Below are 144,179 nucleotides of genomic sequence, written 5' to 3'. Positions count from 1 at the left end.
CATGATGTCCACTGCAAATCTCTTTATCCAGAGAAGATCTGTTCTCCATGATGTCCACTGCAAATCTCTTCATTCACAGAAGATCTGTTCTCCATGATGTCCACTACAAATCTCTTCATCCACAGAAGATCTGTTCTCCATGATGTCCACTGCAAATCTCTTTATCCAGAGAAGATCTGTTCTCCATGATGTCCACTGCAAATCTCTTCATCCACAGAAGATCTGTTCTCCATGATGTCCACCGCAAATCTCTTTATCCACAGAAGATCTGTTCTCCATGATGTCCACTGCAAATCTTTTCATCCACAGAAGATCTGTTCTCCATGATGTCCACCACAAATCTCTTCATCCACAGAAGATCTGTTCTCCATGATATCCACTACAAATCTCTTCATCCACAGAAGATCTGTTCTCCATGATGTCCACCGCAAATCTCTTTATCCAGAGAAGATCTGTTCTCCATGATGTCCACTGCAAATCTCTTCATCCACAGAAGATCTGTTCTCCATGATGCCCACTGCAAATCTCTTCATCCACAGAAGATCTGTTCTCCATGATGTCCACTGCAAATCTCTTCATCCACAGAAGATCTGTTCTCCATAATGTCCTCTGCAAATCTCTTCATCCACAGAAGACCTGTTCTCCATGATGTCTACTGCAAATCTCTTCATCCACAGAAGATCTGTTCTCCATGATGTCCACTGCAAATCTCTTCATCAACAGAAGATCTGTTCTCCATGATGTCCACTGCAAATCTCTTCATCCAAAGAAGATCTGTTCTCCATGATGTCCACTGCAAATATCTTCATCCACAGAAGATCTGTTCTCCATGATGTCCACTGCAAATCTCTTCATCCACAGAAGATCTGTTCTCCATGATGTCCACTGCAAATCTCTTCATCCACAGAAGATCTGTTCTCCATGATGTCCACTGCAAATCTCTTCATCCACAGAAGATCTGTTCTCCATGATGTCCACCACAAATCTCTTCATCCACAGAAGATCTGTTCTCCATGATGTCCACTGCAAATATCTTCATCCACAGAAGATCTGTTCTCCATGATGTCCACCGAAAATCTCTTCATCCACAGAAGATGTGTTCTCCATGATGTCCACTGCAAATCTCTTTATCCAGAGAAGATCTGTTCTCCATGATGTCCACTGCAAATCTCTTCATCCACAGAAGATCTGTTCTCCATGATGTCCACTGCAAATCTCTTCATCCACAGAAGATCTGTTCTCCATGATGTCCAGCACAAATCTCTTCATCCACAGAAGATCTGTTCTCCATGATGTCCACTACAAATCTCTGCATCCACAGAAGATCTATTCTCCATGATGTCCAGCACAAATCTCTTCATCCACAGAAGATCTTTTCTCCATGATGTCCACTGCAAATCTCTTCATCCACAGAAGATGTGTTCTCCATGATGTCCACTGCAAATCTCTTCATCCAGAGAAGATCTGTTCTCCATGATGTCCACTGCAAATCTCTTCATCCACAGAAGATCTGTTCTCCATGATGTCCACCACAAATCTCTTCATCCACAGAAGATCTGTTCTCAATGATGTCCACCACAAATCTCTTCATCCACAGAAGATCTGTTCTCCATGATGTCTACTGCAAATCTCTTCATCCACAGAAGATCTGTTCTCCATGATGTCCACTGCAAATCTCTTCATCAACAGAAGATCTGTTCTCCATGATGTCCACTGCAAATCTCTTCATCCAAAGAAGATCTGTTCTCCATGATGTCCACTGCAAATATCTTCATCCACAGAAGATCTGTTCTCCATGATGTCCACTGCAAATCTCTTCATCCACAGAAGATGTGTTCTCCATGATGTCCACTGCAAATCTCTTCATCCACAGAAGATCTGTTCTCCATGATGTCCACTGCAAATCTCTTCATCCACAGAAGATCTGTTCTCCATGATGTCCACTGCAAATCTCTTCATCCACAGAAGATCTGTTCTCCATGATGTCCACTACAAATCTCTTCATCCACAGAAGATCTGTTCTCCATGATGTCCACCGCAAATCTCTTTATCTAGAGAAGATCTGTTCTCCATGATGTCCACTGCAAATCTCTTCATCCACAGAAGATCTGTTCTCCATGATGCCCACTGCAAATCTCTTCATCCACAGAAGATCTGTTCTCCATGATGTCCACTGCAAATCTCTTCATCCACAGAAGATCTGTTCTCCATGATGTCCACTGCAAATCTCTTCATCAACAGAAGATCTGTTCTCCATGATGTCCACTTCAAATCTCTTCATCCAAAGAAGATCTGTTCTCCATGATGTCCACTGCAAATATCTTCATCCACAGAAGATCTGTTCTCCATGATGTCCACTGCAAATCTCTTCATCCACAGAAGATGTGTTCTCCATGATGTCCACTGCAAATCTCTTCATGCACAGAAGATCTGTTCTCCATGATGTCCACTGCAAATCTCTTCATCCACAGAAGATCTGTTCTCCATGATGTCCACCACAAATCTCTTCATCCACAGAAGATGTGTTCTCCATGATGTCCACTGCAAATCTCTTCATCCACAGAAGATCTGTTCTCCATGATGTCCACTGCAAATCTCTTCATCCACAGAAGATCTGTTCTCCATGATGTCCACCACAAATCTCTTCATCCACAGAAGATCTGTTCTCCATGATGTCCACTGCAAATATCTTCATCCACAGAAGATCTGTTCTCCATGATGTCCACCGCAAATCTCTTCATCCACAGAAGATGTGTTCTCCATGATGTCCACTGCAAATCTCTTTATCCAGAGAAGATCTGTTCTCCATGATGTCCACTGCAAATCTCTTCATCCACAGAAGATCTGTTCTCCATGATGTCCACTGCAAATCTCTTCATCCACAGAAGATCTGTTCTCCATGATGTCCAGCACAAATCTCTTCATCCACAGAAGATCTGTTCTCCATGATGTCCACTACAAATCTCTGCATCCACAGAAGATCTATTCTCCATGATGTCCAGCACAAATCTCTTCATCCACAGAAGATCTTTTCTCCATGATGTCCACTGCAAATCTCTTCATCCAAAGAAGATCTGTTCTCAATGATGTCCACCACAAATCTCTTCATCCACAGAAGATCTGTTCTCCATGATGTCCACTACAGATCTCTTCATCCATAGAAGATGTGTTCTCCATGATGTCCACCACAAATCTCTTCATCCACAGAAGATCTGTTCTCCATGATGTCCACCTCAAATCTCTTCATCCACAGAAGATCTTTTCTCCATGATGTCCACTGCAAATCTCTTCATCCACAGAAGATCTGTTCTCCATGATGTCCACTGCAAATCTCTTCATCCACAGAAGATCTGTTCTCCATGATGTCCACCACAAATCTCTTCATCCACAGAAGATCTGTTCTCCATGATGTCCACCGCAAATCTCTTCATCCACAGAAGATCTGTTCTCCATGATGTCCACCACAAATCTCTTCATCCACAGAAGATCTTTTCTCCATGATGTCCACTGCAAATCTCTTCATCCACAGAAGATCTGTTCTCCATGATGTCCACTGCAAATCTCTTCATCCACAGAAGATCTGTTCGCCATGATGTCCACCGCAAATCTCTTCATCCAGAGAAGATCTGTTCTCCATGATGTCCACCGCAAATCTCTTCATCCACAGAAGATCTGTTCTCCATGATGTCCACCACAAATCTCTTCATCCACAGAAGATCTGTTCTCCATGATGTCCACCACAAATCTCTTCATCCACAGAAGATCTGTTCCCCATGAAATCCACCGCAAATCTCTTCATCCACAGAAGATCTGTTCTCCATGATGTCCACCACAAATCTCTTCATCCACAGAAGATCTGTTCTCCATGATATCCACTGCAAATCTCTTCATCCACAGAAGATCTGTTCTCCATGATGTCCACCGCAAATCTCTTCATCCACAGAAGATCTGTTCTCCATGATGTCCACCACAAATCTCTTCATCCACAGAAGATCTGTTCTCCATGATGTCCACCGCAAATCTCTTCATCCACAGAAGATTTGTTCTCCATGATGTCCACTGCAAATCTTTTCATCCACAGAAGATCTGTTCTCCATGATGTCCACCACAAATCTCTTCATCCACAGAAGATCTGTTCTCCATGATGTCCACTGCAAATCTCTTCATCCACAGAAGATCTGTTCTCCATGATGTCCACCGCAAATCTCTTTATCCAGAGAAGATCTGTTCTCCATGATGTCCACTGCAAATCTCTTCATCCACAGAAGATCTGTTCTCCATGATGTCCACTGCAAATCTCTTCATCAACAGAAGATCTGTTCTCCATGATGTCCACTGCAAATCTCTTCATCCAAAGAAGATCTGTTCTCCATGGTGTCCACTGCAAATATCTTCATCCACAGAAGATCTGTTCTCCATGATGTCCACTGCAAATCTCTTCATCCACAGAAGATGTGTTCTCCATGATGTCCACTGCAAATCTCTTCATCCACAGAAGATCTGTTCTCCATGATGTCCACTGCAAATCTCTTCATCCACAGAAGATCTGTTCTCCATGATGTCCACCACAAATCTCTTCATCCACAGAAGATCTGTTCTCCATGATGTCCACTGCAAATCTCTTCATCCACAGAAGATCTGTTCTCCATGATGTCCACCGCAAATCTCTTCATCCACAGAAGATGTGTTCTTCATGATGTCCACTGCAAATCTCTTTATCCAGAGAAGATCTGTTCTCCATGATGTCCACTGCAAATCTCTTCATCCACAGAAGATCTGTTCTCCATGATGTCCACTGCAAATCTCTTCATCCACAGAAGATCTGTTCTCCATGATGTCCAGCACAAATCTCTTCATCCACAGAAGATCTGTTCTCCATGATGTCCACTACAAATCTCTGCATCCACAGAAGATCTATTCTCCATGATGTCCAGCACAAATCTCTTCATCCACAGAAGATCTTTTCTCCATGATGTCCACTGCAAATCTCTTCATCCACAGATGATGTGTTCTCCATGATGTCCACTGCAAATCTCTTCATTCAGAGAAGATCTGTTCTCCATGATGTCCACTGCAAATCTCTTCATCCAGAGAAGATCTGTTCTCCATGATGTCCACTGCAAATCTCTTCATCCAGAGAAGATCTGTTCTCCATGATGTCCACCACAAATCTCTTCATCCACAGAAGATCTGTTCTCAATGATGTCCACCACAAATCTCTTCATCCACAGAAGATCTGTTCTCCATGATGTCCACTACAAATCTCTTCATCCATAGAAGATGTGTTCTCCATGATGTCCACCACAAATCTCTTCATCCACAGAAGATCTGTTCTCCATGATGTCCACCTCAAATCTCTTCATCCACAGCAGATCTTTTCTCCATGATGTCCACTGCAAATCTCTTCATCCACAGAAGATCTGTTCTCCATGATGTCCACTGCAAATCTCTTCATCCACAGAAGATCTGTTCTCCATGATGTCCACCACAAATCTCTTCATCCACAGAAGATCTTTTCTCCATGATGTCCACTGCAAATCTCTACATCCACAGAAGATCTGTTCTCCATGATGTCCACCACAAATCTCTTCATCCACAGAAGATCTGTTCTCCATGATGTCCACTGCAAATCTCTTCATTCACAGAAGATCTGTTCTCCATGATGTCCACTGCAAATCTCTTTATCCAGAGAAGATCTGTTCTCCATGATGTCCACTGCAAATCTCTTCATCCACAGAAGATCTGTTCTCCATGATGTCCACTGCAAATCTCTTTATCCACAGAAGATCTGTTCTCCATGATGTCCCCTGCAAATCTCTTCATTCACAGAAGATCTGTTCTCCATGATGTCCACTACAAAACTCTGCATCCACAGAAGATCTGTTCTCCATGATGTCCACTGCAAATCTCTTCATCTACAGAAGATCTGTTCTCCATGATGTCCACTGCAAATCTCTTCATCCACAGAAGATCTATTCTCCATGATGTCCACCGCAAATCTCTTCATCCACAGAAGATCTGTTCTCCATGATGTCCACCGCAAATCTCTTCATCCACAGAAGATCTGTTCTCCATGATGTCCACTGCAAATCTTTTCATCCACAGAAGATCTGTTCTCCATGATGTCCACCACAAATCTCTTCATCCACAGAAGATCTGTTCTCCATGATGTCCACTACAAATCTCTTCATCCACAGAAGATCTGTTCTCCATGATGTCCACTGCAAATCTCTTCATCCACAGAAGATCTGTTCTCCATGATGCCCACTGCAAATCTCTTCATCCACAGAAGATCTGTTCTCCATGATGTCCACTGCAAATCTCTTCATCCACAGAAGATCTGTTCTCCATAATGTCCACTGCAAATCTCTTCATCCACAGAAGACCTGTTCTCCATGATGTCTACTGCAAATCTCTTCATCCACAGAAGATCTGTTCTCCATGATGTCCACTGCAAATCTCTTTATCCAGAGAAGATCTGTTCTCCATGATGTCCACTGCAAATCTCTTCATCCACAGAAGATCTGTTCTCCATGATGTCCACTGCAAATCACTTCATCCACAGAAGATCTGTTCTCCATGATGTCCACCGCAAATCTCTTCATCCACAGAAGATCTGTTCTCCATGATGTCCACTGCAAATCTCTTTATCAACAGAAGATCTGTTCTCCATGATGTCCACTGCAAATCTCTTCATTCACAGAAGATCTGTTCTCCATGATGTCCACTACAAATCTCTGCATCCACAGAAGATCTGTTCTCCATGATGTCCACTGCAAATCTCTTCATCCACAGAAGATCTGTTCTCCATGATGTCCACCACAAATCTCTTCATCCACAGAAGATCTGTTCTCCATGATGTCCACCACAAATCTCTTCATCCACAGAAGATCTGTTCTCCATGATTTCCACTGCAAATCTCTTCATCCACAGAAGATCTGTTCTCCATGATGTCCACTGCAAATCTCTTCATCCACAGAAGATCTGTTCTCCATGATGTCCACTGCAAATCTCTTCATCCATAGAAGATCTGTTCTCCATGATGTCCACTGCAAATCTCTTTATCCAGAGAAGATCTTTTCTCCATGATGTCCACCGCAAATCTCTTCAACCACAGAACATCTGTTCTCCATGATGTTCACCGCAAATCTCTTCATCCACAGAAGATCTGTTCTCCATGATGTCCACTGCAAATCTCTTCATCCACAGAAGATCTATTCTCCATGATGTCCACCGCAAATCTCTTCATCCACAGAAGATGTGTTCTCCATGATGTCCACCGCAAATCTCTTCATCCACAGAAAAACTGTTCTCCATGATGTCCACCGCAAATCTCTTCATCCACAGAAGATCTGTTCTCCATGATGTCCACTGCAAATCTCTTTATCCAGAGAAGATCTGTTCTCCATGATGTCCACTGCAAATCTCTTCATTCACAGAAGATCTGTTCTCCATGATGTCCACTACAAATCTCTGCATCCACAGAAGATCTGTTCTCCATGATGTCCACTGCAAATCTCTTCATCCACAGAAGATCTGTTCTCCATGATGTCCACCACAAATCTCTTCATCCACAGAAGATCTGTTCTCCATGATGTCCACCACAAATCTCTTCATCCACAGAAGATCTGTTCTCCATGATTTCCACTGCAAATCTCTTCATCCACAGAAGATCTGTTCTCCATGATGTCCACTGCAAATCTCTTCATCCACAGAAGATCTGTTCTCCATGATGTCCACTGCAAATCTCTTCATCCATAGAAGATCTGTTCTCCATGATGTCCACCGCACATCTCTTTATCCAGAGAAGATCTTTTCTCCATGATGTCCACCGCAAATCTCTTCAACCACAGAAGATCTGTTCTCCATGATGTTCACCGCAAATCTCTTCATCCACAGAAGATCTGTTCTCCATGATGTCCACTGCAAATCTCTTCATCCACAGAAGATCTATTCTCCATGATGTCCACCGCAAATCTCTTCATCCACAGAAGATGTGTTCTCCATGATGTCCACCGCAAATCTCTTCATCCACAGAAAAACTGTTCTCCATGATGTCCACTGCAAATCTATTCATCCACAGAAGATCTGTTCTCCATGATGTCCACCGCAAATCTCTTCATCCAGAGAAGATCTGTTCTCCATGATGTCCACCGCAAATCTCTTCATCCACAGAAGATCTGTTCTCCATGATGTCCACCACAAATCTCTTCATCCACAGAAGATCTGTTCCCCATGAAATCCACCGCAAATCTCTTCATCCACAGAAGATCTGTTCTCCATGATGTCCACTACAAATCTCTTCATCCATAGAAGATCTGTTCTCCATGATGTCCACTGCAAACCTCTTCATCCACAGAAGATCTGTTCTCCATGATGTCCACTGCAAATCTCTTCATCCACAGAAGATCTGTTCTCCATGATGTCCACCGCAAATCTCTTCATCCACAGAAGATCTGTTCTCCATGATGTCCACTGCAAATCTCTTTATCCAGAGAAGATCTGTTCTCCATGATGTCCACTGCAAATCTCTTCATTCACAGAAGATCTGTTCTCCATGATGTCCACTACAAATCTCTGCATCCACAGAAGATCTGTTCTCCATGATGTCCACTGCAAATCTCTTCATCCACAGAAGATCTGTTCTCCATGATGTCCACCACAAATCTCTTCATCCACAGAAGATCTGTTCTCCATGATGTCCACCACAAATCTCTTCATCCACAGAAGATCTGTTCTCCATGATTTCCACTGCAAATCTCTTCATCCACAGAAGATCTGTTCTCCATGATGTCCACTGCAAATCTCTTCATCCACAGAAGATCTGTTCTCCATGATGTCCACTGCAAATCTCTTCATCCATAGAAGATCTGTTCTCCATGATGTCCACTGCAAATCTCTTTATCCAGAGAAGATCTTTTCTCCATGATGTCCACCGCAAATCTCTTCAACCACAGAAGATCTGTTCTCCATGATGTTCACCGCAAATCTCTTCATCCACAGAAGATCTGTTCTCCATGATGTCCACTGCAAATCTCTTCATCCACAGAAGATCTATTCTCCATGATGTCCACCGCAAATCTCTTCATCCACAGAAGATGTGTTCTCCATGATGTCCACCGCAAATCTCTTCATCCACAGAAAAACTGTTCTCCATGATGTCCACTGCAAATCTCTTCATCCACAGAAGATCTGTTCTCCATGATGTCCACCGCAAATCTCTTCATCCACAGAAGATCTGTTCTCCATGATGTCCACCGCAAATCTCTTCATCCACAGAAGATCTGTTCTCCATGATGTCCACCACAAATCTCTTCATCCACAGAAGATCTGTTCCCCATGAAATCCACCGCAAATCTCTTCATCCACAGAAGATCTGTTCTCCATGATGTCCACTACAAATCTCTTCATCCATAGAAGATGTGTTCTCCATGATGTCCACCACAAATCTCTTCATCCACAGAAGATCTGTTCTCCATGATATCCACTGCAAATCTCTTCATCCACAGAAGATCTGTTCTCCATGTTGTCCACTGCAAACCTCTTCATCCACAGAAGATCTGTTCTCCATGATGTCCACTGCAAATCTCTTCATCCACAGAAGATCTATTCTCCATGATGTCCACTGCAAATCTCTTCATCCACAGAAGATCTGTTCTCCATGATGTCCACCGCAAATCTTTTCATCCACAGAAGATCTGTTCTCCATGATGTCCACCACAAATCTCTTCATCCACAGAAGATCTGTTCTCCATGATGTCCACTGCAAATCTCTTCATCCACAGAAGATCTGTTCTCCATGATGTCCACTGCAAATCTCTTCATCCACAGAAGATCTATTCTCCATGATGTCCACCGCAAATCTCTTCATCCACAGAAGATCTGTTCTCCATGATGTCCACCGCAAATCTCTTCATCCACAGAAGATCTGTTCTCCATGATGTCCACTGCAAATCTTTTCATCCACAGAAGATCTGTTCTCCATGATGTCCACCACAAATCTCTTCATCCACAGAAGATCTGTTCTCCATGATGTCCACTACAAATCTCTTCATCCACAGAAGATCTGTTCTCCATGATGTCCACCGCATATCTCTTTATCCAGAGAAGATCTGTTCTCCATGATGTCCACTGCAAATCTCTTCATCCACAGAAGATCTGTTCTCCATGATGCCCACTGCAAATCTCTTCATCCACAGAAGATCTGTTCTCCATGATGTCCACTGCAAATCTCTTCATCCACAGAAGATCTGTTCTCCATGATGTCCACCACAAATCTCTTCATCCACAGAAGATCTGTTCTCCATGATGTCCACCACAAATCTCTTCATCCACAGAAGATCTGTTCTCCATGATGTCCACTGCAAATCTCTTCATCCACAGAAGATCTGTTCTCCATGATGTCCACTGCAAATCTCTTCATCCACAGAAGATCTGTTCTCCATGATGTCCACTGCAAATCTCTTCATCCACAGAAGATCTGTTCTCCATGATGCCCACTGCAAATCTCTTCATCCACAGAAGATCTGTTCTCCATGATGTCCACTGCAAATCTCTTCATCCACAGAAGATCTGTTCTCCATGATGTCCACCACAAATCTCTTCATCCACAGAAGATCTGTTCTCCATGATGTCCACCACAAATCTCTTCATCCACAGAAGATCTGTTCTCCATGATGTCCACTGCAAATCTCTTCATCCACAGAAGATCTGTTCTCCATGATGTCCACTGCAAATCTCTTCATCCACAGAAGATCTGTTCTCCATGATGTCCACTGCTAATCTCTTTATCCAGAGAAGATCTTTTCTCCATGATGTCCACCTCAAATCTCTTCATCCACAGAAGATCTGTTCTCCATGATGTTCACCGCAAATCTCTTCATCCACAGAAGATCTGTTCTCCATGATGTCCACTGCAAATCTCTTCATCCACAGAAGATCTATTCTCCATGATGTCCACCGCAAATCTCTTCATCCACAGAAGATGTGTTCTCCATGATGTCCACCGTAAATCTCTTCATCCACAGAAGATCTGTTCTCCATGATGTCCACTGCAAATCTCTTCATCCACAGAAGATCTGTTCTCCATGATGTCCACCGCAAATCTCTTCATCCAGAGAAGATCTGTTCTCCATGATGTCCACCGCAAATCTCTTCATCCACAGAAGATCTGTTCTCCATGATGTCCACCACAAATCTCTTCATTCACAGAAGATCTGTTCTCCATGATGTCCACCACAAATCTCTTCATCCACAGAAGATCTGTTCTCCATGATGTCCACCACAAATCTCTTCATCCACAGAAGATCTGTTCTCCATGATGTCCACCACAAATCTCTTCATCCACAGAAGATCTGTTCCCCATGAAATCCACCGCAAATCTCTTCATCCACAGAAGATCTGTTCTCCATGATGTCCACCACAAATCTCTTCATCCACAGAAGATCTGTTCTCCATGATATCCACTGCAAATCTCTTCATCCACAGAAGATCTGTTCTCCATGATGTCCACCACAAATCTCTTCATCCACAGAAGATCTGTTCTCCATGATGTCCAACGCAAATCTCTTCATCCACAGAAGATTTGTTCTCCATGATGTCCACTGCAAATCTTTTCATCCACAGAAGATCTGTTCTCCATGATGTCCACCACAAATCTCTTCATCCACAGAAGATCTGTTCTCCATGATGTCCACTGCAAATCTCTTCATCCACAGAAGATCTGTTCTCCATGATGTCCACCGCAAATCTCTTTATCCAGAGAAGATCTGTTCTCCATGATGTCCACTGCAAATCTCTTCATCCACAGAAGATCTGTTCTCCATAATGTCCACTGCAAATCTCTTCATCCACAGAAGATCTGTTCTCCATGATGTCCACCACAAATCTCTTCATCCACAGAAGATCTGTTCTCCATGATGTCCACCACAAATCTCTTCATCCACAGAAGATCTGTTCCCCATGAAATCCACCGCAAATCTCTTCATCCACAGAAGATCTGTTCTCCATGATGTCCACCACAAATCTCTTCATCCACAGAAGATCTGTTCTCCATGATATCCACTGCAAATCTCTTCATCCACAGAAGATCTGTTCTCCATGATGTCCACCGCAAATCTCTTCATCCACAGAAGATCTGTTCTCCATGATGTCCACCACAAATCTCTTCATCCACAGAAGATCTGTTCTCCATGATGTCCACCGCAAATCTCTTCATCCACAGAAGATTTGTTCTCCATGATGTCCACTGCAAATCTTTTCATCCACAGAAGATCTGTTCTCCATGATGTCCACCACAAATCTCTTCATCCACAGAAGATCTGTTCTCCATGATGTCCACTGCAAATCTCTTCATCCACAGAAGATCTGTTCTCCATGATGTCCACCGCAAATCTCTTTATCCAGAGAAGATCTGTTCTCCATGATGTCCACTGCAAATCTCTTCATCCACAGAAGATCTGTTCTCCATGATGTCCACCACAAATCTCTACATCCACAGAGGATCTGTTCTCCATGATCTCCATCACAAATCTCTTCATCCACAGAAGATCTGTTCTCCATGATGTCCACTACAAATTGCTTAGTTGGTGCTTAGTTCTCCAACAACTTCCTACTGAGCTCCTACATGTGAAGAAGATCCATACTAAGGTCTCCAAGATAACTGGATCAACCAAGTGCCACCTCTATACAATATATATCCAAAATGTAGCAATGTAAACTAACTTGTATTATGATGAAAAACATAGACTTGTCATAAAGCAAACCATTCTCAGAATACCTCATTATTTTCTCGTCCAGCGGATCTCATGTAGACGGCAGAAGATTCAGTGACCTCCTAAATATTTGATCCCACATATAAATCCTGTGTTTCAGGTGTTTGTACATTATGTTGCTAGGGTAGAGGTGTCAGCCAATCACATGTCAGAATTTTGAGGACTCAAATTACTCCACGACCTGAATAATTACTCTTCTATGAAGCAAGATGAGAAGAGGAAGGCGGTGGAGCCCCGAGGTGTGAGGAGTCTCAGGTTCTTCACTATTGTCACACTATGGACATGAGGATGTCACAGGTGATACTTCTGCTGAATATAGGTAAGTCTTGGGATTTCATATTTAGCCATCAGCAGGGCAGCTACACTATGATATACATTAGTACTGAGAACATTGGGACTAGCCTACAATGGTCCAGTGGGTCTCCTGGAGCCCTGGTTATCAGTATTCACCTCTTCCTCCATATATCACTGATTGTCTTCTATGTTGTGCATCTATTACTGACACTTTAGTTTTGGTGTTTTATGGTGTTTTATTGACTTATTGGAGGGTGATGGCATCATCCTAGGAGGCATCTTCAGCTCTTCTAACTAGGTCCAGCCATGGGCATGCCCCATACACATGAAACAGAAGTTGAAACATAAGCAACTGCCCATAATTGCTCTAATGTGTGAGCTAAACTGAATTTACCCTTATAATATACGGTGATCCGGATGAACTGTGGTTCTTGAGCAGATGTTCTTTATTAAGTTCTAAAGATTGTGTCTCACTGATTGGGTTGGTCTGGACTGAGCAGCTAAAGGATGCTGCTCCTTCCCATCATTTAACCTTCTTCGTTCCACCTCATCCATCTAAGCCTGGGATCCACCCACTATCCCAGCCAACTAAACATAGGCTCTGCCTGCTAACCAAGTTATCTATGCCTAGGCTCTACCTACTAGCCAAACCATCTAAACCTAGGTTCCACCAACTAGGAAAGCCATCTAAGCCGAGGCTCCACCAACTAGGCAAGCTATCTAAGGCTAGGCCCCAACTACTAGCCATGCCATCCAACCCTAGGCAACACCTACTAGGCAAGCCATCTAGGCCTATGCTCCACCTACTAGGAAAGCCATCTAAACCGAGGCTCCATCTACTAGCCAAGCCATCTAAGGCTAGGCTCAATCTACTAGCCATGTCATCTAAGCCTAGGCTTCACCTACTAGCCAGGCCATCTAAGTCTAGGTTCCACCAACTAGCCAAATCATCTAATTTAAGGCTCCACCAACTAGCCAAGCCATATAAGCCGAGGTTCCCCATTCTAGCCAAGTCATATAAGCCTTAGATCCACCAATTAACAAAATCATCTTAGCCTAGGCTCCACACACTAGCCCAGCCAACTAAACATAGATGCTGCCTAGTAGCCAAGTTATCTATGCCTAGGTTCCATATATTAGCCAAAATTTGTCTTACAAACAAATCATGTAGAGACCTTCAACTTTTCAAGGGTGGAATGATGAGGAGTTGAATCTTCGCTGGAGATCTCTTTCCATTTGTAGAAGATGATGTCCCTGATTCTAATGTTTTTTCTCTCCAGTTTCCTTGTCCGGAATTTCCGCAGCCTCCCCAGGATGTGGGGTCCAAAAAGTTTCCAACCGGATTGTTGGGGGCTCAGATTCTGTGGATGGAGAGTGGCCCTGGCAGGCGAGTCTTTGGTATAAAGGTTCCCATATCTGTGGGGGGTCCCTGATCTCCCACCAGTGGGTCCTGACTGCTGCACACTGCTTTATGGGGTAAGTTGTGGGGAGTTGGTCCTGCTTTGATTATCCGACAGTGTTGGAATCATCTACTGATAACCTTCTCCTTCATAGGACGATCCGGGACTACACGGTCCACCTGGGAATGTATCAGCTTGCTGTGCCAAACCCTCATGAACTTCTCTCTACAGTGAGACAATTTATCCCACATCCACAATACACAAATGTGGGGGACATGGGGGACATCGCTCTGGTTCAGCTCTCCAGTCCTATCAATTACACCCAATATATTCAGCCGGTGTGTCTGCCGGATGCATCTGTCACCTTCCCCTGTGGCATGGACTGCTGGGTGACCGGCTGGGGGGACACGTCCTCCGGGGGTGAGTAATGTTATCTATATATAGAGCAGATTCTCCATCCATTGTGACCAACTATCGACCTACAAGGGGAGATGAGACATATAGATAATATTGAGGACCATCTTCATAATAAAGAGCCGTGGACTATAAATGTGGAGAGGTCATTGCTTCCAAACTGACTTCACTTACCCGGACCTGTCGCAATCCAGCGGCGCGTTCTCAGTGGAGTCTTCTGGCGATTCACTAAGGCAGTGCACCCGATGTCCACCAGGTGTCGCTGCTGCGCTGAATTCCGTCGGAGTGCACTGAAGTTCACCAAGCTATCGTGGGTGCAGGTAAGCGCGTGTCAAGCGACACTTTTTAAAAATACGGCGTTTTTTCCGAATCCGCCGGGTTTTCTTACGGACAGACACCCCCCCCCCGATTTCCGTTGCGTGCAACCCGGCACTGATGCGACACAATCCGATCGCGTGCGACAAAATTCCGGGGCAATTCAGGGAAAATCAGCGCAAATGGGAAATATTCGGGTAGAGCGACGGGAAAACGTGATTCGAGCCCTTAGTAAATGACCTCCTGTGCGTCCAGCATCCTGGTCACCTAGCTCTATGGGGGTGGGGTGGGGGGTCACTTACTTTCCAAGGTTTTTTTGTTAGTGTTGCAAGCAATGATTGTTATAAATGTTGTGGTCTGGATTCATTCTAGATGGAGCCTCTCAAAACCCTTAATTAATTCTGGGTCTCAGCCTGAACCAGCTGGAGGTTCTGGAGGTTGTATGGAGCTCATACATGTGCAGCCTGGAGGAAACACATATTGAGTTTCCCATAAACCAAACCTGATGTGTGTGAACGTACCCTAATTATATCCCCATTATCAAGTCCTGACATGGAAGCTACAGCTGATATTTCTCCTCAGTGAACCTACCGTATCCTGAGACCCTCCAGAAGGTGATGACCCCTCTGATTGACCATGACACATGTGACCAGATGTACCATATATGGTCCCCAGAAGCTCCAACCACTGTACTGATCCATGATTATGAGATATGTGCCGGATACAAGGAGGGGAACAAGGACTCGTGCCAGGTCAGTGATTCCTCATCAGTACTGAGATATTTATGTCTGATCCCGGGAGCCACCAACACGACGTCTCTGCGCTGGGTTTTCCTCTCACCTTTGGCTGATCTGTTACAGTCACCATTTTATTCACTGAGTCACCTTTACCTTTCTGCTTCACAAGAGGCTGTAAGGAGCAGAGATGAGTCTGGTGTAGTCTCACTGCTGTCATAGAGAGATCAGGGGGCGGTCCAGACTACACACGCAGTCTGCAGGGAAATAGGATTCTCGATGTATCTCTGTCTCTAGATGTAGAGCCAAATGATAGGATTAAAAGGAACCTACAATTAATGTAGATCCTGTTTAGAGATTCATCTTTTCTATATGAAAAGATGGTGATGATTATTTATTTTACAAACACTGCCCCGCCCCCCCTCCCCGCGCATTGGTTGTGTCAGGTCCTGGAGCTCCGGTGGAAGAAGAATTTATGGGCAGGAGAGGTGCCGGTACTGGAGATTTTTAGGCAAAAATTGCTCAGTGCTAGTAATTGCTCAGTGCTAGTAATAGAAGTTGGTCACCTCTGCTCATGTCACCTGCTCCATCCAGACAACCCTGATACTGATCTCGCTTTGCCGGTCGCTTCCCACTGATCAGAAATGTATTATTTTCTAGGGAGACTCTGGAGGACCTCTGGTATGTAAGGTGCAGGGTTCCTGGTACCAGGCTGGAGTTGTCAGCTGGGGTGAGAGCTGTGCCCTTCAGTACCGCCCTGGGGTGTACTCCCTGGTGACCGTCTACCAGTCATGGCTCCTGGATTACGTGCCTGAGATGGTCTTCATAAACGTGACAGATGTTCCTCAGTCTTCTAGAGAGTGTGGAGGAGATGTTACCTCTACGGTCGGGACAACAGGTGAGGCATAGACTGTATCTACTGATGTCTAAGCCATTCGACAAATACTGTATCCTCCTCCCTGCGATGAGACCGATGGAACAAGAGCTGCTGAGGCTGATGGAGGGATAATCTTGAGGTTGGGTTTCTGTCTCCCTTAGTGGGGTTATACCAGGGCAGTTTCTAGGCAGCTGACAAGGTGGGTTTGAGTAACCGGCCCCCTACACAATATTTTGTAAAACCTGCTGAAGACCCTCCTGAAGAGAATGCTGTAGCTGGATCATATCTTGGTTAATCACTTATTTGAGTGGTTTTGCTGAAAAAACAATTATAACATTCAGGACCTTGGGAAAGCTGGGTCAGGCTGGCTGCCAACATAAACACATCACACACCAAGCTTGTAATTACAAATGGAGGTTAGTCAAGACATGACTAATCAACCTGAGCTGGATCAATCAAGCTGGACCTGAACTAGCAATCGTGCACTGATCCGGTCCCCGGTGCACTGATGTTTTCATTGCTACCATTTTGGGGTTGTTTTCTGTTATGGAGTTCACTGCAGAGTTACTGATTGTGTATTTTGGGTCTGGGCGATACCTGACATGTTTATGGTTTTTATTAGAGATGAGCGAACATACTCGTCCAAGCTTGATGCTCGTTCGAGCATTAGCGTACTCGAAACTGCTCGTTGCTCGGACGAATACTTCGCCCGCTCGAGAAAATGGCAGCTCCCGCCGTTTTGCTTTTTGGCGGCCAGAAACAGAGCCAATCACAAGCCAGGAGACTCTGCACTCCACCCAGCATGACGTGGTACCCTTACACGTGGATAGCAGTGGTTGGCTGGCCAGATCAGGTGACCCTGGGATAGACTAGCCGCTGCCCGCGCTGCTCGGATCATTCTGTGTCTGGATGCCGCTAGGGAGAGAGCTGCTGCTGGTCAGGGAAAGCGTTAGGGTGTTCTATTAGCTTACTGTTAGGCAGGAGTGATTCTACAACAACCCAACAGCCCTTCTTAGGGCTACAATAGCGTTATACTTTTTTTTTGTTTGTTTGCTTGTGGCTGGGCTTGCTGGTACTAGTAGTGCAGCTAGTACCATATTGTGAGGAATTTGCAGGGGGACTTGCGACCGTTGTGTTTAGCTCTTAGTGACGCACATATCCATCGCAAAGACCGAAGTGGGACAATTTATTAGGGGTTTGAGTAGAATTAGGCAGAGTCTGCTGATTTTTTTTTTTTTTAACCTTTATTTCATTTTATAGCTCAAACTCATCTTGCAAAGCACAAAATCCAGTTGTGTGCTGTCAGTGTAGGTTAGAAACTAGCCATAGCAATAGGATAGCATCGTTTTGTTAAAAAAAAATAAAAAAATAAAAAAAATAAACACAATTTTTTTTTTTTTTCAAGTTTACACTTTAATTTGGAAAATGTTTAACCCGAGGGCTAGGGGTAGAGGACGAGGGCGGGGACGTGGGCGTCCAACTACTGCAGGGGTCAGAGGCCGTGGTCCTGGGCGGGGTGAGACACCACCTGCTGATGGGGGAGCAGGGGAACGCCGCAGAGCTACACTCCCTAGGTTCATGTCTGAAGTTACTGGGACTCGTGGTAGAGCACTGTTGAGGCCAGAACAGTGCGAAGAGGTGATGTCGTGGATTGCGGACAATGCTTCTAGCCATTTGTCCACCAGTCAGTCTTCCACGCAGTCCACCCATGTCACCGAAATCGGCACTCCTCCAGCTCCTCCACCTCAGCCTCCTTCCCCCCAGTCTGCCCCCTCCCACCAAAATTTGGCATTTGAACCGGCATACTCTGAGGAACTGTTTTCTGGACCCTACCCACAGTCACAAACCACTTGTCCTGCTGCTGATGAGCTATTTTCTGATGCCCAGGTTTTCCACCAGTCGCAGTCTGTGGGCGATGATGACATTATTCACGTAGTGGAAGAAGTGTGTAAAGAGGTGTCGGACGATGAGGAGACACGGTTGTCAGACAGTGGGGAAGTTGTTGTCAGGGCAGGAAGTCCAAGGGGGGAGCAGACTGAGGGATCGGAGGATGATGAGGTGACAGACCCAAGCTGGGTTGAGAGGCCGGGTGAACACAGTGCTTCTGAGACGGAGGAGAGTCCTCGACCAGAACAGGTTGGAAGAGGCAGTGGTGGGGCCAGACGGAGAGGCAGGGCCAGAGCTGGTGCATCAGCGCCAAATGTTGCCCGTAGTCAAGCTCCCGTGGCGAGGGCTAGATTTTCGGAAGTTTGGAGGTTCTTTAAAGAAACACCGGATGACCGACGGACTGTGGTGTGCAACCTTTGCCAAACCAGGATCAGCAGGGGTTCCACCACTACTAGCTTAACTACCACCAGTATGCGCAGGCATATGAATGCTAAACACCCCACTCAATGGCACCAAGCCCATTCACCTCCGGCCGTGCACACCACTGCTCCTTCCCCTGTGTCAGCTGATAGTCAGCCCCCTGCCCAGGACCACGGCCCAAACACCTCCCGTGCGAAAACCCCATCTTCGCCTCCACGATCCTCCACAGCATCCACCAGCGTTCAGCTCTCCATACCCCAGACACTGGAGCGGAAAAGGAAGTATAGTGCAACCCACCCGCACGCCCAAGGCCTCAACGTCAACATCTCCAAGTTGCTTAGCCTGGAGATGCTGCCCTATAGGCTGGTAGAGACCGAGGCCTTTCGAAACCTCATGGCGGCCGCCGCCCCTCGGTATTCGGTCCCCAGCCGCCACTACTTTTCCCGATGTGCCGTCCCAGCCCTGCACAAGCACGTGTCAGAGAACATCCTCCGTGCCCTGACCAACGCCGTTTCTGACAAGGTCCACCTGACCACGGACACGTGGACGAGTGCTGCCGGGCAGGGCCACTATATATCGCTGACGGCACATTGGGTTAACTTGGTGGAGGCTGGGACCGAGTCTGACCCTGGGGCTGGTCATATACTGCCGACGCCGAGGATTGCGGGGCCTACCTCGGTCCAGGTCTCAAAGGCCTACTATGCCTCCTCCTCCTCCCACCCCTCCTCCACCTCCTCCTCTGAATTACCATCCGTGGGCATGGCGCCATCAGTCGGTAGCTCTAGGCACAGCAGCAGTGCCATCGCTAAGCGACAGCAGGCGGTGCTGAAACTGCTGAGCCTAGGCGATAAAAGGCACACCGCCCAAGAGCTATTACAGGGCATCACGGCGCAGACTGATCTGTGGCTGGCACCGCTGAACCTCAAGCCGGGAATGGTTGTGTGTGACAACGGCCGTAACCTGGTGGCGGCTCTGCAACTCGGCAGACTGACACATGTGCCATGCCTGGCCCATGTGTTAAATCTGATAGTTCAGCGTTTCCTCAAGACATACCCCAATCTGTCTGATTTGCTCACGAAGGTGCGCCGCATCTGTGCGCATTTCAGGAAGTCCAGCACAGATGCTGCCACTCTCAGGGCAGCGCAGCGCCGCCTCCAACTGCCCGCTCACCGACTGTTGTGCGACGTGCCCACGAGGTGGAATTCAACACTGACCATGTTATCCAGAGTTTACCAGCAGCGCAGAGCGATTGTAGACTGCCAGATGTCAACTTCCACCAGAACTGGTAGTCAGGTCAGTCAGCTTCCTCAAGTCTACAATGAGGAGTGGACGTGGATGTCTGATATCTGTCAGGTGCTGAGTAACTTTGAGGAGTCAACACAGATGGTCAGTGGCGATGCCGCCATCATCAGCCTCACCATCCCGCTGCTTGGCCTGTTGAAAAACTCTCTGGTCAGCATGAAGTCGGAAGCTTTGCGCTCATCACAAGAGACGGGGGAAGAAGATTCCCTTGTTGATAGCCAAAGCACCCTCAGGTCTGTTTCTCAGCGCATATCGGAGGAGGTGGAGGAGGATGAGGAGGAAGAGGAGGAGAATGTTGGCGAGACAGAAGAGGGGACCATTGTTCAGTCCTTCACTGTTCAGCGTGTATGGGCAGAAGAAGAGGAGTTGGAGGAGGAGGAAATGGACAGTCAGGCCAGTGAGGGGAGTGAATTCTTACGCGTTGGTACTCTGGCGCATATGGCAGATTTCATGCTAGGCTGCCTATCCCGTGACCCTCGCGTTCAAAGAATTTATTCCAGCACCGATTACTGGGTATTCACTCTCCTGGGTACAAGCAAAATCTTTCCACTCTCATCCCTGGAGAGGAAAGGAGTGTGAGAATCCATGAATACCAGCAGGCCCTGGTGCACAAGCTGAAACAGTATTTCCCTTCTGACAGCGCTAGCGGCAGAGTGCGTAGTTCTGCGGGACAAGTAGCGAGGGAGAGTAGGCGAGCAGGCAGCTTGTCCAGCACTGGCAGGGGTACGCTTTACAAGGCCTTTGCCAGTTTTATGTCACCCCAGCAAGACACTGTCACCTGTCCCCAGTCTCGGCAGAGTAGGGCTGATCTTTACAGAAAGATGGTGAGGGAGTACGTAGCTGACCATTCCATCGTCCTAAATGATCACACAGCTCCCTACAACTACTGGGTTTCAAAGCTGGACATGTGGCACGAACTGGCGCTGTACGCCTTGGAGGTTCTTGCCTGCCCTGCCGCTAGCGTCTTGTCCGAGCGGGTTTTCAGTGCAGCTGGTGGCATCATCACCGATAAGCGTACACGCCTGGCGACTGACAGCGCTGACAGGCTGACGCTTATCAAGATGAATAAAGCCTGGATTTCTCCGCATTTCCATTCTCCACCAGGTGAAAGAAGCTGAACCTGAATAATGTATGCACTCCTCCTCCTCATTGTCCTCCTTCTCCTCCTCTTTGTACACTAAAGCAGAGGAAACTGGCTATTTTTTTGCCAGGGCCAACTGGCTCTTGCTATAGTACTCTATGTATTTAATTTTTCTGGAGGGCCAACTACCCTGTCCTCTGTTTTAAACAATTTTTTGGACTGCCACATACAGGCACTCAATCTATGTAATTTTTCTGGAGGACCAGCTACCTGCTCCTCTGGTTTGAAAACTTTTTTGGACTGCCACATACAGGCACTCAATTTATTTAATCTTTATGGAGGACCACCTACCTGCTCCTCTGCTTTGAAAACTTTTTTGGACTGCCACATACAGGCACTCAATCTATGTAATTTTTCTGGAGGACCAGCTACCTGCTCCTCTGGTTTGAAAACTTTTTTGGACTGCCACATACAGGCACTATCCAAATTAAATTGTCTCCATAGCAGCCTCCACACGTCGTCTTTTTAGCTGCCTTCACACGTTGTCTCCATTGCTACCAACACACGTCATCGCCATAGCTGCCTCCAAAAGTAGTCCATATAGCTGCCTCCATACATGGTCCCCTTATCAAACGAGCTGTGTCAGGCAGAATTTTGGATTGTTTTCATGGCTTCCATGTTAACTTTGTCGCCACCCTGCTGTGTAATCCACAAAATATACTGGCAAACTTTTATCATTTACCGATATTATTTCAGCGCTTCTTGCGCATCTGTTTACATTCCCCTCACCCGCCAGAACCCAAACTTATAAGAACGCTACTACACTTGATCTTATACAAAAGGTTCTTAGAAGTGCTGTTTGGGGAGTAGCCTAGAGACAGGGGCTTGGATTGGCGAAAGCTCGCCTGGCAGCGGAGCGCCAGCTCCATGCCAAGATCCAACTAACATAGTTTTAACTGCAGCACCTTTAATCTACTACTAGTTCACTGCCTCCATAAATGGTCCCCTTATCAAACGAGCTGTGTCAGGCAGAATTGTGGGTTGTTTTCATGGCTTCCTCATCAAACTTGTTAACTTTGTCGCCACTAGAGATGAGCGAACATGCTCGTCCGAGCTTGATGCTCGTTCGAGCATTAAGGTACTCGAGACGGCTCGTTGCTCGGACGAGTATTTCCCCTGCTCGAGATCGAGCATTTAATTAAAAAAACACAGTGAAGAACAATGAAGAATAGAATAAAAACAGTGAACACAGTGAACACAGGATCATTTAAGTGAAAAACACAGTGAAGAACACAGTGAAGAATAGATTACAGATGTTCGGCACATCTGCTTACTTGTCGGAAGATACGCGCGGAACGGTGCGAACAAAATAGTATGTGAAGAACAATATATATGTGTGAAGAAGACATTGCAGAACACGGTGAGCAGGACGGAGACACAAGGGAGCAGCACAGAGACACCGGGGAGCAGCACGGAGACATGGGGCAGCGGCAGCACGGAGACATGGGGCAGCGGCAGCACGGAGACATGGGGCACGGAGACATGGGGCACGGAGACATGGGCACGGAGAGCAGCGGGGCACGGAGACATGGGGCACGGAGACATGGGCACGGAGAGCAGCGGGGCACGGAGAGCAGCGGGGCACGGAGACATGGGGCACGGAGACATGGGGCACGGAGACATGGGCACGGAGAGCAGCGGGGCACGGAGACATGGGGCACGGAGACATGGGCACGGAGAGCAGCGGGGCACGGAGAGCAGCGGGGCACGGAGACATGGGGCAGCGGCAGCACAGAGACATCGGGCAGCGGCACGGAGACATCAGGGAGCGGCACGGAGACATCGGGGCACGGAGACATCGGGGCACGGAGACATCGAGGGGCACGGAGACATCGGGGCACGGAGACATCGGGGCACGGAGACATCGAGGGGCACGGAGACATCGAGGGGCACGGAGACATCGAGGGGCACGGAGACATCGAGGGGCACGGAGACATCGAGGGGCACGGAGACATCGAGGGGCACGGAGACATCGAGGGGCACGGAGACATTGAGGGGCACGGAGACATCGGGGAGACTTCAGTGGAAGAAGAGCAGCGGATCCCGGGACAGCGTATCTCCCGACAAGTAAGCAGATGTGCAGAACATCTGTAATCTATTCTTCACTGTGTTTTTCACTTAAATGATCCTGTGTTCACTGTTTTTATTCTATTCTTCACTGTTCTTCACATCTGTTAACTTGTCGGGAGATAATATACGCGCGGAACAGTGAAGAATAGATTGCAGATGTTTGCATACATCTGCTAACTTATCAGAAGACATTCTTTTTCAATTAATTAACACATTTTATTCCCGAACCATGGTCCCTTTGAAAAATGCTCGAGTCTCCCATTGACTTCAATGGGGCTCGTTATTCGAGACGAGCACTCGAGCATCTGGAAAAGTTCGTCTCGAATAACGAGCACTCGAGCATTTTAGTGCTCGCTCATCTCTAGTCGCCACCCTGCTGTGTAATCCACAAAATATGCTGGCAAACTTTTATCATGTACCGATATTATTTGAGCGCTTCTTGCTCACCTCCTTTGGTTCCTCTCTGCCACCCATTGGTTTGAAGCCTGAGTCCATTTAGGGTATGTCGCCATGCCACTCTCTAGCCTGCTGCCGCTGCCTCTGCATGCCGTCCCCTATAGTGTCAGGGGCAATTATTGGATGTTTTAGATGCTATCTAGCTTCATTCTGTCACTCTGTCATGGCCATGCTGTTGCCCATAATTTTGGCATAATGGTGCGATTAGGCAGCCTCAGAGGCATCCATGCATGCTGCCCCTGCTGTTTCCTGTCCATTTCCATGGTGTTTCCATCCTTTTCTGAGGTTTCCAGGTGTTTGGCCAAGCTTCCCTGTGCAGAGCCTTGGTCCCCTTGAAAAATGCTCGAGTCTCCCATTGACTTCAATGGGGCTCGTTTTTCGAGACGAGCACTCGAGCATCGGGAAAAGTTTGTCTCGAATAACGAGTACCCGAGCATTTTAGTGCTCGCTCATCTCTAGTTTTTATGTTTTTATATATGTGGAAGGTGCGGTTGTTGTATCCGATATATGAGCACAAAGAAGCCTCATGGCTATAATTACTGTCATATGGATACATTCCTATAGGGGCAATGGAACGATATCAGCACAACTTGAATATTACGTTTTCAGATTCCTGTCCGATAAATCTGCTGTGATACAGACATATCCCATACACTGGCAATCCTTCCACTACAGACGTGTGCAGATCACTAGTCTTTATGCCTATACATTGGGTCTCATTTACTAAGGGTCCGCGGAACTCATTTTCATCGGGTTTCCCGACGATTTCCGTTTTGCGCCGCATTTAACAGTGGTTTTTGGCGCACGCGAGGCCGCTGCATGCAATGAAACACACCTGGGCAGGTCCGAAGCAGTGGGGAGGAGGAGCAAGAAACAACAGCACAGGGCCCGGTGTTTGTGGGCTACAAGAAGCCCACAGTAGATGAACAGGATGGGGACCATTGTCCTGGATGGGTGACACCTTTCCTCATATACAGCAGGTGAGTCACATCTAGAGAAGGTAACACCACAGGTTTTCTCACGTCTCTGCTTAACGTCTTCCTTCTCGGATGACCGAGGACTTTCTGTTTATATGAAAAATTACAATAGATTCTGTAACTTCATATGGCCCAGGCTGAAAAATAAAGAAGGAAGGATTGGGTCATAGAGAAGGATGGAAGAGGACAGCTCCTGAGGAGAAGGATTGGGTCATAGACGATGGAAGAGGACAGCTCCTGAGGAGAAGGATTGTATCATAGAGGAGGATGGAAGAGGACACCACCTGAGGAGAAGGATTGGGTCATAGAGGATGGAAGAGGACAGCTCCTGAAGAGAGGGATTGGGTCATAGAGGAGGATGTAAGAGGACAGCACCTGAGGAGACGGATTGGGTCATAGAGAATGGAAGAGGACAGCTCCTGAGGAGAGGGATTGGATCATAGAGAAGGTTGGAAGAGGACAACTCCTGAGGAGAAGGATAATAGAGGAGGATAGAAGAGGATGGAAGAGGACAGCTCCTGAGGAGAAGGATTGGGTCATAGAAGAGGATGGAAGAGGGCAGCTCCTAAAGGAGAGGGATTGGATCATAGAGGAGGATGGAAGAGGACAGCTCCTGAGGAGAAGGATTGGGTGACAGAGGAGGATGGAAGAGGACAGCTCCTGAGGAGAAGGATTGGGTCATAGAGGAGGACGAAAGAGGACATCTCCTGAGGAGAAGCATTGGGTCATAGAGGAGGAAGGAAGAGGACAGCTCCTGAGGAGAGGGATTGGGTCATAGAGGAGGACAGAAGTGGACAGCTCCTGAGGAGAGGGATTGGGTCATAGAGGAGGATGGAAAAGGACAACTCCTGAGGAGAGGGATTGGATCATAGAGGAGGACGGAAGAGGACAGCTCCTGAGGAGAAGGATTGGGTCATAGAGAATGGAAGAGGACATCTCCTGAGGAGAGGGATTGGGTCATAGAGGAGGATGGAAGAGGACAGCTCCTGAGGAGAAGGATTGGGTGACAGAGGAGGATGGAAGAGGACAGCTCCTGAGGAGAAGGATTGGGTCATAGAGGAGGACGAAAGAGGACATCTCCTGAGGAGAAGCATTGGGTCATAGAGGAGGAAGGAAGAGGACAGCTCCTGAGGAGAGGGATTGGGTCATAGAGGAGGACAGAAGTGGACAGCTCCTGAGGAGAAGGATTGGGTCATAGAGAATGCAAGAGGACATCTCCTGAGGAGAGGGATTGGGTCATAGAGGAGGATGGAAGAGGACAGCTCCTGAGGAGAAGGATTGGATGATAGAGGAAGATGGAAGAGGACAACTCCTGAGGAGAAGGATTGGATCATAGAGGAGGATGGAGGAGGACATCTCCTGAGGAGAAGGATTGGGTGACAGAGGAGGATGGAAGAGGACATCTCCTGAGGAGAGGGGTTGTATCATAGAGGAGGATGGAAAAGGACAGCTCCTGAGGAGAAGGATTGGATGATAGAGGAGGAAGAAAGAGGACAGCTCCTGAGGAGAGGGATTGGATCATAGTGGAGGATGGAAGAGGACATCTCCTGAGGAGAAGGATTGGATGATAGAGGAAGATGGAAGAGGACAACTCCTGAGGAGAAGGATTGGATCATAGAGGAGGATGGGGGAGGCCATCTCCTGAGGAGAAGGATTGGGTGACAGAGGAGGATGGAAGAGGACATCTCCTGAGGAGAAAGATTGGCTCATAGAGGAGGATGGAAGAGGACATCTCCTGAGGAGAGGGATTGGATAATAGAGGAGGATGGAGGAGGACAGCTCCTGAGGAGAAAGATTGGATCCTAGAGGAGGATGGAGGAGGATATCTCCTGAGGAGAAGGATTGGGTGACAGAGGAGGACGGAAGAGGACAGCTCCTGAGGAGAGGCATTGGGTCATAGAGGAGGAAGGAAGAGGACAGCTCCTGAGGAGAGGGATTGGGTCATAGAGGAGGACAGAAGTGGACAGCTCCTGAGGAGAAGGATTGGGTCATAGAGGAGGATGGAAAAGGACAACTCCTGAGGAGAGGGATTGGATCATAGAGGAGGACGGAAGAGGACAGCTCCTGAGGAGAAGGATTGGGTCATAGAGAATGGAAGAGGACATCTCCTGAGGAGAGGGATTGTGTCATAGAGGAGGATGGAAGAGGACAGCTCCTGAGGAGAAGGATTGGGTGACAGAGGAGGATGGAAGAGGACAGCTCCTGAGGAGAAGGATTGGGTCATAGAGGAGGACGAAAGAGGACATCTCCTGAGGAGAAGCATTGGGTCATAGAGGAGGAAGGAAGAGGACAGCTCCTGAGGAGAGGGATTGGGTCATAGAGGAGGACAGAAGTGGACAGCTCCTGAGGAGAAGGATTGGGTCATAGAGGAGGATGGAAAAGGACAACTCCTGAGGAGAGGGATTGGATCATAGAGGAGGACGGAAGAGGACAGCTCCTGAGGAGAAGGATTGGGTCATAGAGAATGGAGGAGGACATCTCCTGAGGAGAGGGATTGGGTCATAGAGGAGGATGGAAGAGGACAGCTCCTGAGGAGAAGGATTGGATGATAGAGGAAGATGGAAGAGGACAACTCCTTAGGAGAAGGATTGGATCATAGAAGAGGATGGGGGAGGACATCTCCTGAGGAGAAGGATTGGGTGACAGAGGAGGATGGAAGAGGACATCTCCTGAGGAGAGGGATTGTATCATAGAGGGGGATGGAAGAGGACAGCTCTTGAGGAGAGGGATTGGGTCATAGAGGAGGATGGAAAAGGACAGCTCCTGAGGAGAAGGATTGGATGATAGAGGAGGAAGGAAGAGGACAACTCCTGAGGAGAGGGATTGGATCATATTGGAGGATGGAAGAGGACATCTCCTGAGGAGAAGGATTGGATGATAGAGGAAGATGGAAGAGGACAACTCCTGAGGAGAAGGATTGGATCATAGAGGAGGATGGGGGAGGACATCTCCTGAGGAGAAGGATTGGGTGACAGAGGAGGATGGAAGAGGACATCTCCTGAGGAGAAAGATTGGCTCATAGAGGAGGATGGAAGAGGACATCTCCTGAGGAGAGGGATTGGATAATAGAGGAGGATGGAGGAGGACAGCTCCTGAGGAGAAAGATTGGATCATAGAGGAGGATGGAGGAGGACATCTCCTGAGGAGAAGGATTGGGTGACAGAGGAGGACGGAAGAGGACATCTCCTGAGGAGAAGGATTGGGTCATAGAGGAGGATGGAAGAGGACATCTCCTGAGGAGAAAGATTGGATCATAGAGGAGGATGGAGGAGGACATCTCCTGAGGAGAAGGATTGGGTGACAGAGGAGGACGGAAGAGGACAGCTCCTGAGGAGAAGGATTGGGTCATAGAGGAGGATGGAAGAGGACAGCTCCTGAGGAGAGAGATTGGATCATAAATCCTTGAGCTGAGAACACACCGGGACAAGCTGCTGCTCCTGCAGGGTCAATGTCAGGACTCGGCTAAGGGTAGCTATCGATGTCATCACATTGCACCTCTGCCGACTGCCCCGAGCCTCAGGGTTAGGGTGGAGCTGCCAAGGAATGCGGCCAACAATACATAACACAATGAGGCTAAAAATAGGAAAGCTGTGAGATAGCTCGGCCTACATATTATATCCCGGATTGTCTCCCGCACATTGACCATCTCAATCCATCCCATCCATAATGATAAAGTCCCGAGGTCAAGGCCGAACAAGTGTCCATCATCAGAGTACTAGGTCCGGTGTATGACTGCGGTAAAGAAGGAAAATGTAGGGTGCTGTTCATCCGGCGCCAGTGACAGCACGCAGCCCTCTCCCTGCTGCACTGAACATCGCGGGTAGGACATCCAGGCAGCACAGCACCTGCCACACAAACAGCACGATCCCCTGCAGTTTTTGACCTGATGAAGACACCATTACGCCAACGCGTTGTCACAGTTCTAATAAAACCCTTAATACTTTACTTTGCATGTAGCGCGTCTCACTACTCGACCCCGCATTTTCCTTCTTTACCGCATATTTCATCTGGATCCATATCCAGCTCCACCACAACATCCCCCATAAGAAAACTCCCTCTCCTCTCTTCCCTGTTTTGTGCACATTGTTCTTTGGCGCCTGGCTCTCAAAAAATCCCCCATTTTTTTCCTTCTCTTCGGTGTATGACTGATTTTGCTAATAAAAGGAATATTTAAAATATTGAGATTTTAAAGGGCCTACAAAAAACGAAGGAGGAACAAATATGTAGGTTTTGCCTCGAGCGGTGATGTGAGAGCAGATCTGTGACTGGAGAGGGCGGGGAAGGCTCCCGGCTATTATTAGAGCCATTGGTCATTGGTAATAGATAACACCTTTACTATCTGTATTTACTCAGTGATGGCGTCAGCACCAGGACAATGGCCACCACCTCCTGTGTCTGCTCACGTGGGTCTCTAATAGTGGTTGTCAGAACTGAGGAATGCTCTGCAGGAACAGGTCAAGGCACGTCTTCAGTTTGGGGTGGGGGATTCTGTGATGATGCAGAATATGTGAGGAGGACTCCACCAGCAGCACACGGGATGGGGTACAGACCGGAGGACAGGACAGAGGGGCAAACTCTAGGGACTGACCAGGGACAGCCAAAGAGACAGACCAGAGGGGCAAACTAGAGAGACCAACCAGAGGGACTGACCAGGGACAGCCAAAGAGACAGACCAGAGGGGCAAACTAGAGATACTGACCAGAGGGACAGACCAGAAGGACTGACCAGAGACAGAGCAGAGGGACAAACTAGTGGGACCAACCAGAGGGACAGACCAGAAGGACTGACCAGAGACAGACTGGGGACAGAACAGGGTAAAGACTAGAGGACATCAGCCCCACAAAGCACTGGGCAGAGACCAGTGGGACAGACTTGAGGGACGGGCCGGTGGACAGACTTGAGGGACAGACTTGAGGGACAGGCCGGTGGACAGACTTGAGGGACAGGCCGGTGGACAGACTTGAGGGACAGGCCGGTGGACAGAACAGCAGAGAGTCGTAACCAAAGGATATTTATCTGGGTACAACCATGATCAGCGCCCGGTGTCTCGCCAGCCTCCTTCTGATCGCCGGTAAGTGGCTACTAGCAGATCTGGGAAGCCGTGGCGGGCAATCCATTCATAAGCACAAAGGACATAGTTGATAGGGCACCTGTCTATCTATTCTAAAAGAGGAAGGAAAGGGATGAGGGAGGGATATAACAGACATAATTCTAAATTATAATGTAACCATCAATGTTATTTTGCTGTAAGAAGCCTCTAGGCCCTATGTGACCCTCTCTCTTGCCCCTGCTGTCCCTGCTGTGCTCTGCTCCTGAGCTCTCTACTGTTCCTGCTGTGCTCTGCTCCTGAGCTCTCTGCTGTCCCTGCTGTGCTCTCTGCTGTGCTCTGTGTGATGCACTCTACTGTTCCTGCTGTGCTCTGTGTGATGCACTCTCCTGTTTCTGCTGTGCTCTGCTTCTGAGCTCTTTGCTGTCCCTGCTGTGCTCCGTGCTGTGCTCTGTGTGATGCACTCTCCTGTTCCTGCTGTGCTCTGCTCCTGAGCTCTCTCCTGTTCCTGCTGTGCTCTGCTCCTGAGCTCCCTGCTGTCCCTGTTGTGCTCTCTGCTGTGCTCTGTGTGATGCTCTCTCCTGTCCCTGCTGTGCTCTGCTCCTGAGCTCTCTACTGTTCCTGCTGTGCTCTGCTCCTGAGCTCTCTACTGTTCCTGCTGTGCTCTGCTCCTGAGCTCTCTGCTGTCCCTGCTGTGCTCTCTGCTGTGCTCTGTGTGATGCACTCTCCTGTTCCTGCTGTGCTCTGTGTGATGCACTCTCCTGTTCCTGCTGTGCTCTGCTTCTGAGCTCTCTGCTGTCCCTGCTGTGCTCTCTGCTGTGCTCTGTGTGATGCACTCTCCTGTTCCTGCTGTGCTCTGCTCCTGAGCTCTCTGCTGTCCCTGCTGTGCTCTCTCCTGTTCCTGCTGTGCTCTGCTTCTGAGCTCTCTGCTGTCCCTGCTGTGCTCTCTGCTGTGCTCTGTGTGATGCTCTCTCCTGTTCCTGCTGTGCTCTGCTCCTGAGCTCTCTACTGTTCCTGCTGTGCTCTGCTCCTGAGCTCTCTACTGTTCCTGCTGTGCTCTGCTCCTGAGCTCTCTGCTGTCCCTGCTGTGCTCTCTGCTGTGCTCTGTGTGATGCACTCTACTGTTCCTGCTGTGCTCTGTGTGATGCACTCTCCTGTTCCTGCTGTGCTCTGCTTCTGAGCTCTCTGCTGTCCCTGCTGTGCTCTCTGCTGTGCTCTGTGTGATGCACTCTCCTGTTCCTGCTGTGCTCTGCTCCTGAGCTCTCTGCTGTCCCTGCTGTGCTCTCTCCTGTTCCTGCTGTGCTCTGCTCCTAAGCTCTCTGCTGTCCCTGCTGTGCTCTGTGTGATGCGCTCTACTGTTCCCGCTGTGCTCTGCTCCTGAGCTCTCTGCTGTCCCTGCTGTGCACTCTGCTGTGCTCTGTGTGATGCACTCTCCTGTTCCCACTGTGCTCTGCTCCTGAGCTCTCTGCTGTCCCTGCTGTGCTCTCTGCTGTGCTCTGTGTGATGCACTCTCCTGTTCCTGCTGTGCTCTGCTTCTGAGCTCTTTGCTGTCCCTGCTGTGCTCTCTGCTGTGCTCTGTGTGATGCTCTCTCCTGTTCCTGCTGTGCTCTGCTCCTGAGCTCTCTGCTGTCCCTGCTGTGCTCTGTGTGATGCTCTCTCCTGTTCCTGCTGTGCTCTGCTCCTGAGCTCTCTGCTTTCCCTGCTGTGCTCTGTTCCTAAGCTTGACTCTTTTACAGATTCTCAGTTCTTACAGTAAAGGAGTCTTGTGTCTCCTGTGGAGATTAACCCTTTCCAGCTCCAGATGGAGACTCCGCCCCCTTGCTTTTTATTTGCTTTAACCTGGAACAACTTTCCACCATATTTTTTGTACGGACCATTTATATATTTGTATACATTTATCATGTCCCCTCTAAATAAATCTTTTTTTTAATCTTTTCCTCATAATTGAGCCCCTCCATGCCCCGTATCATGCGGTGGCTCTTTGTTGTCCTCTCTTTCCTCCTTTTCATGGACTGGACGGCAGATCCCAGGTGCAGCAGAACCAGTCCCTTGTACAGAGTAAATTATACATGTAGTAACAGCTGATTGTGACTGTTGTGAGTTACATTGTATCCTGTAAATATTTATGTGTAACGGGCGTGATGATACAGTGTAACAATGCGGTGACTTGGCCACACCCCTCATTGTTCAGCATAGAGATAATAGAGATGTCCGTATCTAGTGGAACAATGTGGAGATTATCCAGAACCTGTTATTATGTGGTTGTGTCATATGGATCCAAGGACTCGCGGCTCCAGGTACATGCGTCACTGTGTAACCCCGGAAGCCAAGGAATCCGTCTGCATCCATTCTTCCTATATTGATTATTTAGAATTTTTTCCATTGAGTTTATCAGGTCTTGATCACTTACATGATGCAAACTTTACACTTTACAGTTTCCCTTTGATTTTCCAATAATAATTCTCTTATGGTTCCTGTTGAGATCGTCTGCAGATAAACTTTTCCCAACACGTCCGAAACATGTTGTGATGAGGATGAGAGCAAACAACCAAAGACGACACAATTATGGGGAGCCCAGAGCTCAGCTTGCATGTGTATAGAGGATCAGGGGGAGTAGCTGTCAGCAGAGGTCAGATTGCATGTGTATGGAGAGTCAAGGGGAGTAGCTGTCAGCAGAGGTCAGATTTCATGTGTATGGAGGGTCAGGGGGAGTAGCTGTCAGCAGAGGTCAGATTGCATGTGTATGGAGGGTCAGGGGGAGTAGCTGTCAGCAGAGGTCAGATTGCATGTGTATGGAGGGTCAGGGGGAGTAGCTTTCTACAGAGCTCAGAATGCATGTGTATGGAGAGTCAGGGGGAGTAGCTCCCAGCAGAGCTCAGAATGCATTTGTATGGAGAGTCAAGGGGAGTAGCTGTCAGCAGAGGTCAGATTGCATGTGTATGGAGAGTCAGGGGGAGTAGCTGTCAGCAGAGGTCAGATTGCATGTGTATGGAGAGTCAAGGGGAGTAGCTGTCAGCAGAGGTCAGATTGCATGTGTATGGAGAGTCAAGGGGAGTAGCTGTCAACAGAGCTCAGATTACATGTGTATAGAGAGTCAGGAGGATTAGCTGTCAGCAGAGCTCAGATTGCATGTGTATAGAGAGTCAGGGGGAGTAGCTGTCAGCAGAGGTCAGATTACATGTGTATGGAGAGTCAGGGGGAGTAGCTCCCAGCAGAGCTCAGAATGCATGTGTATGGAGAGTCAAGGGGAGTAGCTGTCAGCAGAGGTCAGATTGCATGTGTATGGAGAGTCAGGGGGAGTAGCTGTCAGCAGAGCTCAGATTACATGTGTATAGAGGGTCAGGGGGGGTTACTGTCAGCGGAGTTAAGATTGCATGTGTATGTAGAGTCAAGAGGAGTAGCTCTCAGCAGAACTGAGATTGCATGTGTATGGAGGGTCAGGAGGAGTAGCTCTCAGCAGAACTGGGATTGCAAGTGTATTGAGGGTCAGGAGGAGTAGCTGTTAGCAGAGCTCAGATTGCATGTGTATGCAGAGTCAAGGGGAGTAGCTGTCAGCACAGCTCAGGTTGCATGTGTATGTAGTGTCAGGGGAAGTAGCTGTTAGCAGAGCTCAGATTGCATGTGTACAGGACAGTATGGAGGAATAGCTACCCTCTGAATGTAGCCAGATGTTGAAGCCTGATTTGTTACACACCTGCATAAGATGATTAATGTTCCTGCCTTATCTCTAAATAAGGGAACGTGAGCCGGAGATGAGGGCGTGAAGGTGGGAAATTCCGCTGCGTCACCTCTTTCACAGCATGGAGAGACTAGTGGGTGCTTTATACTTGTGTAGGTGACTCAGCAGGATGAGACCCTCCTCTATAGGGTCGTATGGACGAGTTTCTGGCTCATGGTTAGAATTGGCCTCCTTTATTTTCTCAGCTTGTAAGGAGGACTTGATGCTTGTGGCTGGAGACCCGAGGACAACTTCTCTGGGAGGGTGAGAATCAGAGATCGGGGATGGGTCTTCGTCTGACATGAAAGCTTAATCTTGGTCACTCAAAACTTCCAGTGCCTTAACCCCACTGGTGCCACAACCGCCAAGGATATTTATTTCCTCCAGGTGATTATAACCATCAAGCATGTTCTACTCCAGTAAAGCAATGGTCCATATTGAGCTTGCAGCATTGCACCAGGTGCTTCCCCCTTACATGAGGCACTTGACTTTGAGGAACGCACCAGAGCCTTCCGTAAAGTCCTCAGCCCAAGGTAATGAAAGAACCTTTAGGGCTAATGGCAGAAGTCTGATATTGTGCTCCATTGTGTTTCCAGTCTACACCACTCCAGTCATCTCCAACTTCACCACTGCCGCCCAACAAGTCTGTGGAAACCCAGTGATTGGCAGTCGGATCGTTGGTGGCACAGATGCAACTGAAGGAGCGTGGCCGTGGCAGATCAGTCTACGCTTCCAAGGATCACACATCTGTGGGGGGTCCCTGATCTCCAACCAGTGGGTGCTGACTGCAGCACACTGCTTCTCATGGTAGGTTGTACTGGAAGTAATTCTTTCCATCCCGTGTCCATCTTAGTTCTTGCAGCTCTACGAAGAACATTGACAGAACTGAAGATGCTCATCATCATCATTGCGTAACGTTGTGGTGTTTGCTTTTGTTCCTTAGGTCTACAAATCCCTCGTATTTCACCGTTGTTCTTGGCGAGTGGCAGCTGCAGATCCCCAGTCCTCACCAGGTGGTGTCCAACGTACAAAGTATTATTGTCAACTCCTTGTACAGTGGAGCCGGCACCCCGGGGGACATCGCCCTGATTAAGCTGTCTGGTCCCATCACCTACACAGAGTACATCCTGCCAGTCTGTGTCCCTACGACGTCTATGAACTTCCCCGCTGGCATGAAATGCTGGGTCACTGGATGGGGCAACACTGGATCTGATGGTAAGAATTCCCAGGACACCACATGACCCATCATGTTACCAGTGTACAACAATATACACTCACCGGCCACTTTATTAGGTACACCTGTCCAACTGCTCGTTAACACTTCATTTCTAATCAGCCACTCCTTTCAGCTAAGAACAGGAAACTGAGGCTACAATTTGCACAAGCTCATCGAAATTGGACAGTAGAACATTGGAAAAACGTTACCTGGTCTGATGAGTCTCGATTTCTGCTGCGACATTCGGATGGTAGGGTCAGAATTTGGCGTCAACAACATGAAAGCATGGATCCATCCTGCCTTGTATCAGCGGGTCAGGCTGGTGGTGGTGGTGTCATGGTGTGGGGAATATTTTCCTAACTGAGTATTGTTGGTGACCATGTCCATCCCTTTATGAGCACAATGTACCCTGTAACATCTGATGGCTACTTTCAGCAGGATAATGCGCCATGTCATAAAGCTGGAAGCATCTCAGACTGGTTTCTTGAACATGACAATGAGGTCACTGGACACAAATGGCCTCCACAGTCACCAGATCTCAATCCAATAGAGCATCTTTGGGATGTGGTGGAACGGGAGATTCGCATCATGGATGTGCAGCCGACAAATCTGCGGCAACTGTGTGATGCCATCATGTCACTATGGAGCAAAATCTCTGAGGAGCTTCCAGCACCTTGTTGTATCTATGCCACGAAGAATTGGGGCAGTTCTGAAGGCAAAAGGGGGTCCAACCCGTTACTAGCATGGTGTACCTAATAAAGTGGCTGGTGAGTGTATATATAGGTACTGCCTCAGAGAAGAACACAGCCCAATGACCCCCAACATCATCTGTAACTCCAACTATGGAAGCCATCAAGACACTTCTGGGTTTCAGGTTCTGACGATCCTAAGTCCTTACTTCAGGACTCTGATCATTGCTCTTCTCTCCTGCAGTGACTCTTCCATACCCGCAGACCCTCCAGCAGGTCATGGTGCCCCTTATCAGCACTAGTGCCTGTGACCAGATGTACCACATCAACTCCGCCATTGGTGCCAACCAACAGATCATCCCAGATGACCAGATCTGTGCTGGCTACCAGGCTGGAAAGAAGGACTCCTGCCAGGTAGGTGACTTACCTCCATATAACACGGAATATGACCTGCTCTACTCAAGGTCTGATAATGTTGTGCACCATAACTGTTTATATAGGGTCTTATGTGGACAACAGGTACATGAACAAGTCTTGATATCCAGGGTAAAACTTCTAGATTACAGTCGGTATTAATCAGTATTATCATCCTTCATTTCAGGGTGACTCCGGGGGACCCCTGGTCTGTAACGTTGATGGAGTTTGGTATCAGGCCGGCGTCGTGAGCTGGGGAGATGACTGTGCCCTGCCTAACCGGCCGGGAGTCTACACCTATGTCCCCGATTACTACTCCTGGATCTACTCGTATGGAGCCACACGTTCTGTGTCCTCGTCCTCTGTGTTTACGGCATCGATGTTCCTACTGACCACCTGCCTATTGCTGCACACCTGACGACAGGTGACTGCACTGGAGACATCTTCTATTTATAATTTTTATGGGTCGAATGTTGATGGTCAGACTTGGTGCTGACCCAAGAGGACATTGGTGAGATTGTTGGAACTGTTGAGGCATCAAGCAAAGCTCATGAAATGATGGACCTCATGGCCAACAAATGACCACTTCTAAGCAACCACCATAAAGTTTGGAAAATATTTCATCAAATCTTTTGTCAAGGTCTTCACCTTGGAGAATTTTCACCAAAGGAAAAAAAATTCCAAAGATTAAATGGTTGTTCCTCAGATCTTAACCCCTGCTTGACTGCACCTCATTCACTGAAGGGGCAGCCTAGTCTACAGATGAGGACTTTGTGTTGCAATAGTTTGTCGTGATGTTAATTTGATGATTTTGTAACTTTTTTTTATAATAAATACCTGTAAAAAACTTTAACTCGGCTTACACTGGGTGAAGGACATGGACAATGGAAAATGTTGTAACAGTAGAGGTACAGAGGTAGAAGAAACATCCCCACCAGGGTAGCAGGAGGCCAGGGATGCACACAGCAGATGGTTAAAACTTACACTTCATTTAATCTCAAAAATCAGTATCTGGTAACAGGCAGGTCAGAAACGCCTTCCTCTGAGGGTAAGTAGGGCTGTTAGTTAGCCAACTGTGGTCAAATAATAGCCTTTTGGACAGCAGGAACCAGTAGTAGCTCATCCAGGACCAGTGGCCAGATAGGCTGGAATCAATCTCCCAGGAGCTGGTTGGGCTCTGCTGCATCAGCAGCACAATCTCAACAATGGCTGAAGTCTGTTAATTCAATAACTGAAGACAAATCCAGAAGTCCAAAGCTTTTATTTATAGGCTTTTTTCTCAGTTTAGAAGATTCTGGGGAATGCCAGCCAATCAAATCCTGCTTCCCCTCAGGAAAGGTACATTCTAACATAAGTAAAGCACACAATATTCCCACTCAGGGCACTAGGTGGCAGCATAGTGGTGTATTGCTGACACACCATTAAAGGGGATGTTGGCTCCTAAAGGGGCACTAAAGTATTAGTAAGGACCCACCTGAGGGTCATTACAGGTCCAGTTACTGGGCACCAAGGTACAAGAAGAAGCACAAATAATGTAATATATAAAACATATCTATAGGATTTCAGTAGACTGGGGTGAAGTAGATGAAGTCCATCGAGTCCAGCCTATAATTCTACAGTACTAATCTGGCGTTATAGGGTGCGGGACTATACAAAATCTGCATAAATGCTGTAATCAACACCTCATTGAGAATTTGGTGAGGTCATTACAGTCACAGTCTGGGGGGATTTAGGACCCTGTTACAGGCCATATAACCAGATCCATCTGTAGACTCTTCTCACCCTCCCTGCAGGTTTTCCTGTGTATCTCTTATCTATGTGGTTAGAAACACTCATTGTAGCCAATTTATGTTGCATCCAATGGTTCTTCAGCTTCAGTAGGTGATGGTCAGGCGCCTTTACATTACATTGGTCTGTAGTAAAACACATGTAGTAACATAAAACACGTCACATAGTATCTGGGAAATGTGGTCAAGAAGATGGCAAACAATGAAGCTCAGCAGATGTCCCTGGAGACCGCGGGTCCCTCCCTCACTTGTGTCACAGTCTCGTTACATTATTAATATAGAAGTTTCAACGTTCCATAGAAATCCATAGAAGCAAACCTGTCCGACCAGTCTCTGTTACACAAAGGTCCTATAGAAACCTTCATGACTTTGACCCTAATGTACATACAGAGCCCAACAATGGAAGGGACCATGTGATCCAGAACCGGGGAGAAGAATTACCAGGCCCAGAACTGTCACTAGTAGCAAAAATATGACTGGATATAATCACAGGAGGGAAAACTGGTCCAGTCCTAGAATCCAGAACCATGTGAACTCAACAGTGTGAACATCCCCTGAATCTAGCTAAATACTTCCTATGACCAGGAGCAGTCAGATCCATCTATGAGGCAAATGTTGGGGGAGCGATTGATGAAGGATCAGAAGAGTTAAAGAAACTTTCCAATTATTGGTGATCAACGGCCAACAATGGGTTCTAGAAGGTGGCAAAAGAGTCTAGAGGGGACAGGAAGGGATCCGAGAGGTTATGGAGAACTCTGAGGGGACAGGAAGGGATCCGAGAGTTGATGGAGAACTCTGAGGGGACAGGAAGGGATCAGAGAGGTGATGGAGAACTCTGAGGGGACAGGAAGGGATCCGAGAGGTGATGGAGAACTCTGAGGGGACAGGAAGGGATCCGAGAGGTGATGGAGAACTCTGAGGGGACAGGAAGGGATCCGAAAGGTGATGGAGAACTCTGAGGGGACAGGAAGGGATCCGAGAGGTGATGGAGAACTCGTAGGGGACAGGAAGGGATCCGAGAGGTGATGGAGAACTCTGAGGGGACAGGAAGGGATCCGAGAGGTGATGGAGAACTCTGAGGGGACAGGAAGGGATCCGAGAGGTGATGGAGAACTCTGAGGGGACAGGAAGGGATCCGAGAGGTGATGGAGAACTCGTAGGGGACAGGAAGGGATCCGAGAGGTGATGGAGAACTCGTAGGGGACAGGAAGGGATCCGAGAGGTGATGGAGAACTCTGAGGGGACAGGAAGGGATCCGAGAGGTGATGGAGAACTCTGAGGGGACAGGAAGGGATCCGAGAGTTGATGGAGAACTCTGAGGGGACAGGAAGGGATCAGAGAGGTGATGGAGAACTCTGAGGGGACAGGAAGGGATCCGAGAGGTGATGGAGAACTCTGAGGGGACAGGAAGGGATCCGAGAGGTGATGGAGAACTCTGAGGGGACAGGAAGGGATCCGAGAGGTGATGGAGAACTCTGAGGGGACAGGAAGGGATCCGAGAGGTGATGGAGAACTCGTAGGGGACAGGAAGGGATCCGAGAGGTGATGGAGAACTCGTAGGGGACAGGAAGGGATCCGAGAGGTGATGGAGAACTCTGAGGGGACAGGAAGGGATCCGAGAGGTGATGGAGAACTCTGAGGGGACAGGAAGGGATCCGAGAGTTGATGGAGAACTCTGAGGGGACAGGAAGGGATCAGAGAGGTGATGGAGAACTCTGAGGGGACAGGAAGGGATCCGAGAGGTGATGGAGAATTCTGAGGCTACAACGGTCAGGTAGAAGCTTCAGCTCTTCTCATGGAGATCATGTCCATGGTCCTACGTCTGCATGTGTATGGGCGATTGGGAGGAATATATGTTGGATGAGTGAGGTTGTGCTGACTTCTTGGTGGCTCACCGTCTTACCGTATAACGTGGTAACAGGATGGGGTTGGCAGTGGCAGCAGAGGTCCTGGTGCTCCGGTTGGCATTGTGCCGGGCACCGGTCTGCTATAAAGAGTGGCTTGCCGCCTTACTGCTCTGGTTGGAGGCCTCGATAGGGTTAATGGCTGGTACGCCTTGAGGTTTTTCCGCAGATATTGTGTCCTTTCAGTAGTGTCAGGTGTTCTGTCACTTTATGTGGGGCTGAGATTCTTATATGGGATGAAACCCGAAGCTTCTCGTAGAGACATAAAAGCTACATCTACGACAGGAGGAAGCAGAAGAGAGAAGATGGGAGACGGGAGAGGTCGGCACATGGTCAAGGAGGGCTCCAGCCGCTTACATGTGGGGGTCCTTGTAGTCATCATCGTGCTGGATTCAGGTAGGTACAGTCTGCTTTCCTGCTCTGTGGTGGCCCTCAGGAAGGATCCTAAATGTTCTTAGAGGGATCTAACTAAATTCCTATCACATAGAGAAGTTGCCTTCCAGTATCCAATAGAGGAGCTGCCTTCAACCATAACCAAACTGCAAACAGTCTATATATCAGCCACCCTACCTGCTATTCTCCACCAGACAAGTCAGGCTCCTTCCCCATCTGTCTTCTGTATGTATAGTCCCTAGAAGATTGCCTGATCATTCCTCTTCCCCTTCTTGCAGATAGACATAGAGTCACCAGTAATTGTACAGTGAGTTCTCATCCTCATGGACAATCCCAGTCACTCCCCCTCTACCTCCGGCAGCCGCAATAAGATGGTCTCATCCATGTTACCTTAGAAGTCTTCTTACCCTCCTGACAGCTCTAATTATGCTCCCTACTAGGTTCCCTATTTTTGTCTATAAATATAGTACAAAGGATGTTCCCTAGTAAGTCTTCACATCCCCTTCCAGCTGTTATTAGTTAATGTTCTCCCATCTTCTGGCAGGTGTTAATATTGTCCCCTCTAAGGTCCTTAATCCGTCTTTTTTCTTAGGTCTTAATGGAGACATCATTAAGGTTCCTAGTCCCTCTATATCAGCTGTGTATATTATCAAATAGGTTCCCAGTCAGACTCCTTACCCTTCTGGCAGCTGTAAATTTAGTCCCCAGACCCTCTTACCAGTTGTATATAGTCTCCAGTAGGGTCTCAGGTCGTGTTGTTTCCTCTCTGGCAGGGGTAATTGTATTTCACACTACAGTCGCACAGATGATACAGATGTATCAAGGCTCCAGTAGTTTCCCCAGTCACTCTTTTTTATCCCACTAGCAACTCTAAACGTAAACCCCATTTCTGTATCTAGTCTCTATAGGTCAGCTTTATATAGTCTCAAGTAGGTTCCCCAGTCAGTCTCCTTATCCATTTGGCAGCTGTAAATGTAGGTTCCCCAGTCCCAGTTCTTCCCCACTCGTGCAGGGGCTAATGTAATCCCATTATGGTCCCTTAGTCCCTCTGTGCCAGCTCTATATAGTCTTTACTCTTTCTGGCAGTCCTAATTAGCGTTACCAGGTATATTAAGTCCCAGTAGGTTCCTCAGTAAATATCCTTCCCTCTGGCAGGGGTAAATGTAAACCCCATTACGGTTCCTAGTTCCTCACAACAAGCTGTATATACTCTCCAGTAGATTCTTCAATCAGTATCCTTCCCTCTGGCAGGGGTAAATGTAAACCCCATTCTGGTTCCTCGTTCCTCATAACCAGCTGTATATACTCTCCAGTAGATTCTTCAATCAATCCTCTCTCTCTAGCAGGGGTAAATGTAAACCTCATTACGGTTCCTAGTTCCTCACAACAAGCTGTATATAGTCCCCAGTAGATTCTTTAATCAGTGTCCTCCCTCTCTGTCAGGGGTAAATGTAAACCCCATTACGGTTCCTAGTTCCTCATAACCAGCTGTATATACTCTCTAGTAAATTCCTCAATCAGTATCCTTCCCCCTCTGGCAGGGGTAAATGTAAACCCCTTTACTATTCCTTGTTCCTCATAACCAGCTGTATATACTCTCTAGTAGATTCCTCAATCAGCATCCGCCCTCTCTGGCAGGGGTAAATGTAAACCCATTACAATTCCTGGTTCCTCATAACCAGCTGTAAATAGTCTCCAGTAGATTCTTCAATCAGTATCCTTCCCTCTCTGGCAGGGGTAAATGTAAACCCCATTACGGTTCCTAATCCCTCTTTACCAGCTGTATTGAGGCTCAAGTAGTTTTCTCAGTCTGTCTCCTTCCTCCTCTGGCAGCTCAGGATTTAGCTCTAGTAGGTTTCCAAGTCTCCTGTCCTCCTGGTAGGCTATACACAGCTATACACTGTGAGCACCAGGTGGCGCAATAGTTCATGAAAAAAATATCATAATGCTATAAATTTTTTGCATATAATTAGAGACATTGGTTATTATTTTTTGATCATTTTCATAATCCATACATAAAACTGTACTAATTACCAGAGGAAGAAGCCGTCTATGCCCAGTATTTCTCCAAATGTTTCAAGACTACAACTCCCAGCGTGTCTTGTCAGACAGTAAGATGTTGTGCATACAGCAGGTTTAAGGAGAGTGGGGATCACTCTCGAAAGGTCCTAGGCAGGTGACAACCACCCGGATAGTGTGCCTACAGATGTTACAGTGTCACCTAGTGGAGGATTCAGAGACTGCACCATCATTGTTACTACTGGTGGGGAACTAGTGGACCTGATGTGCTCCTCACCTGGTTGTGGAGAACATCTGGCGAGACATCAGCTGGTCCTCAGGCCCCGGAGCAGGAGATGGATCCATTTCTGGCCCTAAGTACTGACCCAGGGATTAGACAGAGCATTTATATGTCATTCACAGGATGGGAGCTAGGGAGCAAAATGGGGGCCACCTGTTAACCCCTAGTAGGAGGACAGATCACAGATGGAAGATTTCTAGGTTACATTCATAGAAAAGTCCAGAAATATAAGTCCAGCTTTTTATCTTTATTTCTGACAGCAGCGCCCCCCTTCTGCATGGCCAGTCTCTGGTACGGCAGTATTAATCATGGCGCACTGCCATAGCAGCGATAGTCTGGAGATACAGGGGGCGCTGGTTTTACTTCACACTCTTGTTCCCTGCCCCTGAGTCTTTGCTTTGCTTCCCTCCAGGGGGGCTCTCGCTGGCCTGGGCCCCCACAGCTCCCGCTGACCTCTCCGCCTGCGGGTCCCCGGTGGTCACTGCCAGGATCGTTGGAGGGACAGACGCTGTGGATGGAGAATGGCCGTGGCAGGTCAGCATATTCTTCCAAGGAGACCATATTTGTGGGGGATCCCTCATCTCCCCCCAGTGGGTGCTAAGTGCTGCTCACTGCTTTGAAAGGTAAGTGCCCCCTACGAGGTTCTGGTCACATGTACAGGTGATGCTGCAATTTCTACCAGGATTGAAATGGATGAGTGAGGGAATGCGGATGGCACATCTGTTCCTCATGGGTGGGCTAAACTCCTACAGGCTCCTCCCTCTCCCCAGTAAACAGTATTTCTTTTACAAGGTATAGGAAGGGGTTATCCAGGTTCCCGCATGTTGCCACATTTCTTGGAGAGTTCTGAAAGGGGAAGTAGTTGATCCAGAGACCCTCCTGTCCCGGTATGGGAAGGCGATTTTAACTACAACCCCCCTGCCCCAGCTCAGAATGGTACATTCCTTTCTATCTCAGGTCCATCCAATCCATTCCACATGTTCCTCATGGGCGTGTGAACTAAATACACAGCATCTCCTCGACAATAAGAGGAACAGGAGATCCCTCCAGAGCCCTCCTGTCCCAGCACTGGGGGTTATCTATCATGGGATGGGGGGGCTCTTATATTATAGGGGGGTATCCATCATGGGGTGGGGGGGGCTCTTATATTATAGCGGGTATCCATCTTGGGGTGGGGGGGGCTCTTATATAATAGGGGAGTATTTATCATGGGGTGGGGGGCTCTTATATTATAGGGGGGTATCTATCATGGGGTGGGGGGCTCTTATATTATAGGGGGGTGTCTATCATGGGGTGTGGGGCTCTTATATAATAGGGGGGTATCTATCATGGGGTGGGGGGCTCTTATATTATAGGGGGGTATCTATCATGGGGTGGGGGGCTCTTATATTATAGGGGGGTATCTATCATGGGGTGGGGGGCTCTTATATTATAGGGGGGTATCTATCATGGGGTGGGGGGCTCTTATATTATAGGGGGGTATCTATCATGGGGTGGGGGGCTCTTATATAATAGGGGAGTATCCATCATGGGGTGGGGGGCTCTTATATTATAGGGGGGTATCCATCATGGGGTGGGGGGCTCTTATATAATAGGGGAGTATCTATCATGGGGTGGGGGGCTCTTATATTATAGGGGGGTATCTATCATGGAGTGGGGGGCTCTTATATTATAGGGGGGTATCCATCATGGGGTGGGGGGCTCTTATATAATAGGGGAGTATCTATCATGGGGTGGGGGGCTCTTATATTATAGGGGGGTATCTATCATGGGGTGGGGGGGTTGTCTATTGTACGGTAGGGGTTTTATACCGCCCCGAATTCCGCCCCTCGTGTAGATTCAGTGTTGGCCCTGGGGTCCCCCACGGTCCCGGGGCTGATGCAGGAGGACAAGTTATTTGGTTGGATTTCCAGATCTTTTGTGTGATGATCCTTGAGCTCCACCTTCGCTTCAGGTCACAAAGCCAAGAGGAGCCTATAATTATAGATTTACTGATTCATCATGTCCATATATGCATCCAGACTGACAGAGCCCATCCCCCGCCTTATCACCAGTGGGAGGGATGGAGGGATGGATGGAGGGATGGATGGATGGAGGGATGGATGGAGGAATGGATGGAGGAATGGATGGAGGAATGGATGGAGGAAGGGATGGATGGAGGGATGGATGGATGGAGGGATGGATGGATGGATGGATGGATGGATGGAGGGATGGATGGATGGATGGAGGGATGGAGGGATGGATGGATGGATGGATGGAGGGATGGATGGATGGATGGATGGAGGGATGGAGGGATGGATGGATGGAGGAATGGATGGAGGGAGGGATGGATGGATGGAGGGATTGATGGAGGGATGGATGGAGGGAGGGAGGGATGGATGGATGGATGGATGGATGGATGGAGGGATGGATGGATGGAGGGTTGGATGGAGGGAGGGAGGGCTGGATGGATGGATGGAGGGTTGGATGGAGGGAGGGAGGTCTGGATGGATGTACGGATGGATGGAGGGAAGGATGGAGGGATGGATGGATGGAGGGATGGAGGGATGGATGGATGGATGGATGGAGGGATGGATGGATGTACGGATGTACGGATGGATGGATGGAGGGAGGGAGGGATGGGTGGAGGGATGGATGGAGGGAGGGATGGATGGAGGGATGGATGGATGGAGGGAGGGATGGATGGAGGGAGAAAGGGACGGAGGGATGGATGGATGTACGGATGTACGGATGGATGGATGGAGGGAGGGAGGGATGGGTGGAGGGATGGATGGAGGGAGGGATGGATGGAGGGATGGATGGATGGAGGGAGGGATGGATGGAGGGAGAAAGGGACGGAGGGATGGAGGGAGGTCTGGATGGATGGATGGATGGATGTTTGGATGGAGGGATGGATGGATGGAGGGATGGAGGGAGGGATGGATGGATGGAGGGATGGATGGATGATAGATGATAGAGGATGATGATGATAGATAGATTTTGCCTCTCTGTGTTGTACATGTATTCTGACCCTCGTCCTCAGTTCTCTTACAGCTGCAGATTATTTGGTGTATTTGGGTTTATTTCGCCTTTCGGAGACGTCGGGGCCCCACACTGTGATTTCTGGGGTCCAGTCTCTGATCATCCATGATGAGTATAAGGGGACGGGTAGCAGAGGGGACATCGCTCTGCTGCAGCTCTCCAGCCCGGTCACCTACACCCAGTACATCCTCCCCGTGTGCCTCCCCTCCGCCTCCGTCACCTTCCCCTGTGCCCTGCGCTGCTGGGTCACCGGCTGGGGCCACACGTCCTTCTACGGTAAGTCCGGGCTTCATTAGGGTTTGTGCTCAGATTTTCAAATCTAGAAAGAAATTGCTAGAACTTTCCATTATATTCTCAGGTGACGTTCCCTCTAATGGGACCCTCCAGCAGGTGATGACCCCACTCATTGACCATGAAACCTGTGACACCATGTACCATATGGGATCCATAGACAGTGACAGCTCCATCCCCATCATCCAGGAGGACAAGGTCTGCTCCGGATATGTCCAGGGACAGAAGGACTCCTGCCAGGTACATGGCACCACTGTTACACCCTGCACCTGGACTGGGTGGTCCCAACACCATGCAAGGTTTATTGGACCCCATTGAGGTGTCACCACATGTGGAGGGTCAGGGTCTGCAGGGAACATTCTCCTCCATTATTGAGGTAATTCAGGTGCAAAACAATACAAGACAATCACAGGGCAGACTTCTCCAATCTCCTCCCTGGCAGAAGAAGGGTTAATGCTGAGGACTGGCCTGGGGTATCTTCCTCTGAAGGGAGGTCCCCTGTCACAGGCCGGAACTCCGGGTCTACGGCAGAAGAGCCCATCTCATCTGGTCACTCAGCCAAAGTGTTCTCCATCTGTTCCCTAACTGTAGACACTAAGGACTGGGACCAAAGCACAAGGACCGGAGCACAAACAAGGACAAAGCACAAGGACCGGAGGACAAAAAAGGACAACGCACAAGTACTGGAGCACAGACAAGGAAAAAAGCACAAGGACTGGAGCACAAACAAGGACAAAGCACAAGGACTAGAGCACAAACAAGGACAAAGCACAAGGACCGGAGCACAAACAAGGACAAAGCACAAGGACCGGAGCACAAACAAGGACAATGCACAAGGATCGGAGCACAAACAAGGACAAAGCACAAGGACCGGAGCACAAACAAGGACAATGCACAAGGACCGGAGCACAAACAAGGACAAAGCACAAGGACCGGAGCACAAACAAGGACAAAGCACAAGGACCGGAGCACAAACAAGGACAAAGCACAAGGACCGGAGCACAAACAAGGACAAAGCACAAGGACCGGAGCACAAACAAGGACAATGCACAAGGACCGGAGCACAAACAAGGACAAAGCACAAGGACCGGAGCACAAACAAGGACAAAGCACAAGGACCGGAGCACAAACAAGGACAAAGCACAAGGACCGGAGCACAAACAAGGACAAAGCACAAGGACTGGAGCACAAACAAGGACAAAGCACAAGGACTGGAGCACAAACAAGGACAAAGCACCTCCCCCAGACTTTCATCGAGAAAGATATTAGATAGAGAGATAGATACATAGATAGATAGGAGATAGATAGATAGATAGATAGATAGATAGATAGATAGATAGGAGATAGATAGGAGATAGATAGATAGATAGACAGAGAGATAGATAGGAGATAGATAGATAGATAGATAGATAGATAGATAGATAGAAGATAGATAGATAGATAGATAGATAGATAGATAGAAGATAGATAGATAGATAGATAGATAGATAGATAGATAGATAGGAGATAGATATAGATAGGAGATAGATAGATAGATAGATAGATAGGAGATAGATAGATAGATAGATAGGAGATAGATAGATAGATAGATAGATAGATAGATAGATAGATAGATAGATATAGATAGGAGATAGATAGATAGATAGATAGATAGATAGATAGATAGATAGATAGGAGATAGATATAGATAGGAGATAGATAGATAGATAGATAGATAGATAGATAGATAGATAGGAGATAGATAGATAGATAGATAGATAGGAGATAGATAGATAGATAGATAGATAGATAGATAGATGATAGATAGATAGATAGATAGATAGATAGATAGGAGATAGATATAGATAGGAGATAGATAGATAGATAGATAGATAGGAGATAGATAGATAGATAGATAGGAGATAGATAGATAGATAGATAGATAGATATAGATAGGAGATAGATAGATAGATAGATAGATAGATAGATAGATAGATAGATAGATAGATAGAAGATAGATAGATAGATAGATAGATAGATAGATAGATAGGAGATAGATATAGATAGGAGATAGATAGATAGATAGATAGATAGATAGGAGATAGATAGATAGATAGATAGATAGGAGATAGATAGATAGATAGATAGATATAGATAGGAGATAGATAGATAGATAGATAGGAGATAGATAGATAGATAGATAGATAGAAGATAGATAGATAGATAGATAGATAGATAGATAGATAGAAGATAGATAGATAGATAGATAGATAGATAGATAGATAGATAGGAGATAGATATAGATAGGAGATAGATAGATAGATAGATAGATAGATAGATAGATAGATAGATAGGAGATAGATAGATAGATAGATAGGAGATAGATAGATAGATAGATAGATAGATAGATAGATAGATAGATATAGATAGGAGATAGATAGATAGATAGATAGATAGATAGATAGATAGATAGATAGATAGATAGATAGGAGATAGATAGATAGATAGAGAGATAGGAGATAGATAGATAGATAGATAGATAGATAGATAGAAGATAGATAGATAGATAGATAGATAGATAGATAGATAGATAGAAGATAGATAGATAGATAGATAGGAGATAGATATAGATAGGAGATAGATAGATAGATAGGAGATAGATAGATAGATAGATAGGAGATAGATAGATAGATAGATAGATAGATAGAAGATAGATAGATAGATAGATAGATAGATAGATAGATAGATAGAAGATAGATAGATAGATAGATAGATAGATAGATAGGAGATAGATATAGATAGGAGATAGATAGATAGATAGGAGATAGATAGATAGATAGATAGATAGATAGGAGATAGATAGATAGATAGATAGATAGATAGATAGATAGATAGATAGATATAGATAGGAGATAGATAGATAGATAGATAGATAGATAGATAGGAGATAGATAGATAGATAGATAGATAGATAGATAGATAGATAGAGAGATAGGAGATAGATAGATAGATAGATAGATAGATAGGAGATAGATAGATAGATAGATAGATAGATAGATAGGAGATAGATAGATAGATAGATAGATAGATAGATAGATATAGATAGGAGATAGATAGATAGATAGATAGATAGATAGATAGGAGATAGATAGATAGATAGATAGATAGAGAGAGAGATAGAAGATAGATAGATAAGGGGATAGATAGATAGATAGATAGATAGATAGATAGATAGATAGGAGATAGATAGATAGATATAGATAGGAGATAGATAGATAGATAGATAGATAGATAGGAGATAGATAGATAGATAGATAGATAGATAGATAGATAGATAGATAGATAGATATAGATAGGAGATAGATAGATAGATAGATAGATAGATAGATAGATAGATAGATAGGAGATAGATAGATAGATAGATAGATAGATAGATAGATAGAGAGATAGAAGATAGATAGATAAGGGGATAGATAGATAGATAGATAGATAGATAGATAGATAGATAGGAGATAGATAGATAGGAGATAGATAGATAGATAGGAGATAGATAGATAGATAGATAGGAGATAGATAGATAGATAGATAGATAGATAGATAGATAGATAGATAGATATAGATAGGAGATAGATAGATAGATAGATAGATAGATAGATAGATAGATAGGAGATAGATAGATAGATAGATAGATAGATAGATAGATAGGAGATAGATAGATAGATAGATAGATAGATAGATAGATAGATAGGAGATAGATAGATAGATAGATAGATAGGAGATAGATAGATAGAGAGATAGGAGATAGATAGATAGATAGATAGATAGATAGATAGGAGATAGATAGATAGGAGATAGATAGATAGATAGATAGATAGATAGATAGATAGATAGATAGATATAGATAGGAGATAGATAGATAGATAGATAGATAGATAGATAGATAGATAGATAGATAGATAGATAGGAGATAGATAGATAGGAGATAGATAGATAGATAGATAGATAGATAGATATAGATAGGAGATAGATAGATAGATAGATAGATAGATAGATAGATAGATAGATAGATAGGAGATAGATAGATAGATAGATAGATAGATAGATAGGAGATAGATAGATAGATAGATAGATAGATAGATAGATAGATAGAGAGATAGAAGATAGATAGATAAGGGGATAGATAGATAGATAGATAGATAGATAGATAGGAGATAGATAGATAGATAGATAGATAGATAGATAGATAGATAGATAGATAGAGAGATAGAAGATAGATAGATAAGGGGATAGATAGATAGATAGATAGATAGATAGATAGATAGATAGATAGATAGATAGATAGGAGATAGATAGGAGATAGATAGATAGATAGATAGATAGACAGTTCTTGGCTATGCTAATAGCAATCTTCTTCTTCTCCTCATGTAGGGAGACTCTGGAGGACCTCTGGTGTGTGAAGTTGATGGAGTCTGGTACCAGCCTGGCCTTGTAAGCTGGGGAGAAGGCTGTGCTTTACCCTATCGCCCCGGGGTGTACACCCTGGTACCTGCCTATGAGCAATGGATCAGCCAGTTTGTGGATGTGGAGTTCCATGATGTTCCGGACATCCCTGACCCTGACCTGCCGTGTGCGGACGGCCTGGAACCTGTAGATTATCTGGAGAGCAAAGGAAACCTTGGTGGACTTGGTCATTGGTGGACGATGTTGGTTCTGGTGCCTCTTCTCTGGAGATGTGTGTAATTTGTAGGCAGATTGCTGACAGTAGTAGTTAAAATAGATCGTCTACACATCTTCTATCTGGTACCTGCTGGAAGAAGTCCTCTCCATTCAGGATCTGACAATATATGTCTAGTGAGCGCCTTCAAGGTCATCCTCCTAATACTATGGACCTATCATGGTCATCATCACCTGGACCTACAAATAGTCTTCACCATGATCTCATGGTGTTTGCTTAAAAAACCCACCATGGTCTTATCTATGTGGCCTGTACTGTAGTCTTAGATGGTGATGTAACCATGTAGTCTTGGTGATCCGATACTCTGTGCCATGTAAAGGTTTTACTCCTGTCTTCTGGACTCCGTGTCATCTTAGCTCACTGGTCGTCTTCCATGGCTTCACATGTAGGTCCTACCTATATCAAAGAGTCTCCCTACAGACCTAACACTACAGTCTCTCTGTGGTTTAACATCATGGTGCTAAAACTATGGTGGCTTTAGTTTCTCTCCATGTTCTCTCTATGACGTCATCCTTGGCTCTGCCTTATTTTGACACCTTGGGGCTATTTCCAAGGTCAGAAGATCATGGTGGTTTCATAAAGACTCTTAAATGAAGGTGGTTCTAAAATGGTCCACACTCTACGGTGGTCTTCCTATGGTCTTTGGGCACCTAGTTTTGTCTTGACTCCTTTGGTAATACTTTATCTGTTCATGATCTGAGATGTTTGTATTCATTGCTGGAGGTGAAGATCTTTCCATGTTTCTTCATTGTATCAAAGTTCTATTACTTAATAAATATGAAATTAAAAAAACCTGCCAAAAAAAGTCTAGATTTTTACCACTGATTCAATCTAGAAACTTTTCTTAAATACAGGGAAGACCACACGTTGGAAGAGCATTAATGTCTTCTAAATCAGGTCATTCCATGTACATATAATAACATTATAATATCTCCAGTTTCTCCTTCAGTTATTCACCAAAGAAGACCTCCTGCATATTACAGAGATGAAAGGCTGGTGGCAAGCCGTGGACACTATTGCACCATCTCAATGGACGCAGGGGTTTTAATGAGGCCATCAGAAGATGCAACCACCTGGGAAGAAGATTTCATTTATGTTTGCTACAAATAATTGCCCCGGAACAAAGAGATTTGTAACTAAGATCTCCTTCACATGATGAAGGTCTGGGCCCACTGCTTGATATACTGATGTGTGACTGCTAGACATAGCCATCAAGGACCCAAAGAGCATGATTTGGGGAAGATGGGACCACCTGTACCAAAGATCAGTTCCTCATGATGATCAGTGGCCACTGCTTGTAGAGCTTCTAGTGTAACCACCAGAGCTACCAGGAGAAGAAGATGTGACAACCTGTAGACCTCCTCCATGTTATGAAGGTCTGGGGCCACTGCTGGAGATGATGTATGACTGCTAGACATAAGCACCAAGGACCCAAAGAACATCGATAGGGATGTGACCACCTAAAGAAGATGACTTCCACATGATGATCAGTGGCCACTGCTTGTACAGCTGCCAGTGTAACCACCAGAGCTACCAGGAGAGGAAGATGTGACATCTTGTAGGCCTCCTCCATGTTATGAAGGTCTGGTGCCACTGCTTGAGATACTGATGTATGACTGCTAGACATAAGTTCCAAGGACTCAAACAGCATCGATAGGGATGTGACCACCTAAAGAAGATGACTTCCACATGATAAAGATCAGTGGCCACTGCTTGTAGAGCTGCTAGTGTAACCACCAGAGCTACCAGGAGAAGAAGATGTGACAACCCGTAAAGAAGATCTCCACATTATGAAGGTCAGGGGCCACTGCTTGAGATACTGATGTATGACTGCTAGACATAAGCGCCAAGGACCCAAAGAACATTGATAGGGATGTGACCACCTAAAGAAGATGACTTCCACATGATGATCAGTGGCCACTGCTTGTAGAGCTTCTAGTGTAACCACCAGAGCTACAAGGAGAAGAAGATGTGACAACCTGTAGACCTCCTCCACGTTATGAAGGTCAGGGGCCACTGCTTGTATGGCTGCTGGATATAACAACCAGGGCCCCATGGAGCGTCATGCAGTGACCAGAGGATTTCACCTCCTGCTGAATCTGCAGGATGTGTGAGGGTCTCGGAGTGGTCAGGTAGAGGAGGCTTCATACTTCACAGCCTTGTTCTGGCTGCTATGTAATTATTGAGGTCACTGAACCAGACACGTGTCTAGGGCTTCACCTGATGGTTTATTTTACACAGGCTTGTAGCCACACGCATGTTCCGACACTACTCCACCCATCCTCCATTGTTACTATCTTTAATTACTGGATGACGAGATCTGTACATTTCTTCCCATTCTGCCGGTGACGTTCCATCCCGGAATCTAATATAAAGGATGAATAACAGGATTATGATGCAATATAAAAAATTCATGGAACGTACAGGGTGGAGGGAGACGGAACCTGCATCGTGGAGACCCCGGCATGGATACAATGTGGGGGACGGCCAACGACTGAACCAAATATACTATATATGTCAAGCTGTGAGGTAAAAGGGTCACATATGCGCCTCCTGCCCTAAAGAGATGGTATGGTCCATTGTGACCTCACTGCTACCAGCTGGGGGAGGAGCCAAACCCAACATCTCCAACCCGATGTCTAATGTCCACAGAAAGAGCAGAAAATGATTATTAGTCATTGACCATTAAAAATCTCTGCGCCATCTATTGTCTATCACCTATTGTTCTCCACACAATGGAGTAATTAGCATTTCCCGTAATCCCAGGTAATTACTGAAAGACAATCTGTAATACCGTAATATTACTAATAGCACACACGTTACACGAGAGGATGGAGCAGAAGGTCAGAACACAAGAGACCCCAGACACTAGACCAGTCACCAGCGACTACAAGAAAGGCCCGAGCAGAAGAAAGGACCCAGACATCAAGATGTTAAAAAAATTTGTGAGAATGTGTCATCTACATAGAAGAGCAAGTGCAACAAGATCATAGATGGGAAAACTTGGGGCAAAAAAGTTCCCCATCACTACTTAAATAATGCCCCCTATGTACAGGAATATAACTACTATAATACTGCCCCCTATGTACAAGAATATAACTACTATAATACTGTCCCCTATGTACAGGAATATAACTACTATAATACTGCCCCCTATGTACAGGAATAAAACTACTATAATACTGCCCCCTATGTACAGGAATATAACTACTATAATACTGCCCCCTATGTACAAGAATATAACTACTATAATAATGCCCCCTATGTACAAGAATATAACTACTATATTACTGCCCCCTATGTATAAGAATATAACTACTATAATAATGCCCCCTATGTACAAGAATATAACTACTATATTACTGCCCCCTATGTATAAGAATATAACTACTATAATACTGCCCCCTATGTACAGGAATATAACTACTATAATACTGCCCCCTATGTACAGGAATATAACTACTATAATACTGCCCCCTATGTACAAGAATATAACTACTATAATACTGTCCCCTATGTACAAGAATATAACTACTATAATACTGCCCCTATGTACAGGAATATAACTACTATAATACTGCCCTCTATGTACAGGAATATAACTACTATAATACTGCCCCCTATGTACAGGAATATAACTACTATAATACTGCCCCCTATGTACAAGAATATAACTAGTATAATACTGCCCCCTATGTACAAGAATATAACTACTATAATACTGCCCCCAATGTACAAGAATATAACTTCTATAATACTGCCTCCTATGTACAGGAATATAACTACTATAATACTGCCCCCTATGTACAGGAATATAACTACTATAATACTGCCCCCTATGTACAGGAATATAACTACTATAATACTGCCCCCTATGTACAAGAATATAACTACTATAATACTGCCCCCTATGTACAGGAATATAACTACTATAATACTGCCCCCTATGTACAGGAATATAACTACTATAATACTGCCCCCTATGTACAAGAATATAACTACTATAATACTGCCCCCTATGTACAGGAATATAACTACTATAATACTGCCCCCCATGTACAAGAATATAACTACTATAATACTGCCCCCTATGTACAGGAATATAAATACTATAATACTGCACCTATGTACAGGAATATAACTACTATAATACTGCCCCCTATGTACAGGAATATAACTACTATAATACTGCCCCCTATGTACAAGAATATAACTACTATAATACTGCCCCCTATGTACAGGAATATAACTACTATAATACTGCCCCCTATGTACAAGAATATAACTACTATAATACTGCCCCCTATGTACAAGAATATAACTACTATAATACTGCCCCCTATGTACCAGAATATAACTACTATAATACTGCCCCCTATGTACAAGAATATAACTACTATAATACTGCCCCCTATGTACTAGAATATAACTACTATAATACTGCCCCCTATGTACAAGAATATAACTACTATAATAATGTCCCCTATGTACAAGAATATAACTACTATAATACTGCCCCCTATGTACAGGAATATAACTACTACAATACTGCCCCTATGTACAGGAATATAACTACTATAATACTGCCCCTATGTACAGGAATATAACTACTATAACACTGCCCCCTATGTACAGGAATATAACTACTATAATACTGCCCCCTATGTACAAGAATATAACTACTATAATACTGCCCCCTATGTACAGGAATATAACTACTATAATACTGCCCCCTATGTACAGGAAAATAACTACTATAATACTGCCCCCTATGTACAAGAATATAACTACTATAATACTGCCCCTATGTACAGGAATATAACTACTATAATACTGCCCTCTATGTACAGGAATATAACTACTATAATACTGCCCCCTATGTACAAGAATATAACTAGTATAATACTGCCCCCTATGTACAAGAATATAACTACTATAATACTGCCCCCTATGTACAAGAATATAACTACTATAATACTGCCCCCAATGTACAAGAATATAACTTCTATAATACTGCCTCCTATGTACAGGAATATAACTACTATAATACTGCCCCCTATGTACAGGAATATAACTACTATAATACTGCCCCCTATGTACAGGAATATAACTACTATAATACTGCCCCCTATGTACAAGAATATAACTACTATAATACTGCCCCCTATGTACAGGAATATAACTACTATAATACTGCCCCCTATGTACAGGAATATAACTACTATAATACTGCCCCCTATGTACAAGAATATAACTACTATAATACTGCCCCCTATGTACAGGAATATAACTACTATAATACTGCCCCCCATGTACAAGAATATAACTACTATAATACTGCCCCCTATGTACAGGAATATAAATACTATAATACTGCACCTATGTACAGGAATATAACTACTATAATACTGACCCCTATGTACAGGAATATAACTACTATAATACTGCCCCCTATGTACAAGAATATAACTACTATAATACTGCCCCCTATGTACAGGAATATAACTACTATAATACTGCCCCCTATGTACAAGAATATAACTACTATAATACTGCCCCCTATGTACAAGAATATAACTACTATAATACTGCCCCCTATGTACAGGAATATAACTACTACAATACTGCCCCTATGTACAGGAATATAACTACTATAATACTGCCCCTATGTACAGGAATATAACTACTATAACACTGCCCCCTATGTACAGGAATATAACTACTATAATACTGCCCCCTATGTACAAGAATATAACTACTATAATACTGCCCCCTATGTACAGGAATATAACTACTATAATACTGCCCCCTATGTACAGGAAAATAACTACTATAATACTGCCCCCTATGTACAAGAATATAACTACTATAATACCGCCCCCTATGTACAGGAATATTACTACTATAATACCGCCCCCTATGTACAAGAATATAACTACTATAATACTGCCCCCTATGTACAGGAATATAACTACTATAATACTGCCCCCTATGTACAAGAATATAACTACTATAATAATGTCCCCTATGTACAAGAATATAACTACTATAATACTGCCCCCTATGTACAGGAATATAACTACTACAATACTGCCCCTATGTACAGGAATATAACTACTATAATACTGCCCCTATGTACAGGAATATAACTACTATAACACTGCCCCCTATGTACAGGAATATAACTACTATAATACTGCCCCCTATGTACAAGAATATAACTACTATAATACTGCCCCCTATGTACAAGAATATAACTACTATAATACTGCCCCCTATGTACAGGAATATAACTACTATAATACTGCCCCCTATGTACAAGAAAATAACTACTATAATACTGCCCCCTATGTACAAGAATATAACTACTATAATACCGCCCCCTATGTACAGGAATATTACTACTATAATACCGCCCCCTATGTACAAGAATATAACTACTATAATACTGCCCCCTATGTACAAGAATATAACTACTATAATACTGCCCCTATGTACAAGAATATAACTACTATAATACTACCCCCTATGTACAGGAATATAACTACTATAATACTGCCCCCTATGTACAGGAATATAACTACTATAATACTACCCCCTATGTACAGGAATATAACTACTATAATACTGCCCCCTATGTACAGGAATATAACTACTATAATACTGCCCCCTATGTACAAGAATATAACTACTATAATACTGCCCCCTATGTACAAGAATATAACTACTATAATACTGCCCCCTATGTACAGGAATATAACTACTATAGTACTGCCCCCTATGTACAGGAATATAACTACTATAATACTGCCCCCTATGTACAGGAATATAACTACTATAGTACTGCCTCCTAGAGGTGAGGTTGTGTGATAGTTGAGCTCCTGACCCCTTCTGATGTCTGGAGACAGCCCAGGGCGGGGCCACCCTGGGTGGGGAAGCTCCCCAAGCAAGGCCCAGGCTCCAAGGCCTAATCTGGCAGGTAACACCCAGCCAGCTCAAACAAGGGATGTTAATCCCCAAGTTTCTGTTAAAGGAACAAATGTCAGCAGTGCAAGTTCCAGTGCGAGTAGGAAAGTTTGTGTCGACAATGAAGAAGTTACAAGCAAGAAGCTGGTAAAACAACCTACCAGTGAAAATGTTGGATCATCTGTGAGCAGAGCAAAAGTGCCTGAAAGTCCAAAGGCAATTAACATCCACTGTGTGCAGCAGCCTCCATCCCAGGCCTCAGGTGGACAATCCACCTCCACCCCGGGCAGGCAGAGGAGGACATCACTGGAGAGGCAGACCATCCACCTCCACCCCGGGCAGGCAGAGGAGGACATCACTGGAGAGTCAGACAATCCAGGAGAACCTGAAGCAGCGAGTGATGTTACCAGCGGAGCGCACCAGGTCTGGGGGAATGCAGGCTGGGAAGGAGATGCAAGGCGGCCATGAGGAAAGAGCCAAAGGTGCTAACAGTGTTGTGTCTGCAAGACCTCTGGGACCCAGTCACCCAGCAAGAGATTGTGACCCACGAGCAGTAACAGCAGCTGCCAAACACCAGAAGTCACCGGGTCTGTTACCAGGAAAGAGCGGTGGTAGTGCGGCTACAGGATCCAGGCCTGCAACCAAGTCAGAACAACACCCCAGCAGCAAACTGCAGCCCCCAGAGCCATCACCAGAGCTCCAGCCCCCAGAGCCATCACCGGAGCTCCAGCCCCCAGAGCCATCACCGGAGCTCCAGCCCCCAGAGCCATCACCGGAGCTCCAGCCCCCAGAGCCATCACCAGAGCTCCAGCCCCCAGAGCCATCACCGGAGCTCCAGCCCCCAGAGCCATCACCGGAGCTCCAGCCCCCAGAGCCATCACCAGAGCTCCAGCCCCCAGAGCCATCACCGGAGCTCCAGCCCCCAGAGCCATCACCGGAGCTCCAGCCCCCAGAGCCATCACCGGAGCTCCAGCTGGCCGCTCAGATCCCAGGACTGGTGAGGAAGATGGACGCTTTACAAAAATAAAAGCTGTACCTGCAAAAGCAAATAGATTGCACTTACAAACTGAAGGCAGCAAACCCGGGGAAGCAGGCCCTGCTGAATAACAAGCTGGACTCACTGGCCAAACAACTATCTGACATTGTGAGGGAGATGGAGTCTGTTATTGACCAAATGGGACCAGTTGGAGAGACCTATAGGAACCAGCAGAGGTTTGACAAGATGTCTGCGTCAACATCAAGGTCTGAGACCCAGCAGTCCCATGTAAGACCAGTACTGCAGCCAGCAACTCTTCTTTTTGAGGAGGGGGAAGCATACAAAAGCAGACAACATCAACACGATGAGGTACTACAAGTCCCAGCAACCCTTGATGAGGCACCACAAGTCCCAGCAGTAAGCGGACCCGATGACAGCAGTGAAGTTGTGCAAACACCACAAGTCTCAGGAGGCAGCAAACAGCAGGAGGACTCAGGACTCGCACCTGAAGGTAACACCATGGCACCTCAGGGTGTCTGTTCTCAGGACTTTGCTGTGCAGGATGTTTCTGGGGAGGATATTCAGGACTGTGATGTGCAAGGGGTTAATGCTGATGCTAATGATGCTGCTGATGTGCCTAATATTGTGGTTGCTGTTTCTGATATGTCTGATGTTTCTGTGCATAATAATGTTCCAGCTGAGGAGTCATCTCCAGTGCAGTCTATGGCAGCTGGTGACACAGATAGCACTGATGTTGTTGTGGAGGGTGAGGGACAATCTACAGCTGAGGAGTTCCCCCCACTAGTCACACCACAGGCAGCAGAGCCCCATGGTCAGGGTGGTCAGCAGCCCCATGGTCAGGGTGGTCAGCAGCCCCATGGTCAGGGTGGTCAGCAGCCCCATGGTCAGGGTGGTCAGCAGCCCCATGGTCAGGGTGGTCAGCAGCCCCATGGTCAGGGTGGTCAGCAGCCCCATGGTCAGGGTGGTCAGCAGCCCCATGGTCAGGGTGGTCAGCAGCCCCATGGTCCGGGTGGTCAGCAGCCCCCTTGTACTGATGATCCACAGCCCACACATCCCCCACAGCAGGACAGGGGTCAGTCATCAGGGAATGCTTGGAGTCGCGGTTCCCCATTCTTCTCCTCAAATACCAGCTATACCGGCCAGGCCTTCAAGAGGAGGAATGTTGTCAGGTTTAGGCATAGAGGGGCTAAGGAAGATCTACCTGACAGGAGACATGTGGTCAGGGACATGTTGTGCGCCCAGATGGGTTTCCAGCCAGCCAACATCCTGGCAGTGATAAATCTGCCTGACAGACAGGGGTATGACATTAGCTTCAAGCTGATGTCTAATCTGGACCGGTTCTGGGCTCAATGTCCCCGGTACAGAGATACTGAGGGGTGGAACAAGTTTAGTTTCATTCCCATCTCCAAGCCAGATACAGCGATTGTCACCATCATGTTCTGGAACGAGTCTGTCCCCCATCAGGACATCATCATATGGCTCAAGAGACATTGCACCCTCATGTCAGACATGACCAAGACCAGGGATGAGGATGGAATCTGGACCGGGGGGTGGAGGGTCCTGGTTAAATTACATCAGAACCAGAGCATCACCCATCACCTCCCCAACTCCTTCTTTATCGGCAGAGAGAAGGGTGTATGCTTTTATGTCGGTCAGCCCAGGCTATGCTTTAGGTGTGGGAGATCAGGTCACGTGGCGAGTAACTGCACCGCAGTGAAGTGCACCCTGTGCGGGGACCTCGGCCATGTGAGCGCCAACTGCCAGACCATCATATGTAACCTTTGTGGTCAGATCGGTCACCCCCAAAGGGACTGTCCTGATGCCTGGCACAACATCTGTAGGGACCTCCCCGATGAAGACCCGATGGAAGGGGCAGATGTGCCAGATGAGGAGCAGGAGGAGGAGGCCCTATTGTCAGGGTCAGTGTGTACTGTGCCAGAGACCCCAGATATTAGTGGTGCTGCCCCGGACCATCCAGGGACAGGTAACACAGAGGGGGACATGGAGGTAGTGGAGCAGCCAGCGCCCGTCTCTTCCCCTGACTTGACACCCACCACTGGGGGAAATCATAGTGTTAAAAAGAGGAAGAAGGACAAGAGCACCAGAAAACCTGAGAGTGCGTGGACCACCGTCCAAAAACCCTCAAAAATGAAAATGCAGAGTCAGGCTGATGTTACTGTGACCAGTAATAGGTACAGCGTACTGTCCGAGTCAGATGGAGAGGAGGAGATTGAGAGAGAACTGAAACGCATGATGGAGGAATATGATGACGATCCAGGGGGAGATCCTCCGACAAAAAGGAAACCGCTTCATGCCGAGTCTCAGTCAGTTTGGGATATGGAAACCGGTAGTCAGGAAGACAACTCTGACTCTGACTTATGATGATGGGGTTGATCTTTCTATTTCTTCTCATGATGGCGCACTTCCATCTTACTGTGATCACCAGTAATGTGAATAGTATTAGGGCTAGAAGGACCAGACATGTTGTGTACGAACATCTGAAATATCTCATATTCATATTTAACACCCATGATGTCACCGTCCACAGACTCACCGAGGTATCGATGGGACGGTGCCTGCTGTTAGAGGTCACCATCAGAGGCAGAAGACTCTGGCTCATTAACATCTATGGCCCACAGACGGTGACCGAAAGGACTCAGCTTTTTAATGATGTGAAGCCATATCTATTCACGTCTATTCCTGTCATCATGGCCGGGGACTTTAATGCCACCATTACCACCAGGGACAGGAACGGTAGGCCCCTTACCAGGGACTGTAAGGTCCTAAACAGTATAATTCAGCAGGCTGGCCTGTCCGATGTTTTTGTACAGGGTGGTAGGAGTCCTAAGTTTACTTACACATGTGCAGGACGCAGCAGTAGGATTGGTCTCGCTCTGGTGAGTCCTACTGAAGCCATTGGAGAAAAAAGGGAGAGAACGGTCCCATACTCCGATCATTTTCCTTATATTTTTGTTTGGGTGCCTCTAAGTATCCTGATGTTGGTAGAGGGCTGTGGAGACTAAATTCTAGTCTGTTAGATGATGATTCTGTGCAGGAATACATTTACTCTTTCTTTCATCATCAACTGGACAGAGTGGATTTCTATAACAACATGACTGGTGGGAGGACGTCAAGGAGGAGATCCGGTCCCTCTTACAGAGACTGTCAATTAAGAAAGGGAGAAGTAAGTACAGCCAGTATCTGAGACTGCGTAAAGAATTGGAGTCACTCTATTCGGCGGGTGGGGATGACCAACAAAGGATTGACCGGCTGAAATCTGAGATAAGACAGTATCAGTACAGTAGGTACACCTCCCTGGTAGTGGAAAGGGACTATGGAACCCGAGGGGCACCGGATCCATTTGAGAATTACCGGGAGCGTGTGGAGAAAAAACTGATCGCAGGTCTCACTGACTCCCAGGGTGTTTTACAAGAGTCTCGGGAGGGAATCCTGGGGGTGGTGAGATCGTACTATACTGACTTGTTTCAGAAGAAGGCTTTGGATAAGGAAAAAGTGGCCCAATTCTTGGAGGCAGCTCCAGGCCCTGACACTAGAGAATTGGACTTTTCTCCTTTAACAGCAGAAATAACGGTGGAGGAGATAAAAGAGGCCATTGATAAGTTAAATCTGAAGAAGGCACCAGGTCCTGACGGTATTACAGCAGAATTTTATAAGAAGTTCAGAGATCTCTTAGCTCCAATCCTTGTGGATGTTTACAGAAATTGTCTAGAAAATCACCTGATGCCTCCATCCATGAGGGTCTCATCGTTAATCCTGCTGTCTAAAGGGAAAGAGCCTAGTGACATCAAGAACTGGAGGCCGATCGCCCTTTTGAATGTTGATAGGAAAATTCTGGCAAAAATTCTATTCTCTAGATTAGTCTGTTTGTCCCCGGCACTGTTGGCAGGCTCTCAGTACGGCACAGTAAGAGGGCGGAACATCTCTGGAGCAGTCATCTCGATAAGAGAGATGTTTGAGGGACAATTTATAGATTGGCTAAGAACTTTGTATAGAGAGGCGAAGAGCTTTCCTCTGATCAATGGTTGGCAGGGGGCACATTCAGGGTAGAGGCCGGGGTGCGACAAGGCTGCCCCCTGAGTCCACTGCTGTATGTGTTTGCTATCGACCCGTTTCTGAGATCACTGCAGCGGTGTGATTTTCAGGAGGTGCCGGTCCCCCATTGCTTGCCCCTGGATGTTGTTGCCTACGCGGATGATGTGACTGTGGTGATATCTGAGCCTCGTGAGGTGGAGATGTTATCTGCAGCCATCAGAAGTTACTCAGGGGCCTCCGGGTCTCTGGTGAACCTTGAGAAGAGTCAAGCTTTCTGGACATTGGATGCTGCTCCTGGCTTTGATCTGCCACAATTCGCCAAGACCTCCACCCATATTAAGATCCTTGGGGTGAAATTCGGGAGGGAAGACAATTCCACACTAAACTGGGAGGATAAGTTGGAAACCGGAAATGTAAAGGTTCAGCGATGGAAGAACTGGAGGCTGACCTATAGAGAAAGGGTTACTCTGCTGAAGACTTACCTGGTCCCTGTCTTCCTCTACGTCTCTGTCGTCTTTCCTTTGCCAGAATCTTTCTCCGCTAGGCTCTTTAGCCTGTTCTTCCAGCTTTTATGGGGGAATAGGTTGAACCCAGTAAAAAGAGGGATCACCTACCTGCAGAGGAGAGAGGGTGGGCTGGATATGTTAAATCCAAGGGTTTTCTTTGACTCCATGTTTCTGAAAGTAAATTTTGGTTGCCTGGACTCAAATAATGTTCTCCTGTGGGTAAGTAGTGTCAGGGACTGGATATTGCCTTTTGCAGAGTCTTGGATGCGAGGCGGCAGTCTCAAGAGGGGCCGATGGACTCCTGGCTTCCTCCCCCAGTATCTGGAGTATGGTCTCAGGTGTTTAAGGAAATGGGGGATAGACAAGTCTTTCATAGAAACTAAGACCAGGAAAGATCTGTACTCCAGAGTCTGCAGGACCTTCTATTGCTTACAACTGGCACTTCCGGACTGTCCAACCACCACCCTACAGGACAGTTTGAGGTTTCTGAATGGTCGGAGGCTGCCCTATAAGTTTCGTGACATTGCCTGGCTCTCATTACAGGGTAAACTGTTTATGAGGGGGAATCTAAAATTCCTAAGTGTGTCAGATTGTATGTGTCCCCTCGGGTGTCAGCAGGAGGAGACTATGGTCTACTTTATATCAGAGTGCTGGGGTGGACGGAACATCTGGCGTGACATATCCACCAAGCTAAGAATCCCATCAATGCAGTCCCTCAGGTACCCCGAGATCCTCTATGGTGTGACGCATACTGTACATAACTTCAACCAGGAGACCATGTACATAGTTATACAGGTCATCAAGTACTATCACTGGCACATGAGAACCAGAGTGTCCATCCATAGCGAGGACTTCCACCATCATAAAGCCATAAGCCTCATCATGTCCGAGCTCAGGTGGATCCGGTCATTAGAGGTCAGGAAAAAGGGGCAGAATGTAAGACTCTGGAGGAACATCCATCTAGAATGAAATATGTCCGATTATATAATGTGGATGCATATGTTTTCTTTGTTTCCCTTTTACCCAAAATGGTCTCTTAAGTTACATTTAATATACATTTTAATTTTTTTGAACATGTATGATTTATACTGAATGATCTATGATTTATTTTGATGGAAAAAGTATTTCTGTATTTATGTTTGTTTTATACTAATAAAAATTGCCCCCTATGTACAGGAATATAACTACTATAATACTGCCCCCTATGTACAGGAATATAACTACTATAATACTGCTCCCTATGTACAAGAATATAACTACTATAATATTGCCCCCTATGTACAAGAATATAACTACTATAATACTGCCCCCTATGTACAAGAATATAACTACTATAATACTGTCCCCTATGTACAGGAATATAACTACTATAATACTGCCCCCTATGTACAGGAATATAACTACTATAATACTGCCCCCTATGTACAGGAATATAACTACTATAATACTGCCCCCTATGTACAAGAATATAACTATTATAATACTGCCCCCTATGTACAAGAATATAACTACTATAATACTGTCCCCTATGTACAGGAATATAACTACTATAATACTGCCCCCTATGTACAGGAATATAACTACTATAATACTGCCCCCTATGTACAGGAATATAACTACTATAATACTGCCCCCTATGTACAAGAATATAACTATTATAATACTGCCCCCTATGTACAGGAATATAACTACTATAATACTGCCCCCTATGTACAGGAATATAACTACTATAATACTGCTCCCTATGTACAGGAATATAACTACTATAATACTGCCCCCTATGTACAAGAATATAACTACTATAATACTGCCCCTTATGTACAAGAATATAACTACTATTATACCGCCCCCTATGTACAGGAATATAACTACTATAATACTGTCTCCTATGTACAGGGATATAACTACTATAATACTGCCTCCTATGTACAGGAATATAACTACTATAATACTGCCCCCTATGTACAAAGATATAACTACTATAATACTGCCCCTATGTACAAGAATATAACTACTATAATACTGCCCCCTATGTACAGGAATATAACTACTATAATACTGTCTCCTATGTACAGGGATATAACTACTATAATACTGCCCCCTATGTACAGGAATATAACTACTATAATACTGTCTCCTATGTACAGGGATATAACTACTATAATACTGCCCCCTATGTACAGGAATATAACTACTATAATACTGCCCCCTATGTACAGGAATATAACTACTATAATACTGCCCCCTATGTCCAGGAATATAACTACTATAATACTGCCTCCTATGTACAGGAATATAACTACTATAATACTGCCCCCTATGTACAGGAATATAACTACTATAATACTGTCCCCTATGTACAGGAATATAACTACTATAATACTGTCTCCTATGTACAGGGATATAACTAGTATAATACTGCCCCCTATGTACAAGAATATAACTACTATAATACTGTCTCCTATGTACAGGGATATAACTAGTATAATACTGCCCCCTATGTACAAGAATATAACTACTATAATACTGCCCCCTATGTACAGGAATATAACTACTATAATACTGCCCCCTATGTACAGGAATATAACTACTATAATACTGCCCCCTATGTACAAGAATATAACTACTATAATACTGCCCCCTATGTACAAGAATATAACTACTATAATACTGTCCCCTATGTACAGGAATATAACTACTATAATACTGCCCCCTATGTACAGGAATATAACTACTATAATACTGCCCCCTATGTACAGGAATATAACTACTATAATACTGCCCCCTATGTACAAGAATATAACTATTATAATACTGCCCCCTATGTACAGGAATATAACTACTATAATACTGCCCCCTATGTACAGGAATATAACTACTATAATACTGCTCCCTATGTACAGGAATATAACTACTATAATACTGCCCCCTATGTACAAGAATATAACTACTATAATACTGCCCCTTATGTACAAGAATATAACTACTATTATACCGCCCCCTATGTACAGGAATATAACTACTATAATACTGTCTCCTATGTACAGGGATATAACTACTATAATACTGCCTCCTATGTACAGGAATATAACTACTATAATACTGCCCCCTATGTACAAAGATATAACTACTATAATACTGCCCCTATGTACAAGAATATAACTACTATAATACTGCCCCCTATGTACAGGAATATAACTACTATAATACTGTCTCCTATGTACAGGGATATAACTACTATAATACTGCCCCCTATGTACAGGAATATAACTACTATAATACTGTCTCCTATGTACAGGGATATAACTACTATAATACTGCCCCCTATGTACAGGAATATAACTACTATAATACTGCCCCCTATGTACAGGAATATAACTACTATAATACTGCCCCCTATGTCCAGGAATATAACTACTATAATACTGCCTCCTATGTACAGGAATATAACTACTATAATACTGCCCCCTATGTACAGGAATATAACTACTATAATACTGTCCCCTATGTACAGGAATATAACTACTATAATACTGTCTCCTATGTACAGGGATATAACTAGTATAATACTGCCCCCTATGTACAAGAATATAACTACTATAATACTGTCTCCTATGTACAGGGATATAACTAGTATAATACTGCCCCCTATGTACAGGAATATAACTACTATAATACTGCCCCCTTGCTGAGAGGTTGTGTGCAGTGTGAGCTCCTGAAGTCTCCTAATGCCTGGAGATAGCCCAGGGCGGGGCCACCCTGGGTGGGGAACTTCCCCAAGCAAGGCCCAGGCTCCAAGGCCTTCTCTGGGAGGAAAATCTCAGACACCAAAAACTGAGGATGCAAATCCTAAAGTGAAGTCTGTGAGTAAGGTGCAGAATGTCAGTGGCTCCAGTACAGCCGGAGTTTGTGAGAGAAAGAAGGTGAATGTATTGGAAAAGCAAGAAGCAGCAGTGAGTTCCAGTCTGGTGAAACCATCTCCCAGTGTTAATGTGCAGCAAAAAGCAGTGAGTGAGACCAGAGCGCTGGGTCAGGCAGCAGGGAAAGCTGTGCAGGAGCAGAGGCAGCCTCCATTACAGGCCTCAGCTGTGCCCTCTACACCTCCATCCAGGCACAGGAGGACATCTCTAGAGCGCCAGACTATCTTGGAGAACCTGCAACAGTCTGTATTCATCCGGCCTGAGAGAACCAGGTCTGGGAGTGGAGGTAACAAGACTGTAAGATCTGTGGAGACCGAGGTGAGACCAGCAGGGAGGCCTCAAGCTGCTACCAGCGCTGTCACTGACAGGAAAGTGGGACCCAGTCCCCATCATGGACAATGTCATCCCCCAGTAGTGACAGTCGCAGCGCGCCAGAGCCCACCAGCGGCACAGAGGCCCGGACCCAGCAGCAAGTCATTACCCTCAGCATGTAACCAACCTGCAGCCTCTCCCAGTCCTGTGGCTGAGCGTGGACCTGCAGCCTCTCCCAGTCCTGCGGCTGAGCGTGCACCTGCAGCCTCTCCCAGTCCTGTGGCTGAGCGTGCACCTGCAGCCTCTCCCAGTCCTGTGGCTGAGCGTGCACCTGCAGCCTCTCCCAGTCCTGCGGCTGAGCGTGCACCTGCAGCCTCTCCCAGTCCTGTGGCTGAGCGTGCACCTGCAGCCTCTCCCAGTCCTGTGGCTGAGCGTGCACCTGCAGCCTCTCCCAGTCCTGTGGCTGAGCGTGCACCTGCAGCCTCTCCCAGTCCTGTGGCTGAGCGTGCACCTGCAGCCTCTCCCAGTCCTGTGGCTGAGCGTGCACCTGAGCTCCACCTCGCTGATCAGATCCCAGCGCTCGTGAAAAGACTGGAGAAGCTAAAGGAGCAAAAACTGCTGCTGCAGAAAAACATCGACTGCGCTTACAAGCTGAAGGCAGCGAATCCTGAGAGACACGAGCTCCTGGACAAGAAACTGGCCACACTGGCCAAGCAGCTCGCAGACAACATCACCCAAACTGAGGCAGTTCTGGAGCAGATGGGACCCCTGGCAGAGACCTTCAGGAATCAGGAGCGCTTCCAGGCACAGACACATGGAGGACCATCATATCCTGCACCCGTGACCTGCCCTGATGTCGTCCAGCAGACCCAACTAAAGCCAATACTGCAGCCGGCAACATTCCCCTACCACAGAGCCAGTGATCAGCCACTTACAGCAGAGGCACTACAAGTCCCAGCAGCCTGCAATCTGCAGCAAGAACAGAGACACCTGACTGATGGTGATGGTGCAGTGCAAGCACCACAAGACTCAGATGACATCTCCTCGCAGAAAGACTATAGTGACGTTCCTGAAGGTAACACTGCAGCAGCACAGCAGAGCTCCCAGGTCACACCTGGGCAGGACAATCAGGACTCTGCTGTGCCTGTTACTGACTCTGCTGATCCTAATGTTACAGACTCTGCTGGTCCTAATGTGTCTGATACTGCTGATATGTCTGTGGTTATTGCTGCCAATGTCTGTGATATAACTAATCCCTGTATTGATACCTCCGTATTTGATAATATTCCAACGGAAGGGGCTTCACCACCTGTCTGGGATGTTGTTATAGAGCAGTCAGAGCAGTGTATGGAGGCTGGGGACATGGAGGCTGATGGTGGGGAGGTGGTAGAGCAGTCCAGTGCTCAGGACTTTCCTCCATTAGTTCCTGATGGTGGCGCAGACCCCCCTGTTTCAGGTGCTCAGCAGCGTCCCCAGTCACAGCGTGGTACCGGTCCTGACCAGACCTCCTCTGGCAATGCCTGGAGCCGGGGTGCACCATCCTTTACGTCCGGCTCACATTACACCGGTCAGGCTTTTAAGAGGAGGAACGTGGTTAGGTTTAAGCACAAAGGGGCCAAGGAAGACCTACCTGACCGGAGGTTTGTTGTGAGATCTCTGCTATGTGACCAGATGGGTTTCTCGCCAAGTGACATCCTGGCAGTTATAAACCTCCCAGACCGCCAGGGATATGATGTGAGCTTTAAGTTAATGTGTAACTTGGACCGGTTTTGGGCCATCTTCCCCAGGTATAGGGATGCTGAGGGGTGGAATAATTTCAGCTTCATCCCCATCTCTAAACTTGGCCAGGTTACTGTCACCATTATCTTCTGGAATGAAGCTGTGCCCCCGCAGGATATTGTGCTCTGGCTCAGGAGGCACTGTGACCTTATGTCAGAGCTCACCAAGACCCGGGATGAGGACGGGATCTGGACAGGAGGGTGGAAGGTCCTGGTAAAATTAAGACAATATAATAACATAACCCAGCATCTGCCCAACTCCTTCTTCATTGGTCGTGAGAAGGGGGTATGCTTCTATCCAGGTCAGCCCCGCAGATGCTTCAAGTGTGGTAGAGTCGGTCACATCGCCAGTAATTGCTCTGTGGTCAAGTGCAGCCTGTGTGGGAATATCGGCCATGTGAGTGCGGACTGCCAAAACATCAGGTGTAACCTGTGCGGTGAGATCGGGCATGCCCACAGGGATTGTCCCAATGCCTGGCACAACATCTGTAAGACCTTCCCTGATGAAGATGTACTGGCAGGGGCAGATGACCTGGGGGAGGAGGAGGCATTGTTATTAGGGTCAGATCAGGTTGGGCCAGAACCTCAGTGCGTTGAAAATTATATCATACCAGACCAGCCTCAAATAAACACCATGCCAGAACCAGACCAGCCTCAGATGAAAACCACACCAGTACCAGACCAGTCCCAAACAAAAATCATTGAGGGGAACAAGCAGGTTGTCCCTCAGGTTGTACCACCCTCAGTGCCCATTCCTTCTCCAGCACCAACTTCTACAAAGAGAAGGAAAAAGGATACATCTAGCCGAAAGCCAGAGGGTGAGTGGACCACTGTCCAAAAATCATCTAGGATGAGGGTGGATAGAACGGCAGATGTGACCATGACCGTAAACAGGTTTAGTGTGTTGTCAGAGTCAGATGCGGAGGAAGAACTAGAACGTGAATTGCAGAGAATGGTAGCAGAATATGAGGATGAGCCAGATGCAGATCCCCCATCCAAACGGAGACCTCAGGCAGTAGGGCCAGAATCTGAATCCGATATGGAGACAGGTGGTCAGCAGGAGGGCTCGGACTCAGACTTATGATGATGGGGTTACTCTCTCTGCTTCTTCTTATGGCTCTAATGGCGGATTTTCACCTTAAAGTCATCTCGACTAATGTAAACAGCATTAGGGCAAGGAAGAAAAGACATGCGGTGTATGAACATCTCCAATATCTGGACGCTGATGTCTTTTTCTTACAGGAGACTCATCTCAATAGTCTTAGTCACTTAAGAGAAGCAGAGAGGGAATGGCGCTCAGGTCCATCCTTCTGGTCGCTGTCTGTGGAGCCATGTGCCGGGGTCTCCATACTGTTTAGTACCCACGATGTCACCATTCACAGACTAACCGAGGTATTGATGGGAAGGTGTCTGGTGCTGGAGGTTACCATCCGAGGTAGGAGGCTCCGATTTATTAATATCTATGGTCCACAGACAGTGACTGAAAGGGTAAATCTGTTTCATGAGGTAAAACCCTATCTCTTTACATCTGTGCCTGTAATCATGACGGGTGACTTTAATGCCACCAGAGCATCTAGTGATCGATCCAGTGGTAGACCTCTCACCAGGGACTCCAAGGTCTTGAATGCTATAATCTCGCAGTCAGGTTTATCTGATGTGTTTGTGCAGGGTGGTAGGAAACCCAAATTTACCTACTCCTGTGCTGGAAGAACTAGCCGGATAGACTTGGCGCTGGTGAGTCCTATGGAGGTCATAGGTGAGAGAAGCGAAAAGTGTGTTCCCTATTCAGATCACCTTGCCTTATATTTTTGCTTGGGTGCTAGTGAGCGGCCTGATATGGGAAGAGGGTTATGGAGACTTAACTCTAGTCTCTTGGAAGAAGGTTTTGTCCAGGAACATGTCCATTCTCTTCTACAGGGTGAAATGGAGAGAGTGGATTTCTATAACCATACATCTGACTGGTGGGAGGACGTCAAGGAGGAGATCCGGTCCCTCTTACAGAGACTGTCAGTGAAGAAGGGGAAGAGCAAGTACAGCCAGTATCTCAAGCTGCGTAGAGAATTGGAGTCACTCTATTCGGCGGGTGGGGATGAAAAACAAAAGATTGACCGACTGAAATCTGAAATAAAGCAGTATCAGTACAGCCGCTACACGTCCCTGGTTGTGGAGCGAGACTACGGAAACGTAGTCACGCCTGATCCATATGAGAGTTGCCGGGAACGTGTGGCTAAGAAAACGATCACAGGTCTCACTGACTCCCAGGGAGTTTTGCAGGAATCTCGGGAGGGTATCCTGGGGGTGGTGAGATCCTACTATGCTGAGTTATTTCAGAAGAAGGTTTTGGATAAAGAGAAAATGGCTCAATTCTTGGAGGCAACTCCAGGTCCTGACACTAGAGATTTGGACTTTACTCCTTTGACAGCAGGAATAACAGAGGAGGAGGTTAAAGAGGCCATTGATAAGTTACATCTGAAGAAGGCACCAGGTCCTGACGGTATTACAGCAGAATTTTATAAGAAGTTTAGAGACCTCTTAGCCCCGATCCTTGTGGATGTTTATACAAACTGTCTAGAAAATCACCTGATGCCTCCATCCATGAGAGTGTCCTCCCTTATTCTGCTGTCTAAAGGTAAGGAGCCTAGTGACATCAAGAACTGGAGGCCGATCGCCCTCTTGAATGTCGACAGGAAGATTCTGGCAAAAATTCTATTTTCTAGGTTAGTCTGTTTGTCCCCGGCACTGTTGGCAGGCTCGCAGTACGGCACAGTAAGAGGGCGGAACATCTCTGGAGCAGTTATCTCCATAAGAGAGATGTTTGAGAGATGTAAAGCTCTGAGGTGTGGGAGATATGTTGTAGGTCTGGACCAGGCTAAAGCCTTTGACAGGGTTGATCATGATTATCTATGGGCCACTTTGTCAAAGTACGGTATTCCGGGACAATTTATAGATTGGCTGAGAACTTTGTACAGAGAGGCGAAGAGCTTTCCTCTGATCAATGGTTGGCAGGGGGACACTTTTGAAGTAGAGGCCGGGGTGCGACAGGGCTGCCCCCTGAGTCCACTGCTGTATGTGTTTGCCATAGACTTGTTTCTGCGATCACTGCAGCGGTGTGATTTTCGGGGGGTGCCGGTCCCCCATTGCTTGCCTTTGAAGGTAGTCGCCTACGCGGATGATGTGACTGTGGTGATATCTGAACCTCGTGAGGTGGAGATGTTGTCTGCAGCCATCAGAAGTTACTCAGAGGCCTCCGGGTCTCTGGTGAACCTTGAGAAGAGTCAAGCTTTCTGGACATTGGATGCTGCTCCTGGCTTTGATCTGCCACAGTTCGCCAAGACCTCCACCCATATTAAGATCCTTGGGGTGAAATTCGGGAGGGAAGATAATGCCAAACTAAATTGGGAAGAGAAGTTGGATACCGGAAATACAAAGGTTCAGCGATGGAAGAACTGGAGGCTGACCTATAGAGAAAGGGTGACTCTGATGAAGACTTACCTGGTCCCTGTCTTCCTCTACGTCTCTGTCGTCTTTCCTTTGCCAGAATCTTTCTCCGCTCAGCTCTTTAGCCTGTTCTTCCAACTTTTATGGGGGAACAGGTTGAACCCAGTAAAAAGAGGGATAACCTACCTACGGAGGAGAGAGGGTGGACTGGATATGTTAAATCCAAGGGTTTTCTTTGACTCCATGTTTCTGAAAGTTAATTTTGGTTGCCTGGACTCAAACAATGGTCTCCTGTGGGTAAGTAGTGTCAGGGACTGGATATTGCCTTTTGCAGAGTCTTGGGTGCGAGGCGGCAGTCTCAAGAGGGGCCGATGGACTCCTGGCTTCCTCCCCAGTATCTGGTGTATTGTCTGAAGTGTGTCAGGATGTGGAAGCTGGAGAAGTCCTACATTGTCAGTAACACCAGGAGGGATCTCTATACTAGGATATGTCGGGCTTTCTACCACTCACCACTTGCTCTCAGAGACTGTGTGACCACCACCTTACAGAAGAGTCTCAGGTTCCTCAATGCGAAGCGACTTCCCCCCAAGTTGTTTGATATCTCTTGGTTGTCACTACATGGGAGGTTATTTGTGAGAGGGAACCTAAAGTTTGTGAGTGTGGCAGATAGGAAGTGTCCCCTGGGGTGTCAGCAGGAGGAAACGATGGAGCATTTCATCTCTGAGTGCTGGGGAGGGAGGAAAATCTGGAAGGAAGTATCTGACCTGCTGAACATCCCGAGGCTGCAATTCCTCCGGTACCCGGACATCATCTATGGCGTCCCATCTCCAGATGGTAGTATAGATCCGGGAACCATGTATCTCATAATAACAGTGATAAAGTATTACCACTGGCACGCCAGAACCCGGGTGTCCCTACACAGCGAGGACTATAACTACACGGCTGTGGTATCCCAAATATTGTCTGAGCTAAGGTGGATAAAATCACTGGAAGTCAGGAAAGACCAGAGAAATAGGAAATTATGGAGGAATATATCTGGTGTTTAATTTCTATATATATTGAATTTACATTTAACTTTTTCCTTTCCAGCAGCAGCAGCTATGGACACTATAAGTTAAATTTACTTTGAGTTAATATTTTGAATACTAATTGTACATACAGAAGAATGTATTTATGATTTTGTATTTTGTTTAATTGTATTTTTGTTGGTTTTCACAATAAAAATTGCCCCCTATGTACAGGAATATAACTAGTATAATACTGCCCCCTATGTACAGGAATATAACTACTATAATACTGCCCCCTATGTACAGGGATATAACTACTATAATACTACCCCCTATGTACAGGAATATAACTACTATAATACTGCCCCCTATGTACAGGAATATAACTGCTATAATACTGTCCCCTATGTACAGGAATATAACTACTATAATACTGCCCCTATGTACAAGAATATAACTACTATAATACTGCCCCCTATGTACAGGGATATAACTACTATAATACTGCCCCTATGTACAAGAATATAACTACTATAATACTGCCCCCTATGTACAAGAATATAACTACTATAATACTGCCACCTATGTACAAGAATATAACTACTATAATACTGCCCCCTATGTACAGGAATATAACTACTATAATACTGCCTCCTATGTACAGGAATATAACTACTATAATACTGCCCTCTATATACAAGAATATAACTACTATAATACTGCCCCCTATGTACAGGAATATAACTACTATAATACTGCCCCCTATGTACAGGAATATAACTACTATATTACTGCCCCCTATGTACAGGGATATAACTACTATAATACTACCCCCTATGTACAGGGATATAACTACTATAATACTACCCCCTATGTACAAGAATATAACTACTATAATACTGCCCCCTATGTACAAGAATATAACTACTATAATACTGCCCCCTATGTACAGGAATATAACTACTATATTACTGCCCCCTATGTAAAGGGATATAACTACTATAATACTACCCCCTATGTACAGGAATATAACTACTATAATACTGCCCCCTATGTACAAGAAGATAACTACTATAATACTGCCCCCTATGTACAGGAATATAACTACTATATTACTGCCCCCTATGTACAGGAATATAACTACTATAATACTGCCCCCTATGTACAGGGATATAACTACTATAATACTGCCCCCTATGTACAGGAATATAACTACTATAATACTGCCCCCTATGTACAGGAATATAACTACTATAATACTGCCCCCTATGTACAGGAATATAACTACTATAATACTGCCCCCTATGTACAGGAATATAACTACTATAATACTGCCCCCTATGTACAGGAATATAACTACTATAATACTGCCCCCTATGTACAAGAATATAACTACTATAATACTGCCCCCTATGTACAGGAATATAACTACTATAATACTGCCCCCTATGTACAAGAAGATAACTACTATAATACTGCCCCCTATGTACAGGAATATAACTACTATAATACTGCCCCCTATGTACAGGAATATAACTACTATATTACTGCCCCCTATGTACAGGAATATAACTACTATAATACTGCCCCCTATGTACAGGGATATTACTACTATAATACTGCCCCCTATGTACAGGAATATAACTACTATAATACTGCCCCCTATGTACAGGAATATAACTACTATAATACTGCCCCCTATGTACAGGAATATAACTACTATAATACTGCCCCCTATGTACAAGAATATAACTACTATAATACTGCCCCCTATGTACAGGAATATAACTACTATAATACTGCCCCTATGTACAAGAATATAACTACTATAATACTGCCCCTATGTACAAGAATATAACTACTATAATACTGCCCCTATGTACAAGAATATAACTACTATAATACTGCCCCCTATGTACAAGAATATAACTACTATAATACTGTCCCCTATGTACAAGAATATAACTACTATAATACTGTTCCTATGTACAGGAATATAACTACTATAATACTGCCCCCTATGTACAGGAATATAACTACTATATTACTGCCCCCTATGTACAGGAATATAACTACTATAATACTGCCCCCTATGTACAGGGATATAACTACTATAATACTGCCCCCTATGTACAGGAATATAACTACTATAATACTGCCCCCTATGTACAGGAATATAACTACTATAATACTGCCCCCTATGTACAGGGATATAACTACTATAATACTGCCCCCTATGTACAGGAATATAACTACTATAATACTGCCCCCTATGTACAGGAATATAACTACTATAATACTGCCCCCTATGTACAGGAATATAACTACTATAATACTGCCCCCTATGTACAAGAATATAACTACTATAATACTGCCTCCTATGTACAGGAATATAACTACTATAATACTGCCTCCTATGTACAGGAATATAACTACTATAATACTGCCCCATATGTACAGGGATATAACTACTATAATACTGCCCCCTATGTACAGGAATATAACTACTATAATACTGCCCCCTATGTACAGGAATATAACTACTATAATACTGCCCCCTATGTACAAGAATATAACTACTATAATACTGTCCCCTATGTACAAGAATATAACTACTATAATACTGCCCCCTATGTACAAGAATATAACTACTATAATACTGCCCCCTATGTACAGGAATATAACTACTATAATACTGCCCCCTATGTACAGGAATATAACTACTATAATACTGCCCCCTATGTACAGGAATATAACTACTATAATACTGCCCCCTATGTACAAGAATATAACTACTATAATACTGCCCCCTATGTACAAGAATATAACTACTATAATACTGCCCCCTATGTACAGGAATATAACTACTATAATACTGCCCCCTATGTACAGGAATATAACTACTATAATACTGCCCCCTATGTACAGGAATATAACTACTATAATACTGCCCCCTATGTACAGGAATATAACTACTATAATACTGCCCCCTATGTACAGGAATATAACTACTATAATACTGCTCCCTATGAACAAGAATATAACTACTATAATACTGCCCCCTATGTACAGGAATATAACTACTATAATACTGCCCCCTATGTACAAGAATATAACTACTATAATACTGCCCCCTATGTACAGGAATATAACTACTATAATACTGCCCCCTATGTACAGGAATATAACTACTATAATACTGCCCTCTATGTACAAGAATATAACTACTATAATACTGCCCCCTATGTACAGGAATATAACTACTATAATACTGCCCCCTATGTACAGGAATATAACTACTATAATACTGCCCTCTATGTACAGGAATATAACTACTATAATACTGCCCCCTATGTACAAGAATATAACTACTATAATACTGCCCCTATGTACAGGGATATAACTACTATAATACTGCCCCCTATGTACAGGAATATAACTACTATAATACTGCCCCCTATGTACAGGGATATAACTACTATAATACTGCCCCCTATGTACAGGAATATAACTACTATAATACTGCCCCCTATGTACAGGGATATAACTACTATAATACTGCCCCCTATGTACAGGAATATAACTACTATAATACTGCCCCCTATGTACAGGAATATAACTACTATAATACTGCCCCCTATGTACAGGAATATAACTACTATAATACTGCCCCCTATGTACAGGGATATAACTACTATAATACTGCCCCCTATGTACAGGAATATAACTACTATAATACTGCCCCCTATGTACAGGGATATAACTACTATAATACTGCCCCCTATGTACAGGAATATAACTACTATAATACTGCCCCCTATGTACAGGAATATAACTACTATAATACTGCCCCCTATGTACAGGGATATAACTACTATAATACTGCCCCCTATGTACAGGGATATAACTACTATAATACTGCCCCCTATGTACAGGAATATAACTACTATAATACTGCCCCCTATGTACAGGAATATAACTACTATAATACTGCCCCCTATGTACAGGAATATAACTACTATAATATTGCCCCCTATGTACAGGAATATAACTACTATAATACTGCCCCCTATGTACAAGAATATAACTGCTATAATACTGCCCCCTATGTACAGGAATATAACTACTATAATACTGCCCCCTATGTACAAGAATATAACTGCTATAATATTGCCCCCTATGTACAGGAATATAACTACTATAATACTGCCCCCTATGTACAGGAATATAACTACTATAATACTGCCCCCTATGTACAAGAATATAACTACTATAATACTGCCCCCTATGTACAAGAATATAACTACTATAATACTGCCCCCCATTACAGGGATATAACTACTATAATACTGCCCCCTATGTACAGGAATATAACTACTATAATACTGCCCCCTATGTACAGGAATATAACTACTATAATACTGCCCCCTATGTACAGGAATATAACTACTATAATACTGCCCCCTATGTACAGGAATATAACTACTATAATACTGCCCCCTATGTACAGGAATATAACTACTATAATACTGCCCCCTATGTACAAGAATATAACTACTATAATACTGCCCCCCATGTGCAGGAATATAACTACTATAATACTGCCCCTGTGGTCAGGGATGATGGGGCTGCTCCTGTGCTCTGGGGGTGTCTTGTTCTCCTCTCTGTGACTAATCTGGTGACGGCAGAGATGATGCTCGGATGTTACCCTGTCTCCTCTCGCTGCTCCGCGCTCCCGGCACGTGTTCCCATTGTTTGCAAATATTTGGGGAAGATGAAGCTGCAGGAACATCCAACCCTCGGGCTCCAGGACCGGTCCAGCTACATTCCAGGATCCAGGACCTCCAGAGGACAAGTATATCAGGAGAAAGAGCGAGCAACATCTGCAGAGCATCGCAGCACCAGGGAGAGGGATGATGAGACTCCTGGTCCTCCTACTGCTGGAGGGTGAGTGTAGTCATAGGGATGGACGAAGGGGGTGGGGGGGATACAATCTATTACTCTCTGTTATCAGCCATTACATCCCGGGGAGAGGAGACTGTACAGGGGGATACAATCTATTACTCTCTGTTATCAGCCATTACACCCGGGGAGAGGAGACTGTACAGGGGGATACAATCTATTACTCTCTGTTATCAGCCATTACATCCCGGGGAGAGGAGACTGTACAGGGGGGATACAATCTATACTCTCTGTTATCAGCCATTACACCCCGGGGAGAGGAGACTGTACAGGGGGGGATACAATCTATTACTCTCTGTTATCAGCCATTACACCCCGGGGAGAGGAGACTGTACAGGGGGATACGATCTATTACTCTCTGTTATCAGCCATTACATCCCGGGGAGAGGAGACTGTACAGGGGGGGGGGGGGGGATACAATCTATTACTCTCTGTTATCAGCCATTACACCCCGGGGAGAGGAGACTGTTCAGGGGGGGATACAATCTATTACTCCTCTGTTATCAGCCATTACACCCGGGAGAGGAGACTGTACAGGGGGATACAATCTATTACTCTCTGTTATCAGCCATTACACCCCGGGGAGAGGAGACTGTACAGGGGGGATACAATCTATTACTCTCTGTTATCAGCCATTACATCCCAGGGAGAGGAGACTGTACAGGGGGGGATACAATCTATTACTCTCTGTTATCAGCCATTACACCCCGGGGAGAGGAGACTGTACAGGGGGATACAATCTATTACTCTCTGTTATCAGCCATTACACCCTGGGGGAGGAGACTTTACAGGAGGGATACAATCTATTACTCTCTGTTATCAGCCATTACATCCCGGGGAGAGGAGACTGTACAGGGGGGATACAATCTATTACTCTCTGTTATCAGCCATTACATCCCGGGGAGAGGAGACTGTACAGGGGGGGATACAATCTATTACTCTCTGTTATCAGCCATTACACCCCGGGGAGAAGGAGACTGTACAGGGGATACAATCTATTACTCTCTGTTATCAGCCATTACACCCCGGGGAGAGGAGACTGTACAGGGGGGATACAATCTATTACTCTCTGTTATCAGCCATTACATCCCCGGGAGAGGAGACTGTACAGGGGGGGATACAATCTATTACTCTCTGTTATCAGCCATTACACCCCGGGGAGAGGAGACTGTACAGGGGATACAATCTATTACTCTCTGTTATCAGCCATTACACCCCGGGAGAGGGAGACTGTACAGGGGGGGGATACAATCCTATTACTCTCTGTTATCAGCCATTACATCCGGAGAGGAGACTGTACAGGAGGATACAATCTATTACTCTCTGTTATCAGCCATTACATCCCGGGGAGAGGAGACTGTACAGGGGGGATACAATCTATTACTCTCTGTTATCAGCCATTACACCCCGGGGAGAGGAGATGTACAGGGGGGATACAATCTATTACTCTCTGTTATCAGCCATTACACCCCGGGGAGAGGAGACTGTACAGGGGGGATACAATCTATTACTCTCTGTTATCAGCCATTACATCCCGGGGAGAGGAGACTGTACAGGGGGGATACAATCTATTACTCTCTGTTATCAGCCATTACATCCCGGGGAGAGGAGACTGTACAGGGGGATACAATCTATTACTCTCTGTTATCAGCCATTACACCCCGGGGAGAGGAGACTGTACAGGGGGGGGGATACAATCTATTACTCTCTGTTATCAGCCATTACACCCCGGGAGAGGAGACTGTACAGGGGATACAATCTATTACTCTCTGTTATCAGCCATTACACCCCCGGGAGAGGAGACTGTACAGGGGGGATACAATCTATTACTCTCTGTTATCAGCCATTACACCCCGGGGAGAGGAGACTGTACAGGGGGGGGGGATACAATCTATTACTCTCTGTTATCAGCCATTACACCCCGGGAGAGGAGACTGTACAGGGGGGGATACAATCTATTACTCTCTGTTATCAGCCATTACATCCCGGGGAGAGGAGACTGTACAGGGGATACAATCTATTACTCTCTGTTATCAGCCATTACATCCCGGGGAGAGGAGACTGTACAGGGGGATACAATCTATTACTCTCTGTTATCAGCCATTACATCCCGGGGAGAGGAGACTGTACAAGGGGGGGGGGGATACAATCTATTACTCTCTGTTATCAGCCATTACACCCGGGGAGAGGAGACTGTAACAGGGGGGATACAATCTATTACTCTCTGTTATCAGCCATTACACCTGGGAGAGGAGACTGTACAGGGAGGAAATACAATCTATTACTCTCTGTTATCAGCCATTACACCCCGGGGAGAGGAGACTGTACAGGGGGGGATACAATCTATTACTCTCTGTTATCAGCCATTACATCCCGGGGAGAGGAGACTGTACAGGGGGGATACAATCTATTACTCTCTGTTATCAGCCATTACACCCGGGGAGAGGAGACTGTACATGGGGGATACAATCTATTACTCTCTGTTATCAGCCATTACATCCCGGGGAGAGGAGACTGTACAGGGGGGATACAATCTATTACTCTCTGTTATCAGCCATTACATCCCGGGGAGAGGAGACTGTACAGGGGGGGATACAATCTATTACTCTCTGTTATCAGCCATTACACCCCGGGGAGAGGAGACTGTACAGGGGGATACAATCTATTACTCTCTGTTATCAGCCATTACACCCCGGGGAGAGGAGACTGTACAGGGGGATACAATCTATTACTCTCTGTTATCAGCCATTACATCCCGGGGAGAGGAGACTGTACAGGGGGGGGATACAATCTATTACTCTCTGTTATCAGCCATTACATCCCGGGGAGAGGAGACTGTACAGGGGGATACAATCTATTACTCTCTGTTATCAGCCATTACACCCCGGGGAGAGGAGACTGTACAGGGGGGATACAATCTATTACTCTCTGTTATCAGCCATTACACCCTGGGGGGAGGAGACTTTACAGGAGGGATACAATCTATTACTCTCTGTTATCAGCCATTACATCCCGGGGAGAGGAGACTGTACAGGGGGGATACAATCTATTACTCTCTGTTATCAGCCATTACATCCCGGGGAGAGGAGACTGCACAGGGGGGATACAATCTATTACTCTCTGTTATCAGCCATTACACCCCGGGGAGAGGAGACTGTACAGGGGGGATACAATCTATTACTCTCTGTTATCAGCCATTACACCCCGGGGAGAGGAGACTGTACAGGGGGGATACAATCTATTACTCTCTGTTATCAGCCATTACATCCCGGGGAGAGGAGACTGTACAGGGGGGGATACAATCTATTACTCTCTGTTATCAGCCATTACATCCCGGGGAGAGGAGACTGTACAGGAGGATACAATCTATTACTCTCTGTTATCAGCCATTACATCCCGGGGAGAGGAGACTGTACAGGGGGGATACAATCTATTACTCTCTGTTATCAGCCATTACACCCCGGGGAGAGGAGACTGTACAGGGGGGATACAATCTATTACTCTCTGTTATCAGCCATTACACCCCGGGGAGAGGAGACTGTACAGGGGGGATACAATCTATTACTCTCTGTTATCAGCCATTACATCCCGGGGAGAGGAGACTGTACAGGGGGGGATACAATCTATTACTCTCTGTTATCAGCCATTACATCCCGGGGAGAGGAGACTGTACAGGGGGATACAATCTATTACTCTCTGTTATCAGCCATTACACCCCGGGGAGAGGAGACTGTACAGGGGGGGGATACAATCTATTACTCTCTGTTATCAGCCATTACACCCCGGGGAGAGGAGACTGTACAGGGGGATACAATCTATTACTCTCTGTTATCAGCCATTACACCCCGGGGAGAGGAGACTGTACAGGGGGATACAATCTATTACTCTCTGTTATCAGCCATTACACCCCGGGGAGAGGAGACTGTACAGGGGGGGATACAATCTATTACTCTCTGTTATCAGCCATTACACCCCGGGGAGAGGAGACTGTACAGGGGGGATACAATCTATTACTCTCTGTTATCAGCCATTACACCCCGGGGAGAGGAGACTGTACAGGGGGATACAATCTATTACTCTCTGTTATCAGCCATTACACCCCGGGGAGAGGAGACTGTACAGGGGGGATACAATCTATTACTCTCTGTTATCAGCCATTACACCCCGGGGAGAGGAGACTGTACAGGGGGGGGGATACAATCTATTACTCTCTGTTATCAGCCATTACACCCCGGGGAGAGGAGACTGTACAGGGGGGGATACAATCTATTACTCTCTGTTATCAGCCATTACATCCCGGGGAGAGGAGACTGTACAGGGGGATACAATCTATTACTCTCTGTTATCAGCCATTACATCCCGGGGAGAGGAGACTGTACAGGGGGGATACAATCTATTACTCTCTGTTATCAGCCATTACATCCCGGGGAGAGGAGACTGTACAGGGGGGGATACAATCTATTACTCTCTGTTATCAGCCATTACACCCCGGGGAGAGGAGACTGTACAGGGGGGATACAATCTATTACTCTCTGTTATCAGCCATTACACCCCGGGGAGAGGAGACTGTACAGGGGGGGGGGGGGGGGGGATACAATCTATTACTCTCTGTTATCAGCCATTACATCCCGGGGAGAGGAGACTGTACAGGGAGGGGGGGGGGGTACAATCTATTACTCTCTGTTATCAGCCATTACATCCCGGGGAGAGGAGACTGTACAGGGGGGATACAATCTATTACTCTCTGTTATCAGCCACTACACCCCGGGGAGAGGAGACTGTACAGGGGGATACAATCTATTACTCTCTGTTATCAGCCATTACACCCCGGGGAGAGGAGACTGTACAGGGGGGATACAATCTATTACTCTCTGTTATCAGCCATTACACCCCGGGGAGAGGAGACTGTACAGGGGGGATACAATCTATTACTCTCTGTTATCAGCCATTACACCCCGGGGAGAGGAGACTGTACAGGGGGATACAATCTATTACTCTCTGTTATCAGCCATTACACCCCGGGGAGAGGAGACTGTACAGGGGGGGGATACAATCTATTACTCTCTGTTATCAGCCATTACACCCCGGGGAGAGGAGACTGTACAGGGGGGATACAATCTATTACTCTCTGTTATCAGCCATTACACCCCGGGGAGAGGAGACTATACAGGGGGATACAATCTATTACTCTCTGTTATCAGCCATTACACCCCGGGGAGAGGAGACTGTACAGGGGGATACAATCTATTACTCTCTGTTATCAGCCATTACATCCCGGGGAGAGGAGACTGTACAGGGGGGATACAATCTATTACTCTCTGTTATCAGCCATTACACCCCGGGGAGAGGAGACTGTACAGGGGGGATACAATCTATTACTCTCTGTTATCAGCCATTACACCCGGGGAGAGGAGACTGTACAGGGGGGATACAATCTATTACTCTCTGTTATCAGCCATTACACCCCGGGGAGAGGAGACTGTACAGGGGGATACAATCTATTACTCTCTGTTATCAGCCATTACACCCCGGGGAGAGGAGACTGTACAGGGGGGATACAATCTATTACTCTCTGTTATCAGCCATTACACCCCGGGGAGAGGAGACTGTACAGGGGGATACAATCTATTACTCTCTGTTATCAGCCATTACACCCCGGGGAGAGGAGACTGTACAGGGGGATACAATCTATTACTCTCTGTTATCAGCCATTACACCCCGGGGAGAGGAGACTGTACAGGGGGATACAATCTATTACTCTCTGTTATCAGCCATTACATCCCGGGGAGAGGAGACTGTACAGGGGGGGGATACAATCTATTACTCTCTGTTATCAGCCATTACATCCCGGGGAGAGGAGACTGTACAGGGGGGATACAATCTATTACTCTCTGTTATCAGCCATTACACCCCGGGGAGAGGAGACTGTACAGGGGGATACAATCTATTACTCTCTGTTATCAGCCATTACACCCCGGGGAGAGGAGACTGTACAGGGGGGATACAATCTATTACTCTCTGTTATCAGCCATTACATCCCGGGGAGAGGAGACTGTACAAGGGGCGATACAATCTATTACTCTCTGTTATCAGCCATTACACCCCGGGGAGAGGAGACTGTACAGGGGGATACAATCTATTACTCTCTGTTATCAGCCATTACATCCCGGGGAGAGGAGACTGTACAGGGGGGGGGGGGGTACAATCTATTACTCTCTGTTATCAGCCATTACATACCGGGGAGAGGAGACTGTACAGGGGGATACAATCTATTACTCTCTGTTATCAGCCATTACACCCCGGGGAGAGGAGACTGTACAGGGGGATACAATCTCTTACTCTCTGTTATCAGCCATTACACCCCGGGGAGAGGAGACTGTACAGGGGGGATGCAATCTATTACTCTCTGTTATCAGCCATTACACCCCGGGGAGAGGAGACTGTACAGGGGGGGATACAATCTATTACTCTCTGTTATCAGCCATTACACCACGGGGAGAGGAGACTGTACAGGGGGGGATACAATCTATTACTCTCTGTTATCAGCCATTACACCCCGGGGAGAGGAGACTGTACAGGGGGATACAATCTATTACTCTCTGTTATCAGCCATTACATCCCGGGGAGAGGAGACTATACAGGGGGATACAATCTATTACTCTCTGTTATCAGCCATTACACCCCGGGGAGAGGAGACTGTACAGGGGGGATACAATCTATTACTCTCTGTTATCAGCCATTACACCCCGGGGAGAGGAGACTGTACAGGGGAGGATACAATCTATTACTCTCTGTTATCAGCCATTACATCCCGGGGAGAGGAGACTGTACAGGGGGATACAATCTATTACTCTCTGTTATCAGCCATTACACCCCGGGGAGAGGAGACTGTACAGGGGGGATACAATCTATTACTCTCTGTTATCAGCCATTACACCCCGGGGAGAGGAGACTGTACAGGGGGATACAATCTATTACTCTCTGTTATCAGCCATTACATCCCGGGGAGAGGAGACTGTACAGGGGGGATACAATCTATTACTCTCTGTTATCAGCCATTACACCCCGGGGAGAGGAGACTGTACAGGGGGGGATACAATCTATTACTCTCTGTTATCAGCCATTACACCCCGGGGAGAGGAGACTGTACAGGGGGGATACAATCTATTACTCTCTGTTATCAGCCATTACATCCCGGGGAGAGGAGACTGTACAGGGGGATACAATCTATTACTCTCTGTTATCAGCCCGGGGAGAGGAGACTGTACAGGGGGGATACAATCTATTACTCTCTGTTATCAGCCATTACACCCCGGGGAGAGGAGACTGTACAGGGGGATACAATCTATTACTCTCTGTTATCAGCCATTACATCCCGGGGAGAGGAGACTGTACAGGGGGGGATACAATCTATTACTCTCTGTTATCAGCCATTACACCCCGGGGAGAGGAGACTGTACAGGGGGGATACAATCTATTACTCTCTGTTATCAGCCATTACACCCCGGGGAGAGGAGACTGTACAGGGGGGGATACAATCTATTACTCTCTGTTATCAGCCATTACACCCCGGGGAGAGGAGACTGTACAGGGGGGGGATACAATCTATTACTCTCTGTTATCAGCCATTATACCCCGGGGAGAGGAGACTGTACAGGGGGATACAATCTATTACTCTCTGTTATCAGCCATTACACCCCGGGGAGAGGAGACTGTACAGGGGGGGGGATACAATCTATTACTCTCTGTTATCAGCCATTACATCCTGGGGAGAGGAGACTGTACAGGGGGATACAATCTATTACTCTCTGTTATCAGCCATTACACCCCGGGGAGAGGAGACTGTACAGGGGGGGATACAATCTATTACTCTCTGTTATCAGCCATTACATCCCGGGGAGAGGAGACTGTACAGGGGGGGATACAATCTATTACTCTCTGTTATCAGCCATTACACCCCGGGGAGAGGAGACTGTACAGGGGGGATACAATCTATTACTCTCTGTTATCAGCCATTACATCCCGGGGAGAGGAGACTGTACAGGGGGGATACAATCTATTACTCTCTGTTATCAGCCATTACATCCCGGGGAGAGGAGACTGTACAGGGGGGGGATACAATCTATTACTCTCTGTTATCAGCCATTACACCCCGGGGAGAGGAGACTGTACAGGGGGGGGATACAATCTATTACTCTCTGTTATCAGCCATTACATCCCGGGGAGAGGAGACTGTACAGGGGGGGATACAATCTATTACTCTCTGTTATCAGCCATTACACCCCGGGGAGAGGAGACTGTACAGGGGGATACAATCTATTACTCTCTGTTATCAGCCATTACATCCCGGGGAGAGGAGACTGTACAGGGGGGGGGGGATACAATCTATTACTCTCTGTTATCAGCCATTACATACCGGGGAGAGGAGACTGTACAGGGGGGGATACAATCTATTACTCTCTGTTATCAGCCATTACATCCCGGGGAGAGGAGACTGTACAGGGGGGGATACAATCTATTACTCTCTGTTATCAGCCATTACATCCCGGGGAGAGGAGACTGTACAGGGGGGGGGGATACAATCTATTACTCTCTGTTATCAGCCATTACACCCCGGGGAGAGGAGACTGTACAGGGGGATACAATCTATTACTCTCTGTTATCAGCCATTACACCCCGGGGAGAGGAGACTGTACAGGGGGGATACAATCTATTATTCTCTGTTATCAGCCATTACACCCCGGGGAGAGGAGACTGTACAGGGGGGGGTATACAATCTATTACTCTCTGTTATCAGCCATTACACCCCGGGGAGAGGAGACTGTACAGGGGGGATACAATCTATTACTCTCTGTTATCAGCCATTACATCCCGGGGAGAGGAGACTGTACAGGGGGGATACAATCTATTACTCTCTGTTATCAGCCATTACACCCTGGGGAGAGGAGAATGTACAGGGGGGATACAATCTATTACTCTCTGTTATCAGCCATTACACCCCGGGGAGAGGAGACTGTACAGGGGGGGGGGGGATACAATCTATTACTCTCTGTTATCAGCCATTACACCCCGGGGAGAGGAGACTGTACAGGGGGGATACAATCTATTACTCTCTGTTATCAGCCATTACATCCCGGGGAGAGGAGACTGTACAGGGGGATACAATCTATTACTCTCTGTTATCAGCCATTACACCCCGGGGAGAGGAGACTGTACAGGGGGGATACAATCTATTACTCTCTGTTATCAGCCATTACACCCCGGGGAGAGGAGACTGTACAGGGGGGGATACAATCTATTACTCTCTGTTATCAGCCATTACATCCCGGGGAGAGGAGACTGTACAGGGGGGGATACAATCTATTACTCTCTGTTATCAGCCATTACACCCTGGGGAGAGGAGACTGTACAGGGGGGATACAATCTATTACTCTCTGTTATCAGCCATTACACCCCGGGGAGAGGAGACTGTACAGGGGGATACAATCTATTACTCTCTGTTATCAGCCATTACACCCCGGGGATAGGAGACTGTACAGGGGGATACAATCTATTACTCTCTGTTATCAGCCATTACATCCCGGGGAGAGGAGACTGTACAGGGGGGATACAATCTATTACTCTCTGTTATCAGCCATTACATCCCGGGGAGAGGAGACTGTGCAGGGGGGGGGGGGATACAACCTATTACTCTCTGTTATCAGCCATTACATCCCGGGGAGAGGAGACTGTACAGGGGGGGGATACAATCTATTACTCTCTGTTATCAGCCATTACACCCCGGGGAGAGGAGACTGTACAGGGGGGGGGATACAATCTATTACTCTCTGTTATCAGCCATTACATCCCGGGGAGAGGAGACTGTACAGGGGGGGATACAATCTATTACTCTCTGTTATCAGCCATTACACCCCGGGGAGAGGAGACTGTACAGGGGGATACAATCTATTACTCTCTGTTATCAGCCATTACATCCCGGGGAGAGGAGACTGTACAGGGGGGGGGGATACAATCTATTACTCTCTGTTATCAGCCATTACATACCGGGGAGAGGAGACTGTACAGGGGGGGATACAATCTATTACTCTCTGTTATCAGCCATTACATCCCGGGGAGAGGAGACTGTACAGGGGGGGATACAATCTATTACTCTCTGTTATCAGCCATTACACCCCGGGGAGAGGAGACTGTACAGGGGGATACAATCTATTACTCTCTGTTATCAGCCATTACACCCCGGGGAGAGGAGACTGTACAGGGGGATACAATCTATTACTCTCTGTTATCAGCCATTACATCCCGGGGAGAGGAGACTGTACAGGGGGGGATACAATCTATTACTCTCTGTTATCAGCCATTACACCCCGGGGAGAGGAGACTGTACAGGGGGGATACAATCTATTACTCTCTGTTATCAGCCATTACACCCCGGGGAGAGGAGACTGTACAGGGGGATACAATCTATTACTCTCTGTTATCAGCCATTACACCCCGGGGAGAGGAGACTGTACAGGGGGATACAATCTATTACTCTCTGTTATCAGCCATTACACCCTGGGGAGAGGAGACTGTACAGGGGGGATACAATCTATTACTCTCTGTTATCAGCCATTACACCCCGGGGAGAGGAGACTGTACAGGGGGATACAATCTATTACTCTCTGTTATCAGCCATTACACCCCGGGGAGAGGAGACTGTACAGGGGGATACAATCTATTACTATCTGTTATCAGCCATTACATCCCGGGGAGAGGAGACTGTACAGGGGGATACAATCTATTACTCTCTGTTATCAGCCATTACACCCCGGGGAGAGGAGACTGTACAGGGGGGATACAATCTATTACTCTCTGTTATCAGCCATTACACCCCGGGGAGAGGAGACTGTACAGGGGGGATACAATCTATTACTCTCTGTTATCAGCCATTACACCCCGGGGAGAGGAGACTGTACAGGGGGGGATACAATCTATTACTCTCTGTTATCAGCCATTACATCCCGGGGAGAGGAGACTGTACAGGGGGGGGGGGGATACAATCTATTACTCTCTGTTATCAGCCATTACACCCCGGGGATAGGAGACTGTACAGGGGGATACAATCTATTACTCTCTGTTATCAGCCATTACACCCCGGGGAGAGGAGACTGTACAGGGGGGGATACAATCTATTACTCTCTGTTATCAGCCATTACACCCCGGGGAGAGGAGACTGTACAGGGGGGGATACAATCTATTACTCTCTGTTATCAGCCATTACACCCCGGGGAGAGGAGACTGTACAGGGGGGGGGGGGGATACAATCTATTACTCTCTGTTATCAGCCATTACACCCCGGGGAGAGGAGACTGTACAGGGGGGATACAATCTATTACTCTCTGTTATCAGCCATTACATCCCGGGGAGAGGAGACTGTACAGGGGGGATACAACCTATTACTCTCTGTTATCAGCCATTACACCCCGGGGAGAGGAGACTGTACAGGGGGGGATACAATCTATTACTCTCTGTTATCAGCCATTACACCCCGGGGAGAGGAGACTGTACAGGGAGGATACAATCTATTACTCTCTGTTATCAGCCATTACACCCCGGGGAGAGGAGACTGTACAGGGGGGGGGGGGGATACAATCTATTACTCTCTGTTATCAGCCATTACACCCCGGGGAGAGGAGACTGTACAGGGGGATACAATCTATTACTCTCTGTTATCAGCCATTACACCCCGGGGAGAGGAGACTGTACAGGGGGATACAATCTATTACTCTCTGTTATCAGCCATTACATCCCGGGGAGAGGAGACTGTACAGGGGGGGATACAATCTATTACTCTCTGTTATCAGCCATTACATCCCGGGGAGAGGAGACTGTACAGGGGGGGATACAATCTATTACTCTCTGTTATCAGCCATTACACCCCGGGGAGAGGAGACTGTACAGGGGGGGATACAATCTATTACTCTCTGTTATCAGCCATTACATCCCGGGGAGAGGAGACTGTACAGGGGGGGATACAATCTATTACTCTCTGTTATCAGCCATTACATCCCGGGGAGAGGAGACTGTACAGGGGGGATACAATCTATTACTCTCTGTTATCAGCCATTACATCCCGGGGAGAGGAGACTGTACAGGGGGGGATACAATCTATTACTCTCTGTTATCAGCCATTACCCCCCGGGGAGAGGAGACTGTACAGGGGGATACAATCTATTACTCTCTGTTATCAGCCATTACACCCCGGGGAGAGGAGACTGTACAGGGGGATACAATCTATTACTCTCTGTTATCAGCCATTACATCCCAGGGAGAGGAGACTGTACAGGGGGATACAATCTATTACTCTCTGTTATCAGCCATTACACCCCGGGGAGAGGAGACTGTACAGGGGGATACAATCTATTACTCTCTGTTATCAGCCATTACATCCCAGGGAGAGGAGACTGTACAGGGGGATACAATCTATTACTCTCTGTTATCAGCCATTACACCCCGGGGAGAGGAGACTGTACAGGGGGGGGATACAATCTATTACTCTCTGTTATCAGCCATTACATCCCGGGGAGAGGAGACTGTACAGGGGGGGATACAATCTATTACTCTCTGTTATCAGCCATTACATCCCGGGGAGAGGAGACTGTACAGGGGGGGATACAATCTATTACTCTCTGTTATCAGCCATTACATCCCGGGGAGAGGAGACTGTACAGGGGGGATACAATCTCTTACTCTCTGTTATCAGATGTTTGCTGTTATTTCCTCCCCATGCAGCAGGGGGCGCTGTATATACATTGACAATACAATTGGACATTAATAACATTAGACGTGACCTCTCTATACACTTGCATTGATTATAATAGTGGAGTTGAAGCCGTGAAATACCATCTCAATAAGCCGGACCTCCTACACACAGAACACATACAATTCTTGTTAGACAGTATTATGTTTATTTTGACTCACAATTCTATTTACAGCGTTTAGGTACAGCCATGGGGACCAGATTCGCGCCTAGTTATGCCAATTTATTTATGGGAAGATTTTACCATCCAACCCCATCTAGGCGCGGGTGTGGTCCTCTGGCGGAGATATATAGATGATATGATTTGTATCTGGGATGGCACACAGGACGGCCTCACAACATTCATCAATTCACTAAACAGTAATCTGCCTTTCACTCCATCACTGCACAACAAGTAGAATTTTTGGATCTCCTTATCACAGCAGACAATAACACACTTAGCTGTAGCAACTTCAAGAAACCCACAGCCAAAAATGGTTACATTGTATTCGACAGTTGCCACTTACCACGGTGGTTACTGAATGTCCCTTACGGACAGGAGAAATTGTACGGAGATACATTTGAAAGAGAAGCAACAGAACTTTGCAACATTTCCTACATAAACAGTATCCAAGACCGGAAAAAGCCAGAAATACGGACAGAGAAGTGATTCTAGGGAAGAAAAAGGTTGAACAATTACCCCCCAGGGACAAAAAAACGGCCGAAGACTAAACAAAAATAATACTATCGTTCAGTGTACATCATACTAAAATGAAGAAAGTAATCCAGAGACATTGAGATATTTTGAAAGATGACAAAATAATTGGGGAATTCCTACCCCCACAACCACCGGTAGTATTTACTAAAGCTCCCAATCTTGGGATACAGATAGCTCCATCAATAAGAACAATAAAATCTTCTTCTTGTCTATCTCTTAAAGGGAACCTACCACCCTGATTCTATCTATAAAGGTAGAAGGGGTGGTAGGTGGATGTATGGGACGTGAGGATAGCCCCTTTTCTGGGCTAATCCTCTCGTCCCGGGTGTCTTTTAGAAAACTTTATTGGAGGCATATGTAAATTTTTGTTATGCGGCTACTGGGGCGTGGAGTAGCCGGACATGAGGCTACTAGTCGCGGCTACTCCACGCCCCAGTAACCACGTTACTCCGCCTACCATTTAATCTTCGTCGCGTAGCTGCGCGCCCTCGTCCTGCTCCCCTGCTTTCTGCGCATGCGCAGAAGGCCGCAGATGCCGGGGGACCAGGTGAGGGCACCGAACATTAATTGGTAGGCGGAGTAACGAGGCTACTGGGGGCGTGGAGCAGCTGCGACTAGTAGCCTCATGTCCGGCTACTCCACGCCCCAGTAGCCGCATAAAAAAATTTACATATGCCTCCAATAAAGTTTTCTAAAAGACACCCGGGACGTGAGGATTAGCCCAAAAAAGGTCTCTCCTCACGTCCCATTCATCCACGTACCACCTGTTCTTCCTTTATAGGCAGAATGGGGGTGGTTGATTCCCTTTATAGGTTTCTTTCATTGCGGCAGATGCATTTGCTGCAGATCTACCAGCTTCAATAGACAAACAGACGTCCTGCTATCCAACAGTAATGATTTCCCCTTCCAGATTAAAGAACTATTGACGTGCAACAGCACGAAAGTCATCTCTATCATAGAATGTCCGTGCCACAAGCAATACATAGGGAGAACAAGCAGAAAAGAATAGGGGAACACTTTAGGAACATAAAAGCAGGTTTCCAACAACACAGCTTATCTTCCCATTATAAAACATTCCACAATTGTAGCCTTACCGACACGAAGTTCAGTGCGATCCATTCTGTGACCCCTGACTGGCGAGGTGGTAACTTTATGGCTAAAATGTCAAGATCGGAAGCTAAAATGATTTACAACTTCGATACCATTATCCCCAAGGGTCTCAATGCTGAAATGGAAATGTTCGGTTTCCTATGAGGAATAGAGCCGCGTGCACACTGGGCGTCTGTGTCAGGCTGTCTCCAGCACACTGGCGCACACTGAATGTGGGGCTCTCTCCTGTAGTATACCTCTGCATGACATGTACTCCAGACCCTCAGACTGCTCCAACTATTTAGTGTTTGAGGTCCATATATATTAAACAGATGGTAATATACAAGAGTGTATGCTGAACTCTGTTGGAGCATGCTTAATGGGAACCTACCACCACAAATCTACCTATAAAAGGTAGATCGGGTGGTAGGTGGATCAATAGGACGCGAGGATAGCCCTTTATAGAGCTAATCCTCACGTCCCCGCACTTTTTTGGTAACTTTTATTAGATTTACACATTGCAAATTTTCTTATGCGGCTACTGGGGCGTGGAGTGGCCACATCTGAGGTTACACGAGGCGGCTACTCCACGCCCCGGTAGCCTCTTTTCCCCTCCTACTCACCATCTTCGGTGCGCAGCTTCTCCTAGCTGCGCACCCTCGTCCAGCGATCCTACCGTCTGCGCATGCGCAGAACAGCAGGCCCACGCCTGTGCAGCCCCGGCTTCGGAGCAGTGACCGCGCAGGTCACTTTCGTATTACCACTATATATTCTGTATTTTTATCTCTATATTTTAAAGGAAACCTACCACTTGAAGTGGCAGGTTTCCGATGGCAATACCGAGAACCAGCTCAGGGTGAGCTGGTGCCGGAGCTTATTTTAGTTAGTGTTTTAAACCGCGGTATCGCGGTTTAAAACACTTTTTAAACTTTATAGCCGGCGCAGGGAGGTACGCGCTCGGCGCTTACCATGCGCGCGGCTCTCATTCACTTCCTATGTAGCCGCGAGCACGGTAAGCGCCGAGCGCGTACCTGCCTGCGCCGGCTATAAAGTTTAAAAAGTGTTTTAAACCGCGATACCGCGGTTTAAAACACTAACTAAGATAAGCTCCGGCACCAGCTCACCCTGATCTCACCCTGAGCTGGTGCCCGGTATTGCCATCGGAAACCTGCCACTTCAAGTGGTAGGTTTCCTTTAAGTATTTGGTTATTTATTTTTATGGATTCAGTTTTTGATTTATTTATATACATGTTTATTTTTATTGTTATCCCATTGAAGGTTTACTTTCTAGTTAAGCAAATGGTAACTGTGTAAACAAACCATTTAGATCCAGGCCGAGGTTTTTGTAGAAGTTTTTGTATATAACAGGCATGTGGGCAGTTCATTTTATTATTTAGCTACTGAAGCAGAGCTCTGAAACGCGTCTAGCGATATATAAAGATACCGTGGAGTTAGTGCTCAATACAACCATCGTTACCATCACAGCCAAAATAGCAGGAGCGGCTACACGTCCTCCAAAGAAAATCCATCCCTTTTACCTGGTCATCCTACAGCCAGAGACGACCAGCAGCCGGAGTAATCAGACGGAGCACAGTACACTGACGCATGCGCACATCCACTCCGGGGACGCCGAGACACTGCCCATCCTCACAGCACTGCCGAGCCCGTCCAACGTGACATCTGAGTCTAAGGAGGACTCTTTAGTCTTTCGGGGAACTGAGAGTGTGACATTGGTCACAAGTGACCATACATCGGGCAGTTTTAATGTGCAAAACATGGATTATTACCCTTGTTTACAGCATATATGAGCCGTGTATAACCTATGGGCATATATGAGCTGTTTATAACCTATGGGCATATATGAGCTGTTTATAACCTATGGGCATATATGAGCTGTTTATAACCTATGGGCATATATGAGCTGTTTATAACCTATGGGCATATATGAGCTTTTACCTGTATGTAAGAACAAACTCCACGGTACATAATTATAGTTATAGTTACATTCCAATTTTTTACTAAGGGCACAGATGTGCACTTGGGCTCTATGGTGCCATTTGTGCCCCTTTTTAGCCCAGCCTGAGATATAATAAAGTGTTACACACCGGTATACATACCTTTACATTGTGCAATATTGTATTTTAATTTGATGTATTATTTGATGTGTTATATGTTAACCATTATAGTTAATAACCAAATAACCATCAGCGTGTATTGGTGCTTGGTGCAATTTCCGCTTTCATACAGTTAAGCACCTGTATAGCACCTGAGCGCATCCTCTGCCAGTTTTGAATCAATATTGGGGTTACGGTAGAGCAGAGTTACTACTACTGTTATTTTAATATCCCGTTGCCCCTTTTGTATCTGACATCTCTGTGTTATGTTCCCCAGTCCTTCCTGTGGTGGTCCCGGAGATTCTCGTCCCCCCTTCCTGTGGCGCCCCCGTGTTCTCCAGGAGAATAGTTGGAGGCACAGATGCGGCAGAAGGCGCGTGGCCCTGGCAGGCCAGTATACTATTTGGGGGGAGCCCAGTATGCGGAGGATCCCTCATCTCCAACCAGTGGGTGCTGAGCGCTGCTCACTGCTTCGACTCGTAAGTCCCAGCACTGCTGTATCTAATCCTATTGTGTGTCATACTGGCTGTTGTGTGAGCTCACATATACACACATATACCAGTGCACACGATACACACATCTACCAGTGCACACATAACACACATATACCAGTGCACACATAACACACATATACCAGTGCACACATTACACACATATACCAGTGCACAGATTACACACATATACCAGTGCACACATTACACACATATACCAGTGCACAGATTACACACATATACCAGTGCACACGATACACACATCTACCAGTGCACACATTACACACATATACCAGTGCACACATTACACACATATACCAGTGCGCACATTACACACATATACCAGTGCACACATTACACACATATACCAGTGCGCACATTACACACATATACCAGTGCACACATTACACACATATACCAGTGCACACATTACACACATATACCAGTGCACACATTACACACATATACCAGTGCGCACATTACACACATATACCAGTGCGCACATTACACACATATACCAGTGCACACGATACACACATCTACCAGTGCACACATAACACACATATACCAGTGCACACATAACACACATATACCAGTGCACACATTACACACATATACCAGTGCACAGATTACACACATATACCAGTGCACACATTACACACATATACCAGTGCACAGATTACACACATATACCAGTGCACACGATACACACATCTACCAGTGCACACATTACACACATATACCAGTGCACACATTACACACATATACCAGTGCGCACATTACACACATATACCAGTGCACACATTACACACATATACCAGTGCGCACATTACACACATATACCAGTGCACACATTACACACATATACCAGTGCACACATTACACACATATACCAGTGCACACATTACACACATATACCAGTGCGCACATTACACACATATACCAGTGCACACATTACACACATATACCAGTGCACACATTACACACATATACCAGTGCGCACATTACACACATATACCAGTGCGCACATTACACACATATACCAGGGCACACATTACACACATATACCAGTGCGCACATTACACACATATACCAGTGCGCACATTACACACATATACCAGTGCACACATTACACACATATACCAGTGCACACATTACACACATATACCAGTGCACACATTACACACATATACCAGTGCACACATTACACACATATACCAGGGCGCACATTACACACATATACCAGTGCACACATTACACACATATACCAGTGCACACATTACACACATATACCAGTGCGCACATAACACACATATACCAGTGCGCACATTACACACATATACCAGTGCGCACATTACACACATATACCAGTGCGCACATAACACACACATACCAGTGCACACATTACACACATATACCAGTGCACACATTACACACATATACCAGTGCACACATTACACACATATACCAGTGCACACATTACACACATATACCAGTGCACACATTACACACATATACCAGTGCACACATTACACACATATACCAGTGCACACATTACACACATATACCAGTGCACACATTACACACATATACCAGTGCACACATTACACACATATACCAGTGCACACATTACACACATATACCAGTGCACACATTACACACATATACCAGTGCGCACATTACACACATATACCAGTGCACACATTACACACATATACCAGTGCACACATTACACACATATACCAGTGCACACATTACACACATATACCAGGGCGCACATTACACACATATACCAGTGCACACATTACACACATATACCAGTGCACACATTACACACATATACCAGTGCACACATTACACACATATACCAGTGCACACATTACACACATATACCAGTGCGCACATTACACACATATACCAGTGCACACATTACACACATATACCAGTGCGCACATTACACACATATACCAGTGCGCACATTACACACATATACCAGGGCACACATTACACACATATACCAGTGCACACATTACACACATATACCAGTGCACACATTACACACATATACCAGTGCACACATTACACACATATACCAGTGCGCACATTACACACATATACCAGTGCGCACATAACACACATATACCAGTGCGCACATTACACACATATACCAGTGCGCACATTACACACATATACCAGTGCACACATTACACACATATACCAGTGCACACATTACACACATATACCAGTGCGCACATTACACACATATACCAGTGCACACATTACACACATATACCAGTGCACACATTACACACATATACCAGTGCACACATTACACACATATACCAGTGCACACATTACACACATATACCAGTGCGCACATTACACACATATACCAGTGCGCACATAACACACATATACCAGTGCGCACATTACACACATATACCAGTGCGCACATTACACACATATACCAGTGCGCACATTACACACATATACCAGGGCACACATTACACACATATACCAGTGCGCACATTACACACATATACCAGGGCACACATTACACACATATACCAGTGCACACATATACCAGTGCACACATTACACACATATACCAGTGCACACATAACACACATATACCAGGGCACACATTACACACATATACCAGTGCACACATTACACACATATACCAGGGCACACATTACATACATATACAGAGTGTGACTCTGTTTCCCTCCTCCGACTACAGCCATGTCTGACTACATTACACAGGGAGGAGGGGGGAGGCTCAGCACTAGACTCTGTATAGGAAGCTGCTGTGTGGGAAGGGCTAGCAGCTTGATAGAAGGTAATAGATGTGTGATAATCCCCTCTCTGCTCGGGGCTGTAGATCCAGCACTGACTACCCCTGCACCCTGCTGTGTGAGACTCAGAGATGATTATTAGCGGTGGCTCTCACATAGGGCATGGCGGAGTACCACAGCGATTGCCGGCTGGATGGCTGCCTGGTTCTGGATGTTGTCACATGTTCAGGATCCTTGCTCTGTCCTGAAGGTTTGTTACAATGTATCAGCCCACATTAGGAAACAACTGTAACAAATCTCGTGGTTGGGAGCCTGTCATACTGTGAGCGGCCAGCAGGGGCAGGAGGTGACAACCTGATAACTTCTTGTTTCTTCTCTTGTCAGATCCCCCTCCCCCTCAGACTACTCCGTCTACCTGGGGGGCTACAAGCTGGATATCCTCACTGCTAACGGCCTTGAAGCCAAAGTGGACAATCTCATCCTCCACCCGCAGTACAGGGGTCCGGGGGAGAGCGGGGACATCGCCCTGGTCCACCTCTCCAGACCGATCACCTACACCCGCTCCATCCTCCCGGTGTGTGTGCCCTCCCCCGCCATGGCCTTCCCATCAGGAACCAACTGCTACGTGACGGGTTGGGGCCGCACACAGACCAATGGTGAGTGACCCCGAGCAGGACCCCCTCTATCCCCCACCTCCTTCCCCCATCAGGACCTTCTCACTGGATCCATCTAATGCAAAGTCTGGGGTCCGCAGATATACTGCAGAGCTAGCTGCTGCAGAACCTCTTTAAGAGGAAAGGAATATCTTCAGTCACTGAAGGCATATCCTCTCGCTTCTTTTGCCCTGAGTTCACTTCATTAAGCGGCTCCAGGACCCCTCTCTTCTGCTGAAGCTTTTACTAAAAGGAGCAATGGAGCAGCCCCCAGTGCAATCCTAATATAAAAACACATCCACAGTCCACCAGGGCACACTGATATGACATGGTTGGCACAGCCTGGGCGCATTGATATGACACGGTTGGCACAGCCTGGGTGCAGTGATATTGCATGGTTGGCACAGCCTGGGGGCAGTGATATGACATGGTTGGCACAGCCTGGGCGCATTGATATTGCACAGTGGGCACAGCCTGGGCGCAGTGATATGACATGGTTGGCACAGCCTGTGCGCATTGATATTGCACAGTTGGCACAGCCTGGGCGCAGTGATATGACATGGTTGGCACAGCCTAGGTGCAGTGATATGACACGGTTGGCACAGCCTGGGTGCAGTGATATGACATGGTTGGCACAGCCTAGGTGCAGTGATATGACATGGTTGGCACAGCCTAGGTGCAGTGATATGACATGGTTGGCACAGCCTGAGTGCAGTGATATGACATAGTTGGTACAGCCTGGGTATAGTGATATTGCATGATTGGCACAGCCTGGGGCCAGTGATATGACACGGTTGACACAGCCTAGGTGCAGTGATATGAGACGGTTGGCACAGCCTAGGTGCAGTGATATGATATAGTTGGCACAGCCTGGGTGCAGTGATATGACATGGTTGGCACAGCCTGGGCGCATTGATATTGCACAGTGGGCACAGCCTGGGCGCAGTGATATGACATGGTTGGCACAGCCTGGGCGCATTGATATTGCACAGTTGGCACAGCCTGGGCGCAGTGATATGACATGGTTGGCACAGCCTAGGTGCAGTGATATGACATGGTTGGCACAGCCTGAGTGCAGTGATATGACATAGTTGGTACAGCCTGGGTATAGTGATATTGCATGGTTGGCACAGCCTGGGGGCAGTGATATGACATGATTGGCACAGCCTGGGGCCAGTGATATGACACGGTTGGCACAGCCTAGGTGCAGTGATATGAGACGGTTGGCACAGCCTAGGTGCAGTGATATGATATAGTTGGCACAGCCTGAGTGCAGTGATATGATATAGTTGGCACAGCCTGGGTACAGTGATATTGCATGGTTGGCACAGCCTGGGGGCAGTGATATGACATGGTTGGCACAGCCTGGGGGCAGTGATATGACATGGTTGGCACAGCCTGGGGGCAGTGATATGACACGGTTGGCACAGCCTGGGGGCAGTGATATGACATGGTTGGCACAGCCTGGGGGCAGTGATATGACATGGTTGGCACAGCCTGGGGGCAGTGATATGACATGGTTGGCACAGCCTGGGGGCAGTGATATGACATGGTTGGCACAGCCTGGGGGCAGTGATATGACATGGTTGGCACAGCCTGGGGGCAGTGATATGACACGGTTGGCACAGCCTGGGGGCAGTGATATGACATGGTTGGCACAGCCTGGGGCCAGTGATATGACACGGTTGGCACAGCCTGGGTACAGTGATATTGCATGGTTGGCACAGCCTGGGGGCAGTGATATGACATGGTTGGCACAGCCTGGGGCCAGTGATATGACACGGTTGGCACAGCCTGGGTACAGTGATATTGCATGGTTGGCACAGCCTGGGGGCAGTGATATGACATGGTTGGCACAGCCTGGGGGCAGTGATATGACATGGTTGGCACAGCCTGGGGGCAGTGATATGACATGGTTGGCACAGCCTGGGGGCAGTGATATGACATGGTTGGCACAGCCTGGGGGCAGTGATATGGCACGGTTGGCACAGCCTGGGTGCAGTGATATTGCACGGTTGGCACAGCCTGGGTGCAGTGATATGGCATGGTTGGCACAGCCTGGGTGCAGTGATATTGCACGGTTGGCACAGCCTGGGTGCAGTGATATGGCATGGTTGGCACAGCCTGGGTGCAGTGATATGACACGGTTGGCACAGCCTGGGTGCAGTGATATTGCACGGTTGGCACAGCCTGGGTGCAGTGATATGGCACGGTTGGCACAGCCTGGGTGCAGTGATATGACACGGTTGGCACAGCCTGGGTGCAGTGATATGGCATGGTTGGCACAGCCTGGGTGCAGTGATTTTACATCGTTGGCACAGCCTGGGCGCAGTGATGACACCTCTGCACAGTCCACCATGTAAGTCTTTTGCTTCTTCTGTTTGCAGAGTTCCTGGCGCCCCCCAAGACCCTCCAGCAGCTGATGCTCCCCCTGATCAGCCGGGAGTCATGTGACCAAATGTACCACAAAGGGTCAACCACTAGAGACGAGGTGCCCATCATCAAGAGTGACCAGATCTGTGCCGGGTACCAGGCCGGGCAGAGGGATTCCTGCACGGTGAGTCCAGGGTATCACCCCCCCCCCCACACACACCACCTGTCTGTCTGGGGGCCATGGAGAAGGTCTATAGAGAACAGAACAAGGGGCTTATTCTATAGAGGGATAGATGTGTGTATGTAAGGAATGTAAGTATGCATGAATATGTATGACTAAATGTATGTATAACTGTGTGTTACTGTATGTATGTATGACTGTGTGTATGGCTATATGTATGTATGACTGTGTGTTACTATATGTATGTATGACTGTGTGTTACTGTATGTATGTATGACTGTGTGTTACTATATGTATGACTGTGTGTTACTATATGTATGACTGTGTGTTACTGTATGTATGTATGACTGTGTGTATGACTATATGTATGTATGACTGTGTGTATGGCTATATGTATGTATGACTGTGTGTTACTATATGTATGTATGACTGTGTGTATGACTATATGTATGTATGACTGTGTGTATGGCTATATGTATGTATGACTGTGTGTTACTATATGTATGTATGACTGTGTGTATGACTATATGTATGTATGACTGTGTGTTACTATATGTATGACTGTGTGTTACTATATGTATGACTGTGTGTTACTATATGTATGACTGTGTGTATGACTATATGTATGTATGACTGTGTGTATGACTATATGTATGACTGTGTGTTACTGTATGTATGTATGACTGTGTGTATGACTATATGTATGTATGACTGTGTGTTACTATATGTATGTATGACTGTGTGTTACTATATGTATGACTGTGTGTTACTATATGTATGTATGACTGTGTGTATGACTATATGTATGTATGACTGTGTGTTACTATATGTATGACTGTGTGTTACTATATGTATGACTGTGTGTTACTATATGTATGTATGACTGTGTGTTACTGTATGTATGTATGACTGTGTGTATGACTATATGTATGACTGTGTGTTACTGTATGTATGTATGACTGTGTGTATGACTATATGTATGTATGACTGTGTGTTACTATATGTATGTATGACTGTGTGTATGACTATGTATGACTGTGTGTTACTGTATGTATGTATGACTGTGTGTATGACTATATGTATGTATGACTGTGTGTTACTGTATGTATGTATGACTGTGTGTATGACTATATGTATTTATGACTGTGTGTTACTATATGTATGACTGTGTGTTACTGTATGTATGTATGACTGTGTGTTACTATATGTATGTATGACTGTGTGTATGACTATGTATGACTGTGTGTTACTGTATGTATGTATGACTGTGTGTATGACTATATGTATTTATGACTGTGTGTTACTATATGTATGACTGTGTGTTACTATATGTATGACTGTGTGTTACTATATGTATGTATAACTGTGTGTTACTATATGTATGACTGTGTGTTACTATATGTATGACTGTGTGTTACTGTATGTATGTATGACTGTGTGTATGACTATATGTATGTATGACTGTGTGTTACTATATGTATGTATGACTGTGTGTATGACTATATGTATGTATGACTGTGTGTATGACTATATGTATGTATGACTGTGTGTTACTATATGTATGACTGTGTGTTACTATATGTATGTATGACTGTGTGTATGACTATATGTATGTATGACTGTGTGTTACTGTATGTATGTATGACTGTGTGTATGACTATATGTATGTATGACTGTGTGTTACTATATGTATGACTGTGTGTTACTGTATGTATGTATGACTGTGTGTATGACTATATGTATGTATGACTGTGTGTTACTATATGTATGACTGTGTGTTACTATATGTATGTATGACTGTGTGTTACTATATGTATGTATGACTGTGTGTATGACTATATGTATGTATGACTGTGTGTATGACTATATGTATATATGACTGTGTGTTACTATTTGTATGTATGACTGTGTGTATGACTATATGTATGACTGTGTGTTACTGTATGTATGTATGACTGTGTGTATTACTATATGTATGTATGACTGTGTGTTACTATATGTATGTATGACTGTGTGTATGACTATATGTATGTATGACTGTGTGTATGACTATGTGTTACTATATGTATGTATGACTGTGTGTTACTATATGTATGACTGTGTGTATGGCTATATCTATCTATGTAGGACTGTGTATTACGGTGTAGATGATTACGTATGTTTAAAGGTATTTATTAATATGAATATATGTATGTGTGTATGACTGTAAGTACATGTGTATGTCTCAATGTATGTAGTGTATGATTGCATCCTGTGTCATGTAGTGTATGTATGATGTGCCATGTACTGTATGTATGATGTGTCATGTAGTGTGTGTATGATGTGCCATGTACTGTATGTATGATGTGTCATGTATGATGTGCCATGTACTGTATGTATGATGTGCCACGTACTGTATGTATGATGTGTCATGTATGATGTGTCATGTACTGTATGTATGATGTGTCATGTACTGTATGTATGTTGTGTCATGTATGATGTGCCATGTACTGTATGTATGATGTGTCATGTACTGTATGTATGATGTGCCATGTACTGTATGTATGATGTGTCATGTACTGTATGTATGATGTGTCATGTAGTGTGTGTATGATGTGCCATGTACTGTATGTATGATGTGTCATGTACTGTATGTATGATGTGCCATGTACTGTATGTATGATGTGCCATGTACAGTATGTATGATGTGTCATGTACTGTATGTATGATGTGTCATGTACCGTATGTATGATGTGTCATGTACTGTATGTATGATGTGCCATGTACTGTATGTATGATGTGTCATGTACTGTATGTATGATGTGTCATGTATGATGTGCCATGTACTTTATGTATGATGTGTCATGTACTGTATGTGTGATGTGCCATGTACTGTATGTATGATGTGTCATGTACTGTATGTATGTGCCATGTACTGTATGTATGATGTGTCATGTATGATGTGCCATGCACTGTATGTATGATGTGCCATGCACTGTATGTATGATGTGCCATGCACTGTATGTATGATGTGCCATGTACTTTATGTATGATGTGTCATGTACTGTATGTGTGATGTGCCATGTACTGTATGTATGATGTGTCATGTACTGTATGTATGTGCCATGTACTGTATGTATGATGTGTCATGTATGATGTGTCATGTACTGTATGTATGATGTGTCATGTAGTGTGTGTATGATGTGCCATGTACTGTATGTGTGATGTGCCATGTATGATGTGCCATGTACTGTATGTATGATGTGCCATGTACTGTATGTATGATGTGTCATGTATGATGTGTCATGTACTGTATGTATGATGTGTCATGTACCGTATGTATGATGTGTCATGTACTGTATGTATGATGTGTCATGTATGATGTGCCATGTACTGTATGTATGATGTGTCATGTACTGTATGCATGATGTGTCATGTATGATGTGTCATGTACTGTATGTATAATGTGTCATGTACTGTATGTATGATGTGCCATGTACTGTATGTATGATGTGTCATGTACCGTATGTATGATGTGTCATGTACCGTATGTATGATGTGTCATGTACCGTATGTATGATGTGTCATGTACCGTATGTATGATGTGTCATGTATGATGTGTCATGTACTGTATGTATGATGTGTCATGTATGATGTGTCATGTACTGTATGTATGATGTGTCATGTACCGTATGTATGATGTGTCATGTACTGTATGTATGATGTGTCATGTACCGTATGTATGATGTGTCATGTACCGTATGTATGATGTGTCATGTACTGTATGTATGATGTGTCATGTATGATGTGCCATGTACTGTATGTATGATGTGCCATGCACTGTATGTATGATGTGCCATGCACTGTATGTATGATGTGCCATGCACTGTATGTATGATGTGCCATGTACTTTATGTATGATGTGTCATGTACTGTATGTGTGATGTGCCATGTACTGTATGTATGATGTGTCATGTACTGTATGTATGTGCCATGTACTGTATGTATGATGTGTCATGTATGATGTGTCATGTACTGTATGTATGATGTGTCATGTAGTGTGTGTATGATGTGCCATGTACTGTATGTGTGATGTGCCATGTATGATGTGCCATGTACTGTATGTATGATGTGCCATGTACTGTATGTATGATGCGTCATGTATGATGTGTCATGTACTGTATGTATGATGTGTCATGTACCGTATGTATGATGTGTCATGTACTGTATGTATGATGTGTCATGTATGATGTGCCATGTACTGTATGTATGATGTGTCATGTACTGTATGCATGATGTGTCATGTATGATGTGCCATGTACTGTATGTATGATGTGCCATGTACTGTATGTATGATGTGCCATGTACTGTATGTATGATGTGTCATGTACCGTATGTATGATGTGTCATGTACCGTATGTAATGATGTGTCATGTACCGTATGTATGATGTGTCATGTATGATGTGTCATGTACTGTATGTATGATGTGTCATGTATGATGTGTCATGTACTGTATGTATGATGTGTCATGTACCGTATGTATGATGTGTCATGTACTGTATGTATGATGTGTCATGTACCGTATGTATGATGTGTCATGTACCGTATGTATGATGTGTCATGTACTGTATGTATGATGTGTCATGTATGATGTGCCATGTACTGTATGTATGATGTGTCATGTACTGTATGTATGATGTGTCATGTATGATGTGCCATGTACTGTATGTATGATGTGTCATGTACTGTATGTATGTGCCATGTACTGTATGTATGATGTGTCATGTACTGTATGTATGTGCCATGTACTGTATGTATGATGTGTCATGTATGATGTGCCATGCACTGTATGTATGATGTGTCATGTATGATGTGCCATGTACTGTATGTATGATGTGTCATGTACTGTATGTATGTGCCATGTACTGTATGTATGATGTGTCATGTACTGTATGTATGATGTGTCATGTACTGTATGTATGATGTGCCATGTACTGTATGTATGATGTGCCATGTACTGTATGTATGATGTGTCATGTACTGTATGTATGATGTGTCATGTACTGTATGATGTGTCATGTACTGTATGTATGATGTGACATGTACTGTATGTATGATGTGTCATGTACTGAATGTATAATGTGTCATGTGCTGTATGTATGATGTGCCATGTGCTGTATGTATGATGTGTCATGTACTGAATGTATAATGTGTCATGTACCATATGTATATGATGTGACATGTACTGTATGTATGATGTGACATGTGCTGTATGTATGTATGTGCCATGTACTGTATGTATGATGTGTCATGTGCTGTATGTATGATGTGTCATGTACTGAATGTATAATGTGTCATGTACCATATGTATATGATGTGCCATGTACTGTATGTATGATGTGTCATGTACTGTATGTATAATGTGTCATGTACTGTATGTATGATGTGCCATGTACTGTATGTATGATGTTTCATGTACTGTATGTATGATGTGTCATGTACCGTATGTATGATGTGTCATGTACTGTATGTATGATGTGTCATGTACCGTATGTATGATGTGTTATGTACTGTATGTATGATGTGTCATGTATGATGTGCCATGTACTGTATGTATGATGTGCCATGTACCGTATGTATATGATGTGCCATGTATTGTATGTATGATGTGCCATGTACTGTACGTATGATGTGCCATGTACTGTATGTATGATGTGTCATGTATGATGTGCCATGTACTGTATGTATGATGTATCATGTACTGTATGAATGATGTGTCATGTACTGTATGTGTCATGTGCTGTATGTATGATGTGTCATGTGCTGTATGTATGATGTGTCATGTATTGTATGTATGATGTGCCATGTACTCTATGTATGATGTGTCATGTATGATGTGCCATGTACTGTATGAATGATGTGCCTTGTACTGTACGTATGATGTGCCATGTACTGTATGTATGATGTATCATGTACTGTATGTATGTGTCATGTACTGTATGTATGATGTGCCATGTACTGTATGTATGATGTATCATGTACTGTATGAATGATGTGCCTTGTACTGTACATATGATGTGCCATGTACTGTATGTATGATGTATCATGTACTGTATGTATGTGCCATGTACTGTATGTATGATGTGCCATGTACTGTATGTATGATGTGTCATGTATGATGTGCCATGTACTGTATGTATGATGTATCATGTACTGTATGAATGATGTGTCATGTACTGTATGTGTCATGTACTGTATGCATGATGTGTCATGTACTGTATGTATGATGTGTCATGTATTGTATGTATGATGTGCCATGTACTCTATGTATGATGTGTCATGTATGATGTGCCATGTACTGTATGTATGATGTATCATGTACTGTATGTATGATGTGTCATGTATTGTATGTATGATGTATCATGTACTGTATGAATGATGTGTCATGTACTGTATGTGTCATGTACTGTATGTATGATGTGTCATGTACTATATGTATGATGTGTCATGTACTGTATGTTTGATGTGCCATGTACTGTATGTATGATCTGCCATGTACTGTATGTATGATGTGCCATGTACTGTATGTATGATGTGCCATGTACTGTATGTATGATGTGCCATGTACTGTATGTATGATGTGTCATGTACTGTATGTTTGATGTGCCATGTACTGTATGTTTGATGTGCCATGTACTGTATGTACGATGTGCCATGTACTGTATGTATGATGTGTCATTTACTGTATGTATGATGTGTCATGTATTGTATGTATGATGTGCCATGTACTCTATGTATGATGTGTCATGTATGATATGCCATGTACTGTATGTATGATGTGCCACGTACTGTATGTATGATGTGTCATGTACTGTATGTATGATGTGTCATGTACTGTATGTATGATGTGCCATGTACCGTATGTATGATGTGTCATGTACCGTATGTATGATGTGTCATGTACTGTATGTATGATGTGCCATGTACTGTATGTATGATGTGCCATGCACCGTATGTATGATGTGCCATGTACCGTATGTATGATGTGTCATGTACTGTATGTATGATGTGTCATGTATTGTATGTATGATGTGTCATGTACTGTATGTATGATGTGTCATGTATTGTATGTATGATGTGCCATGCACCGTATGTATGATGTGCCATGTACTGTATGTATGATGTGCCATGTACTGTATGTATGATGTGCCATGTACTGTATGTATGATGTGTCATGTACTGTATGTATGATGTGTCATGTACTGTATGTATGATGTGTCATGTACTGTATGTATGATGTGTCATGTATTGTATGTATGATGTGTCATGTACTGTATGTATGATGTGTCATGTATTGTATGTATGATGTGCCATGTACTGTATGTATGAATATATCGTTCATGTTGCTGTTTTATATTGTGATTACAACCTTTAGATGTGACTCCTCCCTCTTTCCCATGTGACTTATGGTGCCCGTTTCTTGCCTCCGCAGGGAGACTCCGGGGGTCCTCTGGTCTGTAAGGTGAATGGGTATTGGTACCAGGTTGGCATCGTGAGCTGGGGGGACGACTGTGCCCTTCCAAACCGGCCGGGGGTCTACACCTATGTCCCTACCTATGAGTCTTGGATCAACTATTACAGGAGCCAGCCTTCATCCTTCTCCTCATCTGCTCCCAGACTGGGGGTCCCACTGCTGCGTATGGTCTACCTGATGTTATTTCCCATGATCCTCTGCCTGTGCAGCCCTTGATGCCATCAGTCACTGCTCCGACAATGAACTGATAAACTGGATACTTTACCAAAAGGGGAACATTTCATCTCCTCCGAATCAGCATCATCCTCATTGTATCTCATCATCATCATCCATCATCATCCATCATCATCCATCATCATCCATCATCATCCATCATCATCCATCATCTTCTTCTCATTTATTTAGTGTCCTTATCCTTGCGTCTCTCCATCCCCCTCATCATTGTGTCTCCTAATCAGTTTGTATGTAAGTGGATACAATGTAACACTAATAATAATATTTATAAATGTGTATTTATTGTTATACATAGAACCTTGTGTGTTTATAATCTCATAAATAAATCTATTTCCAGATTCTTATTCCTGCATTTATTACCCAGACATCACAAAGACATTACCCAGACATTACCCAGACATTGGGGGTCATTTACTAAGGGCCCGATTTGCGTTTTCCCGACGTGTTACCCGAATATTTCCGATTTGCGCCGATTTCCCTGGGATTTTGGCGCACGCGATCGGATTGTGGCGCATCGGCGCCGGCATGCGCGCGACTGAAATCGGGGGGCGTGGCCGAACGAAAACCCGACGTATTCGGAAAAAACGCCGCATTTAAAAACGGAAAATGTGTCGCGGAGCTTGCACTTACCTTCACTCAGCCGGGCTCGGTGTATTCCAGTGCGTTCCGATGCTCTTCAGCACAGCAGCGCCACCTGGTGGACAGCGGAGGAACTGCCTTAGTGAATCCCGGCTGGACCCGAATCCAGCGCAGAGAACGCGCCGCTGGATCGCGAATGGACCGGGTAAGTAAATCTACCCCATTACCCGTAAGGCCCCTAGAGGTCTTCAGTATCTCCAGGAAGGGAAATCATAATGTACAAAACCTCACACCTTATTTATTCGCACAGTCCTCACCCCTTATTCCTTATGTACAGACCACATCCTATTCATATAATTCCTACAGCTGAAGGTTTGCTACATTTGCGCCTGGATACATTGTCATCCCAGAGGATTGCCAGGACCTGATACAATGTAACAAACCCTCAACCTTAAACGATGGATTTTGCCATCACATCTGCAGATTCATTTTGCAGTAAATTATGGGAATTCTTAGGTCAGCTATGATGCCCTCGTATCCCCTGCCCAGGCAGATTTGTCATAGTCCCAGTGGAATAGAGAGACGTCCATTTGGAGGGTCAGGGATCTGGCTGGACGGAGGGAATGATGGGGGCGCGGAGGTGGGATCACAGCAGGAGCCATGAGCACAGCAGGGACACCATGAGGAGACCCATAGACCAGACCTGAGAGGACGCTCCACCATCTGTGGTGCCGTTAGTCATGGTCACCCTGGATGTGGAATGTCCTCCTGCCACTCTGGACGTGGCACCACCGGTCAGTGGCTTCAGTGTATTGGGGGCTTCAGTGGTGCTGGATCCAGTCGTCCCCCCACTGCTATATGGCAGAGAGGGCACATACTGCAGGAGCCAGGACTGGTAGTATTGGACCCTGGTGTAGACGCCTGGACGGTTTCCCACGGCACATCCATCGCCCCAACTGGTGACGCCAAGTTGAAGCCAAACGCCATTCACCTTGCACACGAGCGGTCCGCCAGAGTCGCCCTACAAACATACAGGGTCAGAGGTCAGCCTGGTGCCCCACAACCAGAGAGCTCCTAACAAGACATACTGGTGCCCATGTGTGATCTCCAAACACGGGAGAGCCTCAGCCACTAGGTGCCAATGTATGTCCAGGGGCAAATCGAGATAATGTAGAGTAAACACATGGGCACTACCACAGCATGGACACTAATATATCTGATAATACTGCAGGCTACTACTAAGATACTACTACTAAAGATGCTACATGGGTACTTCTGATACTACTGCCTTCAGGGCACTACTAGAGACATGGGCACTACTATATCAGAGCCTGTTGCATGGCACTACTAATGATCTGCGTAGTATCTGGGTACTACTAGATCTGATACTACAACAAGGCACTACTAAGGATGTAGGCACTATATTGGCACTACTATATCTGTGATTACTGTGATGCACTACTAAAGCTATGGGTACTTGTATGTCTGATACTAATATAGGGCACTACTAAGGATGTGGGTACTACATGGGTAATACAATGTCTGATACTACTATAGGGCACTCTAAGGATGTGGCTATTATACAGGTATTATGATATTAGAGACTACTGTATGACACTACTAATGATGTGGGTAGTATTTGGGCACTAATATATAAGAGACTACTAAGGATTTGGGTACCACTATAGCAGGTAACATCAGTGTATTCCTCCAGCAGTGCCCATACGGTGCCCAGAGTGGCCCTGCCCAGATCCCCACATTTTACAAGATAATTCTTACATATAAAAGATTCTGAGCATGAAAACCCCCCCAGAATATCTACACCAGGGAATCGGGCAGATAACCTGCTACTGCCCCCTGCTGGTAGTGCATGGATTGACTGTCCTGAGCAGCCGTACACTCCACCCCGGTGTCTCCTCGTACCTGACACGAGTCCTTCTTCCCCTCCTGGTAGCCGGCACAGATCATGTCCTCCTGGATGAGACTAGACTTGAAGGCTGGAGCAGAGCCGTACATGGCCTCACAGTTTGTGTTGTCTATCAGCGCCACCTCCACCTCCTGTAGAGTTTGGGGGGCACCGAGGGGCACTGTGGGGGAGAAGAAGAACATGGCTGGTGTGAGCATCTACCCCAGCACCATCCTGCCCCTTGTGAGACCTTTGCTTTACCTCCTTGTGCCACATCCCCCCATCCGGTGGTCCAGCACATGGTCCCTCCTGGCATCTTTACTGCTTGGGATGGAAGACACACGGGGAGGATGTAAGATGTAAAACTTACAGGTTTCTCCAGTTCCAGCAAAGCAATGTCTCCGCTGGAGCCCTCACTTACAAAGTCGGGGTGAATAATTATTTGCTGCACCTTTCTGGACACTATTTGGGGGTCCAGGAGGTTTGATAACTGGTGCGCCCCAAGATAGACCGTGTACAATGAGACATTCAGAGGTCTGTGGTGAGAGGGAAGACAAGAAGGTAACAATAGGCTCCTGTATTATAATAATAACAATAGAAAACAACTCGCTGATACAATGTAACTGCAAAACAGAAATGGTAACATAAAGGTTCCGTGAAAAAAAATTCGGGAACACGACCTTCACAGATACGTTACACTGAATCATCCTGTACATTGTCCACTGCAACGATTTCCGAATCTTTGATACAAAATATATTTATGTAAATCTTTAATTTGTTGTTAAAAACACTAAAAACTGTTTAAAAAAAAAGAATCAAAGAACTTTATCGCCAAGGATTTTACAACGTATTTACAAGCTGCGGGGGAGCCCAAATATAAACTTCCCAGAAAATGTTCATTCAAAAGTTCAAGAGTTTTGTGCCCACATAATGGGGGTCATTTACTGAGGACCCGATTCGCGTTTTCCCGACATGTTACCCGAATATTTCCGATTTGCTCCGATAGGCTCGTTCATTCCGGCGGGCCTCGGCGGACTTCAGCGCAGCAGCGACACCTGGTGGATGGCGGAGGAACTACCTTAGTGAATCAACAGAAGAGCCGAATCCACCGCACAGAATGCGCCGCTGGATCGCGAATGGACCGGGTAAGTAAATCTGCCCCATTCTGTCTGTGGTGTCTTCTGTGTGTTTGAGGGTCTGGAAACTGAATCCCCCTTCATTGTGTTAATAGAGTCCATAACATCCACTTGTTTAGGAATATTTACGGCTAAAACTAAATCCAAGACCTGGAACTGTAGATATTTTATGACATCTAATTCTTTAGGGTTAGACTGGACCCATGGCGGTGCCTAAAAGATAAAACCTTACTATGTGCCCTCCCCCCATTCCCCAGGGATATTGGGATATTATTCATCTTATTATTTGAGCCCCTAAGATCCGAACTATCACAATTATTTTTCCAAAATTAATTTGAATTAATTAGTTGTTCACGAATGAATAGTTTGGGATAAATCTTGGCCAATTTGATAAAATTCATATTGGAATTTTAAAAATGTATTAGCTCTGATATAATAGTGAGAAAAAGTACAAACACAGGGATTACCATGTACACAGGGATTACCATGTACACAAGGATTACTATGTACATAGGGATTACCATGTACACAAGGATTACCATGTACACAGGGATTACCATGTACACAGGGATTACCATGTACACAAGGATTACAATGTACACAGGGATTACCATGTACACAGGGATTACCATGTACATAGGGATTACCATGTACACAAGGATTACCATGTACACAAGGATTACCATGTACACAGGGATTACCATGTACACAGGGATTACCATGTACATAGGGATTACCATGTACACAAGGATTACCATGTACATAGAGATTACCATGTACATAGGGATTACCATGTTCATAGGGATTACATTATGTGTAGACATTACTGGTGATATAGGACTTTCTAATATATAGACGATCACCATGAACTTACGTGGAGAAGCAGTGAGCTGCGGTCAGCACCCAGGTGTCGGTGACCAGGGATCCCCCACAGTGGGGGGCGCCTTTGAGCTGCAGGCTGATCTGCCAGGGCCATTCACCTGGCACCGAGTCCAATCCCCCCACAATCCTCTCCGAGATCATCGGCTTCCCACACCCTGATACATCCAGAGAGGAGAAGATATTATAGTGATGGCACATGAACGGTGGGAAACATCAGGAACAAGTGAGGAGATTCTTACCTCCCAGACCCCGAATCCCCCTCAATCCTGGGAAAACAAGAAAATGGGACAAGACAATCAGAAACATGAGGATAAGGAGGAGAAGGATAAAGATAGGACGATAGTGGAGAAGAGAAGGAGGATAGTGGAGAAGAGAAGGAGGATAGTGGAGAAGAGAAGGAGGATAGTGGAGAAGAGAAGGAGGATAGTGGAGAAGAGAAGGAGGATAGTGGAGAAGAGAAGGAGGATAGTGGAGAAGAGAAGGAGCATAGTGGAGAAGAGAAGGAGGATAGTGGAGAAGAGAAGGAGGATAGTGGAGAAGAGAAGGAGGATAGTGGAGAAGAGAAGGAGGATAGTGGAGAAGAGAAGGAGGAGGATAGTGGAGAAGAGAAGGAGGAGGAAAGTGGAGAAGAGAAGGAGCATAGTGGAGAAGAGAAGGAACATAGTGGAGAAGAGAAGGAGGAGGATAGTGGAGAAGAGAAGGAGCATAGTGGAGAAGAGAAGAAGCATAATGGAGAAGAGAAGGAGGAGGATAGTGGAGAAGAGAAGGAGCATAGTGGAGAAGAAGAGAAGGAGGAGCATAGTGGAGAAGAGAAGGATCATAGTGGAGAAGAGAAGGAGGAGGATAGTGGAGAAGAGAAGGAGGATAGTGGAGAAGAGAAGGAGGAGGATAGTGGAGAAGAGAAGGAGGAGGAAAGTGGGGAAGAGAAGGAGCATAGTGGAGAAGAGAAGGAACATAGTGGAGAAGAGAAGGAGGAGGATAGTGGAGAAGAGAAGGAGCATAGTGGAGAAGAGAAGAAGCATAATGGAGAAGAGAAGGAGGAGGATAGTGGAGAAGAGAAGGAGCATAGTGGAGAAGAAGAGAAGGAGGAGCATAGTGGAGAAGAGAAGGAGGAGGATAGTGGAGAAGAGAAGGAGCATAGTGGAGAAGAGAAGGAGCATAGTGGAGAAGAGAAGGAACATAGTGGAGAAGAGAAGGAGGAGGATAGTGGAGAAGAGAAGGAGCATAGTGGAGAAGAGAAGAAGCATAATGGAGAAGAGAAGGAGGAGGATAGTGGAGAAGAGAAGGAGCATAGTGGAGAAGAAGAGAAGGAGGAGCATAGTGGAGAAGAGAAGGAGGAGGATAGTGGAGAAGAGAAGGAGCATAGTGGAGAAGAGAAGGAGCATAGTGGAGAAGAGAAGGAGGAGGATAGTGGAGAAGAGAAGGAGCATAGTGGAGAAGAGAAGGGGCATAGTGGAGAAGAGAAGGAGGAGGATAGTGGAGAAGAGAAGGAGCATAGTGGAGAAGAGAAGGAGCATAGTGGAGAAGAGAAGGAGCATAGTAAAGAAGAGAAGGAGGAGGATAGTGGAGAAGAGAAGGAGCATAGTGGAGAAGAGAAGGAGGAGGATAGTGGATAAGAGAAGGAGGATAGTGGAGAAGAGAAGGAACATAGTGGAGAAGAGAAGGAGCATAGTGGAGAAGAGAAGGAGGAGGATAGTGGAGAAGAGAAGGAGCGTAGTGGAGAAGATAAGGAGCATAGTGGAGAAGAGAAGGAGGAGAATAGTGTAGAAGAGAAGGAGCATAGTGGAGAAGAGAAAGAGCATAGTGGAGAAGAGAAGAGGAGGATAGTGTAGAAGAGAAGGAGCATAGTGGAGAAGAGAAAGAGCATAGTGGAGAAGAGAAGGAGCATAGTGGAAAAGAGAAGAATCATAGTGGAGAAGAGAAGGAGCATAGTGGAGAAGAGAAGGAGGAGGATAGTGGAGAAGAGAAGGAGCATAGTGGAGAAGAGAAGGAGGAGGATAGTGGAGAAGAGAAGGAGCATAGTAAAGAAGAGAAGGAGGAGGATAGTGGAGAAGAGAAGGAGCATAGTGGAGAAGAGAAGGAGCATAGTGGAGAAGAGAAGGAGGAGGGTAGTGGAGAAGAGAAGGAGCATAGTGGAGAAGAGAAGGAGCATAGTGGAGAAGAGAAGGAGGAGGATAGTGGATAAGAGAAGGAGGAGGATAGTGGAGAAGAGAAGGAGGAGGATAGTGGAGAAGAGAAGGAGCATAGTGGAGAAGAGAAGGAGCATAGTGGAGAAGAGAAGGAGGAGGATAGTGTAGAAGAGAAGGAGCATAGTGGAGAAGAGAAAGAGCATAGTGGAGAAGAGAAGGAGCATAGTGGAAAAGAGAAGAAGCATAGTGGAGAAGAGAAGGAGGAGGATAGTGGAGAAGAGAAGGAGCATAGTGGAGAAGAGAAGGGGCATAGTGGAGTAGAGAAGGAGGAGGATAGTGGAGAAGGGAAGGAGCATAGTGGAGAAGAGAAGGAGCATAGTGGAGAAGAGAAGGAGGAGGATAGTGGAGAAGAGAAGGAGCATAGTGGAGAAGAGAAGGAGGAGGATAGTGGATAAGAGAAGGAGGAGGATAGTGGAGAAGAGAAGGAGCATGGTGGAGAAGAGAAGGAGCATAGTGGAGAAGAGAAGGAGGAGGATAGTGGAGAAGAGAAGGAGCATAGTGGAGAAGAGAAGGAGGAGGGTAGTGTAGAAGAGAAGGAGCATATTGGAGAAGAGAAAGAGCATAGTGGAGAAGAGAAGGAGCATAGTGGATAAGGAGGAGGATAGTGGAGAAGAGAAGGAGGAGGATAGTGGAGAAGAGAAAGAGGATAGTGGAGAAGAGAAGGAGGATAGTGGAGAAGAGAAGGAGCATAGTGGAGAAGAGAAGGAGGATAGTGGAGAAGAGAAGGAGCATAGTGGAGAAGAGAAGGAGGATAGTGGAGAAGAGAAGGAGCATAGTGGAGAAGAGAAGGAGGATAGTGGAGAAGAGAAGGAGCATAGTGGAGAAGAGAAGGAGGATAGTGGAGAAGAGAAGGAGCATAGTGGAGAAGAGAAGGAGGAGGATAGTGGAGAAGAGAAGGGGGATAGTCTGGAGGAGCAGATATGCAAATATGTTTTCCTGGAAATCCCAGAATCCCTGAGAAAGCCTCAATGGCTGTAAGTTATCACACACCTATACTGTAGGTCACTTTAATTGGCAAAAATTTTGTAAAGAGAACTTCTACTTCATGACCCTACGAGGAGGATAGTGAGGAGGATGAAGAGGACAGTGAGGAAGATGATGAGGATAGTGAGGAGGATGAAGAGGATAGTGATGAGGAGGATGAGGATAATGAGGAGGATGAAGAGGATAGTGATGAGGTGGATAGTGAGGAGGATGAAGAGGATAGTGATGATGATGAAGAGGATAGTGATGAGGAGGATGAGGATAGTGATGAGGAGGATGAGGAGGATAGTGATGAGGAGGATGAGGACAGTGATGAAGAGGATGAGGTTAGTGAGGAGGATGATGAGGTTAGTGATGAGGATGATGAGCATAGTGATGAGGATGACTTATATAGCGATGAGGATGATGAGGATAGTGATGAGGAGGATGAGGATAGTGATGAGGATGATGAGGATGGTGTGGATGAAAGATATGGAGGAATGCATCTCGGGTCAGCGGAGGTTCTAGTTGGTTGTGGACCTCAGGCTCTTACCTTGATGTGTGAGAAGTGTGAGGAGCAGGAGAAGCTTCTTCATGTTGTGATGTCCTCTTGATGTCCTCATGTGATATCCTCTTGGTGTCCCGGTGTCTCTCTATGTTACGGACGTGGCGCTGACCAGATATATATGGAGCCTTAAGCTGCAGGACCGGTTCTGTGTGGGTCATGTCTGCAGGGTCCCACAGATTTTCGGATTGTTTTTGGCCTTGGGAGGTGACAATGGTCATAGGAGGGGAAGGTCCGTGAAATGTCGGATCAGCCATGGGGCTGGTGCACTGCCTGGAGCACTCAGGGGTCACTGGTGCTGCTGACCTCTACATCGTGCTCTACACTGCAGCTCAGCTCCACTATCACACATCATCTTCTCTTTTCTCGCTGCATTTATGAAAGTTAATAAAGTTTATTATCATCCAGGAGGAAGCGGGACACATGGAGGAGCCATTTAACAGCCGGAAAACCATAAAATTTAGCGTAAAACATGAAGTGAGAAATGGATTCTCTGGATATTGGAGCGGCCGTGAGATGTTACTATACACGTGACTAGTGATGTCATGACCCCGGGGCTCCGGCAGGTAAGTTCCTGGTAATAATCCATTATGAATGGTGGAAGCACCGGAGCAGTCACAGGTTTTATTACGTGGGGAGAAGCAGAAACACGGATAGGTTATTTACGTCTAATATCTATGAACCATTCCTGATGATGAGGACCCCCCGGACCCCTGAGTAGCCAACAGTCACAGTGTCCAATGTAGTAACAATGTCCTCACAGTACCCAATACTGGGTACCCGTGGCCATTCTGGTGCGTTCTTCTGCATTACCTGCTGGGGTTTAGCTCTCTGTGATAATTATTATCCTATCAGGAGGGTCCGGGCTCCATCTGGTGCTGGTTCTGGCTTTCAGCCTTTGCTGGGTATTGTTGGATCTTCAGCTTCTCCCGGGCTCGGTTCTGTTGGAACATCTGTACTTTCTAGTATCTTTATTGTAAAACAAGTTCCCAGCTGCCCCCCTAATAAGTACGGGGGAGGTGGGGGCTCTGCTCTCCTAAGTGGTTTGACTCTTCACTTCTTAGAACAAAAATCCAAAAAGATAAGCAGCGCACGAAAAAGAAAGTGGGTACGTTAATCACCCCCAGTGTTACGTTTCGGGTCCTGTTCAGAATCTTTCCTCAAGCCAAGTGTCACGGATACGAGCTCATGTCATACACATCATGTACAATATCATGGGATCAGATACAAATGTTTACACTAATGTAAATACAAAGTATATCATGTGACCATCGTGTTCTCAGAAACAACTTTACTCTCTACTTCAGACATCGCTCTGGTTACATGATGTCCATGAAGTAGTGAAATAACAAACAGTATATTGCACAGTGGATCGCGGATCGCACTTTCTTCAGACTGTGTAACTTTTTCGGGGATTGAAATCGGTAGTCAGGCCATCGGACGATCCAACTAATTTGGACTGAGCACCACACCCTACTATGCCTGCAATCTGCCCTGCGCCACAATTTGGGGCATGTGCACAATTCCTTGTGATCAGAGGACTTCACAGTTATCTATTGTGCATCATAATTTGGCGCATGCGCAAAATTCTTTAAGATCAGTGGACTATTTGATTGAATGTATTATCCGCCATATTGTTTATGGGTATCAATGCCCTCACTATTATATATGTTATAGAAAAGGGCAGGAGGTCAGGCAAAGCCGCTAACCGGATGCCCGCCTTGACCTGAGGGAAAAGTAGACCGGGTTACGGTTTAGGAGGGGTTATTGGGGGATGCGAGGGGTTACAGTGGGGAAATGATGTCAGAGTGGGTGGGCAGTAGTTAATAAAATTTAGGGACTCACCCTTGCAAGTTCCTTTTGGACTCTGGCGCCAAAAAAGAGATGCCGGCCCGCCCTGATTGGAAGAAACTTGTCACGCAGCCGTAAGATAAGGCCTTTGAGGGGGATTCTAGGAGGAAAATTTGCACAAGAGGATGGTTATGGTTATCTGCGACATATTTGTCAACTCCCAAACCGGTGGGGGTAAGCAAGTAACGGTTAGAATTAGCATTGCGAGTCACCCCTCTTGGGGCTTGTCAATTTCGGTCTGTTAATGCACCTTATTTGTTATTGTTAATAAAGTTTATATATTCTGTTTTATATGTTTATATGTTTTGCTGCTGTGGCCTTATTTATCCATCGTCACGCAGTTGTCAGTGTCCATTTCTTGTGGGGAAGTGGGTAATGGTGGGATTAGAAGGTTAAAGGGTAAGTGTGCCTGTGTTTTATCCAGTAGGTCAGAGGATCTCCTATAGATTACAATCCAGCTGGGCTCTCGGATATTCACTCTTTGTACTTATTATTTGTTAGTAGCGATTCTCGTATGTTCAATTACTCTTTTTAGCAGTCGTGGTGAATATCCATACGGGGGAATCAAGCTGAAACATAAAATCTGGGTAGACAGGGTAAACCATCTTGATTTGGCTGCTTACACTGGTTCTTATATAATTCATGGGAGGACACCATTATGGGAGATGACATCTCGTTGACACTGGGTTGGTACTTTTAATGTGATTCTGTGTCGACATCCCTCCGTGTTGTATCTGTAAGAATAGAAAAAAGAATAAGAATAAAAAACATCATTGTTAGTCCCTATATATATATGGGATATTCTAACAATAGAAAAGAAAAGGAGTCAATATTAATTATCCTTCAGTTACATCAATTCTGATAACCAACCGGTCCACCACGTGGTGCTAGACGCCGGGGAGGGTCATCCACCAGCCGTATACTGTGTCACGTACAATATACTGTTTGTTATTTGACAACTTCATGGACATCATGTAACCAGAGCGATGTCTGAAGTAGAGAGAAAAGTTGAATGGTTGAGGACACATGATATTGTCACATGATTTGTATAAAAATGAACAGGATCCGAAACAAAACACTGGGGAAAATAACGTAAAAACTTTCGTTTTACATTTTTCTGCTGCCTATATTTTGGGATTTTTCTCTAGTGTCTTGTTACTTTGTCTGTGGTAAGAGATTCTGTGTAGTTTGTCTGTTCTCTTGTAGTCACTCACCACTTTCCTGTCTGTTCTCTTGTAGTCTCTCACCACTTTCCTGTCTGTTCTCTTGTAGTCTCTCACCACTTTCCTGTCTGTTCTCTTGTAGTCACTCACCACTTTCCTGTCTGTTCTCTTGTAGTCACTCACCACTTTCCTGTCTGTTCTCTTGTAGTCACTCACCACTTTCCTGTCTGTTCTCTTGTAGTCTCTCACCACTATCCTGTCTGTTCTCTTGTAGTCACCTCTTTCCTGTCTGTTCTCTTGTAGTCACTCACCACTTTCCTGTCTGTTCTCTTGTAGTCACTCACCACTTTCCTCTCTGTTCTCTTGTAGTCACTCACCACTTTCCTGTCTGTTCTCTTGTAGTCACTCACCACTTTCCTATCTGTTCTCTTGTAGTCACTCACCACTTTCCTGTCTGTTCTCTTGTAGTCACTCACCACTTTCCTGTCTGTTCTCTTGTAGTCTCTCACCACTATCCTGTCTGTTCTCTTGTAGTCACCTCTTTCCTGTCTGTTCTCTTGTAGTCGCTCACCACTTTCCTGTCTGTTCTCTTGTAGTCACTCACCACTTTCCTCTCTGTTCTCTTGTAGTCACTCACCACTTTCCTGGCTGTTCTCTTGTATTCTCTCACCACTTTCCTGTCTGTTCTCTTGTAGTCACCTCTTTCCTGTCTGTTCTCATGTAGTCACTCACCACTTTCCTGTCTGTTCTCTTGTAGTCACTCACCACTTTCCTGTCTGTTCTCTTGTAGTCACTCACCACTTTCCTATCTGTTCTCTTGTAGTCACTCGCCACTTTCCTGTCTGTTCTCATGTAGTCACTCACCACTTTCCTGTCTGTTCTCTTGTAGTCACTCACCACTTTCCTGTCTGTTCTCTTGTAGTCACCTCTTTCCTGTCTGTTCTCATGTAGTCACTCACCACTTTCCTGTCTGTTCTCATGTAGTCACTCACCACTTTCCTGTCTGTTCTCTTGTAGTCACTCACCTCTTTCCTGTCTGTTCTCTTGTAGTCACCTCTTTCCTGTCTGTTCTCATGTAGTCACTCACCACTTTCCTGTCTGTTCTCATGTAGTCACTCACCACTTTCCTGTCTGTTCTCTTGTAGTCACTCACCACTTTCCTGTCTGTTCTCTTGTAGTCACTCACCACTTTCCTGTCTGTTCTCTTGTAGTCTCTCACCACTTTCCTGTCTGTTCTCTTGTAGTCACCTCTTTCCTGTCTGTTCTCATGTAGTCACTCACCACTTTCCTGTCTGTTCTCATGTAGTCACTCACCACTTTCCTGTCTGTTCTCTTGTAGTCACTCACCACTTTCCTGTCTGTTCTCTTGTAGTCTCTCACCACTTTCCTGTCTGTTCTCTTGTAGTCTCTCACCACTTTCCTGTCTGTTCTCTTGTAGTCACTCACCACTTTCCTGTCTGTTCTCTTGTAGTCACTCACCACTTTCCTGTCTGTTCTCTTGTAGTCACTCACCACTTTCCTGTCTGTTCTCTTGTAGTCTCTCACCACTTTCCTGTCTGTTCTCTTGTAGTCACTCACCACTTTCCTGTCTGTTCTCTTGTAGTCTCTAACCACTTTACTGTCTGTTCTCTTCTAGTCACTCACCACTTTCCTGTCTGTTCTCTTGTAGTCACTCACCACTTTCCTGTCTGTTCTCTTGTAGTCACTCACCACTTTCCTGTCTGTTCTCTTGCAGTCACTCACCACTTTCCTGTCTGTTCTCTTGTAGTCACCTCTTTCCTGTCTGTTCTCATGTAGTCACTCACCACTTTCCTGTCTGTTCTCTTGTAGTCACTCACCACTTTCCTGTCTGTTCTCTTGTAGTCACTCACCACTTTCCTATCTGTTCTCTTGTAGTGACTCGCCACTTTCCTGTCTGTTCTCATGTAGTCACTCACCACTTTCCTGTCTGTTCTCTTGTAGTCACTCACCACTTTCCTGTCTGTTCTCTTGTAGTCACCTCTTTCCTGTCTGTTCTCATGTAGTCACTCACCACTTTCCTGTCTGTTCTCTTGTAGTCACTCACCACTTTCCTGTCTGTTCTCTTGTAGTCACTCACCACTTTCCTATCTGTTCTCTTGTAGTCACTTGCCACTTTCCTGTCTGTTCTCTTGTAGTCACTCACCACTTTCCTGTCTGTTCTCTTGTAGTCACTCACCACTTTCCTGTCTGTTCTCTTGTAGTCACCTCTTTCCTGTCTGTTCTCATGTAGTCACACACCACTTTCCTGTCTGTTCTCATGTAGTCACTCACCACTTTCCTGTCTGTTCTCTTGTAGTCACTCACCACTTTCCTGTCTGTTCTCTTGTAGTCTCTCACCACTTTCCTGTCTGTTCTCTTGTAGTCACCTCTTTCCTGTCTGTTCTCATGTAGTCACTCACCACTTTCCTGTCTGTTCTCATGTAGTCACTCATCACTTTCCTTTCTGTTCTCTTGTAGTCACTCACCACTTTCCTGTCTGTTCTCTTGTAGTCACTCACCACTTTCCTGTCTGTTCTCTTGTAGTCTCTCACCACTTTCCTGTCTGTTCTCTTGTAGTCACTCACCACTTTCCTGTCTGTTCTCTTGTAGTCTCTAACCACTTTACTGTCTGTTCTCTTGTAGTCACTCACCACTTTCCTGTCTGTTCTCTTGTAGTCACTCACCACTTTCCTGTCTGTTCTCTTGTAGTCACTCACTACTTTCCTGTCTGTTCTCTTGTAGTCACTCACCACTTTCCTGTCTGTTCTCTTGTAGTCACTCACCACTTTCCTGTCTGTTCTCTTGTAGTCACTCACCACTTTCCTTTCTGTTCTCTTGTAGTCTCTTACCACTTTCCTGTCTGTTCTCTTGTAGTCACTCACCACTTTCCTGTCTGTTCTCTTGTAGTCTCTTACCACTTTCCTGTCTGTTCTCTTGTAGTCTCTTACCACTTTCCTGTCTGATCTCTTGTAGTCACTCACCACTTTCCTGTCTGTTCTCTTGTAGTCACTCACCACTTTCCAGTCTGTTCTCTTGTAGTCACTCACCACTTTCCTGTCTGTTCTCTTGTAGTCTCTCACCACTTTCCTGTCTGTTTTCTTGTAGTCACTCACGACTTTCCTGTCTGTTTTCATGTAGTCACTCACCACTTTCCGGTATGTTCTCTTGTAGTCACTCACCACTTTCCTGTCCGTTCTCTTGTAGTCACTCACCACTTTCCTGTCTGTTCTCTTGTAGTCTCTAACCACTTTACTGTCTGTTCTCTTGTAGTCACTCACCACTTTCCTGTCTGTTCTCTTGTAGTCACTCACCACTTTCCTGTCTGTTCTCTTGTAGTCACTCACTACTTTCCTGTCTGTTCTCTTGTAGTCACTCACCACTTTCCTGTCTATTCTCTTGTAGTCACTCACCACTTTCCTGTCTGTTCTCTTGTAGTCACTCACCATTTTCCTGTCTGTTCTCTTGTAGTCACTCACCACTTTCCTGTCTGTTCTCTTGTAGTCACCTCTTTCATGTCTGTTCTCATGTAGTCTCTCACCACTTTCCTGTCTGTTCTCTTGTAGTCACTCACCACTTTCCTGTCTGTTCTCTTGTAGTCACTCACCACTTTCCTGTCTGTTCTCTTGTAGTCTCTCACCACTTTCCTGTCTGTTCTCTTGTAGTCACTCACCACTCTCCTGTCTGTTCTCTTGTAGTCACTCACCACTTTCCTGTCTGTTCTCTTGTAGTCACTCACCACTTTCCTGTCTGTTCTCTTGTAGTCACTCACCACTTTCCTGTCTGTTCTCTTATAGTCTCTCACCACTATCCTGTCTGTTCTCTTGTAGTCACCTCTTTCCTGTCTGTTCTCTTGTAGTCACTCACCACTTTCCTGTCTGTTCTCTTGTAGTCACTCACCACTTTCCTCTCTGTTCTCTTGTAGTCACTCACCACTTTCCTGTCTGTTCTCTTGTAGTCACTCACCACTTTCCTGTCTGTTCTCTTGTAGTCACTCACCACTTTCCTGTCTGTTCTCTTGTAGTCACTCACCACTTTCCTGTCTGTTCTCTTGTAGTCTCTCACCACTTTCCTGTCTGTTCTCTTGTAGTCGCTCACCACTTTCCTGTCTGTTCTCTTGTAGTCACTCACCACTTTCCTCTCTGTTCTCTTGTAGTCACTCACCACTTTCCTGTCTGTTCTCTTGCAGTCACTCACCACTTTCCTGTCTGTTCTCTTGTAGTCACCTCTTTCCTGTCTGTTCTCATGTAGTCACTCACCACTTTCCTGTCTGTTCTCTTGTAGTCACCCACCACTTTCCTGTCTGTTCTCTTGTAGTCACTCACCACTTTCCTATCTGTTCTCTTGTAGTCACTCGCCACTTTCCTGTCTGTTCTCATGTAGTCACTCACCACTTTCCTGTCTGTTCTCTTGTAGTCACTCACCACTTTCCTGTCTGTTCTCTTGTAGTCACCTCTTTCCTGTCTGTTCTCATGTAGTCACTCACCACTTTCCTGTCTGTTCTCATGTAGTCACTCACCACTTTCCTGTCTGTTCTCTTGTAGTCACTCACCACTTTCCTGTCTGTTCTCTTGTAGTCTCTCACCACTTTCCTGTCTGTTCTCTTGTAGTCACCTCTTTCCTGTCTGTTCTCATGTAGTCACTCACCACTTTCCTGTCTGTTCTCATGTAGTCACTCACCACTTTCCTGTCTGTTCTCTTGTAGTCACTCACCACTTTCCTGTCTGTTCTCTTGTAGTCACTCACCACTTTCCTGTCTGTTCTCTTGTAGTCTCTCACCACTTTCCTGTCTGTTCTCTTGTAGTCACTCACCACTTTCCTGTCTGTTCTCTTGTAGTCACTCACCACTTTCCTGTCTGTTCTCTTGTAGTCACTCACCACTTTCCTGTCTGTTCTCTTGTAGTCTCTCACCACTTTCCTGTCTGTTCTCTTGTAGTCACTCACCACTTTCCTGTCTGTTCTCTTGTAGTCTCTAACCACTTTACTGTCTGTTCTCTTGTAGTCACTCACCACTTTCCTGTCTGTTCTCTTGTAGTCACTCACCACTTTCCTGTCTGTTCTCTTGTAGTCACTCACCACTTTCCTGTCTGTTCTCTTGTAGTCTCTTACCACTTTCCTGTCTGTTCTCTTGTAGTCTCTTACCACTTTCCTGTCTGATCTCTTGTAGTCACTCACCACTTTCCTGTCTGTTCTCTTTTAGTCACTCACCACTTTCCAGTCTGTTCTCTTGTAGTCACTCACCACTTTCCTGTCTCTTCTCTTGTAGTCTCTCACCACTTTCCTGTCTGTTTTCTTGTAGTCACTCACGACTTTCCTGTCTGTTTTCATGTAGTCACTCACCTCTTTCCGGTATGTTCTCTTGTAGTCACTCACCACTTCCCTGTCTGTTCTCTTGTAGTCACTCACCACTTTCCGGTCTGTTCTCTTGTAGTCACTCACCACTTTCCTGTCTGTTCTCTTGTAGTCACTCAGCACTTTCCTGTCTGTTCTTTTGTAGTCACCTTTTTCCTGTCTGTTCTTTTGTAGTCATCACTTTCCTGTCTGTTCTCTTGTAGTCACTCACCACTTTCCTGTCTGTTCTCTTGTAGTCTCTCACCACTTTCCTGTCTGTTCTCTTGTAGTCACTCACCACTTTCCTGTCTGTTCTCTTGTAGTCACTCACCACTTTCCTGTCTGTTCTCTTGTAGTCTCTCATCACTTTCCTGACTGTTCTCTTGTAGTCACTCACCACTTTCCTGTCTGTTCTCTTGTAGTCACTCACCACTTTCCTGTCTGTTCTCTTGTAGTCACTCACCACTTTCCTGTCTGTTCTCTTGTAGTCTCTCACCACTTTCCTGTCTGTTCTTTTGTAGTCACTCACCACTCTCCTGTCTGTTCTCTTGTAGTCACTCACCACTTTCCTGTCTGTTCTCTTGTAGTCACTCACCACTTTCCTCTCTGTTCTCTTGTAGTCACTCACCACTTTCCTGTCTGTTCTCTTGTAGTCTCTCACCACTATCCTGTCTGTTCTCTTGTAGTCACCTCTTTCCTGTCTGTTCTCTTGTAGTCACTCACCACTTTCCTGTCTGTTCTCTTGTAGTCACTCACCACTTTCCTCTCTGTTCTCTTGTAGTCACTCACCACTTTCCTGTCTGTTCTCTTGTAGTCACTCACCACTTTCCTGTCTGTTCTCTTGTAGTCACTCACCACTTTCCTGTCTGTTCTCTTGTAGTCACTCACCACTTTCCTGTCTGTTCTCTTGTAGTCTCTCACCACTATCCTGTCTGTTCTCTTGTAGTCACCTCTTTCCTGTCTGTTCTCTTGTAGTCGCTCACCACTTTCCTGTCTGTTCTCTTGTAGTCACTCACCACTTTCCTCTCTGTTCTCTTGTAGTCACTCACCACTTTCCTGTCTGTTCTCTTGCAGTCACTCACCACTTTCCTGTCTGTTCTCTTGTAGTCACCTCTTTCCTGTCTGTTCTTATGTAGTCACTCACCACTTTCCTGTCTGTTCTCTTGTAGTCACTCACCACTTTCCTGTCTGTTCTCTTGTAGTCACTCACCACTTTCCTATCTGTTCTCTTGTAGTCACTCGCCACTTTCCTGTCTGTTCTCATGTAGTCACTCACCACTTTCCTGTCTGTTCTCTTGTAGTCACTCACCACTTTCCTGTCTGTTCTCTTGTAGTCACCTCTTTCCTGTCTGTTCTCATGTAGTCACTCACCACTTTCCTGTCTGTTCTCATGTAGTCACTCACCACTTTCCTGTCTGTTCTCTTGTAGTCTCTCACCACTTTCCTGTCTGTTCTCTTGTAGTCTCTCACCACTTTCCTGTCTGTTCTCTTGTAGTCTCTCACCACTTTCATGTCTGTTCTCTTGTAGTCACTCACCACTTTCCTGTCTGTTCTCTTGTAGTCACTCACCACTTTCCTGTCTGTTCTCTTGTAGTCACTCACCACTTTCCTGTCTGTTCTCTTGTAGTCACCTCTTTCCTGTCTGTTCTCATGTAGTCACTCACCACTTTCCTGTCTGTTCTCTTGTAGTCACTCACCTCTTTCCTGTCTGTTCTCATGTAGTCACTCACCACTTTCCTGTCTGTTCTCATGTAGTCACTCACCACTTTCCTGTCTGTTCTCTTGTAGTCACTCACCACTTTCCTGTCTGTTCTCTTGTAGTCACTCACCACTTTCCTGTCTGTTCTCTTGTAGTCTCTCACCACTTTCCTGTCTGTTCTCTTGTAGTCACTCACCACTTTCCTGTCTGTTCTCTTGTAGTCACTCACCACTTTCCTGTCTGTTCTCTTGTAGTCACTCACCACTTTCCTGTCTGTTCTCTTGTAGTCTCTCACCACTTTCCTGTCTGTTCTCTTGTAGTCACTCACCACTTTCCTGTCTGTCCTCTTGTAGTCTCTTACCCCTTTCCCGTCTGTTCTCTTGTAGTCACTCACCACTTTCCTGTCTGTTCTCTTGTAGTCACTCACCACTTTCCTGTCTGTTCTCTTGTAGTCACTCACTACTTTCCTGTCTGTTCTCTTGTAGTCACTCACCACTTTCCTGTCTGTTCTCTTGTAGTCACTCACCACTTTCCTGTCTGTTCTCTTGTAGTCACTCACCACTTTCCTTTCTGTTCTCTTGTAGTCTCTTACCACTTTCCTGTCTGTTCTCTTGTAGTCACTCACCACTTTCCTGTCTGTTCTCTTGTAGTCTCTTACCACTTTGTTGTCTGTTCTCTTGTAGTCTCTTACCACTTTCCTGTCTGATCTCTTGTAGTCACTCACCACTTTCCTGTCTGTTCTCTTGTAGTCACTCACCACTTTCCAGTCTGTTCTCTTGTAGTCACTCACCACTTTCCTGTCTGTTCTCTTGTAGTCTCTCACCACTTTCCTGTCTGTTTTCTTGTAGTCACTCACGACTTTCCTGTCTGTTTTCATGTAGTCACTCACCTCTTTCCGGTATGTTCTCTTGTAGTCACTCACCACTTCCCTGTCTGTTCTCTTGTAGTCACTCACCACTTTCCGGTCTGTTCTCTTGTAGTCACTCACCACTTTCCTGTCTGTTCTCTTGTAGTCACTCAGCACTTTCCTGTCTGTTCTTTTGTAGTCACCTTTTTCCTGTCTGTTCTTTTGTAGTCATCACTTTCCTGTCTGTTCTCTTGTAGTCACTCACCACTTTCCTGTCTGTTCTCTTGTAGTCTCTCACCACTTTCCTGTCTGTTCTCTTGTAGTCACTCACCACTTTCCTATCTGTTCTCTTGTAGTCACTCACCACTTTCCTGTCTGTTCTCTTGTAGTCACTCACCACTTTCCTGTCTGTTCTCTTGTAGTCTCTTACCACTTTCCTGTCTGTTCTCTTGTAGTCACTCCTCACTTTCCTGTCTGTTCTCTTGTAGTCACTCACCACTTTCCTGTCTGGTCTCTTGTAGTCTCTTACCACTTTCTAGTCTGTTCTCTTGTAGTCTCTTACCCCTTTCCTGTCTGTTCTCTTGTAGTCACTCACCACTTTCCTGTCTTTTCTCCTGTAGTCACTCACCACTTTCCTGTCTGTTCTCTTGTAGTCACTCACCACTTTCCTGTCTGTTCTCTTGTAGTCACTCACCACTTTCCTGTCTGTTCTCTTGTAGTCACTAACCATTTTCCTGTCTGCTCTCTTGTAGTCACTCACCACTTTCCTGTCTGTTCTCTTGTAGTCACTCACCACTTTCCTGTCTGTTCTCTTGTAGTCACTCACCACTTTCCTGTCTGTTCTCTTGTAGTCACTCACCACTTTCCTGTCTGTTCTCTTGTAGTCACTCACCACTTTCCTGTCTGTTCTCTTGTAGTCTCTCACCACTTTCCTGTCTGTTCTCTTGTAGTCACCTCTTTCATGTCTGTTCTCATGTAGTCACTCATCACTTTCCTGACTGTTCTCTTGTAGTCTCTCACCACTTTCCTGTCTGTTCTCTTGTAGTCACTCACCACTTTCCTGTCTGTTCTCTTGTAGTCACCTCTTTCCTGTCTGTTCTCATGTAGTCACTCACCACTTTCCTGTCTGTTCTCTTGTAGTCACTCACCACTTTCCTGTCTGTCCTCTTGTAGTCTCTTACCCCTTTCCCGTCTGGTCTCTTGTAGTCACTCACCACTTTCCTGTCTGTTCTCTTGTAGTCACTCACCACTTTCCTGTCTGTTCTCTTGTAGTCACTCACCACTTTCCTGTCTGTTCTCTTGTAGTCTCTCACCACTCTCCTGTCTGTTCTCTTGTGTCACTCACCACTTTCCTGTCTGTTCTCTTGTAGTCACTCACCACTTTCCAGTCTGTTCTCTTGTAGTCACTCACCACTTTCCTGTCTGTTCTCTTGTAGTCACTCATCACTTTCCTGTCTGTTCTCTTGTAGTCTCTCACTACTTTCCTGTCTGTTCTCTTGTAGTCACTCACCACTTTCCTGTCTGGTCTCTTGTAGTCACTCACCACTTTCCTATCTGTTCTCTTGTAGTCACTCACCACTTTCCTGTCTGTTCTCTTGTAGTCACTCACCACTTTCCTGTCTGTTCTCTTGTAGTCACTCACCACTTTTCTGTCTGGTCTCTTGTAGTCACTCACCACTTTCCTGTCTGTTCTCTTGTAGTCACTCACCACTTTCCTGTCTGTTCTCTTGTAGTCACTCACCACTTTCCTGTCTGTTCTCTTGTAGTCTCTCACCACTTTCCTGTCTGTTCTCTTGTAGTCACTCACCACTTTCCTGTCTGTTCTCTTGTAGTCACTCACCACTTTCCTGGCTGTTCTCTTGTAGTCACTCACCACTTTCCAGTCTGTTCTCTTGTAGTCACTTACCACTTTCCTGTCTGTTCCCCTTTGTCTGTGTTGATGTAGTTGTTGGTGCCTGGTGAACCTGGTGAACTCAGTCTCGTTTGTGTGTTGTGTGCTTACTGGGAGTGATAGTTTGCTAGTTTTTACTTGTAACAATCTTTTCGTTAGGGGGCCCAAATTTAGTACAACAGACCCTAGTATCCTGTAGTCCTTTTACCTACTATCTGGAAAGGACTTTGTGTTCAGAGGGAGAGAAGTTGTCAGGTCCGGAGCTAGTCCGGGGAAGCTGACCATCACCAGCAGGCAGGGACTAGCTTAGCCTTAGAGTAAGGGACAGTTTTCCCTTCCCTGTTTTTCTAGTTCTTGCTTATCTCTTTATATGATTTCCTGCTTCCTTGTAAACTGTGACAGGTGCCCACATGTCATAGTACACCCACAGTGGCCAGCATAGTCACAGAGACCCCACAGTAGCCAGTATAGTAATAGAGACCCCACAGTAGCCAGTATAGTAACAGAGACCCCACAGTAGCTTATATAGTAACAGTGACCCCAAAGAAACCAACATAAGCAACTTCAGTAACCAAGGCACAGCGCCTGCCCCCACAGTAGCCAGTAGTCGTAGTATCACACAGTTACCAAAAAAGAAGGAAATATTCACCTCTCTTCTGCTGGTTCCTTTACCCTGGTCCCATTGACAGCCACCAGTGGTGCAATTGCATCCTTATGCCCAGATCACATGCGTCACAGCTCAAAGGCTTCTGCTGACCTATGGCTCATGAAGCTTGTGTAATGATATGGACGTGCCGCTAGCACAGGCTTTGCATTTCCAGGCCTTCAAGCCTACTGCGAGATGAAGAAGGAAGAGCAGGGAGACATTGGGGGTCATTTACTAAGGGCCCGATTTTCCCGACGTGTTACCCGAATATTTCCGATTTGCGACGATTGTACCTGAATTGCCCCGGGATTGTGGCGCACGCGATCGGATTGTGGCGCATCGGCGCCGGCATGCGCGCAACGGAAATCGGGGGGCGTGGCCGAACAAAAACCCGACGTATTCGGCAAAACCGCTGCATTTAAAAAACGCAAAAGTGTCGCTTGGGGAGCGCTTACCTTCACCTGGTCTGACGTGGTGCATTCCGGCGCGATGAGATGACTTTCAGCGCAGCAGCGCCACCTGGTGGACGGCGGAGGAACTACCTTCTTAAATCCCGGCCGGACCCGAATCCAGAACAGAGAACGCGCCGCTGGATCGCGAATGGGCCGGGTAAGTAAATTTGCCCCATTGACTCCCATGTTCTACCGCACACTATAGGGGGGATTCAGGCCACATACCCCTGGGAATCCCATGGATGTGAAGATGGTAGTGGATACAGGTCAGAATTGCCCCATTACCTACATCAGCACATTTACAGCACTGAGGCCCCTCACTTAGAGCCATGACTGGGTCCCATACAGCAGTCCCACCTCTACTGCCCTGATGGCGGCCCTGTCTGAACCCAACAACTGTCAATTGTTTGGCACAGTTTCTGGTCCTTGGACATGGACTTGGTTAATACTGATGATGATGAGTGTCCACTCTCTATTCATGGACCAGAACTCGTCCCTGGAGTATAATATATTTGTCCCAGTCATGTCCAAATGTTAGGAAGAGGGAGGGTTTGGATGGAGATAATGGATCAGATTTACTTACCTGGTCCATTCGCGATCCAGCGGTGCGTTCTCTGTGGTGGATTTGGGTCCGGACGGGATTCACTAAGGTAGTTCCTCCGACGTCCACCAGGTGTCGCTGCTGCGCTGAAGACCATCAGATTGCACTGAAGTTCACCGAGCCATTGAGGGTGAAGGTAAGCGTGCTCCAGGCAACACATTTTTTTTTTAAATGCGGCGGTTTTTCCGAATCCATCGGGTTTTTTACGGCCACGCCCCCCCATTTCCGTCGTGGGCATGCCAGCGCCGACCACAATCCGATCACGTGCGCCAAAATCCCAGGGCAATACAGGGAAAATCGGCGCAAAACGGAAAAATTTGGTTAACCTGTCGCAAAACCGCGAATCGGGCCCTTAGTAAATGACCCCCATTGATCTATTAAGTCCCACCTGTGAGTCCTACATTATACATCGCGTATCCAGAGGAATACAATAAAGAACCATAAGGCTGATGCCTACTGGCCCAAAGTAGAAAATAATTCCTAGAGTGCCTAGAAAAACCTGGGGCCACATGTATCACTCGCTTTTTCTGTTGTTTTTGCGCCTTTTCATTCAGGCGCAACATTTTTGCGCCATTTTTGCGACTAAACGCCAAACTAGCCGCGCAGGAAAAATAACCAGCTTCCCCTCATCTATCTTACCAATCCAGATGTTTTGCTGCGCCTAATGATATTCATCACTTGCAACGTTTGCATTTAGGCGCAAAAACGGGCGCAAAAACACTCCAGCCCGAAGGTGGCGTTATCTGAGAAGAAAGCACTGAGCCCCTTTGCAGAAGAGCTCATTTCTAGCAGCAGAGCTCAGCCAGACACTAGAACATATAATACAGACATGAGATACTCTGCAGACACTAGAACATATAATACAGACATTACATACACTGCAGACACCACAGACATTACAGACAGGAGCTGCAGACTCTATTTACAGGTCATCACCTTCTATTTACAAAACATTCTGCAGAATCCTGAGCTCACAGCAAGAGAGGAGAGAAGTTTGCAGAATGTTGCAGATTCTACAGACAAGTGTCCCCCATGTAATTCTGCACAGTGTCTGAGGGGGATACTGTGCAGAATTACAGGGGTGCAGCAGGAGACCAGCACTGGTGGATCCCCTCTAGGAGAAGCCCCTGCTGAGGAGGTCACTGGGTGCTGGGTGTCACACACCTGGGTGCTGCTGTGAGTGTTATCTTCATGCTGGGCTGTGGGAGAAGCAGAGAGGAGCTTGTAGCAGGATTACATGTAAGAGCCTGAATCTAACATTGCGCCTAAACTGCGCCAAAATTGTGCCTAAACTGTGTTAAAGTAAAGTGATTAATAAGAGGCAGGAAATTACCTTATCACAGATGGTTGTAGCTTGTGATAATTCTGGCAAAACAGTGCGCCCGAATTTAGGCGCAACTACTACACTTAGGCGCACAAAAGTGATAAATGTGGCCCCTGGTGCCTCAGAGAAGATGATATATCTCCTGGTGCCTCAGAGAGGATGATATATCTCCTGGTGCCTCAGAGAGGATGATATATCTCCTGGTGCCTCAGAGAGGATGATATATCTCCTGGTGCCTCAGAGAGGATGATATATCTCCTGGTGCCTCAGAGAGGATGATATATCTCCTGGTGCCTCAGAGAGGATGATATATCTCCTGGTGCCTCAGAGAGGATGATATATCTCCTGGTGCCTCAGAGAGGATGATATATCTCCTGGTGCCTCAGGCCCATATTTCTGCTCCACCTAATATTATATGCAAAATAAACCAAAAAATATATAATACAAGGAGTCGCTAAGAAGAATTCAAAAAGTTTATTATTTACATTTATCTAAAATCCAAAAATATGCAACAAAAACAAGAGACTGGAGTGAAACGAGAAGGAGGATATTGTAGGTCGTGTCTCCGAGAGCTCAGATATTTACACAGATTCTGTGTGCGAGGTGCAACGTCTGACCTGATCCACAGCCAAAAACTTGTGTCCTCCGTGTAAAAATATCATGAGAGTAAGTTAGAAAAGCAGAAGTCCAAGACCCAGGAGGAGCCATAAGGCATTGGCCATGGAGCAGAGACTTGAATGTCCTCCATTGCCCACCACATCAGCCGCCTTGAGCGCAGTGCCATTGCTGGTCAGGTTCCTGCTCTCGGTATAGTTCTGCTCAGAGAGGAGATAACTGCGGCTACTGTTAGGGGGTTGGTATTTGAAGTAATACTTTGGGATGTTGGAGTTTTGGACCAGATGTGAACTCTCTAGTTTATCTTTCTTCTGTGAGGGTGTGACATTCCCCTCGATCCATGACAGATAGTACTGCACGCTGGTATAGACCCCGGGGTGACTGGGCTCTGCACATCCCAAACCCCAGCTGATAACACCCATCTGCATCCAGGTACCCTCCACATTGCAGACGAGGGGTCCACCTGAGTCACCCTGAAAAGAAAAAACCTTCATCAATGAAGCTCAATCCCGAAGAGACCAAGTGCTCTCAAACTTCATCAACTTTCAAAAACATAAAATATGAGATAAAAATCATAATGGAGTGAGGACACCAGAGATGTCTGCCGGTGGGTTACTTCCCTTTTACACATTGACAAGACTTGCACACTCAGATGATCCAAGCATGCATGTGAGAGGACCCAGAAGAATCACTGGGCAATAACCATTGAAGATACCAGTGTGTCCGGAGCTTCTGAAGACAATGGTCTCATGTCGGTTCCATCTCCACCCACCTGGCATGTATCTCTCTGTCCATCTATGTATCCGGCACACAGCATGTCCTCCTGGATCAGCCTTCCATTAGGGTCATAGCCCAAGCTCTTCTGGTACAAGGATTCACACGTCTGGCTCCGGATCAGAGCGACCTGAACCTCCTGGAGAGTTTTCGGGTTGGGGAGCGGCACTGTAAGGAGGAGATGCCTTCATTACTACCTGATGGATATATTATAACGTGCCTAATATCTCTATCTCTATATGATTCATTCTTATTTATTAATCCTTTCATCCATTAGACTCTACATAGTACAGTGGCCGGTGGTCGTCCTCCATGGTCATACATTCTATGGGGGTTATTTATCCTATGCCGGTGCAGCAGGATACATCAAGAGCTCCTGCAGCACAGCATTTATGACTTCTTCAGGGCTTCTATGACAATGGTGAGGCGCAGAAGCCCAGATAAATATCCTCCATATCTCCAACTTTTTGCCAAAACTAGTCTACTTCTCTGCCGACCATCATTGTCTATAGATGACTTCAGCTATACTTGTCAATCACTCATTCATCTACCATCATCATTAGACAGGGTTCTTTACGGTGACACTTTGGACCTCGCTGCCACAGGATTGTTGGACTGTAGGGTTATAGGTTGAACTTGATGGACCTGTCTCTTATGATACTACAATCACAACCACAGTATGGCCAACACATGGTCTTACCTTTGTGTTTAATGTAACCCCAGCCGGTGGCCCAGCACAAGGTTCCCTCAGGGACATTCACCGAATGTGACGGAAGACAGACAGGAAATAACATCGGAGTGAAATCCACTGGTCTCTCCATCTCCACCAAAGCAATGTCTCCACTGGACCCTTCGTCTTTGTAGCTGGGGTGTATAATGATCTTTTTGGGTCTTCTGATCACTGTTCCGCTTCTCTCCATGTCTGATAGCTGATTCACACCAAGATATATCTTGTTTGCTGATAAGTTTGGTGGCCTGTGAGAGAAGAGAATAAGTGTCGCTCAATCACTGGAGGCCAAGGGATATTGAGTCTTGTCTCATGACCGTTGGGTTGTTTGGAAAGACCTTGGGGTACAGCAGACAAATCATCCCCTACAGTGCAGGGTCTCAGTGCTGCTGATGGAGAAGCTGGATACGACTATGATCTGCCAGGCTTCCTCCTGGTGCACACATCTTCCCTACATCTCCAACCCATAAGAGTAGATGGAAAAATAAAAACTTACATCTGAAAGCAGTGAGCAGAAGTCAGCACCCAGGAGTCACTGATGAGCGTCCCCCCGCACGAGTCGTAATTATCGCTCTGTACGACCACCTGCCACGGCCACGTTCCGATCGCTGCATCGGTTCCGCCCACAATTCTTCCAGATGCGAATGGCGTCCCGCAAGCTGCAGCATCCAAGAGAAGTCGTCAGATGTCTCAGACATGTCAATCTTACACCAGAAATCTGCCCACAAAGCCTTGTCCCCAGGGTTATACACAGTGTTTAGACTACTACGACAAAAGAGGTGTGGTCTACAGAAAGGGGTGTGTACCAAAAATGTATGCAAATCACTGGAATATTTACATGTTTTGTGGCCTAAACGAATCTAACTATTAGGAGGTCTGAAGTGCCTGAGGCTGGATGATAGACCTGCCCGAGGATAAGACTGTCTGCCATAACCCTGCACCGCCTCTTAGTTGGCTTAAATTACGCTAGAAAGATGTCCAAAAATTCTGGTGGACCATTTGCATAATGTCTGGCACATGCTGATTTTCCTGAAAAACCACGCCCCCTTTCCAACGACACGCCTCTTTGTCATATCACTTGTGTACATTTCTGAAAACCCTTTGTAAATGGGTGAAAAGTGTGGATAATTGGGCCCCATTATTGTCAAGTGCTGGTCACCCCAGCACCGATGTGCTATCCCCAACAGAAAGGGGGGGGGGGGGGCTCAAAGTCACAGAATCAATTCTCTAACCATAAAACAGATAGATGACAAAATCCTACCTGGTGGCTGAAGTGAAATTAGCCATAAAATACATAGGGGTACGTATCATTGACCGAAATAAGTCAATAAGATGGGACCTACCTCTCAACGCCAGAAGACCCTGGGATCCTGGGAGAAGAGCGACCAAGAGAGAAGAGACAAAAATGTGTGAGGTTACATCTACTGTACCAAATACATTGTGAAGATAGAAGCCATAAATAGGTGACTAGCCAAGTAATAACCCTAATGTCCCCCCCCTGGGTCATGACCTCACAGCCCCAGGAGAACGGGGCCACCACAACCAAAAATAAATAATAAGTTCACCTAAAAATCAAAAAGGATCCAAAAAAATTCTACAAACAAATCCTCACAATGACTAAAGATGATGTTCTGCTTGTAGAGTGAGAAGGTCCAGAGGTTCTTACCGTGTGAGAGAAGTGTGAGGAGCACAAGGAGCTTCTGCATGCTGCTGCCCTGGTGGCTGTGGTTGTCCTCTCGATGATTTGTATGACTTGACCGGTGATGTCATGTGAGGCTGAGGACACCCCTTATATAGCCCCTAAAGCCACCAGGCAGGTTCTTGACCATTAACATGTCCTGGAGGGTGTCCTGCGATGCTCTGCAGGGTGGAAGATGAGGGTGGACGATGTCACATGGACACGATGCACGTGAGGAACCTACGTCATGCGGCTATTATGCTGGAATCCAAAAAACATTTAGACATTCTTTGGGTTTTTTATGTAAATTTTTCCCATTTTTAATGTACAGATATTTATGAACCATCTATGAATATATCATGACATGGACATGGGGAGCGGCTTCTCTCCACGGCCAATTGTTTAGTGTTTAGTTTTATCACGTGATTTATCTTGTTGTCGTGTATCATTTCGACTTTTGGGTTGTTTTCCGTAAAATTTTTGTTCACTATTACAATATTTTGTGCCGTATTTTGTGTTGTCCTGAATTTTAAGGTTTTTACTTTTTATATTCCGTATTTTTATGTTACATTTTGTATTTCACATCGTTATTTGTCATATTTTAGGTTCCCTTTTTTCGGTTTTATAAAGTTGTCTGTCAGTTATGTTTTTTGTGTTATGTTCTGTACTTTGTGTTGTATCTTGAATTGTTTTGTGTTGTATTTTATGATTTGCGTTTTTGCTGTAGTCTTTTGCTCTTACTTTGAGAATTTTCTTCTCCATTGTATATTTACATTGTATATACAGTTGTTTTGTATGCGATCTTTTTTCTGTTTTTCTGGGCAGTTTGCGTTGTAGTTTGCGTTACTCTCTATGATACCTTTCTGTTGTGCTCTATCTATAAGTGTGTGATGTCGCACTTTGTGTTGTGTGGGTTGTTCTTTGTGTGGTTCCTTCATTTTATGTTTCCTTTAGTTGCGTTTAATTCATTTCTTCCCCTTTAATGTGTATTCAGGGATGCGATGACTCCGTGGTCATGTTAATAGAGGAGGCCTTTATCTAACAACAATGGGAGGTCATGGTCCTCACTAGAAGACTAATTGAGAACTGAAGACAAAGCAAAATAAACAAGTCCTCGGAGAAGAGTGCAAGTCGTCATGTTCCAATTTCGGCCAATACCCCCTACTCTAAGGTAGGTGACATCTACTGCACCTTCTGTGTTAATGCAAAGGACTTTAAGTGACAATTAAGAAGTGGGCCAAAAAAGACTCAGACCACAAAAATACAAGCACACAAAAAAAAACAAAGCCTATACAATGAAAGAGAACAATATACAAAGGAGGGAATACACAAGCCTACAGGGCGGTGAAGATATCCCCACACGTACGGCCGTATGCTGACGGCTTCCTCCGGGTCTTCTGAAGAAGCCATCCACATATGATAATGTAGCCAGACAGAACCCCCCTAGTTTACTTCTGGTGACATCTACTGCATCATCTCTGGTATTACATGGGACTCTTCAGGTGACATCTACCCAACCTTGTATGGTAATACATTGGACCTCAGGTGACATCTACTGGACCTTGTATGGTGATACATTGGACCTCAGGTGACATCTACTGGACCTTGTATGGTGATACATTGGACCTCAGGTGACATCTACCCAACCTTGTATGGTAATACATCGGACCTCAGGTGACATCTACTGGACCTTGTATGGTAATACATTGGACCTCAGGTGACATCTACTGGACCTTGTGTGGTAATACATTGGACCTCAGGTGACATCTACTGGACCTTGTATGGTAATACATTGGACCTCAGGTGACATCTACTGGACCTTGTATGGTGATACATTGGACCTCAGGTGACATCTACTGGACCTTGTATGGTAATACATTGGACCTCAGGTGACATCTGGACCTTGTATGGTAATACATTGGACCTCAGGTGACATCTACTGGACCATGTATGGTAATACATTGGACCTCAGGTGACATCTACTGGACCTTGTATGGTGATACATTGGACCTCAGGTGACATCTACTGGACCTTGTATGGTAATACATTGGACCTCAGGTGACATCTACTGGACCTTGTATGGTAATACATTGGACCTCAGGTGACATCTACTGGACCATGTATGGTAATACATTGGACCTCAGGTGACATCTACTGGACCTTGTATGGTGATACATGGGACCTCGAGTGTCATCTACTGGACCATGTATGGTAATACATGGGACCTCAGGTGACATCTACTGGACCTTGTATGGTGATACATTGGACCTCAGATAACATCTACTGGACCTTGTATGGTAATACATTGGACCTCAGATAACATCTACTGGACCTTGTATGGTAATACATTGGACCTCAGGTGACATCTACTGGACCTTGTATGGTAATACATTGGACCTCAGGTGACATCTACTGGACCTTGTATGGTAATACATTGGACCTCAGATAACATCTACTGGACCCTGTATGGTAATACATTGGACCTCAGATAACATCTACTGGACCCTGTATGGTAATACATTGGACCTCAGGTGACATCTACTGGACCTTGTATGGTAATACATTGGACCTCAGGTGACATCTACTGGACCTTGTATGGTAATACATTGGACCTCAGGTGACATCTACTGGACCATGTATGGTAATACATTGGACCTCAGGTGACATCTACTGGACCTTGTATGGTGATACATTGGACCTCAGGTGACATCTACTGGACCTTGTGTGGTAATACATCGGACCTCAGGTGACATCTACTGGACCTTGTATGGTGATACATTGGACCTCAGGTGACATCTACTGGACCTTGTATGGTGATACATTGGACCTCAGGTGACATCTACTGGACCTTGTATGGTAATACATTGGACCTCAGGTGACATCTACTGGACCTTGTATGGTAATACATTGGACCTCAGGTGACATCTACTGGACCATGTATGGTAATACATTGGACCTCAGGTGACATCTACTGGACCTTGTATGGTGATACATTGGACCTCAGGTGACATCTACTGGACCTTGTATGGTAATACATTGGACCTCAGGTGACATCTACTGGACCTTGTATGGTAATACATTGGACCTCAGGTGACATCTACTGGACCATGTATGGTAATACATTGGACCTCAGGTGACATCTACTGGACCTTGTATGGTGATACATGGGACCTCGAGTGTCATCTACTGGACCATGTATGGTAATACATGGGACCTCAGGTGACATCTACTGGACTTTGTATGGTGATACATTGGACCTCAGATAACATCTACTGAACCTTGTATGGTAATACATTGGACCTCAGATAACATCTACTGGACCTTGTATGGTAATACATTGGACCTCAGGTGACATCTACTGGACCTTGTATGGTAATACATTGGACCTCAGGTGACATCTACTGGACCTTGTATGGTAATACATTGGACCTCAGGTGACATCTACTGGACCTTGTATGGTGATACATTGGACCTCAGGTGACATCTACCGGACCATGTATGGTAATACATTGGACCTCAGGTGACATCTACTGGACCTTGTATGGTTATACATTGGACCTCAGGTGACATCTACTGGACCTTGTATGGTAATACATTGGACCTCAGGTGACATCTACTGGACCTTGTATGGTAATACATTGGACCTCAGGTGACATCTACTGGACCATGTATGGTAATACATTGGACCTCAGGTGACATCTACTGGACCTTGTATGGTGATACATTGGACCTCAGGTGACATCTACTGGACCTTGTGTGGTAATACATCGGACCTCAGGTGACATCTACTGGACCTTGTATGGTGATACATTGGACCTCAGGTGACATCTACTGGACCTTGTATGGTGATACATTGGACCTCAGGTGACATCTACTGGACCTTGTATGGTAATACATTGGACCTCAGGTGACATCTACTGGACCTTGTATGGTAATACATTGGACCTCAGGTGACATCTACTGGACCTTGTATGGTAATACATTGGACCTCAGGTGACATCTACTGGACCTTGTATGGTGATACATTGGACCTCAGGTGACATCTACTGGACCTTGTATGGTAATACATTGGACCTCAGGTGACATCTACTGGACCTTGTATGGTAATACATTGGACCTCAGGTGACATCTACTGGACCATGTATGGTAATACATTGGACCTCAGGTGACATCTACTGGACCTTGTATGGTGATACATGGGACCTCGAGTGTCATCTACTGGACCATGTATGGTAATACATGGGACCTCAGGTGACATCTACTGGACCTTGTATGGTGATACATTGGACCTCAGATAACATCTACTGGACCTTGTATGGTAATACATTGGACCTCAGATAACATCTACTGGACCTTGTATGGTAATACATTGGACCTCAGGTGACATCTACTGGACCTTGTATGGTAATACATTGGACCTCAGGTGACATCTACTGGACCTTGTATGGTAATACATTGGACCTCAGGTGACATCTACTGGACCTTGTATGGTGATACATTGGACCTCAGGTGACATCTACCGGACCATGTATGGTAATACATTGGACCTCAGGTGACATCTACTGGACCTTGTATGGTTATACATTGGACCTCAGGTGACATCTACTGGACCTTGTATGGTAATACATTGGACCTCAGGTGACATCTACTGGACCTGCATCTGTGGGCTGCAGGAAACATCTACTAAGTGTTTACCCCTTGGGCTACACAAGTCACATCAATCTGGATGTTTATCACCTTCTATTGGTCTGTATCCCACCTTATTGTCCTCAAGATAATGGGGGAAGTACAAAGGAACAAAGAAATCCCTTGAGCACTTCTTGTGTCTGTAGCAAACAGGTCATTATGACCCATGAATACAGACAATTATCCCTCATTTAGCAGAAGAACAACAGTCTGGCTTAGCGACTTATGGCTTCATTTGCATCATTTGCTTAGTTCTGGTGCTGTATCTAAGCAGTAATCTTGATTCTGGTGCCGTATCTATATAGTAGGGTTGTTTTTGTGCTGTGAGGATGGGAGGTTGCGGTTTGGGGGGGCAGTTTCTAGTAGAAGGACAGGAGCCACCACAGCAGAGGGAAGGAGAAAGGGAAGACCTTACAAAGAGTATGGAGGAGGCCAGAGAGGACCATGCACCAGACACTTCTTCATGTCCTTATTCAGTCTAAGATAAGTAGCAATGACCTCTTCCTTTTCCTTCCACCACGCAGGAGGACCTCACATTAGAAGAAATTACCTCATTACAGAAATTCCTGAAGAGACCATTGTCTTTCGGGATGACTTCCAGTATCTCAATGACCCATCACATCCATCAGGGATGGGAATGTGCAAAGCCCCCAGAGGTTGAGCGCACTGGGTCTTGGTCACATCCACAGTTACTTACATAATAATGGCTGAAGGCTTCATGCAGCTCCTGAGGTTTTGTGTTTTCGGCCTCATTAGCAATGTCAGATGTTGCTTCTGGAAAAACCAGTGTTTGTGGCCGTAGGGAGAACCTGACAACCTGCTCGAATATACGAAAACCTGTCAACAATCCCCCAGGGAGGCCAAAGAGCCACACAATTATCTCCAGGCTGAGAGAACTTTCTCCAGTTTTCCTGTTTGTCTAGAGTAGAGAGACGTGACCACCAGAAGGTCCATATGATAGTGAAGCGTGAATGGGGGGGCTCACGGGGGCCAAAGGCTCAAAAATGTTCCCTACAAAGTCTTGTATTTCACTCACATCTAATAATCTGATGTTAGATCTATAATGGGTAAGAGGGACACGGAGGAAGGGTCAACCCTGCAGGTCTCAAGGATTTCATTGATGGCATCTTCTCCATGAGGACCATAAAAACATGGGAGATGGCAGAAGTACATACACCACATGACTCAAAGAATAACCCAAGAATTTTCATTGGTCCAGGCTGAACTGTAACAATCTGATGGGTTGGAGTCTTATTCTTCCTACAATTGGGAAGTCCAGAGATGGTACATTACAGCGAGCAGATCCTCCTGACGCTTCTATAGACCTTGGCCACATTTGTCAGTACTAGGTGCAGTGTCCTGTGTAGTGTGCAGGGGGTGCTACATTCCTGAATTGTGGTGTCCGGTCTTCATAAATCTGGCGCTCCCCCCCGCTGCTCCGGAAGTGCTACCATTTTTTTCCGGTGCACTTTGTCCATGCTGCAGTAATAAATGTGTTGCGAGGTCCGACTAAGCGGTAACAGACGAAACGAGAACATAATCCTATCGTCTTCAGTGACATCATCCTATACTTAGAGATGCCTAAATTATTGCCTTTTTTAGTAAATTTTTTCCTATCCCCAAAATATAGAAGTTAAACTTGGACCAACCCCTATAACTGCAGATATGGACGGACGGAGGGTCAAGAATTGAAAATGTGTGAGGGTCGTGGTCTGGGCGAGGGGTGGACGTGGGACACCGAGCTCCAGCTCCATCCGGCATCATCTACATCCTGCCACCACAGCTCACCATGAGTCCTGTGCTGCCCCTGGGTGTCCCCGGTGTGGATATGCTGGCTGCAATAACAATCCAGGCCATAAGGAGAGGGAGTCGCCTGACTCCGTGGGCTCCCGTGCTGCTGCGGGCCCGGCCGGAATAAATTAAAAGAAGAGGCGGGTGACGTGGTCGGAGCTCCCCAGACTAATTATTATAATTTTATAACTCTATATTGCTGCAATCACAGCGTATAGAGTTATAATGGAAGAACATCATTCCTCAGGAACTTCTTAGTAGGACACGTCTACCATCGGTAAAACTGGTGGGAGATGTCCTCTAAGTTTGTGAGGACCTATGAGGGACCTGGGAGGAGCCGGTAACAGATATTTAAGAGACAACCAGGACGCTGTCCCGGCCCCCCGGCTGTGGGATCCCCTAAAGTCTCTATTAGAGGTTTATTCTTCTGCAAAATCAATGGAAACAAGAC

The 144,179-nt window shown here is 45.7% G+C and overlaps 5 protein-coding genes across 5 annotated transcripts; 3 read left to right on the top strand and 2 right to left on the bottom strand.

The window, feature by feature from the left end:
* Positions 1-13,049: 13,049 nt before the first annotated feature.
* Positions 13,050-16,839, top strand: LOC140075693 (serine protease 27-like). Its single transcript, XM_072121871.1, has 5 exons — positions 13,050-13,092; positions 14,348-14,543; positions 14,622-14,887; positions 15,779-15,948; positions 16,591-16,839. The coding sequence occupies exons 1-5, from the start codon at positions 13,050-13,052 to the stop codon at positions 16,837-16,839; spliced, it is 924 nt and encodes a 307-aa protein (XP_071977972.1).
* A 12,652-nt stretch (positions 16,840-29,491) lies between these two features.
* On the top strand, positions 29,492-51,301 carry LOC140075690 (serine protease 53-like). The gene is made up of 10 exons (XM_072121866.1): positions 29,492-30,131; positions 34,422-34,632; positions 34,769-35,040; positions 35,975-36,144; positions 36,332-36,560; positions 40,022-40,231; positions 42,940-43,150; positions 45,550-45,824; positions 45,907-46,079; positions 50,247-51,301. Exons 1-10 carry the CDS (start codon positions 30,089-30,091, stop codon positions 50,556-50,558), a joined length of 2,106 nt encoding a protein of 701 aa, XP_071977967.1. The 5' UTR covers positions 29,492-30,088; the 3' UTR covers positions 50,559-51,301.
* Positions 51,302-78,430: 27,129 nt separating this feature from the next.
* LOC140076270 (serine protease 33-like) lies at positions 78,431-109,644 on the top strand. The gene is made up of 5 exons (XM_072122822.1): positions 78,431-78,477; positions 95,469-95,670; positions 98,865-99,136; positions 101,521-101,690; positions 109,160-109,644. Exons 1-5 carry the CDS (start codon positions 78,444-78,446, stop codon positions 109,415-109,417), a joined length of 936 nt encoding a protein of 311 aa, XP_071978923.1. The 5' UTR covers positions 78,431-78,443; the 3' UTR covers positions 109,418-109,644.
* A 1,016-nt stretch (positions 109,645-110,660) lies between these two features.
* Positions 110,661-114,079, bottom strand: LOC140075687 (serine protease 27-like). Its single transcript, XM_072121860.1, has 4 exons — positions 113,931-114,079; positions 112,182-112,456; positions 111,938-112,101; positions 110,661-111,035 (listed from the first exon to the last, which is right to left on the bottom strand). The coding sequence occupies exons 1-4, from the start codon at positions 114,077-114,079 to the stop codon at positions 110,661-110,663; spliced, it is 963 nt and encodes a 320-aa protein (XP_071977961.1).
* Positions 114,080-134,053: 19,974 nt separating this feature from the next.
* On the bottom strand, positions 134,054-136,712 carry LOC140075686 (serine protease 33-like). The gene is made up of 5 exons (XM_072121859.1): positions 136,652-136,712; positions 136,070-136,232; positions 135,547-135,821; positions 134,845-135,014; positions 134,054-134,545 (listed from the first exon to the last, which is right to left on the bottom strand). Exons 1-5 carry the CDS (start codon positions 136,710-136,712, stop codon positions 134,129-134,131), a joined length of 1,086 nt encoding a protein of 361 aa, XP_071977960.1. The 3' UTR covers positions 134,054-134,128.
* Between the last annotated feature and the right edge of the window lie 7,467 nt (positions 136,713-144,179).

The sequence above is a fragment of the Engystomops pustulosus genome, chromosome 8, assembly GCF_040894005.1.
Source record: "Engystomops pustulosus chromosome 8, aEngPut4.maternal, whole genome shotgun sequence".
NCBI classification, from domain to species: Eukaryota; Metazoa; Chordata; class Amphibia; order Anura; family Leptodactylidae; genus Engystomops; species Engystomops pustulosus.
This window is presented reverse-complemented; position numbering and strand designations above follow the sequence as displayed.

Coding starts and splice junctions, on each gene's coding strand:
- LOC140075693 (XM_072121871.1), top strand. CDS start 13,050: ATGGACATGAGGATGTCACAGGTGATACTTCTGCTGAATATAG. Junction 13,093..14,347: donor GATACTTCTGCTGAATATAG/GTAAGTCTTGGG, acceptor TTTTCTCTCCAG/TTTCCTTGTCCGGAATTTCC. Junction 14,888..15,778: donor GGGGGACACGTCCTCCGGGG/GTGAGTAATGTT, acceptor ATTTCTCCTCAG/TGAACCTACCGTATCCTGAG.
- LOC140075690 (XM_072121866.1), top strand. CDS start 30,089: ATGATCAGCGCCCGGTGTCTCGCCAGCCTCCTTCTGATCGCCG. Junction 35,041..35,974: donor GGGCAACACTGGATCTGATG/GTAAGAATTCCC, acceptor TCTCTCCTGCAG/TGACTCTTCCATACCCGCAG. Junction 36,561..40,021: donor CTGCCTATTGCTGCACACCT/GACGACAGGTGA, acceptor GTGTCCTTTCAG/TAGTGTCAGGTGTTCTGTCA.
- LOC140076270 (XM_072122822.1), top strand. CDS start 78,444: ATGATGAGACTCCTGGTCCTCCTACTGCTGGAGG. Junction 99,137..101,520: donor GGGCCGCACACAGACCAATG/GTGAGTGACCCC, acceptor TTCTGTTTGCAG/AGTTCCTGGCGCCCCCCAAG. Junction 101,691..109,159: donor GGCAGAGGGATTCCTGCACG/GTGAGTCCAGGG, acceptor TTGCCTCCGCAG/GGAGACTCCGGGGGTCCTCT.
- LOC140075687 (XM_072121860.1), bottom strand. CDS start 114,079: ATGATCTCGGAGAGGATTGTGGGGGGATTGGACTCGGTGCCAGGTGAA. Junction 112,102..112,181: donor GGGGGATGTGGCACAAGGAG/GTAAAGCAAAGG, acceptor TCTCCCCCACAG/TGCCCCTCGGTGCCCCCCAA. Junction 111,036..111,937: donor GGAAGAAGGACTCGTGTCAG/GTACGAGGAGAC, acceptor GTATGTTTGTAG/GGCGACTCTGGCGGACCGCT.
- LOC140075686 (XM_072121859.1), bottom strand. CDS start 136,712: ATGGGGCCCAATTATCCACACTTTTCACCCATTTACAAAGGGTTTTCA. Junction 135,015..135,546: donor GGGTTACATTAAACACAAAG/GTAAGACCATGT, acceptor TCCTCCTTACAG/TGCCGCTCCCCAACCCGAAA. Junction 134,546..134,844: donor GACAGAGAGATACATGCCAG/GTGGGTGGAGAT, acceptor TTTTCTTTTCAG/GGTGACTCAGGTGGACCCCT.